Here is a 144,179-nt window from a genome sequence, read left to right as displayed (position 1 = left end):
TCTACTTGCGTGAGTCCGGTGGTCTGTTATGTACTTATTAAAGTGAATTATCTCTGATAATCATTCTAATCGGGGTTCGGCTCATGTTAGCAGGCTTCCTGCTGGGTGCTAATGTCTAATTACAGCGGCGCACGTCTTGATGGGAAGGGTGCCCCGCAGCCCTCCAGCTCCATATTCTGCAATGCCTCTCTATCCTTGTCTAATCACACACTGGACTGTCAAGTATACACATCGTGGCCAATCACTGATGACGAGCAGTTGATCAAAGAAACCAGAAAGAACCTGATCAAAAAGACTGAGAACGGTGGGGAGGGAGTACATGATCATGAGATCATATTTTTCCCCTCAAGATGACCTTGATACCCTGAAGATGAGTCATCCATACACTTTGCTGCTTTGTGTGTGTGTGTGTATCTATATGTGCAAACGTATGGGAAAGAGACAGGCTAAGGGTTGGTGTGTTTGGCTATGTACATTCTCCACATGCAATCAATAAGCTATGCAGTTATACATATTATTAATCGTCTCATGTAGTTCAACAGCTGACTGAAGTAAAATGCAGCTCCAGAAAAACAAAAAACCATTATATATATATATATATACGTGTTACCTAAGTAATTTACTTTCATATTCTAGGCAATCCATCATTTCTAAGACAGGCAGTGTACGTACAGTGTAGTCTGCATATTAAAGAATATGAATCTTCATATAAAAACTTTGTCCAGGACAGAGATTTTTTGTATTTACCCTTCTGTTGTCTTTCATGAAAATAAATTGGGTGGAAATCCACTTCCAAGGCTGGTCATTACCAGTGGTAGGTAGAGTGATTTCATGGCAGCAGATTGGAAAATGGCCCTTTTGTAGCAACTCCATTTACATAGAGAAATGCTGATGGTTCACAATAACAAATGTGCCATGGTCGACAGAGAGCTCTTCTGCCCCGTTGTCTTTCACTGACACTTGATAGTAGTGCGTGTACAATTATGCATAATGCACTAATGGCGGTTTCTCATAACTGTCAGAAGCTGTGGGGTAAAGTGTTTCCTTTGCAGACAACTTGATGCTAGGTCTACCGCCGGCACGTTTTGATTCTGCTGACGCAAGTACCCTTGACAACAAAATAGCATTGTATCAGCTGAACGTCCGCCTCGGCCAGCCTGGCAAAGTTATTGAAAAAAAAAAAAAAAAAGTTTTTAAATTGCTTATTGAGAACGGAGTGTCACAAGCTTTCCGTGCTTATTTGAATTAAAATAATATCTCAAATAGTGACAAAATGAACACAGTGCAATGTCTGGGTGTTACTGTTTTGCAATTATTAAACATTGTTTTTATTTGGTGGAGGTTAGAAATCCTTGTTTGACTAATTTAAAGGGTGATGTTTCTAGAACTGTGGGGAGCGATGCAGACATCAACACAACATTAAAGTATTCATGGCGATATATATTTCATGCTGACTGGTCCATAAGGATTAGAGCGGGACACATTAATGGGGAGAAGCAACCATTACAACAACAAGCTGATGAAAAATTTATCATGTTTTCTTGCTTAACTCTGTTAACTATGTCAGAAGGTAATTAGCGACAACAGTTACAGTTTAGATTATACTGAATTGTTTTAAAAATCATGTCGGCAATAGAAGCACGAGCTCCCCTGTAGGCACAACTTTTAACTTTTAAATTTTCTCTGCAATACAATTAAAACATTGTAAATTCTGTAACTCATAACGCGGATTACTTATAACTGTTTTAAGAGATGCTTTCTTGAAACATCAATTGCACATTTAAAATGTGTCAGTAAATATTTCTAGAATGCTGACTGACCACAGCTTAAAACCAATTGGGAGTTGAGGTATTTCGAACATTTCATTTGTTCAGTAAATCATCTACTTCAGGATAAAAATAACACAAGCGGATTACAAAAATCCTTCCACTGTTGTTTGCGATATGAGATTTCCTGAGGACATCTTATCTACTCGCTCATATTATCTGGGCCTCATGTGTATATCATTTTTCATTCTCAATGGGTAAAGCAGCAATTTAGATATCCGCTTTAGAATAAGATTTGTATTTCTTTGTTGTTTTTAGTGTCATTCTTACAAACCTAACTTCATTACTGTATTTTATCTATCAATATACTGTATCTGCCTCTGACATCCATCCTCACTAGCAAAGTCTGCTTTGCTGAATCTGAAAGTTTGGAGGCGACATTGATCTGACGTAAGAATAGAGTAACATGTCTCCTGAAATAAAGTCAAAGGTTTGAATTCCCCTTAATTTGGAGTGAGTTGTAAGTCCAGCTCTGGTTTGTCACTTTGCCAATTGGTGTTGCAGTCTGAGTGTTTTAATCACAGGAATTTACTTGCCAGTGTCTCATGAAGACCGCTGTCACCCAAAGAGCACTCTGAGTGGCACTGCCACAAAATCACTGAATTAGAAAGAGTAGTCCCACACACTGTGGTCCTTTTTTAGAAGAAAATGTTATTTATTTATTCTCGGCCGCCCCTCGAGTCCATCTCCAAAATCACGCGGCAAAGCCCTGGGAGTGTGATGTTTTCCAATAGTTTCCACTCCACTGTTCACAGTCCAAATGAATTTCTGTGAAGATTTATTCTTCGCAGCTAATCACTTGTTACTTGGATCGAATGAGTACAGTAAGTCACACTTGCTTGCACTTTACAGAAAAAGAAAATAACCACGACTAAATCATTGCCTGGCATGAGGTGATTCACTCAGAGTGATTGGATTTCAGAGGACCCCCCCCAACCCCCAGATGTATAAGCACCTCATTGCTTTTTAATTTAAGATTAACTTTACTTTTTCTGTCTCCCACACGGACGAGGCTGTGGTATGCCTTTGTCTGCTGGCTGTCTCTCTCCCTAATATCTCTTGCTGGTTCAGTGTCGTCGGTTACATGTCTGCCAAGCATCACACGTCGTCAACTTGCTCCCAATGACATCCCACTGTTCTGACCATTGATTGGCAGGTCAAGCAGCGAGCGCAAGCAGGAAATCGATAGCAGAGGACCTCTAGACAGTACAGGGGGAGTCTTCAAGGAACTGGCCCGCTGGACACTGCCAATCACCAACCACAAAATGAAAGGCCAGCCAGCCATGAACAAAAGCTATCTCCAGGCAGAAACACCAGCTTGGAGCGTAGATGGATTTTTCTTTAGGTAGAAGTTTCTCCGATAGTCTGAGACAAGGGGAAAAAGGGACGGGCAAAGTTTTCTGGAAATATATTTGCATTACTTATGCTCATTCATATGCTAAAACTCAAGGGGGATCTAGGACCTTTGGGATTTGGCATTACCAAACGTAGGCTCTTTATCTTAACATGCAGTTGCGCCAGGTCTGACAGTCTAAGCATGACAGAGCAAGCTTATTAGCATCTAGTCAGTCATTTCCAACCAGTGGAAGACATAGGAGATACAAGCGGAGTATACACAAGACTATTTTCCCCCTCTAGCCTCCTTAAAATATGGCCTGAGGGACCCTTGAGGCTTAGTGGAGTTGTGCTTTGTCCTCCTTGGTGATGCTTTTCACATTTTTCTCAGACACAGTTTGGATGCTGTTGGCGCATCACCAAAACAAACACTCAACTGACACCGGTGACAATAATTTTGGACCAGATTTGAAAATACAACCTGAAAAGGAAATGGGGAAAACTGCAAATCTAGCAGTGACACTCAGGTCTGCCTCCTCGTCAGAAACAGGGTTGTAGCTTAGGCTCTTGGAGGACCCAAAGGAATCTTTTCTCCTTTTCCCAGACAGCACGCACCTCTCGCGGAGACATGTCTTTTTAACCGTGCACTGTTAAAGCCAAGATCACTGCTTCTTCGTCTTGTCCTTCAGTTGCCGGGTGTTGGTTATGTTCCTCTACCTTTGCAGTTTTATCCTCGCACTCCATGCCTCACAATCAACGACCTTTGAACCTGGTCATTTATCTCACTGCTCGAAATATATTGAGATGATTCATTGTGCACACTGCTCAAGGGTGTGAACTTGACGAATCAATGGAACAAAGAACAGCAATTATACACTTTCTACTAAAGTTAGTGCCCATGACATGCAAATGTTCACAACAGTTCTAAGTTCGTCAGTTTTTGTAGATCCGTGCACTTTAGAAAGTCAAGCTTTTCTTTTACATTTCTGCAGTTGTCAAGCTGATGTGCTACATTAGTAGGAGCTGCATTACTGACCAAAAATAATGTGCTTTTCACTGATTTTAGTTTCCAGTAAAGCACCAGACAATCGAATGTAACTATACTGTTGACAGGGAATACTTTTATGTTTACATGTAATTTTGTAATTGGCAGGTCTGTTTGTTGTAAGGGAGGTTCACTACTTCAGAATAAGAATGGAAATGCTATGACCTTCCTTCTGGCTGCTGGCAGTTGGTAAAACATTTGAACGTGTATCTACCTCTGTCACTTTGGGTCCCCGCCATGCACCTGTCTCCCCCCCCCGCATTTCCATGGTAACCACTGGAATTAAAAATGCATCAAAACTTCCCGGTGCACGAGGACAATGGCAGCAGAAAGAGGCAATGACAGCAGGCGATGGCGTGTTCTCTAGATGCCTGACAGAAATGTACCACATTACGCAAATGTACGAAAAAAAAAACAACCTCTCCCTCGCATACATGCTCCAATGTACTAACAATCACGTCCACATATCGTCACCCTCACCTCACCTCTTGTTTTCACAGAACAATGGAGCTGCTTTCAGTATAAATTCTACTGTTGCTGACAATGGCTTCTCCCCAGCCTCTGCCCGTCTTTTTATGATCTCTCGTATCTACAGTGCATTCCTAATGCTCCGTGGATAGATGTTGTACTCTGAACTCCTGCCTTCACCCTACATTTCAAATGTGGATGTTTGTGAAATGGACTGGAATGAAATGGAAAAAAAGAGAGTGTCTTATTTCCACCTCTCACCATCTCCTTTCCTCGCTTCAGTTTCATTTGCTTCTCTCACTCTCTCCCTGGAGATTAATGATAAAATGTCCAGCATTTGAAATGGGGCCTTCCCTTTTGCCTTCAATGACTGTTCAAGACAGGGCGGTAATAATCCTTGGTATAATTTACCCATTTCAGTGCACTAAAATGGGTAAATTATACCAAGGACTGAGACAAAGTGGTGTGTCTTATATCCTTATAGTTAACAGGCTATAAGTAGAGAAGCTCTACCTAGCCTGAGTGTCGGTCAAACTTGATCTTGGCTCTGGCTCCCTTATGCAGAATAACAATCTGGAGGAATTCTGTAGTACTTTGGCTGCCTCTAAGGGGCAACGCACCCGGGCAGCGTATGACAAGTGTCAAAACACCTGCACCGTCTGATTTCTAGTGGCGTCATGACATGTGTCATTGCAGGTTGATGCATGTCACCGCATCAAGATACGCCACCCTCCTATTTCCCAGCTTCACCGCGCATCAACGCTCCGAAATAAGTCATTTTATCACGTTTGCTCCCTAGATACACACATCCTGGTTATTATGCAGCGATTATTATTCTGTCTGCATGCTGTGTCGAGTGTGTGCTACTGGCGTCTAATGACACAACGGTATGTGACACAGCCAGTGTGTATTGCCCCTATGTATTGTCACACTGTGACATCACCAGTGGCTGCACACAACTCCTGCCTGCAAGCACGGCAGGTACTGTGGTTATTTGCCCAATAAGCTTTCCATATTACTCCAAAGATTCCTGCCATAAATTACAATTCTTCTGAGGATAGTTGTAGTCCCACATCAAATTGACCTTTTTTAGTTTTTGATTACAACAACTTGTGTGCAGCCACGGCAAAAAACTAAAGAAAACAACTTGATCTGATCTTTATGTGTAAGACTTTTTTCTTGACTTCTTCCGCTACATCTCTGGACACTGCCATGTGAAACAAGTCAGGCATTTGTCATGAATTCCTGTGGCGTGATTTGTTTGTTGTGCAAAAGAGTATCTGTGACACAGCTCGGAATAATATAAAGCCCAAAACCAGGAAACCATATAATCAAGCTCATTGATTACAAATGTTTTTTTGTGTCCACATGTTTATTGTATCTAATATAATTGAATTGTTCCACCATTCAAAATATTTCAAATATAGTAAATTAATAAAAGTAAGACGTACTGTAGCGATTATCCTCTGAGAATGAATCATACCAATCTTTGTTATTCTACCATCTCTGTTGGTAACAGATTTTACACATTGGAACAACATTACACAGCACTGATTTGCCTCATTTACCTTTTAAGTGGGGTTTTTAATCCTGACTGAAAATGACAGCTGTGTAATCAAAAGCGTCCCATGCAAAGAAATGCTATGTTGTAAATTGAACACAATGCTTATAAACGCAGCTCCTTTTTTAAAGCTGTTTTTTATATAACTGGGACACATGGCTGAGTGAATGTAGAGAACTGGAAGAAAAAAACGACAGATGTAAACACAGTACATCCTTTATTGAGTTGTAAGGCAGCGCTTAAAACATAAACAATGGCTTTGATTTCCGTTCTTTTACAAGGCAAAGTTCATGCATATGAGAAGACCATCTTTAAAGATTCTGCAGTGGCAGCGGACTTTGACTATGAAGCAGAATCACCATATAATGATCTATTACTGTGTGCGTTGAATGCCACCAAAAGTGAGCACATCTTAAAAGTCCACGACTCGGGGTTAAAAGATCACCAGACAAAAACCAGTCGTTCTCCATCTCCCTTAAAGTAGTGGCACCATCATCAGCTGCCTAACTTCATGCTGACAAGCCGGGGACTTCTCAGGCAACCGTCGTGCTGACAGAACAATGTTTTGGTCTGGCCTTGAGATCTCCCTCTTCTTTTGCCTTCATTTCAGCCTGGGAGCCACATGTCATGGGTCAAGCAGAAGAAAATACTTAAGTGCTTGTTATTCCTCTCTGCTGGCACTCGAATAGGATCTGGTGAGAGACAGATGAGCCTGTCTCCCTGAATAGAAAGGCAGACGGCTTATAAAGCGCGGCTGCCTTTGCCAGTACCTGTGTGTTTATTACCGCTCTTCGCCTTGGGGAGACTGCTTGGAAATATTAAGTGACAGAGTTTAAAGTTACAGCTTGGGGGACAAACATTCCCAAGAGTCAGACAAAATAGTGAAAAACTAACATTTCTCTTGCTGTCCCCGCCTCCCTGGAACTGTTTGATCACTTCATCAACAAAAGTAGCAAAGTGACAGTGAAACGGGGAATTTTCACAATATTCAAATCATGAAAAATATAATCACACCCCCAATCTTAGACAAACAAACAGCACGGCGGGAAAAAAACTCTTAGGGGATGAATATGTTACCTTTTATAACTCTTCAACTTTGTCATTGTTGTCATAAAAATGATTAAATATCGATTTAGATATTGTGTAATGATATTCTATGATTAATATTGTGCTCAAACATGTTGCAACAATTGCAATGTTAGTGCACTGTTTAAGAGCAACTTGTTACAAAGTGTTGGCAAATAGTTTCTGCATCTTAATTGGCCATGTTTATTAATAAGAAAGTCAAAAAGCATTGATTTTGACAGTGGAGGGTGAGCGTCTTGCTGTGCGATAGCTAGACCTCATGCCGTTTCCTGCAAGCAGGACTCTTGCTGCGTAGCAGTGATTGCAACATATCCTTCTGATTACTGTCAGTGAATGTTATTAGGTGTTTTCTGATTGGGCTTGCGTCGGCTGCAGGGTTCACTCTACAGGCTTCATGGGAATATGCAAAGTGCTTTGGCAAGTAAACCTCCATCTTAAATACAATGCCGCCGCCGCCGCTACTGCTTTGCTTTTGTGGGCATAATTTGACACAGATGCTGGGTCTGTCACAAAGGCAGTGGAAAACACATTAGCGATGGAAAAGCCAGCATGTCCCTTCACCCAAAGATGAAGCTGTTTGAGAATTGTGGTGTAACCACCAAAGGATGCCTCCGGATTATTCTCAATACCTTTTGCGTGTGCGAGTATGGAATCACTGCACTCAAAGCATATGTCGCTGGACACATTCTAATAATATTGTGGCTTTTGGAGAATCGTATTCGTTATTTGTTTTGGAAGATGGCGCCTTGGTGTTGATCCCCTTGTCGAGCTCCGGGAGGTTCCCCTACCGCAAAAAGTGACGTCTTAAAAAAAACTAAATCCATCCTCCCTTTTTTTCTTTTCTTCTCCACATCTCTGAGCAATCAGACACCACCAAACACTCATAACATTTCAGCTCTCATCTTACGAGGCTATATCTTAAGCAATAAGGCAAGTCAAGGAGTGGGGATACACAGCATCATCCCAGTGTGCCTCCGATGTTGTTCCACCTCCACAGGCAATTCTCAGAGGATTACACAAACACACTGAAGTATACATGAAGCCCTCAGCTGATATTTTCATTCCTTAGTACTTTATGTGTGTGTGTGTGTGTGTGTGTGTGTGTGTGTGTGTGTGTGTGTTTCCTATTATTTAAGAACTCGGACAGTATTCCCTCTTGTTCAGCCTAGAACCAATATTCAAACATTAAAGAGTGATGCTGTGCTGCATGTTGGCATTTTCTGTTCCTACTAAACTTTATCTATGTAATAGTATTATTACATGTTTAATGGTAGCTCCGACAAAATTTGAATACACTTATCCCCCATCATCTCATCTCTCCAGTTTATTTTCTCTTCCTAGACGTAATGCTGGTCATTCAATCTGAAAGCAATTTAGCCCATTAGCTTGATGTTTAGGAGGCCAACTAAACCATATGCATCTACTCTCCAGCCTTCGTACGGAACTTAGGGGCAATTTGTTTGTTAATAATGCGGCCAGTTTTTCTCTGTGTTGGAAACGGAGCATTTCTGACAATACTGCAAACGACAACAACAGGATGTATGGAGGGATTGTGCAAATGCTCATTGAGCAGGAGGAAACATTTACGGAGAGGTTAATTGGCCGGGCTACATTCAACACTGTAAGCTCTGTAATTAGTGAGGGACTTATTCTGCCGAACTATTGTTTTAAGTTACCATTACCTACAGCCGGAGTGTATACAGTTACTCAAACACAGAGATTCTTTGAAGTCTGATCTTTGAGTATGGTTTTAAAACGTTGCACAGAGACTTTTGTAGATCTGTTATGGCATAGTTTTTCTTAACCATGGACTAGTAGTGATTCCCAGCCTTTTTGGCTTTTGAGTAGGAATGCACCAATACCACAATAGATTTGATAACTCGTCAATACCGAGTACTGTTGTGAGTGCTTGATAATGCCATTACAGTTTGAACAATGAATGTTAAAATCATGTTTTATTTTCATCAGATGTTCCTCACTTTCTAACTGTAACACATTTAAATTTACAACATAATGCTGTTGCTGACATTTTAATATTCAACATCATTATTTCCGGATACAAAGAGCAAGAGACAGGAACTTAGCTCGCAGGTCTTGAGGAGTTCTTTTTTGTAAATGATTTATTCACAGACAAATAAACTGTAGACACATTGCAGTGCCACGTTCACAGCTACGACTATACGGCTGACTTAATACTCATCATCACAAACACGCTCGCTGTCTCTCTGTCTCTCTCTTTCTCTCTCTCACAGCTAAACTAATTGATTCGGTGGAGACTCAAGTGGCTGCATGTGTCCATGACACACAAGTTATGGCTGCTAACTCTCCCAAGACCGGCCTGTTCTTATGGATTTAACCTGTTTTTGAATCGGGTTATCGCTGCAGCTGGGCGGCATCAAGGGCTTGACTAATGAGAGGTTAACATCACACTGCCGTAGTGGTATCGAGTGTGGTTGTGTTGGAGTAGTTTTACGAGTACCGATATAAATACAAGAACACAGAGTTGGACCCGATACCCGATACTGGTATTGGTATCAATGCCTCCCTAGCTGTGAGCAATTCAATTAAAGACCAAGTGTTCTATTTGAAGGATTTTAAGAGGCTTGAAGACATAAAAAGTAGTTGTTGTTTTTCAAAGGCAAACAGAGAAACCCACTTGACCTGATGCCTGAATCCACTGGTATTGTTAAGCTAAATATCAGATGTTGTCTTTTTACTGTTTCTGTCAATTTGCACTTTTTCGACAAAGTCATAGAATATAGCAACATATTACGGCACTTCTTTTCTCTCTGAAGTAATCATCAGATACCATTTTAAATTAAACGAATAACAACATTCAAAGAGCCCCTAAAATTATTTTGGGTGATTTGAAGTAAGAAAAGGATGAAATTAACCGGCAACTCTGCTAAATAAGCCCCCAGTCACTGGCATGGCCTCAGTGATTGCTGTTTGTCATTAGCACTGTCGTCAGTAAATTAGAACACCTTTTTTTTTTTTTACATTTGATTGAATCTGTGAAAATCATCACAATATTTTTTGCCTACACCGCAGCCAGTGAATGTTTTAATGACTTCAAGCTAGCTTAAAGAGAAATGATCCCAATTATTGCCCTTTTGAATTGAGATCTCCCTTACTCAGGGGTTATTAAAGTGTTTTCTGCCACTTTATCCACTTAACAGAGGCAGTGAACTATGGATGTGATGATCGACTCTATTAAATGTGGGGTTCTGATAAACTAGAAATCAAGACATTTCCAACGCGTCTTAAGTGACCATACGATGTTGTTATTGTGGAGTAATAATGGATTTGCATTTGCGGATGAAGATCCTGTACATTCTCGTTTGAGCTGCCCTCTGCCTCGATTCACCCGCAGAATCCAACATCAAAACATGCAAACCATTTAGCCTCAATATCCGATGATGATCTGTGTGCTCTGTTCTCCACGTGAAGAATGTTTCTGTGCTATAGACACACTCGAAGCTTTCAGGTAAGGACTCATCAATCACTGGCCCTCTTCTGACATTAACTTTTTTGTCAATGCCACTGTCTCCAGTTTGTCTGCAGACTGAAAGATTTGAGAGGCACTTTTTATTTGCACGCTTTTAACTCCGCCCAGCTGGGGTAATGGAGCTGGTTGTGTGCAAGCAATTAATGCAACCACAATGCCAAAAGTGGTGATTTGTCATACACCAGTGATACATAATCATTATATGGAATGTAGCGCTCCTAAACTGCCCAGCCTCGGTTGATGTTGTGATTCCGTCTGTCCTTGGGTTTCTTATGGCCTTGCCCGGTACTCCCATTTCCACATTCCAAGTCAAACACACAGACGTAGACACAAGCACAAAAAAAACCGCACAAGATGCAACACTGTTTCCTGTAATATGTGTTGCTTTTTTCTTGCTTACCGTTATCAGTGTCTTCGTCTGTGGTTGCTTTTATGTGAAGCAATATGGAGCTGAAATGACCCTCAGCAAACATACTTAACCTCTTTTTCTCTTTGTCAAACACTAGTTTCTCCCCTTGAACTGCATGCTACGTATAATTATAATGCAGCTATTACATGTTGTTGTGTAGCTCCCGACTTTCCTTTGTTTTGACTTCATAAGTAACAGTGCTGCAAATTTATCGGACCTCTAATTTTAATTCCCCAGACTCTCTACCTCCTGTCTACTCTTGCCCTTAATATGAAGGCATTTCAATTGCGATGAAGCCCCTAGGCTGACAGCCATGAGATTAGTATGAATGTATTACCCCCTTGGGTGCCATAGGCTGTAATAAGTTCCCCATTAATCGTATCCGTTGGGAAAAATTTGTTTAGGCCTTAATTACATATCATTAAAATTGGTCTTGATTCTCTGAGATTTAAGCTCAGAATTAGACTGCACATTTTCTGCTTTCTTTGCCTTTGGCCATACTGCAAATTTATGTTACTTTGCTTCCTCCACCGATATGATTTCTCATGGCCTCAATGATTGCGCTAATGTTTTCCTGTTCCTTAAGACACACTTGTTTTCACTGGCATTTTAACTTATAATTCCGTAGCTTTTGCTTTGTTTGTGCCTGTGTTTTACACAAAGTCTTATTCATTTTGTATTTCTTTTGTCTCACTTTACAAAGGTCTTTGAAATATGCATCAAAAATATGTTGACTCGCTGAATGTGGATAGGAAGAATAGGAAGCAATATTATTTAAATGCAAAACTCCCAAATATGGGTAAGGCTTGTCAAGCTCAGTTAATCCATATGGCTACAAAACGCATCTTAAATGGAGGCTTAAATTTCATACTGCTTTCTGCAGGACAACTTTCCATGTACACTATTGGAGCCTGAAGCAAAATCATGGTTGTCTTTAAATCCCTTTCTTTGACTTTCCAAAACACTTTGAAGTTAGCTGCCAGCAATGGAGTTCACATCTGACTCTGGCTGAATTGTGCAGTGGAGGGACTGGTGACCTCTAAAGGTTCTGCATGGCTGCTAATCCATATCAAATGGTATCCAGAAATGTAAAATACCTCCACTGTCTAAGGGCCCTATTGTGGCTCATTACAAAGGCCTGTTATAGTTTTACTGCGTTCACGTCCATGAGATCAAGCTGTGTGCAGTGGGCTGTATTGTGAAGTATTATCACCGTGGCTGGACATTGATTACTTGTCCTCCTAACAGTCACTTGGTAACAATATGGTTAATTAGTTATTATCTTTTTTTTTTTTTAAAAAGCTCCTCTACATAAATATACAAATGCATAGAATACTTTTACACAATCAATCACAGTGCTGGGTGGTATGACCAAAAATCTGTATCACAGTATTTTTCAAGATTCTGGTATTCTGGTCAGTATTTCACAGTATTTAAATTTTTATTTTATTTTAGCATGACTGGGCCTTTTGTGTTGAGTTGACGTTGCCAGTGTTGGCACCACTGGCTACACTGTGGCTATCTTGTTTTCTTGTTGTTGTTTTTTAACCAAAAAACACCAGACACGGCATCTCTGTTGAGCACAGTTTCTTCTGGTGTATTTCCGGTTTCTCTTTCTTCATCCTCATCTCTCTTTTCTGTATTTGAAAGGGCAGTAGCGATGGAGCTTCACCCACCTGTTAACGGACTGTTTTGCTGCTAGCTAGCAGCTATAAAAGTTACCCAGCATGCTGTTTGGCTGTGTAAATTTGTAAATATACAATTGTTAGTTTGATAAATTCTTTAAGTATCACAGTATTGTGTGCAACAGTGTTTGACCGTCTTTAAGAGAGTTAGTTGTCGGTTGTTGATTATTGTGTTAAATACAGTAACCATGAGTAAGCAGTTAATAAGGTGCCCTCTCACTACACTCACAGATTTCCCCGGCAGTGGCGCTCTTCATAGGTATGAGCGGTGTGGAGGTGTGGCTAATAATTTGAACAAACTATTTATTAAATTTCTTTTTATTAAGACAGCTTAAAATGGACACTTAATTGTAGTTAGTTTGGCAATTGAAGCTGATTCCTGCATGTTTTGTAGATAATTGAAAGTCCTCCGTTTATGAAATTGATGTTGAATTGATGCCACTTGATCACATCACTGACAATAACACAATTTAGTCACTGACGAGGCTGTATGCGGAAAGTGGCATTTTCATTACAAAGGCCTTTTACTGTTTTTTAAGTCCTTGTAAGTGATTAGAGCAGCAGGCCTCTAAAAGCGATGATTCAGAGTTTGTTGATGACTCATAACATTCAAATCCCTGTCCTCATAGAGGATGTCAACTAAGTGACTCATAACATAACATGTTCTCTACTATGTAGACATTACGCAGTCTCAACTGGGCTTTGTTTTTGTTTTTTTGCATGTTATGCCTACTGGTTGTGTGTGTATGAATCATAAACCAGAAGTTTACGTACCCATTCACAATGTTTATGTACTAGTTTGTAGAGATGCACCGATTGTAATTTTCTTAGAACTATTATTGCAGCAAACCTCAAGGCTATAACGTTTCTCACCACCGTTCTGAAAAATGATTTTAAAACCGTCCCGAAGTCAGAGTAATCCATACAGAATTCAAAATGTTATCCCTTCGCTTTGCCATTGTCAGCTGTAGTGGATTTCTGCATAAAAACACACAATTGAAATGATTGATTGTGTTTTTAATTAAATACTTGCTTTGATTAAAAAAAATTGTGGCTTTAGCAGTTTTAATTATATATTATAAGCTGCTTTGATCAGTGCATCTCTACTAATTTAAGACGACTAAGAGTCGTGTATGGTTTACATCCACATCTCTTAAGTTTAACATTGAACAATTTGCATTGTTCTAACGTAAAAGCTTCAGTGAACCTTCACCGACACACAAATGTTTTGTCTAAGCTTTTGCAGTATATTTAGGATTTACTTTCTGACATTAATAGATAGTGCTATAGTTACCCGCTAGCTTCCTTGTGAGTATGATGAGCTTTGTTACCTTTTGTTAAGGTGATTTTCTGTGGCAGAAATGAGGTTTTAACAAAGTTCAGCAAAATAGAGATTCCCCTCTCAATAAAACCATTTTTTTTTTTTTTACAGTCCACCAGAAAGGAAGGTTTAGTATGTCATAATATTGTCTTGTTCGAGTTGTTCAATATTCTCTCATTTAAAACAGATTTAAATGTAGCCAATAATAACAACTGCAATACCTGCAGCACATAATGTTTGCATATTCGGATAACATTCAGCATGAGAGGAGCTCTCCGACAGAAAGACGCATTAAAAGCAGTGTGTTGAGTTGTCGGCTGTAACCTTTTCACAGCTTCGTTCCTCCACGCAGACCACCTGTAGAGCGGTGGATGTTTTCTTGGCAATGTATTGTGCTTTATTTAAGATTCAGAGCGGAACCATCATTCCTTTTAATCGGCTGTTTTGAGACCCTGTCTCCATCAAAAAGACACACAATTTCCAGCTGACAACTATGTTTCACAAGTCTCAAAAGAAATACAGGAGAAAAAAAAAATACTTCTTTTTTTTTATGTGGCCAATACAGGATAAAGGGTTATTTACATTGGCCTGCTACATGGTCTGTTCTCTTAGTCAGGAACCTGGGAATGGCAACAGTTCATTGGAGCATTCTGACTCGATATGCCGATGATTTATCAGACCACTGGGACCATTTGGGCTTGTAAAACATGAGGTAAAGCCAAGACCATTAAGCTACGTAATCAGCCATGGTGAGCTTGATACCACACTCCCTACTTCAATACATTTATGGTCCAAGGACCAAAGCACATTTACTTGTTGATTGCTCCTACTGCTCTTCAATGTTTGTTTTGAGCAACTATTTCCTCTTTGCAAAAGCTTGTTGTATGCCCCATTTGTACAAATTGAGCATGGGCAGAAACCAAAAAGTTCTACACAAAGCACTTGTTTAATGCATTTCCCCTCATTGGAATTTAATGGTGTTGTTTCAATGTAGTAACAGAGTACAAGAGACTTTGTATATCTAAGCAGCATTATGTTTGCCGCCTGTGATTGTTCCACATGCTTCTGCTTAAAAAACATTATCTTCTCCAATAACAACAGCCTACTAAATTAGTCCTGCACGATTCGGTTAAAGCTAAACACTTGGAATTGGTTCATAGGCTCAGACTTGGTCATTATTCACATGTACTGGTTCAACAGGCTGTTCAGCAAACTATTTTTTCAAGGGTTGCATTGACTTATTTTCCCTAATGATGCCGCTCAAGGAGACTGTTGTATTTGTAAGCAGCTAAAGGGTCGACACTGAGCTGCAGCTATGAGTTTTTGAAGGTTCATTACAGTAACATAATGGTTCAACTTTTGTGGAGAGACGTCAGGGCTATGGTAATTTGTCAAATAAAGTTTTCATCTTGCCATACAAGATTAATTTCCATAGTATTTCCCTAAAGACTTTTCTTTTCAGTAGGCAAGCTGTAGGTCATGAAGGTATTCAGCTGGGCCAGAAAAAGAAAAACCTGACGCGCATACTGTATCTGTTTATGAGACACTCGGACATGTCCTTACCACTTAAGGACTGCTTGCTTTTATGCTGTTCAAAGGAAACGCGTAGAAAAAAAGTAGGTCTTCAACAACTTCCATTTGCGTCTTAAGCTTCAAAGTTCAGCTTTATTGTCGTTATACAACACAGGATTGCACGAAGAAATTGAGTATCACTTATAATAATAATAATAATAAAGAAATAAAAAGGAAAACTAAATTACATTTTATCAAGGATCATCAAGCATCATATAATGTGAAGCCAACATCAGCAATTTGTATTGTGCTCACGCAAGCAGGCACTATACAATGGAGGCTTATGACTTTTGAAAGGCGATGAAGAAGAATAGTACATTTAGGTTTAAAGGAAGTCTCTCATATGTGATTTCATATTCCCTTGGTTTTCTTCTCTTTTTATACCATAACTGTAATTTATCCAGAGAGTCTTGTGTATATGCGACTGACTCCGCGGCTACACATTGTCTTGATCTGTCATTGCCTCAGTCCTCGCAGAAAGGTCTAACTCTTTAGAAGGATGGAAGCCTAAAAAATGATTATTCCATAGACTGCCATAAAAGAGGAGTTTTCTTTTGATGATAATCATAAGAGGAGTAAAGGATGGAGAATGTTTGAGGAATTGGACACACTCCTCTCTGGAGATATGATGTATTTGAACAGGACTGTATGGGAAATGCATTTAGTCCAACCACACGTTCACGTGTAAACAAGAGATTTTATAAACCCCAAGGTAGAGCGCTTTTGGAAAGGAGATTTGAGGTCGTGTTCCTGACATCTGTGCAATACATCACTGTTAACGTCTGTGGAAACAGTATCGGGGGCAGGGAAGTGAATGCTGAAAAGCCAAACATTGATATTTTCAATTTATCCTGTTTTCTATTGAATTAACTCATGATAATAATTCAATGAGTTGATCAACAGAATATCAACTATTTTGATTATAATTGTCATTTTTCAATAAAAAAAACAAAAACACATTACCTTGTTCCAGCTCCTCTCTCGTTTAAATATGTTAATTGTGTTTAATTACGATGGGTATTTTTCTTTACTGTTATCCGGCATTTTATGGACCAAATTATTAATCAATCAAGAAATCAAGAAAAAATCAGGCAAAATAATCATTAACAAAAATAACCATTAGTTGCAGCCCGAATAATAATAATAATAATAATAATAATAATAATAATACAACCAAAGACGGTACCTTGATTTTGACAATGTCACAATAAACACTAAGAGATCAGAACAATAACTATCTCTTGCCTTTGTCCAAAAAACCCCTTCATTATCAAGTGATCCAACACGACACCATCCTTAACAGTTCAGCCTCAAAACAGTAACTGTCCCGTCCACATATTGCACTCCAAGCAGACATGACAGAACGATGAGAAATAGTCTCACTAGACTCGTTGCTGCGTGTCTGTCTTTCCTTTCCCAGAATTCCTCCCTGCATTTCAACCGTCTACATGGTCTTCTCATTTCACTGTGGGAGTTTGGAGAGCAGGGGAAGGAAGCCTTTAGTGGTTCACTTGAACCAGAGTGCAATCCAAGACCTTATCAGCGTGTGGTCGCCTCAGACAATGGGAAGTACATGTGCTTGTGAATGTGCTGCCAGCCAGCTCATGTCGACCATCAGCACGCCCTCCATCTTCTCTTTCAGAGAAAGCCTGCAATCGGTTCCACTGAGTTTATTGACCTATAATATGGTAGAATTATAACCTTTATGTCATGTTTATGTGTTGTCATAAATTCTTTGGACTAATAGCTTGGCCTCTGCAGTTAAAGTTTAAACAAATGCGGCTTGTCACTGACTGTCTTAACAACCTATTTAATTAAGTCTTCCTGTCTCTAATTTATTGTTAATTCCTCTACTTACACGACGTGACTGTATTTGTGCAGGTATTTAAAAACTTTATTTTCCCCCGGCATAGAGCTGCAGAAGCACTCGTCCTGCTGGGGCTTAATGATATTAAGACATGGCTGTTGCACATTGTGCAGTACAGGCCCTCTGGAAGAGACTCTCCTCTTATCTGTGCGAGGCTTTGAACTGAGGCCAGATGGCCTGCAGTAACCCAGTGCAGCAGGAGGCTCCGCTGCTGTGGACGTCAATGGCCTCCTCTCAGAGAAACAGGGAGAAACATTAAGAGTTTCTTGTTTCTAAGGAGAAACAAGAGAGCTAACAAGACGGGAATCGTGATCCACCTATACCCACTTTGAGATGATAAGTTACATGTCAGTCTGGAGATGTGGAAGTCCTACCCTTTTAATGTCCGACGACAAGGCGTGCACTTGTGTAGCATGACTGATCTCAGCAGGAAGAGAATAGCATTAAAACTGTAATGCAAATTATATTCCTATATGTTTAACTCCTCCTCAGCGCTCTGATGTAGATATTTAAAAGTAGATAGATAGTGTTTAGGACATGATTTGCATCTACTCAGTATTCACTAATGTTTATTGCTGAGATAAAGCTTGGAATTATGACTCATGGGAAATTTTCTCTTTTTAAAATATGTTTTTCAATGTTCCTTTTTGTAACATGCGCCTTTAGGGTCACAAATACTGTCTGCGCTATTGTAAACATTAAGTTACAAATGTATTCCAGTTTTTTTTAAAGACACTGGAATTCAGTCTGGCATTTTAGACTGACTAGATTTTTGACAAACGGGATGTTAGTGGTTCTCCTTTAAAATGCAAATGTAACCAGTAGGCCACGTAAATAATACAAACAACCTCACAAGACGTCACACGGAAACAAATGTGGCTGGTGTTGCTAGGTGACGCTGGCAGCTAAACAATGGCACACGGCCATATACACTGTAGACCTTCATTTTGGAGCCCGAGGCGTCGAACGCCTCGATGCGAGGACGTTAGTGTTGAGTTAAAATAAACACGGAGTCGAGCAAAAAGTTCCCAACAAAGGCCAACAACCAAATTCTGTTCTGTACTTTTTTTCCTAATGACTCCTGGTTGATATGTGCACTACAGATATAGATTTTGTTGTCAAATTTGTTGAGTTGATTCCAGTTTCTGCTGACGGACACAAAATATATATGAATGATAAATAACAATAACCGACCAAGCATATTCTTTAGCAGCCAAAATAATACATTTAATTTCTTTTAATACATATACATGCATTCGTTTCAGTACATACACTATATATGTTGAATTGAGACCAGAACAAAAATAGTTTTGCAATGTGATATGCAACCACCCACCATGACAGGACAGAAACAAGACGCAAGTGATAGCTGAGCGGAGTAGCTGATAAATAGTGCAGCGAAACTAGGATGATAGGTTGTGCAGCACTGTTGAGACACGTGTAAAACATCTGGTAGTGTGTGTTTCAAACTCTGACACAGACAGCAGCACGCTTGTTAATGAAGCTAAACACACTAGAGACTCTCAGCATAGGTTTTCTTTATTATTACATGATTAGTTTGGTGCAAACATTTACCCACCAGTGTGGCAGATAGCCTTCCAAGTGAAAGGCTCAGGGATGACTGCAGCAGTCTGCAATTTTAATAAACTTTCTCTGATGATAAATAACTGACAGCTGTTGTCAGTCGCTCATTGTGACCTGGAAATTAATATAGGAAATAATTAAAGGGAAAGAAACAGCAGGGAAGAGCTGAGTAGTTATTGACACTTCTGAAAGTTGATGGCGAGGCCTCCGACACAATTAACGCTTATTTGATCTCAAATTCCAGAGTTCACGATCACCTTTGATGAAATAATTACATTGCAAAAGAATTGGGTGAGTGTCGGCTCCTTGCTACGCAATGTTCAAGGACCTCAACGTCCTATGCTCATATGTGAGGTTGTATGGTTGTTAGTGTTTTCAAAGCTGAGTTAAAGTAGCAGAAATAGTTTGGCAATGAGAGAATGCATTATCTGATCTTATTCTGGCGCCGCTCTGGGAGAAAAGAGAACTTGTGGTGGCTTTCTTGTGGGATACTGTTTCATCCATCTTGACGAGACAAAAGTCACACTCACTCTATTATAGACTTCAGGATCTCTCGACACATTCTCCCTGTCTCTGTGAAAGCAAATGTGCTAATGAGTGAAATCCCACAGATGGACGGTCATTGTTGAAATGCTTAAGCAGTTAATGAAGACTTCAACCCTGACTAAACACACGACACGGGGCGGCTCTGTCATTTGGAGTCGTCCGAGGAGCGAAATATGGAACCCTGGGAAATCAGGGCATATAATAAGGCCATTGTTCTTTGCAGGGTTGCGACGCCCACACGGTTTCTCCTCTGTACGATTGTAACTGACTAACTGCAACTAAGAGAATATTCGACTTGGATAATTCTTCGTGCTGGGATGAAGTTCATATTGTGACACAGACACATTTACTAAACGGCAAAGCTTTGATTCAGCGCCTTTTGTATGTTCAGTTTGCAGTATTCAGTGGAAGTAACCGAGGTTCATCCCCTGTTTCCTGTTCCAGCAGTAAATGATGTAGCAGCGGAGGGAATAAGTTGGGTGCACACTCTCCTTTATTCATCTCTTTACTTTGTTGTTCCTCATTTTCAAAGGCAAGATGTGCATAACACAGTGGTTGATGAAAGGAAAGAAAAAAGACCAGCCAGCAGGTTTTATTTATGGATTCACTGAGGCGCTCATTCTTTTTTTTTTTTTTTTTGACCAGGCCTAGCTATGGGCATTCTGGCCACCAGTGAATATATTCCACACTCTCTAAAATGATGACATCCACCAGGCTTTGTTGTGGGGGGAGTGTGTTTACTGTGAGGCGGTGTGCTTCCCTGTGCAGTTGTTTGGTCTGACCTCTCCTCCCCGTCAGTGACATACCATTAACTACTACACGTGCTTCTCTGTGCACCTACCATCCCTCGTCAGCGCAGGCAATATATTTTGTTTGTCTTTTTTCAAAGGTGGCACTGCCGGTGCTATACTTCCAGCGGCTTGCTAGGCTCCACTGCTTACGATACAGTATGTTAATGGGCCTTACAGACGTCCTTCAAAGGATGGGGCGAAAGGAGTTTATTTCGTAGTCATGTCACATTACTGTTCTTTCAGAACTGATGTTAGCTGCTGCTGACAGTTGCAATTAAGTGTAAAATAACATGCTGTTCCCTTCCTGTCAAGGCAAAGGGCTTGGGCAGAATGCCTTCACCCGAGAATGGCCAGAGGGATAAGTCTTCGGCACAGTCCCATTTAATGGAGATGCGGTGGAATGTGCCAGTGTGCTGGCTGAAAAAAAAAAAAAAAAAGGGTTGCTAGTTTCCTTTTTTTCTGCCCTTTTCTTGTCTTCTGTTGTGACACCTATGCAGTGTCTCCCACTCCCCCTCTTATTCTTTTTTGCACACTGTCTCGGTGTGTCAGGAGAGGGCTGGAAACTCATCTGACACTCAAGCTGAGATTTAATGTAAAAGTGTAATAAGAGCTTTGAAGAGAGTCAGCTCCCCTCTTAAATGCCGTCCCTTCAGAATTCACTGTTTTTTGGAGGGTATTGTTATGGGTCGTTGAGGAACCGGTGCTTTTCTCCGGTGAGAATGGCGTCCAACATATTGGCCTGTCGCCCTCGGTGATGATTGAGACCGTATTTTATGGGAGTTGCACTCTAAGTGAAACTGAGAGGTGTTTCTGCAAAATAGGAGATGGGGGGTGGGGGGGGGGGGGTCTCACAGTGATGACCCCTTTTATTCCCAGCTGCCAATTTCAACTTTGATATGAGTGTTTGGGTTCCCATGGTATCAAGGAGAGCAAAATGACTTTTGAGCGTCCAGACGAGGGACTGGTGTGTTTCTGTCACGCCATAAGTTTCAAATCCAAATCACCTCGTCAATAAAACAGTTTATAAAGTAACACTGTGGCTGACATTCACTACAAAGTGGACAGTGAGCGACGGGGTCCAAGTAAGAGTAGGGTGGTTTGAAAACGGATTTCTTTTGCACTTCTTAATATCTTTATTATAAGGGAATATAACAAAACACCTTAATGTCCAACTTAATCGTGTCAATATATTCACGGTCATGTTACCGGCTCTGTTGATATTCTAACTGCATACTACAAACAAGGCTAATCCAACACACTTTGTGTCATGTTCCTTGTACTTTCAACTACTGTGGCCTTGCTAGGGCTGTCGGAATTATAATTTTTGGCTTCCAATGATCATGAAAACCAGATAATTGACATAAAACGATTATTGTGCGGGCTATACCGTTTTGCGATGACGCTCTCCTTATGTCTCGTGTTATAAATCAAGTGCAACCCTTTTCTTTACAGCGGTGCACTTTCATCCCCGCTAGGTTTGGGTGGATCCCCTCATGGGACCTCTTCCCCGGCGCTGGCTGGCCCTGGCCGGGCGTATTTCCTCTGTAGTGGTGCGGTCCGACCGCCTCTGGGTTGGCTTGGAAAAGCCTGTGGGGGGGGGGAGTTGGCTTACAGCTCCGGCTGTGAGCGTTTTACAGCACTCCTCTCCCCGCTGTGCCGTCTCTCCCTGCAGGGAAGGACGGGGCTCCCTGGTCCCGGCACAACTGTTCATCGGATCCAGTCTCGTTCACACTTCTTTTTGGGTGAGACGTTTTCTGCCATGTCACCACCACCATGCATATCTATACAACCATTGTTTTCATGATTAAATAGTTTACTAGAGCACAAGGATCTTCATGGATCTATCCTCTTAATTCTGTTTTAAAGTAAACCAGATTTATGCATTTCATTTTAGAATTCAGGCTACAACATTTCCGTTCTAAATGCATGAAATAATCGTGATCTCAGTATTGACCCAAACAATTGTGATTATGATTTTAGGCCATAATTGAGCAGCCCTGCTGTATTTTTTTTATTCCCCTCAAAATGGATAGAGTAAACCTGTTTAATGCTTTGAGTCTTTGACTATGATTACAGTAGACAAATGAATTCCAGTACTGCTGTTTACTACTTCTCCTTTTACCTCCCTAGATTTGGTGTTCCTGTTTAAAAAGTGTGCATTGTAGAGAGAAATTAAGGGCTCGGGCTATCTTTTAATTAGTTCTTTTTTTGCATTCCGCTGTTGCTCAAAAACTGGAAAGACAGAAGGGTCAAGGTCAGAATGAGTTGATTATATTTTAGTATCAAGGCAGGGAAGAAAATGTTTTGTGTGTATTTGGATTTTTTGGGGGGTTGAAAGGGTGTGGGGGGGCAAAGTTTGGAAAGGGGAGAGTATGAAGAACTCATCAGAATGCTGATTCTCTTGGAGGAGTGTATATAATATAATATATTAACCACATTCTCAAGTGTCAAGAAATGTGTGTTTGTCATGTCTGCGTTGGTTAGGCTGACAGTGCTGCCTTCAAAGTGGGCAATCTGGATCAGTTTTTACTTCCTATGTGACAAGACCTGCATTGTTATAACAGAATAATGTGCTCTGTGCCGACCCATAGAAGGTTTAAGGTGGTTTGATTTGAATCTCATTTAGAGTTGACTTGAGTTAGAGATGAACATAAACAGCATCACTAAGTGCCTCAGAACTGACCTTGAAAAACTCTACGTATAACCCTCGTGAATGTAGGATTCATTGCAGGGCAGTTGGATAAGTATAAATACATTTTATCTGGATGAACCTAATAAACTTACAACTGGGTTTGTCAGAAAACTCCTTGTGTGTGCATGCAAAAATATATATTTCCGTATGTATATTTGGTTTTGATAGTACGACGGCGTACTCGGGCAATTACAGGTAAAAAATAAAAAAATGTTGCAGCCGGGGGAAAGGGGTAATTCTCCCAGAAAAAAACATTGAATTTCCAAGATTAGAGTTGTTTTTTCTTTCTATTCTCTGAGATTAAAGTGGCAAATTTACAACTAATTTACAAAAACTGATACTGTAGAAGTTGCAGGGAAGTAGAGACGAACATCTTCTGTCTTTGACTACAGGAAGGCATGCATCTTAAGAGGTTACTCCTAACACACTGCGGTACCGTAGTTACACACTGAAGCTATTAAGGACCGGGCCCAACTGTCACTGTGTCAGTGTGAAGGGGAAAAGGCACATAACGTAACTGCTTGTGTTGAATCACAGATACGGTGAATTATGTCCGTCGAGTTTGCTGGAGAGAAGGACGTCTGGAATCCGCTGCTTATGAGGAGGGAGGGAGGGAGGGAGGGAGGGAGGGAGAGAAAGTAAAAGAGAAAGTCACAAATTTGTATTTTTTTTCTTGTATATTAGCCATTTTAATCTCCGAGAATATCCAGTTTTTCTAATAAATGAATGACTCTAATCTTGGAAATTTAGATCTTTTTAATCTGAATATTACCCCCTCCCCCAGCTCCTGTATTTTATTTTTACCCACAATGACCCTTATAAGCCGTCGTACATTAGTGCTTTGCATTGGGAAGATATACATTTATTATTGTGTTGTGTGTGTTGTGTGTGCATGATCAATTGTGCGCCTGCAACAAACTGAGTGAGGATGGTTAGCTGAGCAGCGGCAAGCTGCGTCAGCCCTAACCTGTCTCTTGAAAGTCCGGCGTTATTTCGCAGCAGAATACTCATATTGATCGGTGCGCTTATTACACAAATCAAAGTCAACTACACTGCACCTGAGTTCACACATTGCCCTTCACAACACTCTGAGTGTGTGTGTGTGTGTGTGTGTGTAGAGAAAGGTGGAGGGGTTCCAGTTGTGCAGCAGGGGATCAGAGAGTCAGAAAGGGTTCTGCATTGTTGATCCAGTATGACATTGATAGACAGCAGCTGAAGGAAAGCTGATAGCCATGTTTGGCATGCTGGTTTTTAAAGGAGAGACGCGACTGCCGATCCAAAGCTGACCGAGCATGAATTCAGCAGGCGATCACCCCAAGCGGTTGGGCTGAACAGAGGTGTGAGGGAGGAAACTTTCACATATGACTTGCTTGACTTTCCATCTTTTTCACCATTATTATTCTGCCCTTGAAATAGTTGTTTCTGCCAGAGTTATTTTATTTTTTTTTTTTACATGTGCCTACTTCTCTTTGTTGAACACTGTGATACATGTCTGTTTTCTCTTTCTGCTGCATCTCTGTCAGGATGGACAATTTTTGGACAAATGTCAAAACTTCTGTGCTGAAAACAATGGTTGCATGTTGTCCATATTAAGTGAAAATATCTCTCCTGATCATGTGGTCGTCTAAGCAGTAGTTTTGTTGGACTATTATGATTTTAATGCTAGACCTTAGTGCAGTGTGTGTGTGTGTGTGTGTGTAATATAACTTGAATGAACAAAATGACTGTACAGGTACATAACCTGATGCTTTTGTGCTCACTTAGTGCAAAAATATTTAGCTTTTGCTCAAAAATTTCCTTGACATGAAAAATTCTGCACAGCCCGAGAACCTTTACCTTGTTTCTGGGAGTATTTAGCATTGTGTCAAATCCTTACAAAAACAATATCAGAAGCAGTTAGCTATCTCGCTACAGTAGGCCTCTGGTTAGCCTCATTTTCCAGAGTGGGGGCCTGCAGCAGCTGCTGTTTTTTTCCAAGCAAAACAGTGTAAGGCCAGCTACAAAACCCACTAAAAGCCTCTAACAAATTCATCTTGAATGAGGACTGAAGGCCAGCAAATGGACGGTAAAAGAATCCAACTGCCTGCACACACTAAACAGCTCCACAAGGTAGGACATGGTTGTTGCCAACAAGTGCCTCTCATATGCTGTACGTGGTCAGTTAGCAACTATTTAAATAGGGGTGCACCGTCGTGTATTAAAGATGACGGTGCCATGCCAGTGACATGCCAAACACAGCTGCTGTTTCAGAAAGACGAGGTGGTGGCAGGCGGGGGACGGGAGAGCGTGACAGGGTGGAAGTGAGTCAGGACCGGCTGATGAGTTCAGATCAGAGATGTTGTTGAGACAGCATATGTAATTTAAATAACTTAAATATAACTTAAATATAAGGTCTTTGCTGGTGCTCCTCGCTATGTTTCTCCTCAATCTTGAAGGTTTTTTTCTGTGTTAGTGTGTGGTAGTCTCAGTTCCTCCTTTTGTTATTAAGATAGTCATTTAAAAAAAAAGAAAAACACGGTTTCCTCCACAGGAGAAACAAAATATTTGACTTACAGGGCCATGGTGACTGGCCCCTCTTGTCTTTACGCTGTCAGTACGCTGACATTTACGAAAGATGGAACAATTCACATGTAATCGACTGCTACTTTGTACCATTGTCAGATAACATTGCCTGCCATGCTGCTGTGATCACAGGGGACTTTTTATGAAGGCAAGCCAGTGGGCAGATTGATGATGGTGAACCAGACAGCGATGTCTGCAGAGAAATGTAAAGTAAAGAAACGGCATAAAATGAGAGACGGGCCACCGCGCCTTGCTAAGTGAGTTGTTTTTCCTGACATTTGCTGAGCCCTGAGTTGTTGAAGACTAATTAATTCAAGAATAAGCGTCCCCAAAGGCTATAATTAATGATAGACTTATTATACTTGATGGAGCCCATGAGGTCTGGATCTCATCGTGGTGTCCACGCTCCTGGTGATGTTACTTACCCATCTGTCGCTTTAAATAAATTGAGAAATGGTACGAAATGTGTGCGTGTGTCTGTTCATGCTTTATAATGCCATTTTTCAAGACACCGTAAGCCTTCAAATAACCCGTCAATCTCGTTGTGTCGCTTGACATTTGACATGACTCTGTTAAGTTGTTATTGACACCATGGCCAGCACTGAGGGGAAGGGATATCAATGGTAACATATAGACGAGTGGTGTGTATGTGCTCTCTAATGAGTCTGTCAAAACCGAAGTCTCGGGAGAGTGGACGTCTTCCATTCTGCCTTAAAGACACTGTCAATGCTGAAGAATGAGGGGTGATTCAATGACCTCCTTTCTCGCAAACTCATTCAGACTAGAACAGCTTGAGCCGGGCCATTTACAATTTAGTTAAAATGTCCCCCTGAGCGCCGTCACCCTACCTTGCCATACTAAACAGAGAAGTGCAGCGAGTGTACGTGTGAATGTACACTGGTGAGAAAGAGAGAGAAGAAACAGAGCCTGAGAAATATAAGATATGGATCTCAATTCAAGCAGACTTCGTTCAGGCCAGCCTCACGCCTCACCAGTTTCACTTCAGTTTTTTACGCCCCCAGGGGGTATTACCTCTCGCCGCGCTGCCCCGCTCCACTCTAACAATGCATTGTGACGTCACAGATGTAGAGCCAGCGACAACAGATGTAAACGCTGTTTGTGCAGTACTGTAGACTGGTGATGATGTGACTTTTGGGTCATTCTTGTGTGTTCAAATGCACATATACAAGCAAATGTGAGTTAACAGGGACACTTATTTTGGCACTGAATCAAGTCTAAAGACATAGGAGGGGATTACAATCTGTGTACCCCAACCAGCATAGCTAGCTATGCGAGGCCTCGCTTATCAGTCAGTCTGCTGGACTGACAAGTGTAAGAGTAACACACTGGTAACAGCAAAGTGGCAGACCTCCTGCTTGTAATGCTTGTGGAAAGGTGGCTTTCCTGAGTCACACCTTTTTTTTTCTCATTTATTCTCAGCAACACTCTACTCCACACTGACACAGTCCTGGGGATGCTTAACACAGTGCTTGTAGCATTGTCCAATTTAAAAAAAAAAAAAAAAAAAAAAAAAAAAAAACCTTCCAGTCATTGGGTGGGTGTGTGGCGTGTGTTGTACTTACCTTCCGAAACAAAAAACAAATGGACTTCTCTCTCAGGCTCTCTGTTTTCGTTCCTCGCACAGCTACCTTCGTCACTTTTTGTATGTACAACTAAGTGCAACACCATGAATGCCGGTAAATCTAAAGCTTCAGTGCAGATGCAGACTTGCATGTGGACAGCGGAGGTGCAGGCGCTTCTATGTGTGTCATTGTACGCAGACACGCATGAATTAACTTGACACCGCCCTGCACAACTACGAAATTATCTGCTGGCCATGGAGTGCCTGGCACAAGGGCGCCGCGGTGCTGGCAATAATGGAGGGGCAAGTGCTTTACACCACTGCTGCTTCGAATTTGATAAACATCGGCCATCTGGCTTCTTGCATGTGAAAGTCTTGAAAGACTGCCAATTCCTCTTAATGTTTATAAGCGGTGCAGTGCTATTAATTTTCTTGATTTTGCAGAGTTGTCAAACTGAAGAAAGCCAAAATGTATCAGCGTCAACGCGGCTGACATTATGGCAGGTTAACCAAGGTACAAAGCAGATATATGTGCTCTCTACTGCATTGATTTTATCCAATACAATCTGGTCTGTGTGCACTTCTTTTTAATGTGACATCCTGCAGCCGCTTTCTGAGCCTCTCCCACTAAGTTCAGGCCAAATGAGCTTTCCAAAAGTGCAAAGAGTTTAATCCAACTTCCAGATCCTCCGACCTACTGTACGAGAATCGTCCTCCTTTTCCCAGCTCCTTGCTTCCTGATTTGGAAATGGAGTCTGCGTGGGGGAGTCTATGTCTCACTTTTAAACCCAGCTAAATTAGGAGTCAGACTGGTTGTGGGCGAGGGGGAAGTGGTTGTGGTGGGTTGTGCTGCTGCCAAAGGGTGTGTCGGGGCAATTTATTAGCTTGCTTTGCATGCGTGTGTGTGCGAGAGTGTGTGTTCCCAGCCCTTGGCAGCTTAGCAAACTCAATGGCTGAGGCACAGCTGTACCACTATTCTAATATGGAGTCATTATGGTCATCCACAGTGTGCCTCCAGTTAATTCGCAAATTTGTCCATAACAGACCAACTTTTTTTTTTTTTTTAACTTTGATGACAATCTTGTGGTCCATGGCTTTTTTTTAGGTTACATTAACCTGAAGCGATGGTGTATTTTCACTCCTCTTCCTGGTGTGCGTGTACCGCTCAGACTATGCAATGCATGCACAGTAGGTAACAGGTGTTCAACGTGAAAACATAGATTGGTCCCTCTGGGAGGGGAAGTTTGAGTGTATGCTGCAATGATGCCAGTGCTGTAGCTTTCTGTGTATGCGTGTGAATACTTGGTTGTGTGTAATTACATGTTAATGACCCCCCTCCTGTAATCAGCTGTGTGTCGAGTAGAATAGCAGCCGTCTGATCAAGGCTCAAACAACGGAGGAACATAGTGATAAGGTTTACATACTGCCGACACCTGCTCCGCTCCCAACTCCCTTCAGCTTTATTTAGAGGCCGAAACAGATGCTAGGGGACACTTAGCCTGCAAAATGAAATCTGCAAGACATGTTCATTGTGTTTGGGGAGCAAAAACAAAAAAAAGTACAAATGGCGTCGCTATCAGTGTCTGTCAGCACCTGCAGGTCTTGCTCGAGCTGGAAACATTTTAATTGACCAAGCAAAAAAGCCACGGGGACAGGGGAGCGCCTGTGCAACTATCCCCACCTTTTTCTGAACCAACGGCTGGTTTCAAAGCCCCATCAGCAATCCATTTGCTGTAATGAGGGAGTTTTTGGGGAAATTGGGATGTGGTGTCAGTTTACCGTCTCTGAGCCGTGGGTCCTGCTGTCCAAAATGTGGAATAGCGGGAGAGAGGTGCTGTCAAAACACGATAGGCGCAGACATCAGCACAAAGTTAGAGAGAGGGAGTCCAAGTCGCCGTGCCTAGACATGCAGTTCTTTTGAGCGCCGCACAGATGAAGTCTCTAGACTATTATGAAGCAAAAGAAAACACACACACACACACACACACACTTCTTTGGGTCAGTAACAATAACGACACAAGCTATTTTTCTCCAGCTCATTGATTAAGTTTTACAGCAAAAGGATCACAACACAACACCGACAAAGGAACCAAAGCCCCTTGTTTGTCATTCATTTTTAAAGTAATAATTGCTCACCTAGGAACAGTGAAGGTGATACATATTTTATGCCTCTTTTTTTGGAAATGTAAACCATATAAATTTTCACCTTTCGAGAGCAACTGCCCTTGATGATAACAGAATCATTTAAATGTATTTTCTCTCCATTTCCTTTGTTTTCCCCCAACACAATGTTTACAAGCTCCCTTTCTGCCCTATCGGGTGTGGGTGAGACGGCTCCACATAATGACAAGGCGAGAGGGCCGTGTGTTTTTGTGTATTATTATTATCTGTCCCTGTATGTGTCCGTACTTGCACTGCGCGGCATGTGTGACCACCAGCCGGGCTCATGTTGCCCCCGACGGTAACAATAATCATGGGATTTGATTGCCAGTTCCCTCACCCTCCATAATTGATGAGTCCAATATTTACTCTGTTACCTGTGTGTTGTAAACATTCATTATGAGGTTCCTTCCCAGATAGGTGAGAAGGAGAGGAGAATGGGACCAGTCCAGCCTGCAGGGACCAGCTGTCAGTTTGACTAATGACAGAAATGAATAAAGCCTCATAATTACTTTAGAAAAAGAGGACGGTCTCCACCTTATCTCAGGCAAATATGCATTTTAAAATTTTTTGGCGGGTTTATTAAATTCTACCTCCGCCACCCAGCCCCCACCATAATACATTACAGACAGCGGCAACTTCTCAAATTTCAAATTTAATTTACTACTCGCCATACACACACGGGCTTCGTAATCAGATTGGGACATTATTGTGTTTCTATTGACATTAGCATTGTTATTATTTTGTACTGTGTAAATATCAGTAACCGGAGCACGCCTGGTTGCATTGCCAGGAAGGGATTATTTTATGTATTTATTTTGTTCTAATGCTCTCAAAAAAAATATCCTTTCAAGATGATATCTGATGCATTCCATTATCAGGAGATGCTGTCTCTGGATGCTATGATGCCGTTTTATTTAATGTAGAGCTGCACATAACCAAATTAAATTAGCCACCTCGAGTTTTCATGTCTAATTTATCGTGACACCCCAAACAGGTGACACAGCAACTATAGGGACCTACTGTGTGTTACAGGGCCCTGAAATGGGATATAAATGAGACACACCATATTGGCTTATAGACAGAAAGCCACCACAGGTCAGCCCATGCTTTTAGAGCTTCTTCTTGTGTGTGCTGTGCGTCTGTAATTGGATAAGTCTCCAATAATGCGTATGTGTTTTTAAGTTGGTGCACTGCGAACCACCATGCACTAAGACTCAGGAGCAGGCAGCAGCGTATAGTGAAGTGCAAAGCTCTCAGCCAAATCAGGTATTCAAGATAGAGGGATAGATTAATGGTGGTAGGGATGGAGGGAGAGTAGAGTAGAGGGGAGGGAGAGACAGAGCAGTGATATACAGTGTGCTCTACTTAGACAAGTCGACTCCTCTGTGCCATTAGGCCTAACAGTGTGGCAGACGATGGGAGAGCCAAAGTGTAGAAGTAAAAGAGAGGACTGCTATCAAATAAACAGGATCATCGTCCTGAGTGTCCAGCATCTGACGCAGACGCTACTTTAGCGTGTGAATGCGACACACCCGCCGGCGGCATTATGGGGAGAGCAACTGACATATAATAAAGAACGAGATAGTCCACACGGGGGGGTGTGGGGACAAACACAAGGCATTCGGTCAGGTGGCCGCAGTTCATGTCATGTGAGTCCTTAGACACTTGCTAGTCATGTTAGTTGTTACAGTCAAGTTAGCAACAACCACACTTTTTTTTTTTTTTGACGCTTAAGGGGTAGATGGAGCGTCATAGTTTGAAGCTCAGCAGCACTGATGAAACTGCGGCGTTTGAAGCATTGGTGAGAGAATGTGTTTGTTTGCACACATGACTCGAGTTCATTTGTAGCGTCTCGTGTTCTCTATGGCTCTTTCCAACACGCATGCAACTCTAGATACTCAGACAAAACTCGACTCAACCTGATTCCATTTGAGTGGCTATGCTCTAATGTATTTTTTTTGGCCGAGTGGAATCCCACATAGGGCCGTGTAATACGGCATATTTGTGTCTTATGGAGGCAGACGGCTGATCGTGTCCATTTGTCATGCTGTCAAGTTAATTACCAGATTGAAAAGGAGAATGAGATTACCCCCTACCCTTCCGACAGACACTCACACCTCCACACACACACACACACACACACTCAACTGTCACAAGGAAACTTTCAGTGTGCCATTGTTACAACTTACTGGAGTAAAACGAACATCAGAAGTTAAGGGAAGAAATTACACTTGGCCAGGCTAGTATTTTCAGCTGTGAGTGTGTCTGTCTGTGTGTGTGTGTGTAGGCTTGTTGCAGTGAATGACTCAGCAGGTTACCTTTACATATTTTACTTTACTTCCATCACAGGAAAAGAGGAAATCTTGTGGCTCTTTTGAAGATCTTGTTAAAGTGTTCTTTGGCTATATTCCTGCTCTCCTGCCCACTGAGAAACTAGTGCTTTGCCGCAAGTAAAAACTCATTCTTATGTACCTCAGCTCTGTTCTGTGCAAGAAGTTTGTGTCTGTACTTGTGTAATCAAAGTGGACACTTTGAAAAAGCAGACAGATCATTAGCGCATAATGAGCTGAAGTACTTTGGGCAGTGAGAAGGATTTCCTCAATAAGTGATGGCTTAAGGAGATGGATGCAAGAGGGTGGAAATCAGATTCTCTCAGCTGCAGACAACCTTTCTTCTCCCCAGGTGAGTCCTCTGTCTCTGTGCATGTTTGAAGTAAAGCACAGCTCAACTACGCTGGCTAAGAGAATTAATAAAGCCTTTTGGCACCCCCGACAGTCATGTCTCCAGGTCTTGATAGTTGTCTTTTGCGGCAGATTGCTCCTATTATGAGGACGCATGCTGAAGATCTGAGTTATATGTTCACCAGGCTCCAGACATGTGAGAGCAGCACCTACAAAGACTCTCAGCCCCGACAATAATTTCAGGATGAAAAACACTATTTTTTGTCAAGTATCATAGGGTAGAGAAGGAAGCTTTGCTTTGCCTCAAGTGATACTGAATGAATTACGACTCAAGACAGAAGCGGGCTTTTTGCAAACTCGGACTACAACCCAAGAACATTGGTAGCAAAGACAAAGAGTACAAGGATATCAAACAAGTGATGAAAGGGAGGTGATTCACTCTTGTGCATGTGGAGCTGACTTATTCATTAAAACCTTGATTAGATGCCAACTCGCCCTCTTTTTTTGTCTCATCCTGACCGCCGTACTTTGCTTACCTGTTTCAGAGCAGACCCTCTGATGCAACTATTTTCCAATATCCTCCGCTGATCATGTAACTATGCAGCTCTATAAATATCTTTCCTCCCGCGGGGTTTTAAAAAGTCATGGACCGCTTAGTTGAGACGCGATGAGGCTCGGTGACGGCACCCAGCTGGCCAAAGATCTGCCAGGGTGGCCTTGGTGACATCACAGCAAGTGGCGCGTGACAAACCGCCAGCGCGGCAGTCGCGACCCACGAAATAATCTCCGACAGATGAGGACAAGGGCCATCTTGGCTCGCACTACCACCCGATGCCCTTTTACCCCATCCTCTGCCATCACGAGAGGCAAGGCTGCGCGTTCGGAGAGGTGTCAAATGCACAGCGTGTATCGCCAAAAGAGAAGTTGCTTCCTGTCAGGTGATGACAAGTAAGTGGCAGGGGAGGAGAAATTAAACAAATCACCCTGTTTTTTCTTTTTTTTTGTTCACCACTACTTTCTCATGCTGTCAATTAGTCTCAATCAATCCTGTCGCTTCTGTTTCGAGTTGTTATAACAACTCCAGTCTGTCTTCCCAGCCGTCGACGCATAATAAATACGCTGTACAATATATGTTATCTCAACACTTCTGTCAACTGTTGGCAGCAGCGGCCCTCCGTAATTGTCTTTCTCCGCCAGACAAAATTAGCGCCGCTTCATTTGATCACGACTGGAGGGAATACGAAACAAGTTGGTTTGTCAGGACATGTTGCTCTCCTCTAGCCTCTCCGAAACTCAATCGCCTCTGAGTCTTCTGATCGTAGATGTGAGAGAGAACTGGTAAAAAGTGACCAAGAATGTCATCTCCTCAAATGAGAAGACGTGATTGGCCTCCAACGATTTCCCTCTGGGCTGTATTTGACTTGAGTGCAAGGTGAGGCAGCGCTTATCGGTAAAGTAAAGTCTGCCCCGATGTATTAATAACAGGTGATGGCATGCAGGGGTTGCTTGGCTAAAAAGGGACTTAAGTGATGTGGGAGCGACACTGTCAATCTTAGCCTTCCTCTGAGAGTCAATTAGGTGATAAACAGGACTACATGTCTTTGGCAGTGGGGAGAAGGCTGATAGGCTGTCCCATCGATGTCCTGGGGCAAGGTAAACTGACAGTACAGCTTTGCCGCCAGGGATGGAGGCAGAGAGAGCAATCTGCGACTGGCCCTGCCATTTGAGAGACAGAGAGAGAAGGCTGTGTCTGTTTTTATGGCTGCAAGTGTATGTACATGCATTATATGCTGGCTATTTACTGAGTGTGTGTGTGTGTGTGTGTGTTTGCCTGCTCAGCTGGCTGAGCTGAGGAAACTGAATGTGGCAATGATAAATTCTCGAAGAAAAATAAGTTTGGATGGTAACACTGCTGATGGTTAAAAATGATGATGATGATGGTAGTGACGATCACTGGGCGATGATGGTTGCGAATATTCTTTCGGGCTGAGACAAAATATCGATACGGGAATATATTGATACACTGGTGCCAAATATAAATATTTTCATTAAATTACGCAGGAGCTCCAAACGGTGTTGGAACGGCTGAAGAGAAACTAGCTTGCTACGCTTCAGCACGGTGGTCGAGTGGCTGCTCCAAGTCTAGAACCTTGTGGGTCGAGGTGAGTCCGACTCCAGGTCCCACAAACAACATGTTCCTATTGTTTGTACTTTCACGGTGACGGTCCTCCGACTTTCACCCCGGCAAATACGGCCGTTTGTCCCAAACCCTTTTTTCAACATTACTTCGAGCACGTATAATAATCTAGCCAGTCGTGTATTTATTAATGCCAATCATTCGGCTTTAAGCGGGCGATAAGGGGAGAGCCCACGGGAGTTGCTCTCTCGATGTACCGCTAACACAGGCTGAGTGAGGCAAAGTTGTATCCTTTCTTTAAACATTTTAACTCCAGAACTGTTCTGCTTTCTGGCACTTCGACCTTTAGCCTGTTTATGGCTTTTTTTCCCGTTAGAATGACGGCACACGTGGACATGGACAAGTTGCATTGTACATTCTGTGAAACTGACACCATAATGCAATGAATGGAATGAAAACGTAATTCCTGCTCTTGCCCTTGTTAGTGGTCATTTTCCTTCTTCGGTTACACAGATATTATGATTAAAGATGATTTTCTAGCAATATATCGAGTAATACAGATGTATCACGGCCATCGTATTGTGAGTTACTTTAGGACCCCCCCCCCCCCCGTAATATTGATAAGTCACTGTTCCATCTAAACACATTTGTATTTGTGGTTTAGTATAAACAGTGTTCATACACATTTATACTGCATGCATGTGTGAACATATGTATGCAATGGTTTCTCTCAGTGAGAAAAAAGTGCAAATGTAGACGATGCATTACTCCCATTACATCCAGTATGCAATACTTATTTACATATATATATATAACATTAACTTTGTGTGTGTGAAACAATAAACAGCTTTTTTTTATAGTTTATATGTAGTTTGCATTGCAAACTGTTTTATACCAATGTATTTTTAGCCAACACGGTAAAGCTACAATGTGACTTGGTTGAGGGAATTATTACATGCTCATTAAGTATATAGATATTCAGCTTGTACACTAACAGCAGCTTTTAAGTGTGTCAATATAATTAGATGATATTCTAATACCTTCTTTCTCCGTGTCATTTCATTCACGCTCAATACAGGCTGAACAGATTAATTTGAATGAGTGGTTAGCCATTATTACCCTCATTATTTTCCAATTAGCAAACTGTACACCACATCAGCACAGCACAGAGAGATCAACTACTGTGCCATACCATAAACACATCTCCTTTCTTATCTGTAAATAACAAGAAACTCAATACCAGGCACTAAAAGACTTGAAAAAGGATAGATCATTGCGAGTGCACTGCACGTGGAACAATTCCAGTGAGCTGGGATAAAATGCATTAAAGATAATGAAGGCTATGGTCGCCCATCCAAGGCTAGGAATACAAATAGAAAATAACAGAATACCTGAATTAGTAGCATTAATTCTGCAGCGTGACTGATAAAACCAAATATAAATATCAGGAAAAGGGAAACAAGCTGACCTTGCATGTTTTTATCTTTTGTAATGGCTACAGGCTGGTTAGTCTTGTCACAGTGAATTAGCAAAGGGATGTTTTTTTTTTAAACAGATTTAAGTTAAAGGATGTAAGCAAACATCCCCTTACAAGGAGGCATGGTCAGATAAACACGATGGCATGGATGCCGAATATTATAAAATCAAAAAAATTGAAGAAGATGAATTTGAAGAAGTGATAATACTAAGCTGCAAAACTTGGGAATTATAGAAATGTGTTTGAAAATACTATTTATCTTTGTTATGTTTAATGCATCGCGACAATTGTTCTAATACAAATACTTTAGATATCTGTGTGTGTGCTGAGCTTTGATTTTTAAAACCAACATTAATATTAATCATTTCTTTTAATTCAAGAACAAAACAAATTAGCATATTGTTTTGGTCTTCACAAACCAAATTGTGTTCCGTGTTCAAGAGCTGAATTGTAAGTACAGTAAGAGCGCCACCCGTCTCTGCTCGGTGCTATTGCAGCCCTCCATTCGGATGAACACGCTCTCGACAGCAGCCATTTTCCGTTGAACCACATCTGCGTGGTGTTTGACCTATTTTTCTGCCATCTTGCCTTCGACTTGTAAAAGGGGAAAAAAAAAAAATCCCCACAAACGGTGTATTTCAGTCAGCTCAGTTATTTGGGGGTGAAAAAGAGCCGTCTCCGGGCACATATGTAGCGTGAAATGCAAGTGGCGGACGAGTGACACCGTCAGCTCGTTTTCTCCACCTTGTCTGTTGGTCGCGGAGCGTAAGAGCTGGTTGGCTAGACAGGCGGGGGCTATGGGGTCATTGTGTGTGCATCAAGAGATGCGCTGAGTGAATAACCTTCCCCCGGTAACAGCTGTCAGGTCCAGCAGAGCAGAGCAGAGGACAGAAGAGCAGGCCCAACCCAGACACGAGACTGATAGGAGTGGCTGGCAGAGGGAGGTGGGCGTGGGCTGGAGCCTCGAATGCTGGGCTCAAGGGTTTGTGATGGGTGGCCACACCGAGCCTCTTGACGGGGGTCTCAGCACCCAGGCAGCTTATTGTTTAACGCATTGCTCATCTCTTTTATTCCCCCCAATGCAGATTCCATGCACAGCAGTGCAGAGCACACAGGCCCAACGGCGGCCCGGGACGCCGCCATTGTCTAGGTGTCAGTCGCCAACGCAGCGTCTCAGCATGGTTCACCACCGGGCATGACAGGGGATGCAGACCCCATGAAGGGGGATTAGCACCCCACCTATTGTCTGAGGGCACGGTGGTGCTGGATTTGGCTGCATGGCTATTCAACGACTGTATTTCTATTCTTTGGCGCTTGACAGGGACGCTCAGTGGCCCCACTTTTGTTCCGCCGCAGTATCAGAATGTGTTCATGTCATGCCCCCAGCCGAGGCCCTTATTATCTCAGTTGACATGAAGAGGAAAGGTGCGATGGTAGATTCTGTTATTGCTGTGTGCTGCCTGACCTGCAGGTTAGGGTGTTTTTTAATGGGTTAGGTAGAAGCTTGCTTCTCATGTATAATTTACTGTTGATTCTGTTAACGCTGAAAGGAGAGCATGTTGACCGAGACTTAACCTATGACTGTTTGCTCGGATTTGATGTTATGAATACAAAATTAAGGGATTTTTTCTTTTGGGGGAGTTGTTGGTTTTGTTTTATATGCGCTCTTTTGCCATACAAATCAAATCTTATTAATTTTGTTTCACATGGAGTGCTTTTAATAATTCCCATAATATCCAACTGTGCATTACTGTATAGTTGTGTAAATTGCGTATTTTAATTGTCAGTGGAAAAATATGACCTTATGTGAAAAAATAATAATAATAATTTCTGCATCTATAAAATGATACAAAGATCATTACATTAAACACAATACATTTTAAAACAGATTATTATAAATGAATTGTATATATCAGTCTGAAAAATGTCCCACATAAATCTTGCAACATTTAATAGATATTCATCTGACATTGAATGCAGTAATAGATGTTTAGTATACCTCACTGTGTACAGTTTTTTTTAGAGGCCAAAATCCTCTGCCCAGACCCACAGTACTCGTTTCTATGTTGAGAGAGCAGTTTGGGCGGTAAAGCACTGTGGAAAATAGTGATGGATGGCTCCTTGGTCTCTCATAGAATAGAGTAGCAATGGAAGTTTTTTTTTTTTTTTCTTTTTTTACTTTTTAGATTGAGGCAGCAGCTCAAGGAGATACAGGTTTACAGTAAATGTGTTTTGTCCCTGCTGTGCTGTTGAAAAAAAGCTTTTTCAACCTCAGAATTTCTTACATTTTTGGCATTTGGGGCAACTCTCGTGCAAACATGCTCCACTCAACCGTTGCATCTGAGAAGATAAACCATATATGGTCTGAAATCTTCCTTAGCTCTTGAATAATTATTTTAGACAATAAACAATGAGTCATTTGGAAAATCTCCCCCTGCCCAGATATAGAAAAAACACTTTGGCATGCAAACAGATTATGTGATCGTTGTGCAATTGTGCAAGCACTGCCAAGGCATGCTCCAATGTTGATGATACCGTAAACAAAACTCCATTGTGACTTCATCCGGACTTAAAGCTGAATTGCAGACATATGCTTCACTGTACACCATCCTGTTCTGAATTGGAGTCCGTACCCCCCCCCCCCCCAGCTCTGTTTATCAAAAGATTTTCCACATACCTTTCCAGGAGATGTTGAAATAAAGAGACGAGAAAATCCTGTGAAGCATAGCTCACCGGAGCTTTGCCAAGTATCACTCTCCAGACAAAAGAAGCCCCATAGCTCAGAAGTACCACAAGTCCTGATATTGATATTTGTATGACCAGCTATTACAAACACTGTTGCCTTACACTTGCTTCTCATTTATGGGCTTTAAGAGGTAACGCTCAGAGAGGAGTGTGTAGAAAATGCCATCTTTGTTTGTAGTTTTTTGCCCCTCATCTTTCCCCCTTGTCTTGGTGTTAATGTCACTGGAAGGTGAGCAACTGGGTCACGGGTAGCTCAGAGGTTGTGGAGGTTTTACTGGCCTTGATCCCGGTCAGGAAGCCATAATGAGGAGGTTCCGCTTTCCCCATCAGCTGGGAGTAATGGCCGCCATAAAGGCCTTGATTGCAGCTGCTGCCGAACACTCCTCCACATGGCAGCGTGACTCTTCAACTCCTTCAATCATCTGTTGGCCTCAAATTCAACCTGCCATCCTCTCCACCATGTTGTCAATGTATGTCACTCCTTAAACACGCGAAGTGAAACTACAATGTAAAGAGCACTTCTAATGAAAAAAAAAGAAGAAAGAAAGTAATAGTTTTCTGAGCTGTCACATGAAGTGCTTAGGTTATTTCAACTCCTGAAAATTCAGCATCCCAGGGAAACTTAACATGGATATATTATACTAATTATATACGACATTACTTTGTAATTGTTCGTTGCTTGTGAAATATTTATTTTTGGCAAATGCATTCAATTCAGTATAGACAAAAATGTGCTAAAGCGCTCCCCTCAAATCACACAAAAGGCGAGACGGCTATAAGGTTGTGCCTGAATCTGTACAGCCAACCAGCTGATCTCTCTCTAAACCGGCTGAATAACCCCCCCCCCCCCCCCACTACTCTGTGCGTTTACCTGTTAGACAGAACGTCATGTTGTCTTGTTAAAGCACCAGTCCATGACAGCAAGGTGGCTCCCCCTGTTGAAACAATGTCACTCCATCTCAGGCTGTGTGCCTACACAGAGATTTACTGAGTTAAAAATAATAATAATCATTTCTTTCACTTATTGTTATTTAGTCGCTGTGCTTTCATACAAATGACAATGCCTGTCCGCAAAACATTTGTTATGTAGCCTACATAACCTAGGGTATATAGATGTTGCTAAATACATGAATTAAATCTGAATTTAAAAAAATGTAAATTATAACCTTTAACGGGATATAATTATACATAAAGTTTAGAAGGCAAAATAAATTCCAGCTTGCCTTGTATCTCTAAGAGGATAATACATGTGTGGTAAAGGGAGGCCAGGCAGGCGAAGATTTCTTCACCGTCATTTAGGCAGCCAACAGAGTGTGGGCGGTGACCAGACGTGGCAGAAATCTGGAAGAGGTGTTCCACGTTGTGTAGGTCGCCTCCAATTCACTGGATCACCATGTCCGTTTACAATCAGCCCCGTAATTAAGGGAAACCAACCCAGAAATTATCAATCAGTTAATTACTGGGATGCTGCACAACAAATCCAGCTCCTGATTGGAGCCCACTGGCTGCCCTTCCAAGATGCTGCCGTCATCCAAATGAAACCAGGAATGTTAAAACAAACTAAACAATTACCATTTGTCCATCTGTGTGGTAACATTGTGTGTATACAGATCATATATTAAAGATATTTCTTCCATTTATATTTTGATTGGTAAAATAATGTCCTAATATATTTTAAAGTGGCTCAGATTTAGCTTAATTTGCCCTTTTTTAGCCTGTAAAAATAATAACAATAATTACAATTTACAATGTTGTACCCGTGGCTTGGTGACCCTCCAGGTTTAAAGCACTGATGTGTTATTTTTGCAGCCAGTGGGACAATAAAATATGTCACATAACATGTAACGGTAACCTGTACCCAGCTATTAACTCCCCAATGACGAGGAAATAGAGAAGCTATTCAATTGTGGGATGCCATGTTTAGTGGTTTCCTTGTGCTTGAAAATTGTACAGTAGGAAAAAGCATATGCTGTAAAAAGGCAAATAATCTTGAAGCTTGGTTGGAAAGACGTATTTATTTCAATTTAGTGGTGGATAGACAAAAAAGGGGATGCAAAAATATACTGCACACACGCACACACACACACACGCACACACCCTTATAGTATAAGAGCTGCAAATCTCCTTTTTTTTTTCCTTGTGTGTCCCTTTCTTGTTGTTTTTTTCTCACACAGCACACACTCATTGACACACTAATTATTTGAAAACCTGTTTTATTTACCCATTTAATTGCACACAATTGCATTAAATCCCAAAACAAATTAGGTTGCTGTTTTATGCATTTTTCATTACATTTAGTGCAGTAAATATACATTCTACGTATCCAACATAGGCATTTGTAATGACTCCTCACAGAAGCGTGCAGCAGGGCCCCAGCTGGAAACTCTGTACACCACTGTGCTTATTGGGATTCACTTAACTTTGTTCCCCATATGGGAAAGAGAAGGACCTATAAATTGCTTGACTCAGGACCTCTATTTCCCATCAATACATTTCCTCTGCCCCTCTAGGCATTGGAGCATCAAAATGCATAACAATCCCTGATAGTGTCAGCAGCCTGCAGCTCATCTCTCAAGTAAATGCTGGCCAGATGGCATTAAAGGGGAGGTCCTGTGTTTCTCTTGGCAAAAACATTTTCATGATTTCTCTGTCAGAGCGATGTCATCACAGGAGACGGAAACCAAAAAGGAAAAAAAATGCAGCTTGGTAGTCCAGCTGCTGACAACTCATCAGGGACACGTACATGTGAACACTGGATTCTCTTCGATAAGGCCCCGTGCAATAATAGATCTTGTATAAAAGCCAGTCCCAATCTATCTGGCCTCAACATATACGATATGATAACACGTGTCATTTCTGACAGAAGAGAGGAATATTTCCTCACATTGGCTCTAGATTCCACATTGCTTTGATTGTGTTTTTTTTTTTTTTTACTGCGGTCTGTCTTTTAGTCATGTCCTATAATTGGTTTCCTCATGGTTTCTCTCAGCATAATGCAGATTGCACAGTGCCACAGATCTGAGCTTGTTCCGACTTGTATGAAGGGACCCCATAGTCGGTGACCTCAAGATGTTTTCTGGGAGCTGCGTCCAAATGGGGATGCAGCAGGGACAGGGTCCTCTGCTGGTGGCAGGCGGGGGGGGGGGGGGGGGAGGAGATTGGAATGAGACTCAAGAGGCCAAAAACACCGAAACTGGGCCCAGGTTTTTTTTTTGGCAGGCAGCAGGGTGTGAAATTTACAGAATTCCTTATATGTCGGTTGTGCAGCAACCTCTGTGCCTGCCTCGCGGTATTGTCAGACAGTAGCTCTGAGAGAAGAGTGCTGGATAGTGGGAGTGGAATAATTCAGATGTGATGTTTGGCCATCTTTTGTACAAAATACTACAATGCAGTATTGGCAGAATTGGTAGGTGGCTTTTGATTTTTCTACATATGATAGGACTCCAGTGGCAACACTGTTGGCTGATTTAGGGATATTTTTAGTTTGTCAACTACTTCTGCACATCTGTTGGTGTAGCTAATAGTACAAAGGAGATGGAACTTTTTGAAAGACATTTAAAATCTGTGTCTCCAACATTTTGAGTAGCAAAAATCTGTGTCGAGCACAAAACAAAAGATGTTTTCCTTTTTTGTCTCTTTGTCACATCCCTACGCAACTTATATTCACATGGCAATAGAGGTGGAAGTACTGCAGCATGCCTAATTTGCAGCAGGCCCCATGTTTTCTTAACAAATTGCAGTCACATATCATTTAGTTTCCCTGTATTATTGCAAAGAAAAACAATCTGAAAACCTCAAATGGGGACCACCGTACACTGATCTCATCCCAGGCTCCGGCTTCCCTCCCAGTTCATCTCACTAACTGTCTCTGCCTATGCCAGGATTTGCTGAAACAGATGCCTTCTTATTGTGACGGCCTGCTGCTTGCCTCAGTCAGTTGGGCAGCAGGTCACAAATGCTCACATACCCACACGGACACACACAAACACACACACAGACCTACGCTGCGATGGCTGTGAAGCATGTGTGTTTAACTTACTGGTTGTTTAAGTAAGCTGAGAAGAATCCCCTCAGGTGATTAGTTCATTTGCAAGTCCCCGGCTGTGGAGGCCAGTACAGGCCCGCTGCCCACTCGCTACCTCCCTCTGTTTAGTCCTTACTCTGTTTCTGGCTCATTCTTTCGCTACTAGCCTTGCTTGCTCCATCCTCCTTTCTTTTTATCTCCTCTGTTCTGCTGTTTGTTTGTGTTTCTCTGGACTTTGTGGGAGGAAAAGGAGACAGAGCGAGAGAGAGAGCATATAAAAAAAAAAAAAAAAAAAACCTACGGGAGAGAAATGTTAAGCCAGCTAGAGTAATAGCGCCGGTCTTTGTCCTGCACTCATTATTTTTGCTTTGATTACAATCTGGAGCAGCTCAAGTTACCCTAATTCGGCCGGCTGAGGCTGTGGCTGAAATTGTTCTGCGCTGAGTGATGGTTGAATTGAGGCTGCCAGGGGGTTCAGCGCTGGAATCGGATGTGGGAAAATAAAAAAATCCTAGTAATAATAAAATAAATAGATACATAAAAATGCAAAACAAAGGCAATATCTGTGGCAATAATGTGACAAACGCGCAGCATCATAATAAATACAATCTCCGAGTAAATCCGCACTCATCCAGCATGGAGGAGATTCAAAACGATGAGACCAACTGTGTAATTCCTTGAGGGACACTTTCATGCCAATGGGACGCCTTGTTTATGCCAGAACGAGAATGTCGAGAAATGGATACGGTGTTGCACAGCGCTGAGTGGAAGGAAGACCAGGCAGGCATGCTGGGATTCTCTGGCCAGTGACAGTGGTACCATGGGAGAGAAATGAGTGGTGAGGACGCCGCCTAAGGGCCAACCACCACTAGACACTAAGCACTGCAGAGGCCCGGTCCCCATGTAGCACTAATCTCAACACCCTGCTCCTTCCATCTGTTCTCCATCAGTGGCCTTACAGTACCACTCCACCGCTTCACCACTATCCACCCTCTCCTCCGACTATCGCTCTCACTGTCTCTCGACCTTCTGTAGCTGGACTCGCCCTCTCTCTTTTTAGACTTCTGGTCATTTTTTACGTAGTACTTCTGAGGATGCGAGATTTATTGCATCCAGCTAGGGCATCAACCGTTTCACCCTGAGTATCAGCCTGTGTTTTCAAGCTTTTTCCTCCTGCACTTATATTTAAAATACTACATATTGATCCTGAATAATTTCATGCACTATCTCACATTTTTTCCCCATCCCACACAATGTTTCTCTATTAACATCCCTTTAGCCTTCTGGTCACAGCACGTAATCTACCAGAGACGGCAGAAAGTGTCATCAGACAGATGTGAGTTTTCTAACTACGACACCGCCGTCACTTGAATCACTAGTCTGGTTCACAGTTGCACTATAGCTATGCTGATTTCGGCAGTCCCTAATGATCTGATAAGAGTTACTAATTAAAAAAACGAAGAAGAAGGGGAAAAAAAAACAATATTATGAGCTGCCCTAACGCTTCTCTGGGCGGTGATGAGTGAGGGCAAAGTTATTATTCTTTTGAACTCCTGCGGTGTGGGGGAAAGACGGCAGACATTCAAAGCAGCATGACGTTTGGTGTTTGTTATTTCTTTTTTACTTTTTTTAATTCCTGGGCCAGAGATTTATGGCTTGATAAGTGCTTCAAACTTTTCTTTTTTTTCAAATGGGGATCATTTAAATACACCTCACGGGCAGAGATAGTTTTTCTCTCTTCCTCCTGTTCCTTCTGTTCATCTGTTTCTCTCAGCCTTGCTGTGTTGCTCTGGTCCCTGCTCTTCTCCTTTTATTTTCAGCCAGGGTTTCATTTTCTTATTAGGATTTACTAGGAACACATTTGAATCTTTGAAAAACAAATACATGCCATGACTACTGTGTTTCTTTCGCTGATGTATGTAAGCTTCTAAGGCGTGTTCATAAGCTCTCGGGGCAAAAAATGTCTCACACGGCATTATGGCTGCAGCGTACAAATGTTTTGAGTAGAGAGAACTGTAAATAAAACATGTTTGAGGCCAAGAAAATGACCCACATACGTGGACATTCTTTCCCGCTGTGCATTTAATCCATTTCACCCACTTGCCTCAGATTTTAACGACTCTCTCAGAAGTTTTGGCCTTTTCTATTTTATTTTTTTTCCCAGAGCAAGTGTGAGAAAAACTCTCACATGGATGTAGGTCAGAATTTTTTGAGAGAAAATATATTTCTCATATATTTTCTAAACTTTATCATCTCGCACAAGAGCTTCCTGTGGTGGTTTGAACCAAGCTATGGGCGATGGTACTTCCTCATTCAGCCATTACATCATTTGTTTCTATTTTCTGTCAAGCGTGACTGCTCGACAGCCCATCCGTATAATTAAAACGACCTTTAAGCAATTTGCTGCTAGGTTTGTAATATTTTTAGCCTGGTCATTATTCCCGATGCACAGATGTGGCGTGTCAGGGAGGAAACATGGGCCTGACAGCATCTCAGTCCTATTGTTCATTTGGAAAAAAAGATTTGGGTATAGGTAGTCAGGTTGGTGATGGAGCTATTGCCCAATTTATTCATTCAAGTGTCAGTTATACAGACAAATATGTGTAGCGCCGATGTGGGGCTGACTTTTAGAGCTGTTACAGCCTGTCAACATAGTGGGAGCGCAGTCATTAATCACCATACAGTACATTTGATCAGAATGCAGCAAACCTCTACTGTTTCCTGTGATGGAAGGCTGTGTTAGATCTTGTTCCGTTAATTGGGTTAGTGCAGCTAATGGCCATTTAGATGTTGGATAACATGGAGGCATTTTACTCCACAAATGTGGTGATGGAAGCAGAAGCTATCATGTATTCATTGTATTTAAATTATGCTCGAGATAAAAAAAAAAAGCATATTTTCTTTTTTTGTAATGCTTACTTTAGACTTCTTTGTGTATTTTGGTGGATTCTACCGAACAGCGGTGGCTTGCTTGCCAGGTAATTATTTTTAAAGTGTTCGATGCCACAGCAGAAAAACACTCTGCTGGTATTTGTTGTGTTATTTATTTTATTCTCACAATCCATGTGTGATACGTTTGCCATTTTCAAAGAAGATATGCAGAAAAGTGTGTAGAGTGGCAATCAGGAAATGCCATAAGTGGTTTATAATTTGAGCAAAATGTTATGTAAAAATCACATCAGCCGCATCCTTCTTCTACCCCTCACAGTTTCAGAGCAAACTTGTTCGAAAAGAAACAGCCTACTGTACAGGGGACGTGGGAATTGGGGAAGGGAATTAGAATTACAATACCTGCATGCCCAGCTGCCCAACTCAAATTGCTCGGCTATTATATGCTTCTCTATGCAATATCCTGCTCTGTGCAATGCACGCTAATAATGAAGCTGTCTCTGGCGTGAGGATTTCCGTGAGCGGGTCATGAAAATTGGAATAGAGGAAATAAATGTGTGACTGTGCCGGCCTAAATGGGCTAAGGGGTTTGCTATTCCCCAACCAAAGTCACCGCTACTGTTTTTTGTGGTGTCCGTTGGAAATGACTGCCCATTTGCCGTGAACACGTTGGCAGTTTGCAACTACTCATAGCAACTCAAAAAGTGAAATTACACCAGTAATATCAGAGCACATCCACACAGCTCTTTTAGTATTACAAAAAATAAAAAATAAAAGTGATAAATAATACAAAACAAACAAAGACTTGCTGGCGTCCTTGGTTGACTGTAGCTCTGGGCGTAGGTTTTGTTTGGCTGCCAGCGCAGTTTCTGGTCCCGTTATTTCCTTCCAACGAAGAAGAAATGTCGTTTGTCCCCACCATGAGCGAGCGGCCGCTGAGATGAGGAATAGGCCCACTGCTTCACACAGACTAACGTGATGGGCTGCATGACATCACTTAGCCAAAATGGATTGCCACTTCAAAATGGGACTGTTCTGCCCAGTGTTAGCGAGGCTCTCACTGGAAGAAAAAGAATTGACTCTGAAACGTATTCAATGTATTTTCATTTTGTTTTAGGTCTGGCATCGCTGTTGTTTTCTGGGGGTGGCAAAGATTAGTTGGCAGCATTTTGGTATCTTCTGTCTTGGATCTGTGTGGGGGAAAAGTGAATTAAAGACAAGAATTAAAACTCCTTAATTAGAGCTGTTAACAGTATTTCAAGACGTCCTATAGTGTGTTTAATAATTTACGCTAAACTGGATTTCCCAGGTATGATATTTAGCTCGTGGAGATTACCCTGTGTACTCCCGCAGACTGAATTCAGGAGAATTACAATGGTTTTAAAAATGATAAACATTACACACCCTGGGGAGGCCAATAAAAAATTGTCTGATAGGTCGACCAAAGACTGCCAGTGTTAGAATTTTATTTCACATGCAGTCAAAATAAAGTCATAGGTGTTTGCTGATTTGCAACAAATTAAAAATAGTTCAACTAAACCACAAGGAAGGAATGTTCCCACTACCAACACATGCAGACAGTGTTGGTTTTATTTACTGAGGTATCGAGATATTTGCTGCTCAGATTTCTGTTGCCACCATATTGAAATATCACGTTTGAAAATCTCATCAACAATGTGTCTTTTCACGAACAATGTCCTGATTGCTTCGTATAATCACAGAAACCAGCTGTCAACAGTTTTCTTGTGGGTTTCTTAGCGGAGGAAATCTCAAAACTTTGGCAATTGAAACCAAAGATAACTGCAAGTCTGGATACCCCTTGGGAAAGTGGGGAAATATGTTTGTTTTTTTGTTGTTTATTACATTTTTGTTTTTTTCGATGTTTTTGAAAAATGGGAAGCAAATGCTAGAAGAAATATACAAAGCAAGGGCACTCAGTCTGCAACCCTTTTCGGGAGGTTCATATTAGTCAGACTCTTTCCCAAGAGTGTGTAGGTGTGTGTGTGTGGGTGTGATCCTCCCACCTCCACTTTTTCTTAGGTGACCTGTGCACCACTCAGGCCCTGGGGGCTCAGGCACACACATGGCCTGCTCTGCTGCTCCTAAACACTTGGAATTTCACTCCAGCCACTGCATAAACACATGCACACAAATATTCTCACAGTGCAAGCACATCTGGTTTCCAGAATGACGCTCATGAATGCAGACCTTTTAGCTGCCGGTACAGGCATGGCTGCTGGTGTTAATGACTGGGGCATTCCTCGGCTCCCACGATGAAAACGGGGAGAGGACGCAAAACGGAGGCAGCCATCGTTTCTAAGGGGTAACCCAATCCATCCAGCAGGAGCTACGTTTGCATGCGTCTGTTTGTGAATAAAGGGCCGAAGGGGGTCGGCCAGCTACAGGTCTTTGGGGTCAGAAGAGGCAGCCACAGCACCCCGGCGCGCATATGTGCCAGGTCTGGCTTCCTCCCAAAAGCGTAGAGAGTTCACAGCAATTTCCCCAAGTCAGGAGTGGGTCAAGGTCCCACTTCCCTTACGTATCAGTCACTGAAGGATGAGGAGGAGAGCGCAAGGCATGGCCTTTGTAGAATTACCTCCCCTAATCCCCAGAGTGTCGGGACTGCGAGGAAAGTATGCTGTAGTTTGTCAGGGCACGGGGTTATGTGAGGGGAAATGTGAAGGCTACAGAGGTTTGTAGTTTTCAGCCTTCAACCTAAAATGTAAATATTCCATTCATAATTGGTGGGGAATTTCCTCACCGGTGTCATTATCTTTCTGGTCATTGGCACTGTCCCACGACGCTTTCCGCTAGGTTGTTCTCTAACGTCAGCACATCACCTCACTTGGCAGCAATAAGTGAACGGCGATGCTTTGCTAGGAAACTGAAAGTGAATACATTAAGGGTGGAAGTAAAACGTTGCCCCGAAAAAGAGCTCAATAATGATTTAAGTAGCTTGCGGTAGAAGGGATTATTTTACTGATCTTTTTGCTTCTATTTTTTTTTTTTTCAGAAAGGTTTTTCCTTGACCCAAATACCAGGCTTCTCTCTGTCTCTTCTCTGCTCACTTCCTCCCTCTGGTTTGCTTTTTGAATCCCCAAAGAAGGGTACTTACTCCATATTCATAGCAGTGTGGTCATTTAGCAGGTTGCTTTGAATACATCCCCTTCATCCCCCCCCCCCTCAAAAAAAAACCCCACCTGTGTGAAGTTATTGGGCCAGTGCTGCTCACCCAAACCAGCCATCGGCACTGTGAGAGGCTTAATCTCACAGACTCAGGACTAATACCATCAATACATTAAGTAGCTTGATCCCTGAGTTCCTCTGTCTCTTGACAAATTCAAAATGAATTTGGGGTTAGAGGAGCTTCCTGCTTGGCACACATAGATCAACGCGATGATTAACCGCCATGAAAATCTAAAACCCTCCATCTCTTGGTAAATATGACTCTGTCTGTCATTGCACAGCCCCAAAAGGTCTGCTTAAGGGCATGGGGTATTGGCCAATATTGGCTCATCAAAACGGACTAATAATTTGTGGCCCTGCAGTGATAAGTACTACGAACTTAAAAAAACGATTGGTGCCGGTGTTTAATATCTTAAAATAGGAATGCTATGCGGCATTCATTGGCCCACGACAACTCAATCAATATTTGGTAACATGAACCACTCTCAAGCTATAGGGGAGAGTGGTCACTCCTTAAAAGTTATCCGAGTGCAGAGCAGAAACATCAGAGTCCTGAAGTCTCCCATGATATTCCTTGATATTTATTTTTGATATTTTTCTAAATTTGCTGGAGAGTTTCACGTTCTGGAGGCAACCGTAATGTTTTATCCACTCCCATCCCATGTCATTACCAATTAAGGAGGATTTATTAGCAAGTATAGAGAATGATAAACATGTGTCCGGGGATAGTAACGTGGTCCGCCGCCTCAGCTGCCCTGCTGAGATCGAAACCCATCAGAGATCTGTCCTTTGCAACTGCCAGAACTAATCTCAATTCAAGCACACAGCACAGCCCACTTAAAAAAAATAAAAATACTAATCCCTCAGAAGAGAGAAAAACAAATGAAATGAGTGGAAAAAATATTGTTCTCATATCAAAATAAACATTGAAATAAATGCAAAAAAAACAACATTGGGTAAAAAAAAAATACAATTTAAGTGCCTCCCTCCTTCTCCCATCATCTGTGCTGCAATAACACATTTCAATGGATGCATGATTAACTTCACATCTGAAAACACGACCCGGCCACCCGGACGCGACTACAAACAGGCAGCCTGCGTGGCACTCGAGCTGTTGATAACAAAAGCCATCACCCTGTGCACCGCTAAGCAGTTACCACATGATTTTATGAGAGCCATGCTCATTTACGAGTGCAATCAGTTGCAACCCAATGCCCCATAGGATGTCAGAGTTAGCGCCCCTCTTTGTCCTATGATGATGGACTGTCTGTTCAATGGCATTATTGTAGCTCTAGTGGCCATCCAGGGAGTAATACATTGATAACAGTATCAGCTCATAAAGATGGGCTGTTGGAGAAAAGGTCACTCCCTTTCTTGCCCGTACAGTATCTCTCGCTCTCCCCTCCCTCCGTCTCACGATTCCTCCGTCGCTCCCTTTCTGCCTGCGTCTCTCTATCGCGCTCGCTCGGGGTGACGACGGGCTGCCCCTCGGTGTGTAAGGAAGCTGGAATGTCATGTTTTAACTGGAGTTAGAGGTATGTTGACAGGCCAGACAGAGGGAACAGATGGCAGCGTGACATGCCCAAGGTCATCTGGCATGCCACTGTCGGGAGCGCTGGATTTGAAACCCAACTCTTTTTCGCCCGTTTCCTTTTTCTTTCTTTAGGATTTCTGCTCTCCCCCTCCTCCCTCCTTCTGTATTTCATTCTTTCTTCCACCTCTATCTCTCACCTCTTTATCACATACTCCTTTCTCTGTTTCTCATTCCCCGACCCTGCCTTCCCCTCTCTCCCCTGCTTGCCCTGTCTCTTACTCCTTTTCTCTGTTTATCACCCCTTCCCTCCTCGATGTGGGTCACAAAGCCTCCTGTACAGGCTGCTGCCTATCTCTGCTTAAACACACTGCCCCCTAAACTCTCCTGACTACTCTATTCTCACACACACACACACACACACACACACACACACACACACACACACACACACACACACACAGAAACACCTCATTGAACATCCATATTCTTTCTCACTTCCTTCCCTCTTTCTCTCCCACACATGCTCAGTTGGAGTCACATTGGCCGTGCACCCCTTAAAAACGTGCCAAGCTACCTCTCTCCCCTAAAGTCTCGCCCCTAACAGCCCTGTCAGCAGAGAAAGAATCCAAATGAGTTTTAATTACCTGTGTAGCCATGCCTGGAAGGTCGTGCACCGGAAATCCCAACCCCACCGGTACAGTAAGCATGCCGTGTCGCAACACATGGCTTCTTTGTCTTCCAGCTAATTTCCAACAGAAGCATAAAGTAGAAAGAGAGAAAAAAAACATCAGTGGGAAAAGGAGGGAGGGAGGGAGAGATGGGATGCAAGGGGAGAAAACCGCTGTTTCTGCTTGCTGCTTACCATCTTCCCTGAATGTTTTTGAGGGCTTGTACCAAAATCCCAAACAGAGCAGGGCAGAGCAAAAATGTCCTCACTTCACCCACAAATCTTGTCAGAAGTGTTCGTTTCACCTCAGCAGGCAGAGCCGTTTGTCCCAAAACAACATTGGCTTTCGCTGTGATAAAGAAAACATTGCAATCGTGATGCAAAAAGCAGCGCGGGGAAGGGTAAAAAGTCAGGAGGGTGAACATTTTCATTCACGTAATTAACATGTTGGGAATAGCCAGCTGCATCCAATACACTCTGTGTAAGATTTGCATGTTTATCAAGCATGTCAGGCAGTGCATGTCCATCCGGCCCAGAACTGGTAACCTCTCGTTATAATATTTAATGTTCCCCGGTGAGACTTGTACGGTTGCTTTAGCTCCAGTTGCAGCTTTCACAGGATGCTCTCAGCAACACAAAGAGCGGCCCGTACCAATTCTAACGAGGTGAGGACGCCATGACAACAGCAGCCGCGCGAGGTGACATTTCCTCGACATGAGCGACGCCAACAAATAAATACTCGAATTTGTTTTGTTTTTTAGAAACCGCGGTTAAATAGGTCTGCCTCTACCACTCCCCAGATCACTGACTGAAAACAGTCTGTGTTGTGTTTATCAGCATGTGTTTATGGTTGTATTTGTAGTCATCCGGGCTGTGTTTGTCGCTGCTGTTTCTCAGGCCCTGTAATTATGCCTCTCATTTTATTGGCACAGGGTCGTTTTAATATTAACAACATAACAATGGTCGGGCTGATTAGTCTTGAACGCAGCGCAGACGGGTAGATCTCTATCTGGGGTGATGCAGCAGTAAAATAATGCTGGGAGGAAGAGAGACAGAGGAAGCACAGAAAAAATGGAGAAGGAGGGAGGAAGGGAGAAAACAGTTTGAAATCTTCTCATCTACAAAGGTTATTTTCTGAATAGCAAGTCTTTCTGCATGAAACCGCATGTTTTTCCTTGAATAGAAATATGCGTAGCCACAAACGGAGAGCATGTGGATGTATTTATGGCAGGGCTTTGTTCTTGCAGTGTTGAATGTGTAATGTTGAGACTTTAAAAAGCCTCTTTTCATCTGTTGTTTTTTTCCTATTTTCCCCCTGCGTGAATGGAATTACAAGGTATATTACAAGTAAACGGCAGTATAATTTGTCGCAATCACACCTAGTCGTTGCTCTATATGTCCGGCACTCTCGCAGGTTTCCTGCAGTTGTGGGAATGCTGAACATTTAACATTTAGTTTAAAAAAAGAAAAGGGAATGAGTTTTCAGTAAAAAAAAAAAAAAAAAAAAAGAGCTAAATGTGCTCGCTGCGGACAACAAAACTCTGTGGCAGTCAAAGTTGGTCAGTATTGACGTCTCGGTGAGAAATCTGATTTTGTGAAAAACTCCAAAGTTGTTGCTTTGGCCATTAATCACCCGTCCCTGGAGAGGGGAACTCAGTGGACCACAGGGCTCTCTCTGTGCTGCCCCGACAGACTGAAAGCCAAACCCAGCGTTCTTGAACAATAGATGCCCCAACGTGACACCATTTTGTTACAGTGTGTGAGTGCATGTGTTTGTGTGAGGGGGGCAGGACGGATTCTTGAAAGTACAGTGACACCTAAAGGCCTAATCCTATAGGCCCTCTCTGTCTCCCTCTGTCTCCCTCCCCCCCTCTCTCTCACGGACACTTGAGTCAAGGACATGGTGAAATTTGGAGAAAACTGATGAGTTTTCACTTTTTTTGCACTTGATAGTTCCAAGCGCTTGTACAGGGCATCAAATTCCTTTCCTAATGACATGCCTGGGGGCTGCCTGCAGGAAAAGTGGCATTTTCATCTTCCCACCTAAGCGTCTGATTGGACATTGGATGGGAGCGCCAAAAAAAAATGGATTTTTTAAATTTTTTTTATGTGCAATTGGAATGTTGCTGTGTGGGTCCTGGTTTTGTGCCCTCAAACCAGTCATTTCTTTATTTTATTTTTATTTTCTTTGTGATTTTCTAACGTTTGGGTAATGTAACAGTCAGGTGCACCTTGTGTGAGTATTTTGAAACTGTTTTTGTTTTTGTACAGGCACAGAAAATGTACTATAACCAAAAATAAGTTTACCTAAGTTCATAATAATTTATTATCAAAATTTAGTTTACTCACCAATTTAATGTGACCTAAAGGTAGACTGCATTATCGTAGGCCTAAAAAAACATAAAGATCAGACAGATCTTGACAATTGAGATATTTTCCAAGCCTTTTTTATTAATTCATGTATTTATATATTCCCGGTTGTGATGTCTTAATATGACCGACTGAAGGTCATATTTTATCTACATCTTTATTTCCCTCTACGTTCCTGCTCACACAGTGCTATTTTGTGTCCAACTGAGTCTATATTACAGTACAGAGCCGCACACACACACACACACACACACACACATTCCCCAGCTGAACAGTACCATTGTAGCGGTGAGGTCCTCACTGGGCAGCCCTTTGATCTCGCCTCGTCTCTTGTGTCTGCTTTCACGGCCAGCTCTGCATGCAGAGCCGGGTTTTTAATATGGCAGCGCACCCTGGGTCCCAGAGTAACAATAAACTTTACCTTCAACTGTCAGCAGGTCTTAATCACTGGGATTACTGCAGCACTAAATGTTGGATTCCTGTTAATATTCCTGCCGGTGAAAAAGGTAAACAGACCCAAAGAGATAAATATCGCCCACCCCTCCACAGAAATATCCTTTGGAGTTCACGATCTCAATTTCATCACTTGCAAATATGGCGCGGAAGTCAAAAAGGGGGGAAGAATAAGCCTCGGTTTCAATGAATGTGGACAATCACAATGGAATTCTTTTTTTCGGCGGTGGGCTTTCTCCCGCAAATGTACGATCGGTCATTCTCAAAGAGCCTTCAGCGGGGCTGTTATTTGCTGTCCCGTGAGGTACCATAGCTGGAGCTCACCAACCCAGCTAATGGAGCTTCAGAGGCCTGCAAATGGCAGGCAGCGAGCACACAGCAGCCTCTGTGGGCAAAATGGATTTTGATGTCCATTTAGTTTAGCTTCCCTGCGGAATGAAGAGAGAACAAGCAAGATTTTGCAGAAACAAAAATTATTATTATTATATTTAATATTATTATTGCGCTGTAGCTCAGGATACAGTATTTTAGAATAGCGAATGTAAGAGTATTAACAAAATATTTTTAAAATACATATCTGTATATCATTACATGACGACAGGATAATTGTATTTTATATTCATTCATTTTTATCATATTTATTATTTAAAAGAAAACAGGAGGTGTGTCAATAGCTTTCTTTTTTGTCGATGTCAAAATTGCATCTCGTCCTGTAGACTTTCCTTACATTCCCCCTAACAGGCAAACTACTTGAAATGAGCACAACCCCAATTTGACAAAAGTCATCCATATATTCACACACTCTAAAAATGGCGAATAGTGGAGTGGAGCGTGCTGTTTCAGGAGCTAAATCCGTGCTCTGCCGGGTCCAAATATTTTACCATAGCTTAGCTGCTCCACTAAAATCTGCACTTGTGTGCACCCCATTGCCCCTTCATCTTGCTCTGAAAACACCACTGGATTAGAGGCCGTTGTTTCAGGACTCAGGCGGCTTGACTCCGTGGCGACACGGGTCTCACGCCTGTGTCCTGTTGTGGGAAATGTTGACGGAGAGAGAGAGAGAGAGAGATTTAAACAATTCAAGAGTACAGTCTCTTCAGGGAAGAGCCACTGCAGGCTCTGAAAGGTTGGGCCTCTGAACAAGTGTTCATGCATTTTCAACAGTGATATCATTCACGGGGAATGCAATTCAGGTTGGTTTGACTGAATACATTAAGTAACAAGGGGCAGCCATTTATTTAGATTGTGCTGTATAGTCCGTGTTTAAGGCTGTGCATGGCTGCGCTCTGGTTACGCGAGCAAAATGGCTTTGTGTGCATTTCGATTTATTTTTTTCCACCCTCATTCCTCCAATTGTACTCCAAGGAGGTGACCCTACGTACTTCATTTCTTTACTAGCACTCTAAAACAGATTTGAATAAACCCACGCAATCACAAGCCCGCGACATCCCCTAAACTAGAACCACATGGATATTTTCATAAATAACTTTTTCGCTTGAAAAGCAGGGTTTTCTCAAACATTTGTCTTTTGTTATTTTCTTGTTTTTTTTACGATAAGCTTGGCGAGTAAAGCGAATATTATCAGGCGGAGACGTTTCCATTCCCCTATTCCTTTTAGTTAATTGAATCGCAATGAATCCTGCTATCACAGTGTTAGCACCACGGATATATGATGGCAGTCTTTATTGAAATGATTTCCATGGGTGTTTGTCTCACTCCTGGCTCTGTCAGGCTTTTAGGAAGAGAGACGGAGAGACAGAGGCGGGGATAGATGGACGGGGGGGGGGGGGGGGGGGGGACATGGGAAGAGGCGAATATGAAATTGATTAGTTCGCTGGGATGGAAAATAAAGACTTCATCAGGATCACTTTGCGCAGTCTTCATAATCAGCTGTGAAACAATACAGCCTCCCTAATGAGGACGGAGAGGCAGGGACTGCGTGTGCATCTGTGTACCTGCATGATATTTGTATGCGTGTGTTTGCTTGTGTTGTGCCACTGAAATGAAAGTGAAAGGGATCAGAAAGAGAGAGTATGTATTAAGAAGGTTTGTGTCACAATCACTCAGATCCTCCACAAGAGTTTTCATAAATCAAAAAGCCCGCGTCGCCGTTCCTCCATCCTCCAGGCAAAGATCCAAATGGATCTCCTTTTAAATTCTCCCTTGAGTGCTGTTGAATTACATTTTTGAAGTTTCATCAAAGATTAGAAGTTTATTCATCATGAACATTTTTGGGAGAAGAAGTAGAAGTGGGGCCCTTCTGGGTGACGAATTTAATTCACACAGTAAAGCCAACCATTTGGGTTGTCAGCAAAAAGACACATTAGCACTGTATAGATTTACAGGGTGTGGTTTGTGTTTTTTTACATTTCATAAAAACAAACTAGTAGGATTTATAATATTTATTAACATTTACAATTTGATTAATCGTTTTTCAATCAACTGTTTGTAATACATATTAAATTAATACATATTCAGCATGTTCAATAACATTAGTACCTTTTGGTAAAGACAACAAAAATTAAAAAGAAATTTAAAATACATTTTCCCGCAGCTACTGTCACTACACTCAGGAAATTGGAGAAATGGTGTTATTGTGTCCTGATTCGTGATGAGCAGTTCAGAAAAGTAGTTTGTCAGCAAAAAGACTGCGACTGTGATTGAAGCTTGTAAAAAATATGCCAAATTATTTTATTTTCTCAAATGAACCTTTTCTTTCTCTACACCTTCAAACATAACTGGATCTCTGTAGTCGCTGTTCATGCATTTAAGATGTAGATGTACTCTTACCATTTCTTTTTTACTGCTCATTAGGAGCTTTTGTAGAAATGTATTTGATCTACATCCCCAAATATGGCAATGTAGTGATAACCAAGGGGAAAAAAAAGAGGTTCTCACTTAAAATGATCCTCTTTAAGATCAATAGAAAACCAGTCAGAGGAAACAAACCATCTGCATTTGTGTCTTGGTCACAGTTAGGCAGTTACTGTTGGTGGTTCACGGTCTCCCTCTGAATCATTCTTTCAGCCATGTAGTCGCTGCTCCGTGTATACCTGAAAACCTGAATTACTTTTGATAAAGCTGCATGGAAGGCATGACAGATGCTCAGCAGATACAAATGAACACTTTAATAATATTTAACACATTTTAAAAGCAAAAAAAAATTTTAAAAAAGCTCTCGCTGTGCAAATTAGAATATATTCAAATTAATTTACAAAGCAATCACAACTAAAGAAGATACAATATTCTCAATTTTCTAAATGTGCCTCCCCTTAGCTCTTCATCAGGGTGCCAATAACGCTGCAAGGCGCTGTATTTATAACACTTCAATACACAAGACCATCATTTAAAGGATAATTGGGAAGTTCCTATTATCAACACCATGGACAGTTGTGAGATTCATTAAACTCAAGTCTCCAACCATGGGGGGAAGATACGCACCAAACTGGGGCACGTTGCAACAGCCAATCAAGACAGAGCACCAACGGGCAGGCGTCCTATCGGGAGCCTCCTCCAGGTCATGCTGACGAATCACTCAAAACTCTTTTTTTTTTTCTCTCTTCATTCTCCCCTCCTTACTTACTATCTCTATGCTGATAGAGTATTCTGACTGAATGTGAGAATATCTGTATTGCCACAGTGTTGCTCTCACACTCTCCCCTCCCCTGGTTATTTTGGTACGGTAGAGAAACTGTGGCTGACTCCTGGAAGAAACCCTCTGGCGGCTGCTATTTATAGGGAAGGGACACAGTCACATTTGCATGTGGAGCTTATGAGAGACAGTAAGACTGAGAGAGAATGAGAGAGAAGCATGAAGGATACAGTAAATTGTTTAAATAAATAATTTCTCCTGTAACCCAAGTCGTTTTTTTCCTGGACAAATACAGAAAGAAAGGGGAGGAAAAAAGGGGGAGGCAGGCAGGAGTGTATGGGAGACTTTGCCCAGATTCTCTTTTTCTTGCCCCCTTGAGTGAAAAAAACCCACCTTGAAATAAGACAGGCTGACCCAAATTGAATTAAATCGATTTGGATTCTCCTGAGCCTGCTTTTCTACAGTGTACACAGTATTATCCTCCATTTCCTGTGACAGTGTCATGAGCAGTATGCATTACTCAGCTCCTTATAAAAATACTCCGGAGCTACGCTATCGATTCTTGCACTTCAATAATTGAGCCGCCAATGCAGAACAATGACGTCCCCGTTGTTTCCATTTGTGCTGTTGAAAGTGCATCTCCCTCGAGGCCTGCTCACGAGGAAAGAGCAGCGGCCTGTAGGTACAGAGTGAATGCCTTGACGTTCACGATGGCATCAGTACAATATGTATGGATTCTGACTCAGAGAGGAGAATCCCTGGGTCCGCCCCCGCAAACCACGGGGCCTGAATACTGATTCAGTCCTGGATATTTTTAGGATTCAGGTCTGATTTTTATTTTTTTTTTGCAGAGAAAATGGAGAGAAGAGAAAGAGGGGGAGACGGAAAGAAATATAATCGCTTTGATGGGTTGAACACGCTTTCCGCCTGTGTTCGTGGACTCTGTTTGAAGTTGCACGTTGAGGTTGGATGTGGTCTGCATGAGGCTCAAAGTGTGCAGCGGTCAACATGAGATGGAGCGCACTGACGCAACACAACGCTCGCTACGTCACCGGGAGCATCACAGAGAAGCGAAGCGGGGCCTCTCGACCAAGATCACAGCATCCTAAATCTCTCTCCACAGCTGCACACGTGCTCAGCGAGAGGCTGAGCAATGGAGATTGTGTGAGCTTATTTTCCGTCTGTGTCGGACGTCTCTATATGACAACAGCCAAAGTATCCAAGTGACCATCCTGGAGCAGGTTTTTGGGGCGCGTTAAGGTTCACCGACACATTAAGGCGGCATAATTAAAGAGTGGCGTTGAAGTGTGAAAGGAGTTGTGTTCTCAAGGCTGTCAAATGAGCCCATTTACATCGGCGTTGTTGTCACAAATTTTTTTTCGGGTTGGGGGGGCTTAAGATATAAATATGTTAATGCACATTTACCCCCATTCACCGCAAGGGCATGGGCGCATTGAGTGTGGCGGAGCACGCAGTTGTGTTGTTGGAAGGGGGCTGAATGGAGAGAGAGTTAAAGGAAGAGAGGCAGAGGGAGAAGTGGGGATAAAAAGATGGAGTGAGGGAGGGGAGGGATGGTGGGGGGGGGGGGGGGTCGTATACATTATTAACTACGACTTCATCACATGTTCCCAGTTTCTTGGGGACTTATTATTCTGAGGCGCTTTAATGAATAACAAGAAGAGAGGGCAGAGGGAGAGAAAGCGAAGGGGAGTGATTGATGAAGCGAGTGCAGACACCGCCACCAGCTGGCTCGCTCTAGTACTGCTCCACAAACAGGAATACCAGGGAGATGTACTGTTTGTAAAAATAGCCACAGAGGGCAACAACCTTTAAAAGCGTCCCTGGCATTAGCATTTGACAAGGTCCCCGCCTGCCACGCTGCATATAGATTGGGATTTGCTTTGTCAAGGATACCTGTCAAGCGGACGCATGACAGCCAGATTTCATGAGCTCTGCGCAACAGCGAGGTTGGACATCGAGGCGGGTACTCTGTAAAGCCTCCCAGTGGGTGTGTGTGCGTGTGTGTGTGTGTGTGTGTGTGCAGAAAAGAGAGAGAAAGTATGAGTTAGAGCAAGTCTTTGTGCTAGAGTGTTTGTGTTTGCAGGTGTGTGTGTGTGTGCCTGTGTCCGTATGCGTTTGTGTTATTGCAAAAGAAAATTGGAGGTTCGCTGTATCCAAGGTGACCGCTGCCTCTCCTTATTTTTCTTTTTTTCTCTCTTTAAGAGTTGGGTGGGGGCTTTTCTGATCACCAACGTCCTACTTTCCACAAGTTTATCCTCTCACGTAAGAGGAATGGACATCTCTGTGTAATTCCCTGCCATATTACTCACTGTCTGCTGGTCATTACCAATGCAGAGAAGGAGACAGAAAGAGAAAAGGGAGGGAAGGTAAGAGGAGAAGAGCAGGCTTTCTTTTTCAACAACCTTTGGCCACGTAGAAAGGTTGTGCTTATAACTTGTCCTTTAGTTTCGGCGATGTGATCTTGTGTTGCGGTCGTATATGAGCATCCTGCATATCTGGTTGTTGGACAGAAACTCTTCTGAAGAGTTACTGAACAGTCTCTGCATGCTGCAGGGCCTCGTGAAGAAGAACGCAGAGAGAGTGAGTGAACGGAGAGAAACCGAGGACCTTCCGGTGGAAGAGGAAGAAGAGGATGCGATATCAGAAGTTGTCAGGTCCATTTACAGAGCGGTGGGATTCAGGCCTGTGCGCTCCCTGCTGCTGCCTTTCGTTTTGACTCGGGGGTGGGGAAAGTACTGCATGTGTAGAGGATTGTTGCATGATAAATCATAAGAGAAGAAGAGCCTTTTTAATTGTACCTGATCCCTTCCTCTGTCCAGTCCCCAGACCTTTCTCTGCTAATGAATATGTGGCGGCATAGAGCACAGGTATGCCACGCACTGACCTGTCCTTTAGAAGTGTTTTCTCATTAATAAGTCAATTAATACATTTAATACAAGTCACTAAGTTAAATTGATATATTGGTTAATGTAAAGGTGCCCAACCAACAACGACACAGACTTTTTGTGTTGCAGTTTCATCTCATAGTGTTCCCAGTGCTCATCATAGTTTTGGATATAATGCGAAAGTACACATGACATTTTTTCCAGCCTTCACAAATTAAGCTTTTTGCATAAATTAAAGATAAACAAAAAGTCTGTGCTCAGTTGAAATAATAATTTGACACATACCATTGGATGACTCATATTAAAGCTGTAGTGAATGAAAATAGATTTGAAATGAAGGGCAGTCAAACTGAAGCTGAAATGATGAATCAATTAGTTGATCAATAGAAAATGTGCCCTGAAACAATTTTATATCATTAGTGTCGGCCCTAAGTGGGGATGAGGGAAACAATCTATTCATGTAAGAATCAAGATTCTTCTAAGATTTTGAAACCATTCACAACTTCCAAAAATCAAATTTGAAAACCTTTTTTTTGCTACAAAAGAACAGATATTGCATTCTGATATGAATGTTTGATTGTGAAAAACAAAGCAGCACTACAGAGGCATGACGGGAGTCTCACAACATCACTCTCATTAACTAAAATATCAAATGTAAGGTTAGTATCACTCCCTCCAGGAAATACACGACTCCTTTAGTTCTTTGATGGATTTATTCCTCCTTTTACACCACCGTCCTCAATCCACCGTCGAACTATATCAATTACATTTAGCCATACAAACAATCCGACGTTAACATTACACAAACACAGTTTAAACGCAAATATGCACAATGACAGATTTAACATGCGTAACGTACCTCACTGGCTGCACACAACCGAGAGGGAATGAGTCCACTTGAAACACGATCAAAGATGATCACTTTAACTTGTACCGTAACACTTTCACTTTTAGTTTACTTTATCACTTTGAGTGACTTAAGTGGCTTCACGTGTCATCCTGCTGTCACTGTGCGACGGTCAAACACGTCCCAGTACAACACAGCACGCAACAATAGTTCCCCCCCTTTTATACAAAAACAAAACAAAAACCCACATTGACATAAACAAACCGTACAAAACAACAACATATAAACAAGCATACTAAACAATGACATGAATAACCTTTATGGCAGTTAAAGTTAGGAATAATTTAACAACATTGGTAATGATGGGAGATTGAGAGACAGCGTCCTAACGGCAAACTTACGTCATGTAAACAAACGAGGTAAAACTGGAGACGTAACCACTTAAATGATGGGTGAGTAGTACTTGCCGTCTTCAGACCTTTGTACTTGTTAAACAGAAAACACACGTTTAACATTGTGATATTTACTAGAAATGCAATAAATATAGCCAACAGCAAAAAGTCAGCTAGCCTATGAATTTTTATTTATGTAACTGGCAGCCTTTCTATTTTTTTTTTTAGTTGAATTTCTTCTTCTTGAAGTCGCTCAGAATTGAATGAAAACGTTTTAGTGAAAAGCCTTTATCCACACTTTTAGCTGCTTTGATGACCGGAGCAGATCTTGAAATGAGTGCCCCTATGTACTGAATCCGGAATAATAATTTAAATCAGATTGGACCCCGAGAATCAAAGTTAATTGGAATTGTGAGAGACTGAAAGATTCAGACCCCGAGCCGTAAGTACAAGCAACCTATCCAACAGCCACTCAATCGGTCTCCAGACCGGCCATAAAGAAATGTTACACTCGGTGGCAAAGGAGGAAGTCAAAACAGTGGGATGTTGTGTTGCAGTGAGGAACGACATTAAATGAAACGACAGGGCGCATTAATAAGGTTTCGGCGTATTCTCAGTCGTCGCCTCAGTTTTGATGCCACTCCAGATCAGAAGCAATGTTGATGGCAGGAGTTAGTGAAAGGTGACGTCTTGTCAAAACTTGAATACCAGCCCGTCTGGAATGGCTGTAAACTTCGACAGTCCGTCTCCTACAAATGATCACAGTCTGGCCTGGTCCTCGTCATCTTTATTTTGTAACTCTAACCCCATCTGCAGCTGTTTTTTGCAGCCCTTTGATTTTCTTTTTTCTCCCCAACAATCAGGCCAACTGGCACTGTGTTGCACTAAAGGCTGCTACTTCTCTGATGTGTGACAGCTTAACTGTTTCTCTGCTTGACAAAGACTGAGTGCAGCAAACAAGCAGCAAAGTCCCAGGGATTCAGCTGGGGACTACCGGCAGCCCGACTTCACAGACATTGCTAACCGTGTTTATTACATGGGGTCAGAGGTCGCGCATTTCTTAATAACCTCAGGCGGGGGGCACGCCGTCGCGGCTGGCTGCAGAGAAAAGGCGGTGGCGGACAAGAGCGGCTGTCGCACTTGTTCCCTCAGAAGACGAAAGGAGGGGGGTGGCTGTAGAGTTTGAGTTTAAGAGTTTTGGGAATTGGGAGGGTCTACACCTGTAACCCGTCACTCAAAGCCTGTCATCGCCGATCTCAGCCATTCATCATGTTTGTAAAATCATTAATCTCATTCCTCCGCAGGAGCAACTGGTTGCAGATGGGATCCATCCCTGTCTTGTTCCGCTAAGCGATACTTTCATCTGTTGCGTCTTGGTGCTAAGGCAGCTTACATCCACGCTGACAAGTTACAATCTGACATTAAAGCCTGTAGTCACTCTTTTGTCCCAGGGTTGGAGCACGCACTCGCAATAAGCAGTGACATATAAGTGTATCAGTGGGTTCTCTAGGTGATGAAAACCAGGATGAGTTCACATGCAGCCTCGAGACGAAATCATCTATCACGTTGCCGTACAAGACAAGACAAAAAGTTCACATGCACAGACCTGAAAGCAGTGTGTTTGTACGCTGGCTGCGGCAGAGGTAATCTCCCAAGACTTGGCTTTATTACCTCTCTCAGCCCGATAATGATGTTAGGACTCTGGGCTGCTTTGGTTTGTCGTGCTCCGGCTCCCCAATCAGCCTCCATTTGGCTTTGGGGAAGAAGCTGATATTGGCCAGACTGCATTGAAACTTCCCCCAACAGGTTGAACCTCAGTTTGCACTGCAGACACACATAATGAAACTGACCCGCACACACACATATACACACACACACACACACATACAATGAGATGCAAACTGGAGATAAACCTGTATTTGTTTGAACTACACATTCACAAATGATATATTATTTATATACAGGCACTTATATATGTTACTTTAACAAACAGTTTTCCCTTTTAGTTCCGTTGTGTTGCTGAAAAGTTGAAACAGACACACACACACACACACACAATGAGTCTAGGGTTGTCAAGATTCCTGTAATTCATAACTGATACAATACCTTGAAAACTATCTTTTCAATAACATTTTTGATATTACAGGGAAAAAGTAACAGACTATTGAGGACATACAATTTTTGATTTTTATAAAAAAAAAGATAAATAGCAGTGTGTGAGTCAACTGGCTGTCGGAGAGAGGAGAGAACAAAATGCTGAGGTGGTAGCCAGTGTATCGATACTGCGGAAAATTAGTATCAATATGTATCGATACTAATATATATATATGTATGTATATATGTATATATGTATGTATATATGTATGTATATGTGTATATATATATATATACACTTAACAACACAAACTAAGTCAAATATCCAAACCCAAGTCTCTTTTTATGGCTGCACCATTATCTTGTGCAATTTTTGTAAGATAATTGCACATTGCATAATTTAATACACATTTACCCAAAACTCAGCCCAACATATTAGGTATCTTTGGAAACTTTGGAACTCTGATAGAATTCAAAATAAAGTTCCGTGGGTTTGGACGATATACGGCTGCACAGCATGAGTTTGTAATGACTGAGCCACAGACGGACTGCTGCTTGTTAAAGTTTTTTAAATAAGAGAGTGGAGATTAAAGAAGGAGAAAACGTTTGGCTTTGTAACTTTTGGTCTTAATTTTCGTTTCTGTGGCCGTCGTTTCTCGAGGTTATGACAACACTGGACTCACCAAAGTAATTGCTGAGCTCTTGGAACGTGACTTTGCTTCAACGCAGTCCAAGAGAACAAATAACATTATCAGACAGGTAGACGACAAGCGGCCTATGATTACCCGGAAAACAAAAACAAAATTAACTGTGCCGGATTGTTTTACGATGGGACAATTTTCTCTCTGCGGTATGTTTATCCAGGGAGCTTTTTTTAATCCAATCGGATCATCTGACTGCTAATGCTTCATGCCCTGTGTCACCATGTTCCAAGATCTCAGCAATTAACTTTGTGAGTGTAAACGTTTCATTACCGATAGCATCGATGGCAAAAACTACGAAAATAAGTTTCATGTAACTGGAATTTCCCTTTAATAACATTGTGAGGACAGAGTGGGTGTAAAGGTGTACATGTTACTGTTGCCAAACAACATAAAATAAATGATGCAATTAAATAAACAGCACTACACATCTCTCTCCCAAATTGCACAGCTGTGACCATGTGTGTGTCTGTGTTTGTGTGTGGCCGCTCGTTCACGTGCTCTCTTCTGAATTTATCATGTCACATAAACTCATGGTTGCTAAACTCTTCAGGGGGCCTTTTTAAGAGCCATATACTCTCACAAACTCACATTCACACAAAATATAAAAAAAACACACACACACACACCCCCAGCCTTGCTTCTGGGGTTCAACAGTTCACATGGTCACCTTGTGAACTATCCTTCAACCTCCGTTAGACATCAGTGGTCCCTCTACTCTCCAGAGCAAAGGGAGGACTTAAATGAAATAATAAATATCCTCAGTATGGCTCCCACTTGCGCACCAGGCCACTCTGACCCCTCTCAGGACCTTCCAAACCAAGGCAGGAAGAGCCAGCGAGGGGCAGGGAGTGGGAGGATGTTGGAGAGGGAGGGCTATACGCTGCTCAGGTGACCCAGGAAATGCCTGGAAAAGGCTGGGGACCATATGATTGTTTCAGCGGGGCCGGGCGGGTTTCAGCAGTGGCCAACAGGAAAAACCGGAGCCATGGCTGATCTGGGGTGAGCCAAGCTAAGCCGGGCAGCTGGCAGACATCACAGGAAATGTGTTTGTGTGCTCTGGACACAGCAGGTCAGGAGGGCTATGATCCAGAAGGGTGAGAGAGATGGAGGAGGCAATGGAATAAGGAGATAAAAAAAAAGGAAAAATAAACTGTGGTGGAAAAGAGAGAGGCAAGAAAAGGAGTATAAGCTGCTAAGATCAACAAGACAGAAATTAATTACTGCAAAATACACTCAGTTTTTTTCGGTTTAGTGTGAAACTGAACACAAAAAACAAATATTCAGTAAGTAGAAAGGAAACCTACTAAGATGCCCCACAGAGCTGGAGATATTCTCCAAAACATCTGTTACGTGATCATTCATTCAACCACTTCTCCCAAACTATATTATCTTTAACAAGTGATATACATCGACTCTTTCTTTTTTTTTGTCCTTGACCCCAAACAGGACACTGTAGGAGTGACGTCCACAGGCCCAGATGCTGCGCTCTGTGAAAACACGGTGTGGGCGATCCCCCCCCTCTCTCTCCGAGGGCTCGAGTTCAGAGCTGTTATAACATGAGAGGACAGTGGGATTAGGTGAAAACCTACAGCTGTGTGTGGGGTGGAGAAAGAAAGGATAGAAAGGATTAAAGGATGGGTGGTGGACTGAAGGCTGGGAAGATTGCGCTTGACATTTGTATGCAAGGAGGTTCATATATATATATATGCGTACCTTTGCATATGTGCGTATACATACGGAGGTTCGTCGCTAGCACGCAGAAGAGGACTGTAATTCACTGGGCATGAATGTGTGGGTATTTAAATGTAAATCTGGGTGTTGGATGAGGGAGACCAGGCGCAGGTGACCTACACTTCTAGATGAATACAAGCATATGAACCTATAGAAATTATATGTGTGTTGATAAACATGTTTGGAAACCCACACAGCTACAGTAAGTATACCTTTCTTATGATTTCCAGTAGAAAATCACAGTGTATTTCATCTCTATATCGACTAGGGCTTGTATTCATGCTGGACTGTCACCGTCCAGGGCACGCATTTATTATTCTATTTATTTTGTTCTTCCAATTTCATAGCATAAGAGGTGCTTTTCAGTCGTATAACCTGTTGCCTTTTGGGGAAAGTGTTTGTTCAGTGTAATGCGGAAGAAATGTTCCTTATTTTCATAATGAAAAAAAGTTTACCAAAGCTGCAAGTGTGCAAAATGCTACCTCAGTCCCCAGGAAGAGTATTGCACACAACAATAAAGACATACAATTGTCACAATAGCAAGAAATGTGAAATGTGTGAATTTTACCAAAACTTGTTATTTTGACAAAGCAAGACAAAATCTACCACTTCAGCCTTATTTTCAGAGAGAGTGTGTCTACATGGACACGGCACATGGATTGTGTAATTAAAAGAAACATTGAAATGCTTAGGGGACAAAAAACAGTCAAACAGCAGCAAACATGGCAGCAGCGTCAAATAGTCCGCCACATCCTGAACTGAATCCAAACCCAGCTGTTTGCCAAAACTCGTGCCAGGAATCAAATATCCAGCTATTTCACGAACAGAGCTGATATCAACCGATGTCCAAACATCACAAGTAGAATCACGATGAATAATTGTTGCTACAAAGTGGTAGAATTAAAGCACAGGAGGAAAAAAACTGTGACAAAAAGCTGTGTTTTTTTCTCATCTGGCATCATAACGCAGTTTTATGAAACATTTTTGAGATTTAGCATAACAAGAATAGTTTGATCACATTTGTAATCACTGATAAAAACAGCTGTCGCGGCGCCTTTCTGTTGTCGTACTGTATCTGTCTTTCCCTCGGTCTCTCCTTCCAAGAGGCGTCCAGGGACAGGCTTCAGTACAGCACATTTCTAAACAGCCTGTCTATGGGGGGTTCGTTTGTTTTACTGTCCCAGCAGGAGGGCTGATGGGAGTCAACCGGGGTCAGGGCAGGCTGAGACTTCATAGCAGTACTTTGACAGAGGGGCGTAGCCTCTTCAGACCCCACAGATTGCTGGTTCAATAACGGCGCCAAGCACCGCTCTCGGGGAGTTTGTATACCCTTTATAGAGGATAACTTTAATCAACCCTGGTTGAGCTGTTTGTGTTATTGTTTTAAAGGAGTAGTAAGTCATTTATTTTTTCAGTTTTTCATTTAGGAGTGCGGGGAATGCAGTCGGCCATCAACCTTTCCTCGGCTTTGCACCATTTATGGCTTCCATACAGGAAATGGAGGGCAATGTGATCGAGCTAGTCTTTAATTTGAAGGTTAAACGTAAAACTTTCGTGTTCCATATGGAGAATGGTAATCGCGAAATGAGGATGTTATTAAAAATTCAAGCAGCACGCCATTTTAGCATAGATGAAGTTACTTTTTTTTTGTTGGGGGATGTATTGAGGCCAGAGTTTTTACCCACCATTGTCGTCGTCTTGCATTGTGATGTCCCGCCCCTGGAGGATGCGCGAGAGGAGTTTACGGGCATGGCGAACAGCTCTTGGCAGATGTGAGCATCTGGGCTCTGCAGAAGGGCTACTTAAAGAGGCCTTACAGGTGCTGTAATGAGCAGGTTTTTAAAATCCCCCCGCCGCCTCGCTCCTAATCAGCCTCGGGGCTATTTTTACCAACCCCTACGGGCCCCTCAGGCTCATCCACTTTCAGTTGCTCTGAGAGGGCACGTTGTTCTCACTGAAACAGACAGAATGCAGTGACACAGCACACACACTCATGTACTTGCAAATTCAGCACACACACACGCGCACAATCGCACGTCGAGCCACACATTCATATCTAATATGAAGCCACGGGCAAGACAGTGGTCACATGCTTCCACTGTGTCGGCGCTCTTAGAGGTTTGGGCGGTGGTTTAAAGTTTTGTCTGAGAAGTAGTAAAGGATTTAACTTCCATCTCTTGAGAAAGTGAAACGGATATACAACAATGAGTGTAAAAAAGACAAAATATTCAATTTCCTACAATTTAAAGCAGTTACAAATGTAATGTTCAGATTTCAGAAGTTGCAGCAGTGTTGCAAAACAATGTATGAAATGTACAAAAAGAAGTTTAGCAGTAGCTAAAGTGTATGCTTCATAGAAACCTGATGTAGATTAAGCGGTGTACATCAGTTTAAATTCAGATTTGGATGCATAGCTAAGGCTCATTGGTGTCTTAGTATTTAGAGCCATATCGCTACCAAACTGATTGAAAAAAAACATAATTTTAAATTGACAGTGATCAATAATACTTCCAGAGCTAAAGCAGACGGTGCTTCCACTGTGCAGCACTCATGTCCAGAATGTTGTCCTTAATAACAATATACACCAGGGATGCACCCGATGGTCCACCTTAAAGGTCAGCCCACCTTAAGACACAGGAACTCCTCGTGGGTCTCGAGGAGTTGTAGCATTTATCTATTGACAAATTGTACACTCACTGCACTGCTACGTTTAAAGCTGTAGCTTTTCTGCCAACTTCATACTCATCGTCACACACACACACACACACACACACACACACACACACACACACACACACACGCTCTCTCTGGACCAAACACTCGCTAATGTTGCGCCGTGTTAGCAATACACTGCCTGAAACCGTGACAGGTTATGCCAGCTAGACACACAGCAGACAGACTCACAGCTAAACTAATTGATGTGGTGGAGACTCAAGTGACTGCATGTGTCCACGACAATGCACGCAGCATTATGGCTGATAACTCTCCCCGATGCGTGAAGTGGAGACTGCCTGTTTTTGATGGATTTAACTTCTTTCTGGTTAACAACACGAGGCTGTTTGATCGGGTGCGGTTGTACTGGAGTAGCTTTACGAGTATGAATACATGAGCATAGTATCAGATACTGGTATTGGTGCATCCCTAATACACACCAAACCCACCTTATGGCACAATAATAAACCGATGAGAGATAAAGAACCTACTGGATTGAAAAACAGCTAAATTCATGCTTAAACTCAATCATTTGTAAAGGTTTTGAGGTCTGACAAGGCCAACGTTCGTCATTAATGTAACACACTCCCTGCTGTACCTTCTCAATGAGTTGTAATGACTCTAACTACAGCTTTTTAAACCATCTTTGTCTATCTGTCGCTGCCACGTCCCACATGTTTCCTAATTGGACTGACACTGTGGAAGGTCAGCGACATGCTCAGTACACAATGCTACATGCACGTCAACAGCACACAGAAACACACAACATGACACGTGGCAGCGGCCCTCCAGCTGGTGGAAATACATCATCCCGCCACTGTGAAGAAAGCGGATGCAGCGTGGTGGGGACGTTGCCATGGCAGCATCTTACATTTGGTCTGCTGGCGCTCCGTAAACTCGTTAGTCCAGGTTACAGAGATTTGCTCTGCATTTGAGGATGGAAATATTCACACAACTTTATTTTGCATGACACACCAAAGTGGGGTTTTATGCTCAGTCTGGTGCTGGCATCATCATCAGGGTACCAGTCATGCGTTTTACTTGTGTATTGGTGTGTTTACTCCCCTCCCCCCCCCCCCCCAAAAATAATCTTTTTCTACCCATCTGTCTCTCGGTCTGTCTGTCAGAGAAAGCCAACTATTTGTCTCTGTCTCTTTCTCAGAGACTTCTCTTCTTCCATCTTAAATAGTGAAACTACTGCCGACTGCAGTTGGTCATTCACAAGCATAAAACAAAAGAAGAGGATTGGGATTAATTATCCATCATCGTATATATTTGAAGAGCAGAGTTCAAGGCAGCTCTCTCTCTTTGCCTTCCACCATCAAGGGAGTTTTGAACATTTAAATCCGCGCGAGGCCTTTGAAAGTATCGCACAGCAAAGGAATGCTCATTTTAATATCAAGTTGAAATGTTTCCCTTTGCACCCTTTGCTCATCTGCATTTGAAGTTCTGCGCTGCATCGGAGATGGGAGGACTCGTAGTCTGTCTGATGCAGCAAATTCTACAAACCAGGGCAACCGCTTCCTAGAGCTGCAGAGCCCCGTAGCCCAAGTGCATATATTCCTCGATGACGGAACAGAAATAGGTTGTAAATCCGGTCATTCATCCTCCAGTGACAGATTCGCGCAAGAAATCTGCACCTACAGCTGATAGAGGCTCACTCCGGACCCCCAGGCTATAGTTCTGACACTCTTGCCTATTAGCCTGACATTGTGTCCATGTGGATTCCTAAATTACCAAGTAGATTTAAACACCTTCTCTTCTCCAGTGTCCCTCAAAACTTATGGGTACATGTAGTATACAGTACTTATATTTTACTTTAAAAGAACAGTGTAAGGTTGTCGAGAGGAAGGCTTGACGGTGCTTTTAGTACACTTTTTCAAATATCAACATCATCGTACCTTCTAGATTAAGTCCAATGTTAATTAGTTTTATTTATTATCATCACATCAGGTGAAAAGACCAAAACCAACATTGTGTAAACCCGTGTCTCAATACTGTTTGACGGGTTCCTCCTTTAAAATGGGTCATGAATATATACTTTCATTTTCATAAAAAGCTCAGTCATTTCCTAAAACAGGAGGGCCCTGTAGTTTCTAGCAAGCGTTACTCAAACAGGAGTAGCTAAATAGGGAATTTGTTGGGGACTATATTCAACTGCGGCTTAATACGCATTTGGTGCTCGAGTGAGTATTTGAGGCAGCAGGACGGTAATAAACTGTGTGGTAATGAGTGTGCAACAGTATGTTTTTAAGCTCTATGGCAAAGAGGAATAAGCTACATCAGGCTTTGACTGCACTGGAAATACTTGATAGTAGGATCAAATCTTTGTCGGTTTCGGTCTTCTCATGTGATTAGTTGACAAAAATGTGGAATATCACCAGACTTATCCTTTAATACCCTCATGTGTTGCATCTGCACATGCTCTCACTAAGCTGTAGTGTCACTAAATAACTGGTATAAAAAAAAATATTCAGCGTCGACCAAAACCTCCGCATTTTTAATTTCATCTTAATTATAAGTTTCACTGTGTGTGACAGTGTCCATTATGTCTGTCATTGGTAAGTACGACTGCTCTGTGTTGTTGCTGTTGTAATAGAAGGAAGTCATTATTATACTGATGGCTACATTGAGCCCCCTTGGATGTGGAGATTAAAAAAAATGGCAGTTCATGAATTAATTTTCTTTTTAAGTAGATTTTAACGAAACATCGGCGTAGAGGAGGGGGGGGGGGGTTTGAAAAGCACAGTATTTTCACTCTTTTGCCTTGTCCTTTCCTTTGTTGTGCAATCCTACACAACAAATCAAAAGATTAAATGCTATTTTAATAAAGCAGAATTAATTCCCCCTTTCTTTAACATGGATAGCGCCACTCGATCTGGCATGCCAAATCACTTATTCATAAACTTCAAAATAATCTCAAAATGCAGCGTACAACGTGACGTCAACATCAAAATAAATGGCAGCGACGCTTTAATTGTTTTCACCTTGTGAGTTTGTGTGAGTCATCGTGGCAAAATGTAGTCCTGGAGACGCCTACTGTATCAGGAACTACCACAGAAGTGATTTTAAGTATTTTGCCATGTGTACTTGGTCTCACACACACACACACACACACACATGTTATGCTCCTGGTCTGATTTGGTGTGATTAAAATACATTTTAGGTATTTGATATGGTCTTTTGGTGAAGTAGCATTAATTACTATGAGGGGGGGGGACGGAATAATTCAGCAGAGGCAGGGATATGCCGACCCGACTCCCCGGCAAATCACAACCTGGTTTTATGTAATTGTACTGAACTTTTTAGGTGTTTCAACATGCATGTTGTTTCATGGTGATAATGTCAATTATTATTGTCGTGACGTAGCACAGACAAGGCATCAGGTTCAAAGATGAAGCTGTTACAAGCCGAGAGCTGCAGACGCAGTCTGAGAAGCCAATTATTTCCAGTTTCAGTGGCTGTGAGAATGCTCCACTAATTATCGAAAACTGAGCTTGTTCAGTCGCTGAAAAGCTACAGATACTCTAGAACAATTTGCACCCATTGAGTACCTACGGTAATTAACGTCAGCCTTACATTTGAAAGAAAGTTTGTGTTTTAGTCATCCATTTACGTAAGCTACTTTGGTTTACCACCTTAACTTCAGAAGTATTTCGAGCAGCTGCGACTTGAGTTTTACCACCGGTGAAAGGGATTTTGAGGGACCTTGAGTGGTGCGCCTCTTCCTTTTTGGGTAGATATATTTAAAATGTCAGCCTTAAAAGACTGGCTTTCTGAGACACGATGGGAACAAGATAACAGCTATATTTACTAAAGTGATTTCATGCAAAATTACCACACTGCCAGTGAAACACAAACAAACTGATTTGCCTAAATACACACAGTGAGCACACACATACACACACACACACACACACACACATATAAACACTTAAAAAAAAAAAATGCACACACAGCACATCTGACACACAAATCTCTGGCTAAATCTGGGGAGTCTAATCTCCCCAAGCCGAGCTATTCAGCCTCTCCAGTTTAAAAGAAAGTCCTGCATTTAATCTCAGTAAACAAAATGCTGTGAGGCAGAACATCACGACATGTCCACGCTATGAAAGAAGTTATGCAAACTAACAAATCAGGCTCAGAATGTGACATATATATATATATATATATATATATATAGACGAGATTTTTGGATCCTACTCTGGCAGTCATTAGCTGCGGGAGAAAAAGTATTTTTGTGAGTCACTCTGGGATATTTACCACACCAGACATGTTTGTCTTCACTTTACTGGAGAGGACCTGGGCACCCAAAGGATCACCAGAGGGGTCATTAACACCAGCGACCTGTGTCCAGCTTATTGTTGCAGGATAATGTCTCGGACAAAATGGAACTGGGGAGCCGTAACACGTGAAGTGGAGTCGCAAAGGCAAAAGGGATTGCCGACCTAGGAGGGGGGAAAAACCTTCCAGTTTTAAGAGGGTTCGCAGGGTCACCCTTTTTACATTCCTCTTGTTTTCGAAAAAAGATGAGGTCACAGTTATGGCTGTTTAAACCATCTGAGGGGGGATTCAAAATGGCTGCTGGCTCCAGAGACCGAGCTGTGGTTTCTGTTGAGGGTTTCTCCAGTTTCCTTCGTGCAGGCGCTGAGAGCAGATCGGCCAGAGATCTGTCTCTGTGAATCATCAAGGTTAAAGGGAAGATTGGGAGTGATTTGGCATTCGTGAAGTTGGCAGCAAAGAGGTGTAAGCAAAGAATATAAGACCGCAAGTTGAACATAAGACAGTATCTCAGTGAGTGATGCATCTATTACCCTTAAACCTTCACTGGGTCCATATTTGATATATTAATGCTTGCTGTAATATGTGTTCTCAGCCATTCACATCTGAATCTCCCTCTGTTGGTGAACATTTTGGAACAAATGGATTCACAACGAGTGCATAAAAAAGATCACAGCAAACCATTTTCCGAAGAAATCTCCCGATGAGTTCTCTGGCTTCCGTTCAGCATGTGCACGGCTTCGACTATAAGCAATTTTCAGAAATGCAAATACAAGGTCAACCTCCTCATTACACAAATGGAATATCAAACGACTGTGAAACAAAGTAGAGACGGAGATTTAAAATGCAGAGGAGTGACAATGGCACTGTTGAAAAGAGCAGGACACGTGTAATTACAGGAGTGGGCAGCACATTGTAAGTGTAGGGCGCTTGTAACTTGGCACCTTCAAAGGCACGGGAATGAGTAAGGAAAGAGCAGAATAATGGTGTGACGATTATAAAGACACCCGTTGGAGACGGAGCAAGGCCAGAGGAGGGACGGTAAATTGGAGGATCAAGAAGAAGGACAGAAGGACTGAGCAGGTAAGGATGAGGCAAAGATGGAGGTGTGGTTGGCAGAGGCTCCAGTCAAACCAGCTGTCCCCCCCCCCCAAACGCTGATGCTCAGCAGTAGAGTAATAGGCAGACTGAGTCAGTGGCTCCGTCTCCTGTCTCCCAGGCTGCCTGGAGGGACTGTATTGATAATATCCCAGCCTGCAAGGCTCAATCCATCCCCTGGGGCGCTCAGTGGAGGAAGAGTCCCCGGACGGTCTTTTGGCTCCACAGCCTGACACTGCAGCTAGAGGAAGCGATCTGAACACGATAGAAGGCAGGTACACACACACACACACGCACACGCACGCACACAAACAGGCACACTGCCCGGACGCCTTCCTCACACCTCATTTATTCTCATTTCGAGTCTCCCCTCTCTCCCGCTCGCTGCAGAGCGAGGGACAGAGAGCAGTGATCACCGAGGAGGCGAGGAGACGTACGAGAGAGGGGATGGAGACAGAGTGACAGCCTTACGCCGAGGATTGTCGTCCTCTCTTCTCGCCCATCAGAAGTGCTAATCAAGCCAGCGGAGGAGCAGACCACCGCTCACACCTGCCTGCTCCTCTCCATCTTGTTAGGGGCCAGATGGGAGGGAAAGTGACTTCCTGCTGTACTTCCACCACAGGGCTCGTTCCTTCACATTTAATACCTTTACTGCTCGGCTCCATTTGTTACACACACTCAGGGGGAGCCCGGGGCTGTGAATGATGGCCATATGCAGAACTGTGCTCATCTATTAACCCCCCCCCCCCCCGTGGCTGGAACAAAGTACAGTGGGCTCCTTGAGTGTTGAAACCAAGGTTAGCATTTGGAAGTGCTGCAGTGTAGTGAGTCTGATTCAGCGGCCCTGCATAGCAGGTCCCCCAGCCGGCGTCGACGGGTCCATGAAGGTTAGTGAAGCGGGTTTATAGGTAGAAGGTCACTGGTTAAAAGTTATATACGCGCGAGTGTGTGTAACAATCTGGCAGGGAAGGTGAACGAGGAACTTGCTGCCCTCTTCAAGAAACAACTGTGAGAGTCATCTGACCGCTCTGCAGCCAACAGCAGCCAGCTGTCACCGCACAACTCCCAGGTGTAGGAAGTGTGTTAATGTGTGAAAATGTGAAGCAAAGCAGAGCTGACAACGTGTACACGCTCAGAGTTACCCTCCCCCAGGTAAACGGAGGAAGAAACTACAACAACAACAAGATGGCTGATGAATCGGAGAAGAAACATAACGGGACTCGGCCCCAACCAAACCAACATCGGCTTACCATTCAATTTCAAACAGGGCAAACGAAGGGTATGGAAACTGATAAACAATGGTGTGTGATTGTGTGCATGTTTGGCCATGAAACAAAATAATGAAAGATTATGCTTTTCCATTACACACAATGCAACATTTCTTATTTAGTTTGTTGATTAATGTAGCCTTTTGTGCTTCTTGAAAGACAAAAACGTGATGACCTCGACTTGAATAAACACATTTCACCTTGAATTAGCTCCATATCCTGCAGTTTCATTGTGTGTGTGTGTGTGTGTGTGTGTGCTGTCACCATGGTTGCGATGAGATGTAGGTGTGGATGACAACTAACTCTGGGAATTGTGCACTTTTTCCAACTGTGCCTTGTTTGTTTACATCACGCTTGTAATTTGATTAATCAATTCATGTAAATTATGGAGACATTCTGGTCTTTATACAAATGATTTCAATAGAAACACAAATAACAAAATAGAGCTGCAACTAAAGATTCTTTTTAATATTGATTAATCTGTGATTATTTTCTCAATCAACTATTTAGTCTACAAAATGTCAGATTATACTTCAATGTTTACAATAATTTCCCAGAGCCCGAGGAGGAGGCATATTCAAATGTCTTGTTTGGTCCGAAAAACAGTTGAAAACCCAGAGATATTCAGCTTACTATCATATTTGACAAAGACGAGCTTTAAATCCTCATGTTTGAGAAGCTGGAATCAGCCTCTTTTTTCCATATTTGATTGACACTTAATGGATTATGAAAGAAGCTGCAGATTGATTTCTGTCAGTCAGCTAATTGTTTCAGCTCTAAACTCGAATGTCTCAAAGATGAACAGCGTCAGAGGCCAAAATATGCTGGAAAGTCCAAAAGAGGGCTGTAATTAACATTTCATTGTTGACTAATCTGTTTTACTTTTACCAATAATCTATAAATTCAAAACATATTACAGATTATTAACACAATTTCTCAAAGCACAGGGTGAGACCTTTAAATGGGGAACAGTAGTTCCCAAACGACACCCACCAGCATCCACTGTGGGAACCACTGGTCTAACCACCAGTCCATGTTAAGAAGCTGACACTACACACTATTTATCTTTTTGGCTTGAGAATGACTTAAACAACTGATTTATAAAAATCTTCATTCATTTTAATTAGTGGGCTCATCATTTCGGCATTAGTCCAAATTCAAGTTTACAACAAAACTACATCGTTTGAATATAACTTTAACCCCTAATTATGTTACTCTCTGAGTATTTAAATGAAATACGGCCACCATGTTCATTAAACAGAAAAACAAACAACCAGAAGTCACATTTTAATCATATTACACCCTCCTAGAAACGTCCTCTCACCAGCAAAATATATTTTGGTTAAAGACTTTAAAATAAAAATGTGTTGCAGACTAAACAGAAATGTGTGTGTGTGTGTGTGTGTGTGTGGTAAATAACCTGAGCCACTGGAGCGAGCTGAGTGAAGAGCATCCAGGCTCCTCAGTGTGCATGTGTTTATCTGTTGGTTTATGTGTCGGTTACAGGCAGGACCCCTGCTGAGAGCAAAGATGTTGTAAACGAGGCCCGACAGATAATGTATGGCAGCGGGTGTCATTGAACGCGTCCCTTTGAGAATACACGTTAAACACACAAATACCAGGGCACAGAGGCAGGTGTGAGGCCTGCAATACTAATAATACACAGCAGTTAACATATGTGAACATGCGACCACACACACACACACACACACACGCACATATATGGCACAGTACATTACTCACTTAGTGGGTAGAAGAAATACATAATCCTACACACACACAGTTTCATACACAGGCTGTACACGGGCAATATTTGTCTGATAAGAAAGGTCACTTTTGAAAGCACACAAACCACTACAGGCTGCACTTTTAAAGCTTCACTAGAAAGAGAAAGGAGGGCAGCCGAACCTCTGGACACCTCACTCAGCCAGTCATAATTACAGAACAAATCGCACTGCTCTTTTCCCTCCATGTCATTTGAAATAGTGGATTAAGAGCACAAACAAAGCTGTGTTTTTTTTTTTTAAGCTCGGCCATCTGTGTTTGCTTCGAGAGCTTGTGTGTGTGTGTGTGTGTGTGTGCTTATCTCATCTGAACCATCCACCTCTCTCACAGCTCCCAGTCGCTTTTTTTACTCTCAAAGCCGGAGAGGTCGGCTCAGGGCCCTGAAACTGGGTCATCTGGGTGTTGCGAAAAGAAAAGGCTGGACTCTGGCTGTAAAGCTGCCTGGACCTCGCTCAGGTAGGGGAGAGAGGGAGGCAGAAATTGATGGCTTGGGGCCCCGGAGATTGGCGAGTGGAAAGGTCAGGACAGTACGGCGCAGCTCTGTTGCTGGGGGAGATATTTTTGGACAGCACGCAGGGGTCACAGCGCCAGACTGTCAGCCTCCGCTCCAGTCTGGTTGCAGGGGCCGCGGCCAAGGCGGAGGCAGGAGAGCCTCAAGGTTACGGCCCTGCACCTTTTCTGCTGACAGAAAGAGGGAATGAGCGAGGGATGGAGGGGTGGAAAGGTCACAAGAACCTGGAGGCCATGCTGCTTTTACAGGTCTAAATAAAAACTGACTTTGTTCTTCTTGAGGGTAGCCGTTTGCGTACAAACGATCATCCGTGCAGGGTGGCTTTCGGGGTCAAGATGGTACAAGAAAAGGGCTTGCTGGGTACACACTCTCATTTCGGAGGCGAGTGACAGTTCAGGAGTGTCACCCGTCAGTTCAGGAGTGTCACCCGTCCACAAATTGTGTGAAATGTGATATCACTCAGAGGCTGACCCAGATAGCCAGAGAGCCGCTAGAGTAACGGATATCAGGTGGACAGGAAGTTCCAAATCCATCAGAGATCGACGGCACTTAAATTCAATGTTTCTAATTGGTTCTGCTTGATTGATTTTCCCCCAGTATTTGCTTCACAGCGCCAACTTCTATTGATACTATCTCAGCTAATTAGTTGTTGGAAAAAAATAACACTGAAGATTATTGAAGTTGCCCCATCAACATGCTATGCAGAATTGTAACAACATTTGAATGCAGCAGAAATGCACTTTTATCGTGACCATTATCATTTATTTAAACAATTGGAATGAGTCTATAACTTTCGCATGGCCTCCGTTTCGCCGTCGGGCCAAACAAGGCCCTTTAGCTGTGATATAATCTCAACATACCGCAGCCAGAGCCTTCCTCTCGGTCCTCATGTCCTGTCTGTGTCCACACAATCTGCATTCCATTGCAGGCAAAAATGTAAAGAGATGGTTGAGTAACCTCTACCTGAGCAGTATGTGTGTTGCAATCAAATTTTATTGACATAGCCTGGCCGGCCGCATGTGACTTTTAGTGCATGTTAGTGCACGTAGCGTGCCCCACTGCTTAGCTCACGGCTGCCGCTCTGCACTGCTCTCATGCGGCGGTTACAGCTGATAACGCCGTTCCACCGCACAGTGTCGATGCGGAAGTGTAGTGTCCACCGTCTGGTTCCCCCCCCCCCCCCCCCAACCGCTTGACAACAAGTGGTTTCCAGTTCTGTCCAGAATTTATATAGGAGTTTGCATCTTTACTTATAGACCAGCTGTGTTGTGTGTCTGGGTTTTGACAGGATTGGTGGCCATTCAGGAAGTAAACAGACTTGAAGAGATAGAGAGTACCAATGTTGTGTGTTGGGTTCACCCCATGTTCTGCAGTTACTCAATAAATGAGATAAATCGAAAAATCGACTCATTACTTGACAAGTTTGTTGCACAATCTAAATTTGATAGTCGAGTGGAGTGAGACTCAGACAGACAGCCATGTCAAGTGATGAATCATTTGTCACTTGTTGCCACGGTAGTCATGTATTCTGCAGCCCGATGGAGAGCAGTCAGACACTAGTGAGGCCAGGCACGGCGGAGGCAGCCTCCTTCTGGTGCTGAGCACTTGGGATTGGTAAAGTAACCGGAGTGAAGCCGGGGAGCTTGCCGTCAAACTCATTTATCAATTTATCCCTTTTTTCCCGCATGAACTGGCAACTTGACTGAGGACACAGATACAACAATACCAACGTTGTTGTACTTTTGGCTCTCAAGTCTTGTTCGATGCGGCAAGAAAACAGCAGATATCTTCCACAGAGATTAAAGCATTACTTTAGGATTCCTTCAATTTAAAAAAAAAATGAATTCACAATCATAATCATTGTTTTTAGGAAAAGCAATATCTTTTATTCGGCACCTTTTCTAAAAACTCTGTGGATGTATTATTCTTTAAAGAGTATTCTTCTTCATAAATATGTTATGAATATGACCTTTTTTAATAAGCATGGTCCCACAATAAAAGGTAAGTTTAATGTTTGTGTGTAGAGGATAAATAAAAGAAAGAAACATTGAAAGTCGTCTGCAATCGTAAAATGTAAAGACGACGTTGGGGACCGCTGAAGAAAACAAATGACAAAAAGAGTAAATGCGTTTGTTTAAACATTTTATTGCTATGTAAAATTAAAAATCTCATACCTCCAATGAAAAAGTACTACTTTTAAATAACACAAATAAAATCAGGCAAAATAAAAAAAAATATTTGGCATTGTGCAGTGATGTTCAGTGTGTGGGAATTAAATGTGAGCAGATTTAGCACAGCATTGCTGCAACACTTGTTAGTCAGGGTTGATGTTATAAAATGCACACTGTACTGTATCGCTCACAGACTACCATCTTTAAAAGTCTCGTGTCATTTCATTGGGTAGAACAGAGCCAAGAAAACTACTAAACATATAACGCTGCGTTTCTCCCTCTCAACATTTAATACTATATCTAACAGAGGTCCTACAGTGTTTTCATGACATACCCTAAATAAAACCCAACTGAACACATGAAGTTCGTGTGCTTATTATTGGCACATCCATGATCTCCGAGGCGACTGCTCCTACAGTGCGGTGGGAGAAAAGGCTGCAGCTGCTCGTCCCAGGAAAATCGCCGCCGTCACGGTACAGAACATTTGAGCTGCTGATCCAAGTCATTCACCGTGCCACACAATCTGAAAGTGATGTGACGTATCCTTGTTATCTCTGACACAAGTGAAGTGTCTCCTTCTTAGTGAAGCCGCTACAAAGACACAATAATTAATGACAAAAAAACAAAAACACAAAACTTCAAGTATATTCCAAACGCAGCTCCTCCTCATCTGGGTGAGGGACTAAAACTCTAGGCATGCAAACACTAGTAATGTGCACCCACTTTCTCTTTCTGTGACATACTGCAAAGTGCATATTAGGGACTGGGTGCTCTCCTAAAGACTTAAGTTTGGCTCTTTGCGCTGTGGCGTCAAAGTTAGCTCATTCTCTAAGAGGCAAAGAGGCGTGGCTTTACTACATTGAGATTCTAAACGTTGTGTTGCTTAATAATGCTGCGCTCGGTATAACACAGGTAAAACATGAAGCATTAGCGTTCAGAAGTTTGCTAATTCAAAAAACAGTTTAAATTCTCTGGGCAAAACTGGAACATAAAGTGACCGTGGAAGCATTTACAAAACATAAAGCCTCTCATATAAGTTATGAAATAAATTAAATTCAGACATAAAATAACTGATTACAGCCAGAAAAAATAAGATTTCTGTTTTTTTTACACAAGGGATAACTTTGTTGATCATTCCATATCCGCATTCTGCATCAGCATTCACTGCATTCATGGAATACCTTACAAAATAAGTAAGTAAATAAATAAATAATCCTTGCATTGTTTAGTATTTGTTATTTTTTCCTTTTACAGTACCATGACTTGTAACTGTACAGTGAGTAGGTATAATACAGCAATTACAATGAGAAAAGAGGGGTAAACCCATTGTCTGGTGTTACATGGGGCTGAAAGTGGGGCTTGAGGGTACCGGTGGTCTGCTGGTCTAGGCCGGTCCGGACTGGTCTAAATTGAATGAGGCCCTTTAGCAATCCATAATCATCTGGCCCTTCTTTGTTGGTCTGCCACAAGGGGGAATTGGCTCAGGTTGAGGCTCCGGCCGGTTTCCAGAGCTGCCTCGGCTTCAGATCTGTGCCGGACTTGCTGAGATCGGAGTTTGGCTGGGTGAGAGTCAGAGGGGGGGGGAGGTTGAGGTCAAAAGGTGTAGGGAGCCAGGGCTGCCGCGGTGACCTCAGAAGTGGCCCATCCTGGCGGCGAAAAGGCTGCGTGACCGTGGCACTGTCGAAGAGAGGCGGCCAAAGCTGGACGAAGGCCACTTCATGATGAACTGGGAGGTCACTGGCAGCAGATACCTGGACAGACGGACACGAGCGAGGGACGGAGGGATTAAGGGAAAGGATGAACATAATGAGAGGATTAGATATGCATAGGTCACAATTTAGAGGTTTGGGCGCGTCAGTGCTCGGCACTGAGATCACACTCTTCATATATTTCTACCATTCTACCATTTTACGGCCGTCGCCATTTGCACATTTCAACTCTAATAATAGCTTGGTGATTTCAAGATATCGTGACATCACCCTCCCCTTGACAACGAGAAAAAAAGATTGTGAGATCCATATGAGTTAATCAACTGAGCAGTTTGTCTATAAAATGCCAGAAAATAATTCAAAATGATGGTTACGATTCCCAACACACCAAGGGAACGAGATGTCCTGTTTTGTCTGACCAACAGTCCAAAACCCAAATATATTCATTTTACTTTCATGGATGGCAAAGAAAAGCATCACATTCTCATATTTAAAATGTGTAAACAGCAATTGTTTGGCTTTATTATCAGGGATTAATATCAACTATTTTGATTAGTCAATTATCAAAATAGTTGACGATTAATTTGATTGAGTTAATCGATGGATCATTCCAGCTGTAATTTTATGAAATGTACCAAATCTAAACTCTCAGTTAGCGTTCTGTTTAATTAGGATTATATGCAGTATTTATGTACGCGTAGACAAATAAATGATTGACCTCATACTGACAGAAGCAGATGCTTTCAGGACAACTGAATTTTTCAACTTTGACCTTTTTCTTACATTTTTGGTATCATGAACAGAAAATCCTCACCTATCATTCCGAGGCATAGGCGTCAGTACCTTTCTAAGACTTTTCTATGACACCTTCCACCGAGACAGAGCAGTGAGGCAGCTCCTGCTAACAGCGTTCCAGTACCTGAGAATGAGACCAGCGTCAGGTTGAGAGAGAGTAAGGAGGGGCTGAACCCTGCTCCCATCTTCCTTTAGCTACTGGAAATGAGTCAGATATGGTTGTCAGAGCAATGTCAGATGAGATGAGCAAATCGTGGGCAAAGTTAACTGAAGGTTATGCAAATGTTTGCGGTACTGTTCAGAAGACATGAGACAGGGGAAGTTTGAATTCTTCCAGACTGATCAGTTGGCAGAATGACTTACGTGTATGGGCTTTTGCAGCACTACTTGTCATATTGTGATGTTAAACATTATGTGACCTTTTTTGCCACTTCCGCAGCAAAGATCTTTAGCTCATAAAAAAATACATCTGATTATCGTTTAGTTGAAAGAGTACAATGGGCAAAATAAATAGTCCCCGTGGAAGTGTTTAAGATGTGACAATCTAATCAAAAGGGAGCCAGTGGGGCGGAGGATCACAGAGTGAAGAAATGATATCTTCCTTTAAGCTGGTGCAGAGATAACATACTTTTTCCTTCTGACAGCTCTCTCTCTCTCTCTCTCCTTGTGAAATAGCTCTTGGACAAATTAGCCGAGCAGTTTCTTTTAAAGTCGACCGGAAAGAGAAAAAAAAAAAAAAGCACATGTCGCTAAGGGCGCCCGCTTCAACACAGTAGACTCAGGAGAGTTAGAACAGATCCAAATTAACTTCATTTAGTCCAACGAGAGTGTCCTTGAAGCAGCTTCAAGTGGGCCGTGGGTATCCCTCCAGCACGTCCTCTTCTCTCTGACTGGACTTGGTGAACAAGGGCTCAGTCCGGCACTTCTTAAACTCCTCCACTCAAACCCAAGAGAACAGGTGGGCAGGATGTGTTTTCACTTCTAAGTGCAGTCTTCAAGGTGACATTTAGTGATTCCATACCATGATTTTGCATCGCCCTTGTTTTCATTTCTTTCTACATTTGTTATGTGTCTCTTCCCCCTGCTCTTCACCTTATTCCATCGCCTTCCTATGTGATTCCCCGTATTCCTCCATTGGGATTCTGTTCATGGATTGGGGAGGGGGAGGGGGAGGGGGAGGGGGGTTCTCCCCTTCATTTCCATAAGGCTTTGGCTGAAAACCCCGAGCCCAGGCATGGAAATGGCAGTAAAAAAAAAAGAAAAGAAAGAAAATCAAATATTGAACATCCATTGGGGGCCCGAGTGTGTGTTCTTCAGAGATCCTCTGGTATTCACTTTGAGAATATTCTGCTTATAGACAGCATCACGGTGCTGGTAGTGGTAAGGGGTGGGGTAGGAGGGCTTCTCACGTCCAAGCGGCCGCTGTCTCTGCAGGCTATATTTAATTGGATTCACATTTGGTATCTTCCAGGTTCGTCCTCCTTTTGATCATGAAGAAGGTCTTAACAATGTGCATGCTTGAAAGCCAGGGGGGGAGGCTTGTTCATGCACTTGTGCTTTGCTTCAATCCGTCAGTTGACAGGGAGACGGAAAGATACTCTCCTGCGCCGCTCCTGACATGCAGAGCTACAATCTACCGCTGTTCCTCCTGACGGGGCCTTCCACGCTACTCTTTAGTCCTCCATCGAGATGCAACTGCCACAGCGAATTAAGAGGAGGCCAGAGAAAAACAAAATGCCACGACGAAGGATGGAGGGAAAGACTGCCGCGATAGCTGACGCAATCATAAACAAAGAGGTACAAAGAGCCTTGAAGGTTATCTGCAGCCCACATTCAGCTCAACACCCCAATTAACCCTAATTACTGCCACACTTTTCAGACAGTTGAAAGTTAATAGAATCTGAAACTTTTGTCATTACGGGGAAATTGTCTTTGGGTAGTGACAGTAATTTCAGGCTTAACAAGAAAGTCATTAGTGGAGCTATTTGGCTACTTCCTCTCATCTGCCCACACAGACTGAAGGACTTTGCTTAGACCAATGGGGCTGTTGACATACCTGATCAGGGCACTCAACAGAGGAAGGAGGCTTGAACAAGAGCGGGCAGGTGTGGTCAACAATGGAGACCCCAAAGACCCCAGCCTACAGACCTACTTTGACGTGTGCCAAAGCCTGCTGAGAGCTCTGTGAGTGTATGTCATGTATGTGCGTGTGCATGCACAAGAGACTAAGTGGATATTGAGTTTGTCAGTGCGAATTTGCCTGAATGTATGGTGTTTGATTCTAATGTGTTGAGGTTAGAATGTGGAGGTTTGCCAAGCATTTTTTTGTGTACGATTACATATTGAACTGGAACCCGTAAAATATCTGTCCACTTGAGTCTTTGAGAAATGTCATACATAGTATCCAGGTGTCATTTACCCACAATTTCTCGATTCAGTTTAGTTCAGTGGAGTTGTGATGTTGGCCCGGATAAAATAAACCTAATTATTGTTTTATTATTAAATAATTTATTTGCAAGTTTACATTACATTCCAATGTGAGACATGGGCGAGGAAATGCACAATCCTCTTTCCATGCACAGTGCATATGGGCGTGAGAGTATTGTTTCTTATAGAATTAGAGATGCACTGATTGATTAGTTGCCGATCGAAACCAGACTCTGTTCAGCTGAACGACCGGTTCACATGACCGCTGGCTGGCCGGTCAGTTTCATATTTCAAATTTGTTGGCGATCATATTTACACTTGCGCACGGCTGCCGCAAGATACACAGTAACCGGCCACGGGCAACATGTTTTCGGTGAGTGAAGAAGACCTGAAGTTCACGATTTATCACAACTGCAAGTCCAAAATAAGTCTCTCCCTCGCACAGGCTTATTATAGAGCTAACGGCTAACTTTAACAGCAGCTGCACTGACTTGCATCATGGTATGTTCACGCTCTACTCAGTATAATTGGTATTGAGACGAGGTAAATTATAATGCAATCATGATGTGTTCGATTGTATTCTTGTAAAATGTAGTTTTTGGCTAGAAACTTTAATAAATACAGTTGGTTGAAGGAGATGTTATTACAGAAATATAAAATTAATATCAGAGATGGAATTATGATCTGTTTAATTTACTAACAATAGCTCAAAGCATCTTATAAAATATAAGTAAAATTACTAATGCAAAGATTTATTTTAATCAAAGCAAGTATTTAAATTAAAATAAAATCATTTATTTCCTAATCGTTTGAATTGTGTGTTTTTATGCAAATAAGTGTAAGTTAAAGGGTAACATTTAGGATTTTTGACGGTTTGCACTGACTTTACGGCGTTGGTGAAAAAAGGAAGTCTAGCTGTCAATTATAGTTCTTAGAAAGAAAATCTGAATCTGCAAAATCTTTTTAAAAAACTGAAATAGCAATCTATGTAGTTTAAAAAATAGCAATCTATGTATCTCTAAACATAATGTATCCTTTAAATGTTTGTGTCAGTTGGATGTGGACACAGTTCGAAATAAATAGTTTGAGGTTAGTGTCTGTGTCAAACATTGAAGAGGGACCGAAAATCACTCCGTAACAATCACATGACATGTGCATGAACACGCTCACACACACGCGCACACACAATTTACCCTCTCATAGAAAGCGTATGCATCAATGAGAAAATAATCCTAATTGCTTCTCTTCTGTCTGAAGTGGCATGCCTGATGGAGAGATGTGAACCCGTGTGTGTTGTGAAACTGCAAACCACACGATGCAAGCCGAGCCATTTTCTGTCTTGTTGTGACAAGAAAAAGAGCGGCGCTTGGGCTGATCATGGCACTGATGCGGTGTAGGTGAGGCGCTCAGCTCCCACCGAGGCCACTTGTACTAAAAATGCACTCAGTGTGAGATGCTCTTGATAAACGCGTCGAGTGAAAGGTATAGTTAAGCATGTGGCAGCAGGATGATTGGCTGGTGATGTACAGCAAGCTGGCCGAATGGTTGCGGCGCGGACAAACAGTGCTCTCAACAGTCCTAATATGCTTTCTTCTCCTATCTCCTCCTTCCTTTCAGATATATTGTCTTTTATTTTTGGGCATCAGATCATATGAAACGCATCCGATTCTCAAGTCAATCCAAATAGTGTCGAGTGAAAGGAGAGGAGACCATGCTAGACTGTTGGTTGTGCAGCTAAAACAGCCATCATCGGGGCAGGTGGGGCCAAGCCTTTGTTACAGCGGTGAGGTGGTGGGGAGCAGCAGGGAACGGGGACGGTGCTGGTAGATGGTGGGGGGAGGGGGGTGGGGGGGTTTAGCAGAACTAAACCAAGCAAAGACCTGCGTCGAGGGGCGAAGAGACGGAGGAAGAGGAAGAGGAAGCGGCAGCGACAGCAGCAGGGGTGGAGCCATGGGTAGAGGCTGGTCCAGCAGCAAATGGTAAGCTTTTTTACACAGACATGTATAGACAGAAGAAATAAGGAGAGACAGACCAATGCATGCTTACATGGACTCTCATCGACACCTACATACATATGGGCACACCAATGTGTCATTTTGTGTATGCTTGACTTATTAAATCCAATTACAGTCTTATCTTAAAATCTTCATAGTCCACTAATTTATATTCCTTAATCCACCCTCAAAATAAATATGCTAAAAACAATAAAACAATCAATGGCAACAATGTCAGATTAGTCAAGACATAAGTGGCTAACAACTGTACACAAACCCCACACGCTTTTTTTCTTTTAACAGCAGAGGTTTTTATACTGGAGGCACAAAGTGATAGCCTGTTAAAATATGCGCAAGAGTTATGAATCATGTAAAGCGAGGCCCCAGGAAAAAAAAAGAGCTCTCTCTCTCTCTCCCTCTCTCGTAAGGTCATTTGCTGCACAGGCTCATCTGGGCTCTAATTGAATTAAGCAGGCCTCGGGGGGGCCCGGGCTAACCTGAGCGCTAATCTGTGGGCCATTATTTCCTGTTAACAGCACACTCCCTCTCTCCCTCTCTCCAGCCCCCTCCCTCACTGTCTGCCAGCCCAAAGCATATGTGCTTTAAAAGTTCCCTCACTCCAAACCTGAGCTGCTGTCTCCTGCGGGGATCAACCTTAAAAATAGAATGAGGCTGATTTTTTTGTTTTGTTTGTTTAATCGGGGTTATTTGATAAAGATGATGGCTCCAAGTCTCCGTGGAGGAGAGAGGGGAAATGTTCCCTAAGAGAGGTTTAAATCAAATCAAAGATTTCTTCACTGTGTGTCAAAGTGTGTTCATTTATTTATTTTCCAGAACTTTCTAAAGGTACTTTTAACAAAGTTAATAGCTAGGCATCTGCTTTCACAAACTCATGTGTAACCAGTTTCTATCTGGACCTGAATATCAATCGGAGGAAGACATCTAAATAAATATTCCCATCACCAAGGATGTCTCCTGTTAAGCTTAACGCAGGTCCAATATCCTGGTGCGCTAGATGTCCTTCCCCTGATATGTAGTGTGTTGTGTTCTTTTAGTGTTTTTAACCCGTTATGACCTTAGACCCACTAGTTTAATCTGTAAACTAGGACAATATAAGAAAATAATGTATTTATGGGTCTGAAGACTTTCCAGGCATTTAGATGAACACCCTTCCCACATCTTGAACAATGATAGAGATAGATAGATAGATAGATAGTTACTTCATTAATCCCACAAGGGGACATTTTTTCGCTACACTGAGAACACTAAGAACAGCTTTAACCTGGGACCTACCAGTAGACTCTTGAATCCCATCTCATGCAGCCACCCTATTGTATAATAAACTATCTATTACAGCAGTAAAGCTTTACGAATCTTTCAAAAATAAAGACCTCAGGGGGAAGTCATTGAAGGGTTGGGTTTCCTTCTCACCTGGTGTCGTCCCACTCTGGGCTGAGTCCGGTCAAAGAGCCACGGGACTCTGAGACAAACTTGTAGACGACCAACAGGCAGTCTCGGCACAGCTGGACCAGCCGGCGGCAGCACAGCAGCTCCTGAGGGGACACCACCTCGCTGCTCTTACTGAAGATGGTCTCCCACGATGAACTGGAGCGCAAACAAGAGGGCACGCACACACACACTCAAATAAAGTCAGTCAGGATAATCATCACCATGTATTCATCAGTATGCACAAGTATACAGTGCATGTGTATGCATCGTGCAGGCACACAGATTAAGTCACACTCATTCATATGGTTATATGTTCTTCATACTGTTTGGCCTTCACTGTACATGTGTGCATATACATTTGCATGAACACTTGCAGGCAGACACACAGGGAGGAAGGATGAAACAGATCCGAGTACAGTTAACCCCCTTTACAACCCCGGACATACCCCTGACTGTGAGAGAGCTTCAACAACTGAGACACACAACCCAGGGGGGTGCGTTTGATGTCTACCCCCTTTCACTCCTTTGGAGGTCGGGGGTGCTTCCTCTGAAAAGGTTCAAAACTGAGTTTTTTCATTCTCTTTCCCTAAGTCGTTTTCAAAGTCTGTTGAATTCATCGCCCACAATAGCTGCGAGGCCGATTGATTGTTGTTAAGTCCCTTAGATACAATATCAAACAGGAGACAGCGAGGGGGGGGGGGGGGCACACTGTGATTTGGCGTGTGCTTTTCGAGGTGCACCCGCATCTCTGTCGCAGCGTGACATCGAGCCCCCCTGTTGGGTTTATCCATGTTTGGGCCGTGGCCTGTTGTAGGGAGGGGCCAGACGGTAGGCTAGCATTCTAGCTGGATCAGCCAGACAGGCTGTAGACAAAAGCTGCATGGGGTGGCTGAGGCTAGGCTAGGCTAATCCTCCCAGTCATCTACCCCTCCACCCAACCTTTTCTCTCCTGGTTTGTTTTTTCCTACGATGTCTCATTTTCAATCAATCCCCTCCCTTTTTCTCTGTCGCCAGGTCCCCCCCCCCCCCCCCCCCTTCTCGCCTTCTGCTTATCATCCCCTTCATCTCTATCACCCGCTCACTGCCTTCCTCACTCTCCCTCAATTACGACTGCCAAGGAAGTTAGGGAGGAATAAAAGGGAGAGCCGTGGGCAGAGACTTCAGTTACACCCTATGAGTCCTCTGTGTCGAGGGAAGCACGGCCACTGAGCAACTGAACTGTAAAGAATATGGAGAGGAGGAGATGCAAGAAGGTCACACCTCCATCACAGACGAGATGAAAAGCTACCGGCGCAGCAGCTGTCTGAATGTGAGGGGCCTGTCTGTCTGTGTGTGTGTGTGTGTGTGTGTGTGTGTGTGTGTGTGTGTGTGTGTGTGTGTGTGTGTGTGTGTGTGTGTGTGTGTGTGTGTGTGTGTGTGTGTGTGTGTGTGTGTGTGTGTGTGTGTGTGTGTGTGTGTGTTTTGCTGCATGTGTGGACTTGTTTGGGAGTGCTAATGCGTGTGAAATTGTATGGAAACCATTCTTGTCTTTGAGGGATGCAAAATGTGTGTTTAAGAAAGCCAATGTGAACCAGCGATGAGAAACATTAGTTCTGTGTTTGTGTGTCTGCTGTTTTGGGGTTTCTATAGGAACACGATCAAGTTGGCTGTCTCTGCAGTGACTCATCTTGTAGGAAGCCACTTAGTGTCGCCATCAAAAAGAGTAGGAGAAATAAATAAATAAAAGGAAGCCAAATGAAAACTTTAAAGTATCTGATAACACACCGTACTAAAGGAACTGAGAGGCCTTCATTCACCTCCTTCCTGCTTCCATTCCTCTCCTTTCCTTGCTCTCACCTGTGAAAAAGCCCTGATTACCAGCCCAGATATGTGACCTTAATTTGCACCCAGCCTCCCCAGAGGAACATGTTTCTTTCATCCCCAAGAGCTTTCAGGAAAGTGCAGCGGGGTCTGGTCGGTCTGTCACTCATTCTCTGTCATTCAGCTGCAGTCGCTTCCCTCGTCATACTGAATAAAAATGGCAAATTGTCTCTGCTGTCACTGAAAATGATATCTATTGACGAACACTGGGCTTAAGGACATGGGGAGATTGCGAGGAGCATGAACTTCTAGTTATGGAGATAAGTATGGAGTGGCGTTATGCAATGAATAGAGTTATAATTGGCCTGCAGTGTGATCGCTTGTTTGTGTGGGGTAGAAGAATCAGTGTCCATGAACATCTCTGTTCATTCAAGGGTGTTCTTTGTGATGCTCTGGGAAAATTTTCAACATCTCTTTTGATTTGATTTTTTTGTCTTGGTTAGTTGGTCTCGGTTTAAGTCACCAATTACAATCAAAATATTCAGATTTCTTGCATGTACTTATTCTATGATGGCAGGCTTTTCGCCCTTGTGAGGTGGCTGAACACTTACGGACTAGTTTCAAGCATATCCCGGCCATTCCATCCTCATCTAAAACCCAGCTCACAACCTTGCAAAGACTGGCCTACCCGGTGTTGGAGAAGCAGTTCCACAGGCCCTGGCCGTGACTCCAGAGCAGCCGGTTGAAGATGCGATTAAAGAGCCGGTAGAGGTGGAGACTTTCTACATCCGGCTCCCTCCAGATCCGCTGCAGCACCGAGCGTACATTTGTACGAACAATGTCCAACACCTGAGTGACAGAGAAAGTGAGAGGGCGATGGGGGGGGGGGGGGGCGAACGAGAGACTTAAATCAAGAGTGTGATAATGAAGGAAATTACTCTTGCAAGACAAAAGGTGACAGCATTTCTAATTGATTATGCGTGAGTTGGCATTTGTTCCAACTGTAAGATTTCTTTCTCTTTTTTTCACCGTACCTTAAAATTAGCAATCACAGAGGCTAATGCATTCACTCAGTAACAGAGAGCAAGCTCGCTTTAATGAATACACAGACGGATGCATGCACACACTGGAGAACATCAACACATATTGTAAATGCACTAACACATCCTGAAAACTAATTTAATCAAACATGAAACACAGGTAATGAGGGTTTCAGCAGGTTTATCTCTGCATTCATGGTAAAGCATGCACATACATACAGCCTGTGTGTAGTCTGTGTGTGTGTGTGTGTGTGTGTGTGTGTGTGTGTGTGTGTCTGTGGTAGAAGGAAGATGGAAAAAAACTGCTGGGGCAGACAGTGGAGAGCAGGGGAGAGGACTAATTGCTGCACCGACGTCAGTCTTGGAGAGAAGGTGTCAGAAGTTCCCAGGCGGTCTGAGGACACCTGCACCAGCCTTCCATCTTCCCCTCTTCGTATTCCCATCCCTTCCCACCTCACTGCCTTCTCTTCCTCCCCTATTCTTTCTCTTTTCACCCCGCTCAGAGTGCAGCACTGTGGCTCTTCTACTTTGATTCCTCGCTCCTCATTACTGACGTTCCCGTCTTGACTGTGTGTGCGTGTGATGCGAAGAGGGAAGATTTCCAATATGAGGCGAGCGAGACACACGCATACACACGCCGACAAACTGATAGATGAGTAAACACACACACACACACACACACACACAGATATGTTTTGGTATGGTAATCAGATGGCAGAGCGGTGGGCGCTACATTCCTGACCTCTGCCTGCTGCTCATTAGGCTGCTCCACTCCAAATAAAACATCGGCACGCACCGCCACAGCCCACAACACAGCCGAGCACAGTTGTGCAGAAAGCAGCGGCTGAGAGATCACATCATTACTGACACGCCTACCGGATGGCATTTCCCGTCTTGTCCCCTCTTCTGTTTTGTTTACATCATATTTGGTGTCTCTACCTCTCACTGTCTGACATGATAATGATCTTCATGCGTGGCTTTTTTTCTTCTTTTTCCCCCTGAAGCTTTATTTGGGGATTATTTTTGTACTTTAAAAGTTTTTCAAAAGGATTCAAAGGAATAGGTAGGAGCGGTGACATTTTGTCATATTCACCGATTTTAACAACGTCCATTGTAGACAGGGTGACAGTGTGGGCTGGGGTGCAAGGGTGCAGGCAGGAAACTTGTACAGATGTCAAAAGATAAATCTGGCCCATTTTTAAGACTTCAAGATATATCTGAAAATGAACCATTATCGCTGACAATAATCTCTGAATCTAGCTGTTTTTAACTGTTATAAGTTAATTTAGTATTAATAACTAGCCGAAGCTACTCAAGTTTTCTCCCTCACAGGTGGGCCCTTTGTCTTTCTCAAACACACATACCAGCATGTTCATCTCTGCAGTTTAAGGCCACGTTTCCACCAGCCTTTCCTTCAAGCCAATAGGCTACAACTCTCAACTTCTCTTCTCTGTTGCATTGTCTGTCGTTGGCGTTATGATCTAGTCCGCTCAGGAAGCAGTGACCTCTTATCCAAATTCTATCAAATATTGTAATAACAGGTTTAAAATAATCAAGTTGCCCTATATGTATCTTGAAGCAATTCAGAATGTAAACATCTGGAGGGACAAGTTAGACGTGAATTGGCTCAGATATCTGTGATCTGATTCCAGCATAAGACTCACCTTTCGTTGTTTGGTAGAGTCCAGCTTCACTAACCAATAGGAGGCCACTTTTGATTTATAGTATTTCCAGTTGTCCAGGATCTATGGAAGAAAAGTCAGGGGTTAAAAAAGTAGAAAAATAATCTTTTGAACATGAACAAAACGTGTGTTAGTTCAGACGTCCGAAGTAGAATCGGGAAACACATTTAAAAACGCCCTGATAGTATTTTAAAGGTATCATTTTGAACAAAAACAAACACTGAAGGTCTACTTCGCTGACATTTTATTACATCTGCTGCTTCTCAGCAGTCCTCCGTCACAACCCGGGGTTCTTACAGGGCGGTCATTGTGCTGTGCAATTCAATTACTGCCAACAACGACAATAAAAATCAACATATTTGGCAAGAAAGACACCTTCCAATTTAGAGCGCAATTCAATATTAGTATTTTAATGTTGGTAGGCACTCCAGATAACCAAATGTATGTGCACAAGCACTAAAAACGTGTTGATATAATACCGGCCCTTTAAATACTAAAATACTAATATTGATCTCACAAAATGAGATTTTGCATGTGACATAGGAAGAGGAGTCAGATCTGAATGGTTTATTTAATCCCATGTTTTCTGTCCTAGTCAGTCCACAAAGAAATTGAATATTGTCTTATTTCACAGTTTGTGGGTTGGTAGGCACTCCAGATAACTAAATGTATGTGCACAAACACTAAAAACGTGTTGATATAATACCGGCCCTTTAAATACTAAAATACTAAATTTGATCTCACAAAATGAGATCAAATTAACAGTAGTTAACAAAAGTCTGTCTTCAGAGTCAAATCTCCTGCTTCACGATGATGACACAAGGCATTTAAAGCATCATTTCAATGTCATTTCAATGCATGGAATGCATCATTTCAATGACATTTCAATGTCATTTCTCATGAATGGTTTGGATGTATTACTAGAACATGACTATTGACATCTGAGCCATGTAAAAAAGAATAATAATATATGGAAATGTTAATTATCTAAGTAAGTGGCCTGCCCTCAATGGAAAAAGACTTGATGTCATTTTCAAACTGATGTGTAAAATGTGGCGAGCATTTAGATAATACAGTGCTCGTCTATAACAGACTTTTGTTTTCATAGCACAACTCGGGGATAATAGAAAAGTCAAGTCGTGATCTTTGGTTCTTAAGCAGAAAAAAACCCATTGTTTTGCAGGTGTGTCAAAAATCCTTGGGGCATGTGTCGTTATGCTCAAAAGCTGTGCAGGATATTCCCATGCACTTGCTCCTAGTGCCAACATCACTGTGTACCTACAGGCACTGCTATTGTTGCTCTGTTGACTTAGTCTACATCTCCCCAGTGGTGCACATAAACCTCTCACGTAGCAAGTTACATCCCCTGCAAACAGTGCTCCCATTGGGAGGCTCCAGTGTAAACTTTATGTTTACTCACTCGCACACAGACACGCACACAATAAACAATCCACGAGGATTCACAGAAACCAGAAACAGAGCTGCGGTGTACATTGAACACTTTTGTTTGCTTTCCAGAAAGTTACTTGTTTGCTTGTTTAGTATTCTCTCTCAATAAAACCTAATGAACCTTGTATGGCAAGATGTACGACCATTTGTCACTCTTTTTTTTTTTTTTACACAGATTACCCTCAATTAAAGCACAACAAAACACACTCCATACATTTCACCTTTCAATGGTTCCAACTGCGACAAAAAGGTTTTGAGTGAAGTATAAAAGAGGCAATTACTCGGATAGAAACACATCATTAGCCCAATTAGACGTTAACTTTAACGTGGAAAACAAAAATTGCCAAAGATTGTTTTCATGCCAAGTGAACACTCCTTTCTCTCCCGAGGCAAGAAGTGAACAATACAGGTGCAGTTGCTCATCTGCGTTTCCATGGTGCTCTCATTAGGGTTTGTTAACAGTACAGGTGTGGCGCTAATTGTCTCTCACGACCCAGACACACCCAGATGTCAGGCACACACACACGCATTTCTTTTGCTGTTCTTGTGGGGACATTGTATGAGCAGACATCATTTAATTGGTGGCTTGCACAGACTTGACCTTAATTATATCAACTACATGCATAAGTTTGAACTTTCCGGAATTTTATTAAGAAATGTTCATAATTAAATCAATATTGGGGCTCTTACCTGCGTTACAACACATGTAGTGACATGTTATCAGTTCTTGTGGCATTATGACAAAGCCAAATTCCATTTATATTTGGAATATTTTTGATATCATGGTTGAGTGCAAAAATGTGCATGTTAAGATTTTAGGGCCCCCTAAACATTGATCAAGTGAATCATCAGCCGAGAAGCTCCAGAGTCGTTTTATCAGTCAAACGGCTTTTTTTGTTTTAGACGCATCATTGTACACAGAGCAAGGCAGGAATGCAAGGCTGGTAGCCATCCAGCTATTTTAATTTGCTGGTGGCCATGTGATAGAGGGACCATTGACCTTTTGGCCTGCATGTGACATAAATAAACTCAAATAAACAACTTCTTTTTTTTTTTTTTTTATGTAGCCAACTGAGAAGTTCTGTATATCCATTGAACATGTTGTTTTGGTGGTATTTCCATCATTAGTCATTCTGGTGAAGACGGCTGCTGTCCTTTCAGCACCGCGGGAGCCGTGTTGCTGAACAGACAGCTGGTTCTGAGGACACAGACGGCCGTAACGGAGGTCACAGTCAATGTGGACTGGGCGGATGAATGCTTTCATAGTACTTTTGTGCCGCTGATGTGTTGCTTCTGGTGTGAGTTGAAGGTTAGCCTCGGTCTCCCTTTTGATTTTTTTTTTTTCACTTTTTATGCTTTGACAAAATGCAATATCCATTTCTGTACGTAAAAATAAAGTCCATGAACTAAAAAAAGGAAGTTTAGAAGTGTTATAGCTGCTAATAGCAGCTAGTTAACTAATAGCCATTGTTGAATTCTTGGACATCCTGCTTCCAAAAGTACATGATGAACATATCCATAACACGAGGATATTACTGTCAGCCATATGAGCTTATTCTTCTATCGTTTGTACAGTACAGTAGTATCTTACAAAAACATACATTTAAGCAAAAGCTTTTGCAATAAAACACAGTACAAACATGCACCAAATGGAAGGACACAGAGATCTGACCAGAAATAGAGGAGGCACTGATTAATACAAAGGAGCAGTGGGGAATAGTGTGGGGCAGCAAACTGACCGACACGTTGTCACTGGGGTTGTCTGAAAGACAATGGGAGCCAAGCCAGAGCGGACCGGCTATTGTGGAGGGAGACAAGGAGGTCACTTTTAGTTAGGCTGCAGAGTGACTGCACCTGGCCCCAGAGGGGGCTCTGGGAATACAGTGGGTCTGTATTTCTTGTACACTTGTAATCCATGTTCACTCTCTCTATTTCAGTCTTTTTCTAATGCTACATTGTTCCACTTTTCACAGTCTGTTTCTGCCTCTGAATCTCAATAATTTCGATTCACAAAATAAATAAAATACACTATGTTTAATGCACACATAACTAGAATAGAAATAGTGCACATACCTCATCCAGCACAGCCTCAGCCTCCTCCTCGGTTTTGCCCGGAAACCTGATCCTCATGGCGGTGAGCGCAGCCAGAGTCTGACGCACCAGCTCGGCTTCCTGCTCTTTACTCCTCAGGTTTATCAGCGGATCGCTCTACACGCACACACAAGTCGAGAGAAACCAACTGAGTCTAGAGATACACAATTAAGCAAAACGGTTTCATTCAAAACTATTGTATCTTTTTTAACAATCCTTATTTACGTAGGGGGGATCCTCCAAATAATAACAAGACAGCGTTAAAGTGGTGTCACATGTATGAGTGTTTGTTAACATGTCAAAACAACAACGTGAGCAGGGTATAATGTGTTATCGCTTGTGAATATTAGCCATTACTATAAATGGCCATTTTTACCCAGAGTTCTCATTAATTTATGATCCTGCTGCCACCAGTATAGTCACAGATCATTATTTTGTTCACGTAGCAGTTAGCACAAAGCAGTTTCAGTAACACGTATCATATGAACCCTTATCATTTGATACCATTTTGTTATTGCGAGAGCACAGCACTCACTAGTAAACCAAAATCTAATATGAGATTTCCTGTACCAGCGTTTACTTATCCCAAGAGGTGTGATTCCCACAGGGAACACAAATGTGTAAGAAGGTTTAAAAAAAGAAAAGAAGGGAATTCTTCTGTCATTTTGTATACATGTGTGTCAGGATACAAGCACACAACCGGTGCAGTCTATGGCCTTTCAGTACAAAGGTTTCCCCACTTAGTTCTATTCTCAATGTTAATTATTCTGCTCCATTTCAGTTTGTTCCACTGTATGCAAAGGTTACCAGCATACTTGTAAAGAAGGAAGGGGAATGGAGGAGGCAGGCGGAAAGCAACAGATGGCAACACAATAGAAGGTTACAGTAGGCTTATACAGTATCGAAGAAGCTGCTGAGGGGATTCCTAGTGGGCCAAGATACAATATTTGCCACAGAAGGAGAAAAGCAACGATGGCAGAAGTGCATCAGACTTTGGTGAAATAGAATTTGAAAGTAATTCTCGATTGTTTACTTTAACCCACTTGAAGTAGTGGCTCAGCAGAGGATTGCCACGTTGAGCAAAATGACAGCTTGACTATTCGAAAATGAATTTCATATAGTTTTCTGTGACTGACAACTTATCTGACACATTCTGAATTGCAAAGAGGTGAATTCTACTTTGTGTGACTGTCGAGTATCTTACTATGTTGGAGTGGATGGTCCCCAGGCTGTTGCTGTGAGGCACGCGGTGGGCGGAGCCGCTCCGGCTCAGCGAGTGAGAGCGCAGCGTGGCGGAGCTCGGCCTGACGAGGGGAGTGGCCATGGGAACTGTGGGAGAAGGCCTGGAGGACAACGCCCGCACCTCATTGGGCGATGAGAGGGAGGCGATGGAGCGCGGGCAGGAGATGGAGCGTCTGATTGGTCCAGAAAGTGTTGGAGAAGCAGAGGGAGCAGGGCTGGTTTTGAGTGACTTGATTGGAGGTTTCCAGTGCATGCGACCTGCAGAGAAACAGAAGAGAGGGAGAGGGAGGGGGGGAGGAACACTGACTCACTGTCACATTTCAATTTCTTTTCTTCCCTGATCCTGTCTCAGTGCCCCAGTCACTGTCAAGCTCTCCTCTCTGCTTTCCATCCGTTGCCTGGTGGCTTTGGAGATGAAGTGTGGCTTTAAAACTCCCATTGCCGCGGCGCTCTGGCACGCTGCCTCAGTGGCCCAGTGTGTGTGCGTGTGTGTTATTAACAACCGCAGCATGTGTAGTGGAAACCAGAAACTAAACAGTAGTCTTGTCTGGTTTGGGGATGGATTAAAGAGCAGCTCTCTCTCAGACACACACAGTAGAAAAACACAGGAAATAAAGCTGAATACCCACACTAACTCTCTCCGTCACCCTTGAAACTCCTCCAGATTGTCTACCAGCCAGTGTATTAGTGTGTGTTGTCTATTTGTGCAGTTTCTGTCTGTCTGACATCAAGTTTGCACGCAAGTGATTATATGTGTGTGTGTGTGTGTGTGTGTGTGTGTGCGTGTGTGGGGCTGCTAAACTGTCCGAGGTTTGGATATTTTGCCAAATGAAAGTATTATGGGGCTTAGTCCATCAACCCTTTGGTGGTTTGGTATGGAGTAGGGCTTGGAAGGGTTTCTGTCTCTCTCTCTCTCTCTCTCTGCACAAGCGCACACACACACACACACACAAAGATCCAAAAGTTAGGCTTTTAGATGGCTTTGTCCCTTTTTTTGTGACAAATAGAATGAGCTCATCAAGCAAGGGTTCTTTCTATTTCGATCTATCTACCGTCCGCCCACAATGCAACCAGAGAATTTCTTCTTTCCAAGGTTGGCACATAGTATGCAGTGAAAGACGCCCTCTTTCTCACTTCAGAGAGCTGAAAGTGAGTTGATCTTTGTGACTTATGCGAATTGGTGGGAATGCTTGAGACTTATCGGTCTCACTATAAAACCCGGAATATTTCAGCATTAAACTCAAGGTGTTTTCAAGGTAAACAACGAAAGCGGTATTTTTTTCCCTCCCTTTTTCTTTCAATCAAACTCCTTCTTCTCTGCCTTCACCTTCTATTCAGTGTACCTGCACTGTTTATGGTGCTTTTCTTCCCTCGAGTGCTTTTCAGTGCTTCATTATATGTGTGCGTGTCCAGCTAGTGTGTAAAGCTGAGAACCTCCTTAACTTAAAAACTCTGCAACAAAGAGCCACTTTTCACGATTCGGAGACTATGATCACCCTGCTTACACTTTAATTAAAATTCCAAGGACCTTCTACCATTTTATCACATCAAATAGGAACATAAATACTGGTGGGCTGATAAACATCCATACTGTCCCCCCTACTGGCTCACACCATCACGACCTGCCCCATGCTGCTGCTGGAGAGTATGTGCCTGTGAGAGCTGAAGGTACTGATCAAAGCAAAACTCTCAGCATATGTATTTTAAAAAAGTGTCTGTGCATGCGCATGTATATGGAAATGTGTTCTGTACAACTATGAATACTATCCAATTTCCTGATAGCATCATTATAAACATTCACACTCGCTATCGCTCCCGTCTGCACTTTGTTCTCTGCTATAGTCAGATAGGATCGAAATAGAGACGCAAATGCTAAAACAGCAATTTTTTAGCAATTAAGTTAACCGCTGTAAAAAAAAAAAAAAAAAGTAAATAAGAAAGCAAACAAAGCAAGAAAGAAAGATTGCAGGAAACAACGGCCCTGTCAAACCCCGACGCTCTGGCGTCCTAATGAAGCCATTCTTAGACACTTTATCCATCCTGCCGCTTTACCTGAGCGCTCAGCCAAGTTCTTCTCCTTGCTCTCCGCGAGGTCGTAGGAAACTTTCTTCTCCCTCTTCTCTCCGCCTCCTCCTCCTTCTGCTTTCCTCTCCTCCTCCTCTTCTTCGTCTGAGGAGGAGCAGGAGTTATCGGCGCTGCTGCCGCTGGTGAAGTCAGCCAGGTAGTCCGGTCGTTGACGTCTTGGTGTCTGACTGCATTCTGGCATGGCGGTCATGGGCTGGCAGGGACAAACACAGATACAGACACGTAAGGCAAATACACATATATTCAAAAGAAGTACACATAGGTCGATATATTCATTTGTGCACACATACACAGATGAAACTGACATGATAATTCATATATGACCTTCCTCTCTCTCTCACAGACCCACACACACTCATGTGACTGCATTCACTTCCCAGCCTTACACCATCCAAAAGTACCTCCTTTGGGACAAATGTCTTCCTTCCAAAGTCTAAAACTCAAACAACCTCTCACAAGGACATACGTACAACAGTAAACAAACACACACACACACACACACACTTGTACATAAATACATTGAGATGTTGTCAGCCTCCCTGAGCCTCTCCTCACCCTCAGTCCATTACCATCTGTCACTGGGAGACCTGCTGGTGACTCGGCTAGCCCACGTGCCCACACGAGTGTATATTTGCTTGCAGGCTCATTATGCACAGATGCACAATTACACATGCACTCCTTTTTAAGCCCGGCTGTCAGTATGAGTGGCACCTTAAACAAATTTGACCTGATTGGTCGATATGTGAAAGTTAAATTCAAAGTAGAAGTTTCTTTATATATTAAATGTTTTGCATGACTGACTGTGTACATGATACAACAAGAAACTGTAAGTCTACTTAGCCTTTCATTCTGAAACTCTGGTTGCGTCTTGATGAAAACCAAAACTTTTAATCTCAGTCAAGCACAAGTGGCTGACTTCTGCACATGTGAAATGATGATCTACTTCGCCCTAAAACGCAAACACATTTTTTTTTTTAGTCAGGAGTTCATTAAGTTGAGCCTTGTCTATTTCACATCCTGGAAGGGGACATACTGATAGCATTAATAAAGCATTTGTACATCTGTTATTCAACGGTTAGCTCGGGCAGTGCTGTCAGGCCACCCAAATTAATGGGCAGGAAGTGATCACAGGGCTTACACAGTCACCGCTGGATAGCTGTGCGGGTGACTGATAGAGGAGGACCGAGACAGAGAGATTAAATACATGAGAGGAGAATAAAAGGGAAGATGGGAACATCAGATTGATGGGGAGAGAAATAAAGAGGAGTATAAGGTGAATCCGAGTATTGGAGCAGAGATGAGGCATTGAATAGACGGGGAGAACGGAAATGAGCACAGGGAGAAAGAGAGAGAGAGAAAAGGACAATGAACATACGATTGGAGGGAGAAAAGGAGACAGGAACACAGTGGATAAACACAAGCGAGCAAGAGAAAGCCAGACACTGAACAGAAGAGGAGACAGACGGAGAGAAACTTTGGATGACGGAGTGAGAGCGATTGGGTATATTCAAGCTAAATGGTCACCTGAGGACACCGCGAGAAACAAATGTTATACGGTGAATATCATAATTACAAAAGTAGGACTCAAAAAGCCAATATTAGAAATAACTAAATAAGAGGAGAAGGAAAACTTTGAGGCACTTGCTAGCTCTCCCTCCTTTCACCAATTCCCTTCCTGCCTTCCTCGCTCTCTACCACTTGTCCTCCGCGTCTGAACATTTCCTCAGCAAAAGCAAACCTTAGCGACCATTCCTTCCCTCAAAATCCTCCCTCTAATCCCTTTGCTTCACTCCTCTCTTCAAGCTTTCGCACACTCGCTGGTTCGGTTTCACCAGATGGCTTGCGAGCGCTACACCCCAAGGAGCGAATCTATCCGTCACAGCTCTTTCTTTCCCCCCGCTCTCAATGTCTCTCTCAGCACACTCGGCAACATCGAAACTGACGGGGTCCAAATTAATTTGGACAACAGTGATTGTGTCTGAACAAGTCCTCATTCCAGCTAAGGCCTCTCTAATGCTGCGCTGTCGAGTCCCTAACACACTCTTTGAGTGTTCCAGCCAATTTAGCCCTCGAGTGAGGGATAGATGTAGATGTGCAGAGAAAGAGAGAGAGAGAGAATAGGGATGAAGAGGTGAAGGGAGGGGAGTGAAGCAAGGTGATGGAGGGAGTAATGTGCTGTCGTGGGAAATCGAGGGGGCGTAGAGGTGTATGTGACAGAGGGAGAGAGGGAAAGAGAGGGAGATGGACAGAAAGAAAGATAGCACATTGAGAGCGCGAGAGCCTGACAGCTGTCCCCTAGGGGAGTTGGATCTTTTCTTTGGGCCTTTTTTCTGATTCTTTTCTTTCTCACCTAACCCGCGACCCCCCTCTTTATTTTTAAGAATGACGTCCTATATGCTTTCTGTGGGCGTTAGCTTCAGGCATCTGCCTACCTGCCTACCCCGTCCCTCTCTCTTTCTCTCGCTCTGACACTCTCCTTTGCACTTTTTCGTAGTTCCCTTGAGGCATGTGGCCCTTATTCTCCCTCCTCCCTCTTGGTGTCTGTGTCTCCCTACCTCTCTCTCACTCTCACCCACCTTAGGGCCTCGTTGCCTGGAGGATTTGCCCATCAGCTTCTCGTCGTCCAGCTCGCATTGCTCCAGCAGATCCAAGATGTCCTCCTCCTACACAACACACACCGAAAACACAAGGTGGATGAGAATACGCCAAAGGTTATGATTTATGTTACATGAAGAACTTCCTGTAGAATATCAAGCATCAGCAAATACTAACAAGGTAGTTAAATCTGGATAATACACTGATAATCTAAATTCTTTGATGTTCTATAACTAATTACTTTGAAGTCAAAATGAGTTGTGAGGAATTAAGAAACTTTAATTATCAAAAAAGAGGGAGGGTTGAAAAAGTTTGACTTAACAGGCATGTGCACCTTATCTGGGGGTTAGAAAAAAGGCCCTGGCTGCACATGCATTGCTATTTGGCAGCACTTAGAGGGTGAATTTGGAAAAAGGCAGCGTCACGGCCAGAATGCTGGGGCCTTGGCCATTTGGCCGTAGCTGAAATACAAGCAAAGGTGATTAATGTTGCTTCACGGATCGGGACATCAAAAGCTCCCACTCAACGCTCAAATACAGTTGAAAAGTGATTGTTTTCTCTCAGATTAGCCATCAAGCAGCTTTCTGAGGTTCTTGAAAAGGTCGCAGTGCTCTGGCTCTTTGTGTTGGTGTGTTTGTGCACGAACATCTGTGTGTGTGTGTACATATGTGTACAGTGGCATACTTCCACGTCTGGAAGTATTAAATACACATCCATGGGCTCGGATACATTTTTTTTTAGCTTTTTTTAGTTTTTTTTAGTTTACGTGCGTAATGGTGTGAACTTGTAAATGAGTCAGCCTGAACAGGGTTGGGTCGCAGTCTGATCAGACAGTTGAGATATAGTGTCAGATATAGAGGTGTTAATTCTTCATATTTTAAGCTGTTCAGAAAAAGAAATGAAGAAAACATAAAAAGGAGAGTCAACATTTCAATACTGTTAGTTGGGGGTATTTATGTTGATTTTGAAGTATTTCATAATTTATTAGGTTTGTTTTGAAAAGACATTGTATGCATGTAACAAGCGGGAATTGACTAATTAAAACTAGAGGCATTTTTACTTCAATAAACTCAATAACCTTTCACGCGGCGAAAGCTTCCTCGTCCACCGTGGTTTAAAAATCACTGGAGGCCTATTACCTTGTTAAACTGCTCCAAAGCAGATTACATGGAGGTTTTGATGTTTTACAGCATGGAAGAAAATCACAACATTACACAGTAACTGAAAGTTACGTACTTTCACTTTAGTAAAACTATTTTATAACCCAGGGAGTCTACATCAAATGATTGAGGAGAGCTCTTATTCAGCAATCACTGGCTGTACAGTCACTGATAAGTGTTTCCTAACTTTCATAGATTATGAAATTGAATGATCACTTTACAAATTCAATTTTTTAGACCCTCTGTGTGTGTTAGCCCATATAATATGTAGGTGCCCGTTACAGTACTTTGCTATCGCCAACAATCTCTGTATACGTAAACTGTATTGTCCAAACAAAGTATTTCTTTGGCACCGCATGACCAAGTGGGTAGTCCTGTCCAGAGAGCTTTTGTATTTGTATCCATTTTTATTAATAAACAGTAATTTTTCTCTATTGCTGGCAGCTTCTACCATGACATTCTCTAACTTCATATTTCTTGCCTGTTTGACAGATGACGTCTCATCGTGGTAAGGGATTTACTTCCTCCATCTTCAAATAAAAAACATACCCCTGAGCCAGAAGAAAACTTTTAGGTAAAATTGGGATTATTCTTTTAGACAAATAAAAAAAAAAAAAACCCTCTCATTTGTTCTTCAAAGCATGGAGGATACGCTTTGCAGAGACTCTTCTACTCTCACTGTTGAGTCGAAAATATGTTCAGATTTTTTAAAGATTCTTACATAACAAACAGCAGCTGTAAAAATACAGTTTCGAGTATCATTTCATGTATACAGGTGGCAGCTCGAAACTGCTACAATAACTGTTCTTGCCTGTAGGTGGCACTGGTTGGACTGGAACTGCAGGATCAAATGCAGTACATTGGATGATACTATATATTTAGGAATTAAAACTACATGGTTAGGTTTAGGTAAAGATTGTGGTCTGGGTTAAAGTAATTATGTTTGCTACTTTGTTAAGTAGGCTAGGATACGTATCTACACCACGTCCTCCTCCGTCGCTCTTTATACCACGTCATCTGACTTCTTCCTTTACTCCTGCCATAAATTCGGTCACATGGAGTGTCATTCTTTAATGTGAAGGGCCACTGACCAAGATTCCGTATTTGATGATTTGGGAGCGACAACGGGCTGTACTTGCTGGTCCTGGGTTCAGGTATTTAGCCTCAATGATGTGTTGTTAATTCTGCCTGACGTGTAAATGAATCAGCCGCCCATATGCAGCTCATGTTTTCATCCTATTTTCCTCTTCGCTATCAACTACTGGAAGTCAATTTTGAGCTGTCCGCAGCGGGGGTATTTGATTTCATTTCAGCTCAGTGACAGCCTTTACTGCATTTTGCTGTCATTTACTGACACGCTTGAGTCTCTCCTCTGTCCTCTTTCTCTCCTCTCCTTTGACCTCTGTATTTTACCGAGAGCGAAGCTTTGTGTGCACGGAGCTGAGAGACACACTCGGCAGTCCGCTAACTTGTTGCTGTCTCCACCGATATTAGCTGCTCTGTTTCAACAATGTGAGGCCGAAAAAAATGTGTATGCAGGCAGAAATTGAACTGCAGTGTTGTTCTGCCCTAAACTAAGTCAACTTTGAGTAAGACAAAGTAACATACTAACTTACTAACTAAATTCTGCTAGGCTAATTCATGCAGTGTAGAATGCCATAGGCGTTCAGGAAGAGTCTTAGAGCTGCTATGTGAAAACCGTATGTACATTACAACACACTAGTAATGCACTACAGGTGGGTCACACAGGTGGGTCATGCAGCTTTTTACATTATAGACAGTTGTAGACTGATTTTTGAAGCATTTACTAAAAAAGTCATTCTGATTTTTCTCACTGCCTTTATTAATTGACAGAAAAGTAGCCATCTGCATTAATATAGAATGTTGAGGATGCAATATATTGAGATGCTTTAAGAACCCTTTGATACGTGCAGGTGAATCGTAATCAAATCCTATTGTGAGGCCAGTGAAGATTCACACCTCTGAGTGTGAAGTGCTCCCACACAACACTTGCAGTTTGTGTACTTCTGATATTTTATTATATTGGCAGAGTGCATTTTTATGTTTTATTTTCAGTGTCCATGTGAGAAAAATGAAAGAATGGGAATACATCAGCTGAGCGGGCGGGAAAACACAGATAGCTAACAACAGAAACAATTTGATGCATACCTGTCAACCTAACAGTAATGAAAGTGGGGAGAAGAGTGATGCAAACCCTGTAGAGACCAGTGTCACCAGTGGGTGGTGTGCTGTCTGTAGCACAGCAATGAAGCCAAGCTCCGCAGTGCATGTTTTCGCTAGGATAGCAACACACGTTTTATTTTCTTTGATAGTGTGACAATCCATGACATTTTTCAATTCATGGCCCTGTGAAACCACAAACGCATCAAACATGAGTCTTGCGGGTACAATGTCCGTCAGACTTGACCGATATGTTGACAAATGACCTCTGGCCCCAGGAAAAACTATCCAAACACGCATGTCAGGTTATGACGGATTATTGATCCCACCAGGGTTGTAGGCCAAAGCACTGTGACTGGTGCACATAGTTAAAGGCTTTGGTTTATCACACAATCATAAATTGTTAAGGTAGAAACCTTAAGAAGGAGAGGTTTATCTACAAAGTTCAAAACGGTTATATTTAGGCGAAGATTCGTTAGTATAAGTTTGACACTAATGCAAACATTGGATAGCTAATTTCCTAACACGTTAGAGGATGTCTTGCTTTGTAAGCAGATAAATGATAAAGGCAAAACAACGACTGGTACTTGAACAACTTGAATTGGCAACAATCGCACTCAAACTAAGTGCAAATCATGTAGGCTATAAATTAGCTAAACTCTGTCTCCACTATCTGTGGGCACTGAAATCAACAACAATGACTACACAAAAAGCAAAGCTGAGGAGCAACAACCCCATCTGAAGTCTGTCAAGAAAAGTACCTCAAATCAAGTTTTATTCTTCCCTGGTCTGCTGAAAATCATATTCAAATTCAGAAACACCCTTTATTTTCCAAAAATTGCCAAGATTAGTATCTCCCACTCTGTCCATTAATAAGGGCAGTCCAGTTGTCACTCATGATCATGTTATTAGATAGCAAATTCTCGAGCGTCCTTTGTTCTTGTTATCGCTCTCCTTTCCTACTTTGAACAAGAGCCACATCTCTTTGTGTTGACTTAATTAAACTTACCTCGGCCTGTTGTACCAGTCCGCCTGATCTTTGATTGACGTCTCTATAAAAATTATCTGCAGAGATTCTCTGACTTTGAGGGGCTAGTTGCTGTTAAGGTGGGGTTGTTTCTATAAAAGTTGCAATAGTTGCATATTACATCTCCTCCCAGTGCTTTGATATGAATTTGTAACGTCGATACGACTATAAAAAAATAAAGAATCCATATTCAGTATTCACTATTATTATTTTGTTGTAAAAAGAAGTATGTTTTTTTGGTTCATCTGTATCTTTACTACTCATCAATGCATCTTCCCTCCATGTGTTGTATTATCCCACAATGCCTTCCTCTGTGTCTTTGTTTAATTGATTGAGCATGCGTTTTGTAGATCTGTGTTGAGCTGGAGAATAGTATCAAAACTCCACAAGCAAATGTAAATATTACATACAGATTTACAGTTTACCTGATCTCGTGTTTGGTAAACTAGAGTTCAAATATTACAAATTGAGGAGTCTATAACGTTACTTTTCATATGATATGAACTTTTTATGCTTGGAATTTGTGTGTGGATTGAAACACACATTTGTGAATGCCCCAAATTATGCACAAATCTTTGTACACATTTGTAAATCTTATTTTTAATTTGTTGATCAATGTAGACCATTTTGAGATTTCACTCCATACTCCCCCTCGCTCTGCTAAAGTTGTGTGGAATGGAAATCAACTTCTCTCATTTGCAAAGTCCCTTCATTTCTTTACTTTCAAGGTTTAGCTGAAACTACATCTGTTCTGGACCAAAGAGGCATTTACATGCATACAAATACTTCTACCCCAATGCAAACATGTGCATGTATTAGTTTGTTCTCATATATATGTTTAAATGTGTGAATCTTAATGAATAAACAACATGTAGGAAAATGCACTCAGGATATGGACAACTACTGAAATCAACCTTGAAGCCTTTTCACAGCTAACTTTGACAGGAGGATAGAGAAAGAAGACAAGGGAAACTCAAGAGTGTCTGACGGTAAAGAAACCAAAATTACATTGTTTTGTGGGATTTGATTTGCGTTTAAAAGCCCATGTTCACAGCACAATAAATATCTGTGGAGAAAGTGACTGAATGACAGCGGGAAACCGAGGCAGATAGAGAAGAAGGACGTACTGTCAGACGTTCTAACAAATCTGAAGGACTGCGGCACACTTTCCGCATTATTTGCGCATCCTTTCTTGTCTCTGTGGGCAGAATCTTAATAGAAATGCATGTGTGTTTCTTTTCTTTAGAATGTGCTTCTCCACAAGTGTCTGCATATTGTGTGTATATGTTTGTGTGTGGGTCTATGCAGGTTTATATGATGTTTGCGTGTGTGTGCGTCTGACAGTCTGCCACTGACGTACGTGCCTTCATTCGTTTCAGAGGATTATTCATTTCCTTTTGAAGTGAGGCAGCTCGCCCGGCGAGGAAGGTCTGAAAGGCGGCCGAGAGTAGGCTTTCATACTTCTCCAACAGCAGCTTGTCATCTGGGGGGTAAATACGTCTGTAGGCCGCAGAGACAGAGAGAGAAAAGCAAGGAGAATGAGGGAGAAGTGGGGAAAGAGGGAGAAAGAAAAGGCAAAGAAGGAGGGTCATCAGTGCAGCGAGAAAGGGGATGAGAAGGGTGAGAGAAGAAATGATGAAATAGAGAAAACAGAGGTTGGGTTCACAAAGGAGAGGGTGGGAGTGATGGGGTGGAGAGAAAGAAGGAGACGAGGGGGATTGGGGTTCAGAGAAAGAGGGATATGAGGTGAGAGGAGGAGTGGTGACAGAATTGGGAGGGAGGGAGCCATGACGGATAAAAAGACGGGTAATAAAAGAGTGGAGGAAGTAGGTTGTTTGAGAGACAGAAATATGAAGGAAAGGAGCAAGAAAGAAATAGAAAAGGAATACAAAGTTTAGGAGAGGGAGAGATTGATGAAAGAAGAGGGAGGAGTGGATGGAGTGAGGCGAAGAGAGGTCGAGGCACAGCAGGTGAGCGTGGTAGATGGACAAAAAGATAGCAAGCAGGAGGGGAAACGCAGGCGGGGAGAATTATAAGTATTTCAATAAGAGGTGTGAAATGATGGAGGGACAAAAGAAAGGTGAAGAAGTATTAATGGTGACCTTGAGGCAAGAAACTGTGCAAACTTCACACCAGTCTTTTCACATTGAGTAATGCATTAATGCACAACTGTTTCACACACATACAGTACACACACTCATCGTGATGTGCACTTCAATACACACCTTCATAACTCTGCTTAGTTTTAACAATGCTCAGTGTTTATCTTAGGCCTGAAGGGATTTGGAAAATGTATAAACCTCTGGCTGGTTTTCCTCATAGTACATCTGAAAACTCTCCCCATGTCATCGCTTTAGCCATCAAATCAAAACAATGGCAGAGTTTTAATAAGCACTGGCCAGTGTGGAGTGTAAAAGCAAGGACATAGTTTGGCGCCTTTGCAGACATTTAGAGCCAGACTCCTCCTGATTTGGGCGTTTGAATCAACAGCGTATTTAAGTTAGAGGGAGTTTTTTTAAACACAAATACATAAAGTGGACTGTAAAGTTTATACAGCACCATGACATTTTCTACTCTATCTTTTAAATACAGATTAAGCTAGTCACAAATATTGGCAGTTGTACATTTTAGTGGAAGTGCAATGCCAAGTAAAGTTTAACATTGCACGAATTCACCATTAAAACTTTTACTGCACCCCATCTGCCATTTAACAACTTTTTGCAGAGAAGCTGTTCTGGGTACATGATTTCCATATTGTTGAGAAGTTGACCCAATTCTATGCATTACTTTCGTTAATGTAGTTCAAATCAAGCAACTCCTGAATGTAGAGAAACCTGAGATGAACTTATCACTTTATTACCTTCCCTTGGCACTATTGTATATATATGAGATTTTGTCACTGCCACACTTTTTAACCACCTTTAAGGTACATGGACCAGATTATTTTCTTCCTCTTGAGGGACTATCTGAGAAATGTGGAAAAAAAAGTCTCTTCATAACAGGGGGATAAACTGTATTTAAATCATAGTATATATGAAAAGAGCCAGAACTTTTCAATCCTCAATGAGCAACATAAATCACTTGACTGAAACAACTGTAATAGTGGGTGTTAACTGCTCCCTCTTTTTGGCACCCTCCATCTCTGAACATAAGGACATTTTATTTGAGGGTGACCCTGCAGTATTTTTTATCTAAAATGTTCATGTTCATCCCAACTGGGCTATAGACATAAAAGAAGTCATATTCCATTTACATCAGTTTAAATCTATCTTTGTTTTCGGTCAGCGGTGTCTCTCAAGCCTCCCTATTCCAACTGTGTAAATGATGTTAAATGAACATCAACAATAGCATCAACCAGCTGGGTTTCCTTCTGATGCCATGGGGTCCTGGCTTGTCTGTAACTGATGTAAGTTTCATCTAATAGCAGAATGTAAGTAAGTTCATTACCCAAACTCATCTAATGAGAAGCAGTGTGTTAATCAGACTCCAGTGCAGCGCTGGGACACCATTTGAATGCTAAGAGGTTTTTATTAGGGGTGCTCCAGACAGACCTCAGCCTGTCTGATTGACTGTCTGGCTGCGTGTCTGAAAAGAAGAAGGAGGTGACAGCACTTCATGCAGGCTGGGATCAGTATTCTGACTATCCATTCAGTCAAGTGATGAGTCAAGAAGTCACTTACACTTGGGCAGACAGCGAGAAGGGCAAGTGTGTGTGTGTGTGTGTGTGTGAGCCAATTGTGTAGGCGTGTGTGTCTGGGACAGAGAGAGAGAAAGAAAATCGAGAACTTGAAAAGTTGCACGCGTGTACATGTTGGATAAAGAGATAAAGGTCGGAAGAGAAACTGAGGGAGTGACGAGGGTTAACTATTTTGGAAGGGATAAGCGGCATATCAGAACTTCGTGTTGCTGAGTCATGCTCTAAGATGGATGTGCTCCATCTGTGAGGTGACTGTTAAGAATGGACACGCTCAATGTTTTCTAAAGTCCCAGCTGGAGTTAGAGGAGAAAAGAGTAGAAGTGTGGTGGAAAGTGGAGGTGGAGAATGGCTTGCAGTAGGCAGGCAAAGTATACATGCCCATTTGAATTTCTGAAACCCTGAAAACAGTGTGAATAGAGGAGTAACAGTTGGGACCTACACATAACACACTACCTCTGATTTCCTTTCACTTTTACATATTCCCTCTGTCTTAATTCTTCCCCCTAGCGTTCTCAAAATATTGGGTGTTCTCTTGTGTTTGTTCTCTCTGCAGCAGCATTCTTTTTTTCTCCTGAGAGCGTAGCGCAATGCAGATGACCCCATAAATGTATCGGTACCGGTATAGTGGGTGGAGTTCCTGGAGGGAGGCTGTTTGCCTCTCCCTTACCTGTAGTTCCCCAGATGTTGCTTTTCATGCTCCTCCCTAGAGATCTGCTTGCGGACCTGTGCCAGTCGCTCTTTCTAGAAATAGGAGAAAACCCGAAGGAAAATGACTTAATCTCTCAGGTGAAAGTCACTGTAACCTCCACTTACCTTCTATTTGGGATAAAGAAAGAATAAAGTAATAAAAAGGAGAAAAAAGTACCCAACAATACCTCATAATTAAGAGGCATTTTTCCATCTATTCTCCAATTGATATGTAAGGAAGGTATAATTGTGTAGCTCAGTCGGCCAATTTAGCATAAAGCAGAGAGGAGGGACTGACTTCAATACGGGTAATGCAGTATCATTGAGCTCTGAGCGATATGTGCCTTTAACAGACCTGATCCCAGTCTTGCACTTCAGCCATAACAGCACTCAACCATGAGGTAGTCCTCTTTTTAAAATAGTGCCTGTGCGCCACCTTTCCTTATTCCTACTGATTACTGCCGTGGCTGATCAAAAGGCTAATCAAAGAGCGCGGGAGGCCTAAAGTACTAGTAGCTGCCACTTTTCTCAAAAAAGCTCCCCCGACTCCTTCATTTCAAAGAGAAACTAATTAAATGGTATGCTTGTCTCAGAAAACTTTGACATTAAGTAAGAGGTAAGTGAAAGTTTCTGCTCAGGCTTTTCTTATCGTTTCTGATCCTGAGAAAGGTTCATGCCACAAACACGCATGTATTGTTGGGTTGTTTACTGAAGTGAACACCTCCTACAAAATAAGAATTTCTAATTTATTTTTTTTACTAACTGATCGACGTGTTTACTAAATGTCTCTGAACACATCTCTGATGAGCACCTGCTCCTGAATTGCTTAAGCCGAACCACCGTTTGTGCTCATGTTGGTGTGGCCTAAAAAGCTCAGGAAGTATGCCTGCACAGCCACTGTTTCAGTTCCCAGATTGGTTGTGAAAGTCTGTGTGGGGAAATGAATGAGTTTTACTTTTAACTCCATTGACCTTAGTCAAGATGCACCACCTTGTGCAAGTGATTATAGCATCCCAGATGCTCCACAGACGTTGGTCAGTTGCCAACTGAGAGAATTGTGTTTTTACGAGGCCGATCGCAGGACGGAATATGTGTAAATGCATAAAAGTCAAGTACAGCCTAGCTCAGCAAATCTTTTCAGAGAGGTTTAAAGCTAATGCTATCGTTTAATAAGCTGCTCGTGACTTACCAGCTCTTCTCTCCTACGCTCCAGCGTGTGACGTTGTTTCTCCCAGTCTGAGGAGGCAGCCGAGAGTTTCTTCATGGAGCCGTGTCCATAGAGCCGTCGCTGAGCCTCTGCCTTTTGCTGGACTAGGTTGCGTTTCTTATCACTGGCTCTGGATCAACGTAGAACAAGTAGAGTCAAAAGGATGCACATTTAAAACATAAGGAAAGAGGGCAGCACCATTAAGAATACAGTTACAGTTAAAGCGTGTTTTCCCATTGAAGCTTTGACAACTGTGTCTCAATTTAGATACTTGATACTTATGCACTCAAAATAGCAAGTGTAAGTACGGAAGAACGCAAATTGAAACAGCATATTTCCGTTTATCAATAATTATTTGAATCTTCAATTCTTTTTCTATCGCAGGTTTAGCTGCTGTTGAGGAACAAATGCACCATTACTGAAATTTCATTGTCTTAATCTGCTCAAGTTCTCTTTACCGTTCTCATTACTATTTTGTAACAGCACACTGTAATAGTCCTTTCGAATTATCACTGCATCTCAGTTAAAACAGATGTCATCTGCAGACAAACAGTGTTCATGAATGCTGTAAACAATGAAGAAGTTTAACAGCATGCAGGTCTCATCCTTAACTGATGGACGAGCCTGAATTTGCCTTTTCACATCATTGTGGTAGTTAAACAAATAGAAAAATCCCTCACAAAACATTCAACAACACAGAGATAAAGACAGAGCCACGGCACAAACAAAGTGACAACCACAGGATGAACAGGACCAGACAGCTAATTCTGAACAAGTGGGCCATTGCGGTCTGGAGAAAGGGCAATTCATTTTAGTCAATCGCTGGCCCTTTAAATTGGATATTGAGTGCCGTTGGGGGGCTGAGGTTTATCAATGTCCATGCCCGGCCGGGTCTGAATTGATCCCCCGTTGATACAGTCGGTGTTGTGAGCAGAGTTGAGAGCCGACCCTACCTCTACACACCACCAACCCCTCCCTCCCTTTTGGGAAGCAAAGCCATTACTATATAAGGAAAAAGTGAGCGAGGTAGAACAAAGCCCTCATTCACTCCAGCATGAACATAAGCAGTTTGTCCAGTGGAAATACCTCCCCGCTGCCATTCCAGGCCTCCTACGATTTATTCGTCATGAAATAATCAAAATCTCCCCTTTTAATCTGTGGGAACACAGCAAACATCAGCCATGAAACAAATCATTTTGATAAGAGATTTGTTTTTGTGTCGACTGAAGCAGGGCTGGAGGAAGGAGAGTGAGTTTCTATGTGGGATGGCTGCACCCCGCACCACACTCGGCCAAACTAGATCTACGATGCTGCATGTAATTGATCAACTGATCTGTGTGTGTGCGTGTGTGTGTGTGTGTGTGTGTGTGTGTGTGTGTGTGTGTGTGCTGCATTGGTGCATGTGTGTGACTCGTCGAGTTGAGACTATATTTAGAGCAGTAATAGGGGGACAAGCACAAAGAGAGAAAGTAAAAAAGAGAGCAGAGATCCAGAGGTCTGGTGTACGATGATCAATCAATGGACAGGCTCACTGTAGCCAGGGGACAGAAAAGCATGCCAGCAAACACACACACACACGCAAATACACATACAAAAAATACATTACACAACAGGAACGACCGTGTGCATAACCTACTGTACACAGGCAAACAAATACATCCGCAAAGTAAGAGTAACACAGTAAGTTTATGTAAATACACAGAGCAGGGGGAAAATGTAGACTCTGAAATACAGATAGCAGAACTTACTGCTATCCTGTTCCTGTCACACATACACACACACACACACACACAGCATGTCTGATTAAAGGGTGCACAATGCGCACAGTAGTAGCATAGCTTTGTACCTTGGCCATTGTCTGTCTTTGTATCTACCACAGCAGCACCAATACACAAATTTCACAAATGTCACTACGGTGTCATCCGATTGAAAAAGAAACGAGATGAAGGCCGCACTGTGCCGAGCATCAAAGTAATTCCAAAGTTTTCAGGGTTGTCAAATAAAGAAACCTGAAAGAATCGATTGAAATCTTGAAACATTCAGAGCCCTGTAAATTAAAATTTGTCGTGAGCTTTGTCTGCCTCTGCACATGGAACTTAATGGGGCCCCTGAATGCAATTCACGTGTGTCCATCAACAATCATGTGCATGTGTGTGTAGGACCATGGTGGAGAACCGTACCGAATGTTGAGGAGTTTGAAAGCATTTAGCAGCACCCCTTTCTTCACGTCGTAATCAATCTTCTGATCGGTCCCAAAGCTCGGCGCTCGATTGATCTGCCAGAGAGGAGAGGAGAGAAACATTCAAAGAATATTTTCCTACTTCATCTCGTTTTTTTTCCTCCTCCTCCTTCTCAACTCAGAAGACAGAAATGCTATGCAATTACAGGAGTGGATTTAGGGCATGTTTGGAAAAAAGACATCTGTTCCCACAATAAGAAGAGGGAGGAAAGAGATGGAAAGGGAGAGTTTTGTCTTTTTGAAGGACACTTTGGAACTCTTAGTCTTTGTCTGGGCATGAATCTTGTCTGACACTGATGTGTGTATGCTTGTGCATGAATAAGAGCCTATGTGTGTATGACAGCATGCATATGAACAGATTGTGTAAGTTAAGCTGTCACTAGATTAGTGACCCTGCCCTTTTCTGTCAACCACAGGAAGCAGTCCATGACTCTGTAACTTAAGTATGCCAGGCACTGCGAGACCAATCCGTACCACTGCCACCAACAATCTCTTTGTGAGCGTCAGTGAATTACCAGCGCTCGGCTCAGTCCGATCATATGCAATTGAGATAGCTCAGAGGGAGTCAACTGAGCGAGAACAGAAGAAGCCACCTGTGATTTAAGGTACAAAAGCCAGTATCACCCGGGGAAAAATTCAAGAGCAGCTTAGCTTTCTTAACAAACACCAGCGATGGTGCAAGGTATTCAGATATCAGTTATTATACCTGACACAACAAATCAATTCTTCCCTTTTTACTCTTTGTATGTTCCCTCTGTCTTTTTGACAAAGTGCGGAGGGAGGGTGAATGAACTGGCAACCGCAATTGAAATGGTGTCTTCCTAAGTGGTGACTTCAAAATGACAATGCAACAGATGGCCTCGGAAAGGCTGGCTCAGGCTAATAAACCTTGATTGTTGAGATAAGTTAGGTCTCCTCCAAACGTCGTTCAAACTTCATTTTTTCCCCTATTTTTTCATGTGGGAACATCAGTATGGTTGGCACCTTTTGATGTCATTAGATTTGTAATAGCCATACTGACTGAAACTTGCCGTCTCCCATGCTGGGTTATAGAACGGGAGTTCTATAACCCAGCATGGCTGCATCCGTTGGGGAAAATGAAAGATCCTTTTCAATCAAAGAAAAATCACTGCTAATAGTGCTGTAGCTGGAAATTCATCCTTATCAGTAGCCGTAATCTGCAGTTGGAGTGAGACATTATTCGTCCCGTTCCTATCTTCCCTTCGAAAAAAAAGCAGTTGGATACAGTTGAACTCATAAAAAGCAGCACGGCAGCCAATCACAGATGGAGATGTCCATAAACAGAGCAACATTGAGCCAATCGGAGGTTTTAGAGCATGTAATAGATCCATCCTATCAACCAATCATGAACTTGGGTAAATAATACTGAAAGGGGAAAATGAGAAAACAGATTGGTGTGCAACATCAGGCCATTTGGAACCATAAAGATATTTGGGCGAAAATCAGCAACAAATCCTCAAAGCCCCTTTACAGAGATGTGCAAAGAGTCACAAAGGTTGCGGGGGTAGCACTCAAAAACTCCATCTCTTTTTCTCTTCTGTTCCTCCACGGTTCTAGCCATTACTAATCCTGACACAAAGGTGCTTACTGCTGTGTGGCAGATTTGGGAACAGTGCTGTGAGATAATATTTACATCACAACCAGGGTCCAAGGAACTGAGAGAGCCAGAGGGTTGAATGCGCTTCCAACCGAGGGGCAAGTAGTCCAAAAGAGAGCGGTAACTACTGAACGGCTGTTCATTTGAGTCAGCCGTAAAAGGCTCCTCCTAAATTGTCCTCGAGTCAGACACCTAAACCCCAAACTGCCACGATATGAATACGGTTGGACAAAGAGGCTTCCATGTTTGAATGAATGTAGCGGTGTGAGGCTGAGCATAGGTGAATAAGAGCATGCCAAGGATATGAAAACTTATCCGGAGATGTAGCTGTCTTTGGTAACCTGAAGCAACTGTATAACCTTCTCTGAGTTGGTCCAACACTGCCCGAGTCTCTTCGACTAGTTTAGAGGATAGATCCACAAATACAAAAAGTCCGATGCTAAATCTGCACCAGTATGACATGGGTTTGTACAAGCGTGTGCGCGCACCCACATGCAAATTTTTCTAAACGGCAACCATTTATCAGAAGGAAGCGGGGGGGGGGTGGGTGATGAATGTCTTCCAGTGCACAGAGGAAAAGAGGAACAGGGACTCTTTCACTCAATAGAATGAACTCTACCATACATCCCTCTGTGTGCTGAGAAGGGCAAAGCTCCACTGCAGTACCTTACCTCAGGAAAAAAAAAAAACATCACAAAAGAAAAAGAGGGAAGAGGTCTGTTTTCATTTAGAGCACTCCCTGATATGACAGCCACAATGAAAAGAGTATGGCTTTAGAGCAGCGTAGCCTATAGGTAACAGCCAGACTGGCAGTGATCCTGGCGACGGTTGTCTCGTTACTTGTCTTCATTTCTTAGTTTGATTTGTGGTGTCAAGCTGTCACAGAGTAGACTGGCATCGCAGCACTCGCTGTCTCTCTTTGCTCTCCCTCAATCTTTCCTCTCTCTCCGTCTACTCTCCTCTAGTCACCTTCTTCTTCTGGTTAGTTTCTCTTCCTGTCTCTCCAGCCATTTTCTGTCTGGTCACTTATTTCCCTCCCTTCGCTTGCTATCGCTCACGCTCTGGTTGTTACCTTTCTTATTCATTCTCTCTCTGTGTTTCTGTGTTCGCCCTTTTCCTCTCTGGCAAAGGAAGTTGGACCCGTCTGGTCCTAATGAACCCCTGCAGGCTCCCAAAACCCCCACTCTGATTTCCTTAAGTGACTCTGGCAGGGTCTTAAAGGAGCCTTCGGTTGCTCCAAGACGCATTCAATAAAAATGTCAGATGAAAAGATTAGAAACTTCTTTTTACTCGTGCTTTGATTCGGTTCAGCATCAGCATCGCATCAATGCAGCCCAAATATCACTCGGCCAAACATGTAGGAGAAGAACATATCAGTCTGTAATTCTTTACAGGACAGGTTTATCCTCATCTGATCACCCAGTTAAACATACAAAGAACAGAGGGTGAGCAGTAAATCATGAACATACACATTACAGTACATGTTACTCTCTTATTTTCTGCACCTGGAGGTGTGTGACTGAGACACATGCCAGTGTTTATGAAGGCAAATAAAGCTTGTAGGAGGGAGGGCTTATTATTTCTTTTTTAAATGATCCATTTGGTTTGAATTGTCTGTGAACTGAAGCCTGTCTACTGATGTTTATTGCAGGCCCTACAGTACAGAGAAGTGCAACTAGCACAAACTATTAGCAACGTAGCCATCGGTCATTCTGCTCACCGAGAGAGAATCGACTGAATCTCAGTCCGTACACTGACTCAGAATCCGACTCTTGTCTAACAATTCGTCGTTGTCGATTATCCTGACTCACTCATTGTTGAAAATGTGGGCATCAAACAGTTTTTTGCATGTGCCCTTCTGCTGTGTCACACCAACCCTAATAACATAGCAATAGCAATGGATCAACAACAATCAGCTGCTTTCTTTCCACAACAAATTGCTTCCCCCCATCGACATCCATTCTGTGTCTGGAAAACTCGTCAGACAAGTGCAAGGGCTGCTCGTGATTAATCGGTTCAGAAAAAGGACCCCCTCTTATTATTCCTGGCAGAGTGTAAACAACCACTGCTTTGACAAGCCTCCCATTCTGCCCCGCACACTCGAGGGTATCGGCACAGTTCAACCGCTGTCAGAATGGAGTGTTTGTTGCCGCACAATGGTGGAATGAGAGAGCGAGGCAAGGGAGGGAGAGCATGAGTAGCAGAGCGACAGAAAGACAGACAGCTGGCCGCCATGTTAAGTCACTCTCTTGTTTCAGCCGTCTTATCAATCACTGTTTTGTTCTTTTTGTGGCGTTTTTTTTGGTCCAGCCGAACACAGGGAAACTCTAGCTGAGCATGCTGAGCTGCTGGTAAAGGTCCCTGGGAGTGAGCGGGTCCAACGCTTAGCTCAGCCACCAGTCGGCCTGACCTGCCTGACTGACTGGCTGGCAGGGTGCAGGGAGTGTTGCTTTTCTTGTTGCTTTTTTTTCCTTTTCTTTCTTTGAAGACACACAGAGATACAATCTGACACAGCCACGAAAAGGAAAAGGGTGCTTTGAAGGAGCACAGAAAGGTAAAAGTGGACATAGTTATGCAGCCTCACACGCACACCTACTTACAAACATACGAGAATATCACAACAAAACACACCTCAGGTTCCAGACAGTCAGTCATAAATATGCAAGAGTATATATCTCCCTTTATAGTCTCTAACACACTCAACCACACACACACGCACACACTACAGTTCCATATGTCACTCATAAACATGCAATATATAACTTCCCCCTCAATCACATGCATGCACACAACACACACACACACACACACACACACACACACTGTCACTGCTGCTGCCGTACATGCCTGATGATAAATGACTAAATGTTGGGGTGTGTTTTTCAACTGCCCCACATACGAGGCCCGTGCGCTCCTAATTTGATACTTATTCTATGAAATAGTCATGTTGGGGGAAAATGGATGTGGATAGAGACAGACAGTCCCATACATCATTCTAATTATTCTTTAATAAACCTCGTATAAGCCAAAGAGTGGCTCGTAGGTAACTACTGCCACCTAGGGATCGCAGGGAGAAAGACGCCCCCTCAGAGCTACATTTAAATAAGAATGAAGCCCACTAAGTGCAAAAGATTAATCAAAGGCAAAAGGAGAATGAAAGGTGGAAGGGTGCAAGAGAAACTCTGAAAGATAATTGAGTACATCAAACTGTATGTATTCTCCTCTATCATTTTTCACACGAGAAAATTCAATCATGAGGGGATGAAATTTGGAGAGCATGGGTAGCAAGTAAATTCCTCCTTAATCACCCTGAATACACAATAATGTTCGACTCGGCTGTTGTAGGGGTTAGAAAACACTTCTCAAATTTCCTGAGGAAATATCTGAAAGGCAGGCTAACCTCTAAATCCTTCTTCTAAAACTCCGAGGAAAACACTTTGAACGGCTACTCTTTTACACTTTCATGGAAAGCTTTTAGAACATAAAATCTTCATCTAATTCTGCACGGATGAAGCAGAATTTTAATTGAAAGCTTTCGTAAGTGTGAGGCACTATTTATTCCACAGAGGAAATTAACGGTATTTTCAGTCGTTGTAATTCATTTGCAGTCTCCGTTCATGTGTGTTGGAGATGTGTAAGAGTTATATCCATGTGTTTGTTTCTACGTGTATGTGTGTACCGTGGCATCTGTTTACACTTGCCAGCGCAGATTACTCCCCACAAACACACCCCAACACAAACACGCACACACACACACACACACATATACACTTGCACTCAAAAGAAAAGGAAGTCTGGATTATGTTGGCTCTGAAGGACGGAGAGGCAAAACCAAACTCATCTTGAAACAATTGGGGGCAAAGCACAGAAAGAGAGGAAAGTTTCAGGAAGGGGTGAAGGAAGGGAGGGAGAGGAGGGGTGAAGAATCACCGCCCTTAGGGGAGCAGTCCAGCTGCAGTCTGTTGTCGTAATGCCCATTCACACACACACACACGCGCACACAAACACACTGAGACGCAAACAAACCAGTGCCACGGTTGACCAAACCATGCCCGCCTCATTAGCTGCCAATCACTCCGCACAAGCCGTCCTAAAGGGGGGGCAGGAGGGGAGAGAAGAAAAGGGATGGAGGAGGAGATGGTAGATAGGTTGCAGCCATCAATAATCAAGCAGCCTAAGCTCCTGTGTCCGATGGCATCTCAGTACCGAACGAAAAACACCGTGAAAGTTGGCACACGAGGTTTCTTCCTCGTCTCTTCAATCCGTTTCATACTAATTTGGCCTGTTTTGGTGTTTTAAGCGAGATTCCTCCATGCCTCTCTGACTGGATAAAAAGACGTGCTGTAGGCTGGAGTTAGATCAGAATGTCCACACACACCGACACACACACACACACGCACGCACACACACGCAGACACACACACACACACACACACACACACACACAGACTGTGGCCCTAACGAGCAGGCCGACCAGCCATTGAGCTGCTGGTACCTGACACTAGATAGACAGCTTTTCACAGACCAGGCACGTTTGTAATTATACGTGCTCACTACAAACATTTGTTTCTTCTTATTTTGAGTTGACTAGCATAAGCTTCTATTTTTTTTTCTTTTTTCAAAAAATATATTTTTGTGTGTGTGTATGTATTCTTCTTGTCCTCGCCCATCACCCACCAAACCTCAAGTATTTTTTTTCCCCTTTTCCTCACTCCATTTGACATTATTTGTCACGCCGGCTTACAGCACATGAGCCTTGGATAAACTTGAGAGAGGAAGGGGGTGCAGGGGTGACAGTGCTGTCCCATTGCTATATTTTCCATTGAGTAAAATGCACTCCTTATGACACACTGGATTTTCAGATGACTGCTGTTCTCTTTGACCCATGTACCCCAATTTTAAGACACCACCACATACAAGCAGAATTTATGAGCAACGCTTATCATGAGGCAGTTCCTGAGCTAAACTAAATGTGTATTTATTTCTGCATTGATTATGTTTTCCGTTGTATTTTTGTTTTGCTATTATTTATTATTTTGCTGTCAAAAGACAAAGAAAACACTCAATGAAGCCCTTAAAGCAAAAGCCTTGGCATTGACAATACAAACCATAGTCTAAGCTGACTGTGTGTGTGCATGTGCTTGTGTGTGTGTGTGTGTGTGTGCTTGTGTGTGTGAGAAGATCGCGGCTCAATGAAACGCCTTTCCCATACGAGACACAGATGCTGTCTGGGCTGGTTTAATGAAAGTGAACGTCTCGGGTTACGCCATTTGAGCAAGTGTGTGTGTGTGGGTGTGTGTGTGTGCGCGCCTATGTAGTGCTGATGTTTTGAATGTCAATAGGAGGTAAAACTTGTGTTGAAAACTCTGCTGAATTAAGATAAGAATCACACAAAGGCCCGTCTCTCTCTTTTTACCTGCTCTTCTCCACCTTCTATACTTGCTCTGAGCATAATGTGCCCGTTTGATGCCTGGCCTTGGTTTGAGAAGCATCACTCCTGCTTTCTCTGTTTCCCCCCCCCTGTGACAAGCTATTTAGCAGGTGTGCGCTGGTCTGTGGGTTGTTCCTCTTGAGTGTCCCTATTCGTTATCAGTATATTTGCAATGATTTCTCTTTGCTTACAAAGAGTCGCTGTATTGTATCTTGTACAGAGGTTTTCTTGCAAAGCCAAAATAGGGGCGACGACTCGCTTCTAATCACAGGGGTTTGGAGTTGCACTATTTTGAATACCTTGTCTTGAAAAAAACAGTGGCTACTTTCTAGAAGTGTAATTGGAGGATGTGAGGGGCAATCATGTTGCTTTTCCCTCCCCAGCTTCCTACACACACACACACACACACACACACACAAAATGGCAGACAAAAATACAAATACAAAAGGGCAGGATTAATGTCATTTGACAGTTTCTTATATATGATACCATTTAGCTTTCAGGTATCTGACTGACTTGGAGTTTACACAGGTTGAACTTTCATTTCCTGGCTGCGAGTTTGCATGTCCAACAACCAACTTTGACGTTTTAAAGAGTAAGAGAGGAAGACATTGTCAGAACAGCAGTCTGGGTAAAGGCCCAATGAGGCATGGCACACATAATTCACAGTGACACCCGTAGGGAAACCTGAGAGCTGAAGTCCACAAATTCAAAACAAACCTGTAAGACCTAGATTGTGTTCCAATTCCATTTTTAAAGTTTTCTGATTCAAGGGGGTGACAGAAATAAAAAAATAAATAAAATGTTGAAATGCAGTGAAATGCATTTGTGTTGCCGCAAAATGCTGCAAAAAGATCTGCTGAAAATTTTAATTTGGACCTGAGGGCTTGCCATAGGGTACCGTTTGTGGCAACCAGCCTATGGGCCACACTGTGTCCCTGCAGAATAGGAATGAACGTCGACTACAAAAGAGGTAATGAAGTTATTTTCAGGCTTGACAGCATCCGTAGTGAGGATTTAAGAAGGGGTCTCTATGCTTGCAAGCATCCCCTGACTAATCAGCTGTTTTTTTTGGATATAAATGATTGTTGCTGTAAATGTTGCGTGAAAGAGAAGCAGGGTTGTATATGTGTGTGTGTGTGTGTGTATGTGTGCGTGGGATGTTAATTGATGAGAGTTATAGAGAGCTGCTAGTAGCACAGAGGGGATCATTACTGCTGGAGTGGAACAACTGCATTCACGGCTGTTTGCCATGTCTCACACACACACACACACACACACACACACACACACACACACACACACACATACATAATATCACAGTGCACTAGCAGTCAAAAGGAACACCATCATCTTGCTCTTTCTTGTACATCCTTTTGTCATATAGTACAACTGCTCAACCACACAAAAAGAGGCAGGTAATTATGTCATGATGGGGAAAAAAACAAACAATTATCCCAGAGGCATTTCCCATCCTTGAGTCAATTTGTGGGAGAGGAGGGGGGAAAAGGCGCGCAGCCACTTTGGGCTAAAGGATTTAGGTCAAGCTTTAACTGACAGGCTGACATCACAACGGTGAGACAGAAATCCTGGAGTGGACTCTAAACTGAAATCCATCTCCTGAGTGACTGACACTTGGAGAGACTGACACTGAGAGAATGAGGGGTGGGTGTCTTGCTAGTGAACTTGCTGTCCTGACCTATATTTTCCGACCCTGCATGTTTGCATTTGTATGAGGAAAAGGGGTCTTTGTCTTGTCTTATATGCAGCTGTGTATGCCTGCATCTCTATTTGTATGCGTGGGTGTGTGTATGAATGCACACATCCATGTAATTGTGTGTTCATTTTTGTGGTTGTGAACCTTTCATTTTACATGGGAGTGTGTCTTCTGGTTGTGTTTGGAGGTGCATAAATACATACTTGAGACTGTGTAGATGTTTGTGTGTGTTTTTGTGCACCAGGGATGAAAATGTGTAAGCAAAATCAGTGTGTGTTTATGCTTTCTGTCACTTCTCCCTCTCTCCCGCTGATGCCACATTACTTCAGTTTAGGAGCCGCTGTCACTTTAGTAGCAGCACAGACAGGTGAGACTGCACAGACGGCAGCCGAACACACACATACACACCCTAAAAATATATTTTATCGATCACGGTAAATCCCTTACAATGCTTTCATTATTATTCATTATGTTTTAAAGTTCAAAAATATACTGACATACATAATATTGACAAAATATACTACAGTAAAATTAAAACGTTGAAATTAGCAAATTATACTGTCCCTTTAAATGTAGTAAATACACTTCTTCTTATTATGGCAAAAAAAAACGTTTTTGTCAGCAATGGGGAGTAGAAATTACTCGGAAAAAAATTTAAAACGCAATAATGCCGTTTCACACACACACCTCATAAACACATAAACACACATACGGAGTTGTACCTCCAGTAGCCAGGGTTTGAGTTTGCGGTCCAGGATGATGTCAAAGCCCAGGACCTCAAAGCAGACGCTGTCGCTCCCTGGTGGCTGGCCGGGGCGACACATGCGATAGGCATGCAAAACGTGGGGCTCAGCCACTATTATGGTCTTCACCACCAGCTCCTGGCAGGATACAAACACAAAGAGATCGAGAATCACCAAGCTGAGCTGACAAACAGTGCACATCTAACTTTTTTTTTTTTGAGTCACTTGCCTACATCCTTAAAAGCTATAGGCTGCTAATTTTATATAGCAGCTGATTAAATGTCCTCTTTAACTGAAAATGGTGCAATTAGAGGTCTGGCTTTAATTGCAGGTTGTGACTGCAGACAAATGCTTGAACCTTTAGGTTCAGGACTAAACTCTAACAATTGAGTAATCATGACACATACTACACCTGTAATCTACAGACGGTTTTTAAAGAGGTAGGACAACATTCAATTGTTCAAAGATACTCAAAAAAGTATTACTGTCACAGAATCTTTTGGATTTTACTCACACACACAGACTTTCACCAATGTTGGTGGTGGTCCATCTGTGTGGCCAGTGGCTCCCAACCTGTGTTCATGTGTGTGTATACACATGTGTTTGCTGGCTGCTACCTGCCGGCCTACTCCCACTGTGCAGCTGGGGTAAACATGCTCACTCTGACACACACACTCACTCTCTCACACTCTCCACAAAGCTTACCCTCACCAGTCAAGCCCCTCGCAGTGCTGCTGGCCCGCCATTTGCCCAGTCCAGTCTGACTGCTGGGTGCAGGAGAGGGGTATGGTGGTCTGGCCCTGGCCTGATAAGGCGGCAGCCCCATCCCTTTTCTGTCTGTCGCTCACACACCTCCATCAATCTGTCCGTCCATCCACCCGTCTGACCCACAGGCTGCACAGCACAAACACCTGCTCCCACTCGTGTCGTTTATGCCCGAAGTCCCCAGTACTGGCTGGTGTGTACGTGTGTCTTTGTCCCTACCCCCATCACCTCCCTCCTTATCCTGAGCCTCCAGCACTGGCCACTGCCGAGCACTGTGCATGTGTGCCTGTGTTTTGTTAGCTTTGGGCTGAAATGGTTTTATAAGCCTCTTTGAACCATTTTATCGATTTATTTTTGTGCTTTACCGGCATACATTTGTTTATTATTTAAAATATTTTGTGTTTGCATGTATGAGGCATTTTCATCGTCTCTGTTGTAGTAGCGTGGCTTCTCTTTCTATCTCAGTGTAGTGGAGCCAGCAGTGTGTAGAGTCGTGGATTCAAGTCACATGACCTGGACTCGAGTCACAAAATTGATGACTTTAGACCCCCCCCCCCCAAAAAAAGACACACAACTAGGCTTGTCCTTAAACATAAATTAATCGGGACTTCCCTTGGACTTGAATCTTTTGTCTTGAAAATTCTTCCCCTGAGCCCAAAGATTAAAATGTATGCTATTTAAAAAAAAACTGCCACGCATCAATCATTTCCTGAATCTACTAACAGTAACTCTATTCATTAACAGCAAGTTGACACTTAATTCCCCAGTTCCAGTTTCTTAGAACCAATCCAACAGCATCCAATCAAGACGCATGAGAGAACCATGAAGACCTAACGTTACGTTACCGAGCGGCAGTTGGAGAAAATGATACCAAAGATAATTTAGTTTGCATACATAAACTATGCGGTGTTCAACAAAAAAAAAAAAAACTGCAGCATGCAAAATGTGTGGGTCGAAGACTACAGACAAAGACGCAACTGGCAATACATTTGGTGAAGAGCGCATTATGACTTGTTTAGGATTTGAAACTCAAAGTTTAGGACTTGGGACTTGACTCAGGACTTTCCTGTCTTGACTTAAGACTTGACGAAGGTCTTGAGTTCAAGAACTTGAGATTACAAACCAATGACTTGGTCCCTCCTCTGCAGCAGGATATTTAAACTAGAGGCAGTGGTAGCAGTAGTAGGAAGTAAAGTTTTTCCTCAAGTAAAATTATATATTTTTATTACAAAGGAAAGCATTTCAAACTAAACAGAAAAAATACTAAAGGGCTTAAACAGGTTGAAATATGCATTTGAATTTGAGTGACATAAATATGTGTAACCTTGAATGTTTCTGAATGTCCACCATAGACCTACCGGATCAGAGAAGGAGCATCAATGCACTCTAATGGTACCATCAGAGTGGACATCCTAAGTGTAACTATTTAATTGTCTACTACATGGTCACTCTGACACACACACACACACATCTACACTACGCTTCCCCCTCACCAGTCAAGCCCCACGCAGTGCTGCTGGCCTGCAGTTTTCTCTGTAACACTGCTGGATGCAGGAGAACGGTACGATGGTCTAGCTGTGGCCTCTATAATTAGCATTCGTATACGGATGCTGCTCTCAAAATTACACCGACATAAAAAAGCTGTGGCTTTGCTGGTCAAACCTTGGACACTCTGCCCCATACAGCACATCAATAATACCTCAATATGAAAGAGATATCAGTGAAACATGGGGGGGGGAAAACCACATACACTATATTCTTAACCCCCACAGACAATCTTTTGGCAAACAAACTCTCTGACTCTCTGACCGTGACCGTTGGCGGGAAGAGTCAGGGCAGCCTGATTGGTCTGTACAGGAACAAAATGTAAGAGGAGAGATGAAAAGAGAAGGAGAGAGGAGAGTGAGCGGAGAGCATAAATACAGAGTTGAAATAAAACACAGTGTGTGAGTGCAAACGGACAGCACTAACACAAAAGTGGTGCAACTTCTGAGGAAAGAGCAGAGACAAAAATGTTGAGAGAGCAAGAGAAGAGGAGGATGGTCTAGCTGAGGCAGAGGGCGACACTCTGATGTGTCGCTGAGAGGCAAGCAGGATGTGAGAAAAAAAGAAACAGAAGCGAGAAAGAAGAGTAGAAAAAAGAACTTTAACGCCCAGACAAAATGGATCACATAGAGAGATTAAAGAAGATGGATAGGAGTGGAGAATGAAGGAAAGGAAACATTACCTAAACAAGAAGTTAAAGCATGAGGTAAAACACAGGCTACAAGACCTACAACAGTTTTAAAAACCACTTTGTTCAACGTGAACATAAAGAAAAGTAAAAGCTGATGGAAAGAAGAAATAAAAGATTGCCTTGAGGAAAGTATAATAACCAATGGGATTTGATTTTGAGGTTGAACGCTTGTAGCATGAGAACAGACAGTGAAACACAGAACAATCACTGAGGGACCATGCACCCCAAATGAATACGGACAGAGGGACAAAAAGTCACGGTCAAGAAGAATGAAATAGAAAAGGACATGAACGGAACCGGGGCAAAAGAAACGGGTAGAAAAGAAAGGTGTAACGACAAGAGTAGCCTACTAACAGAAAGACAAAGGAGCATATGATGGGATGGATGGGTAAAAGTTTTTTAAAAAAAGTGAATGAATCAGGAATAGGAGGTAAAAGAATCGTCCAGAGAGACTTTGATGAAAGAAAATGTACGAGGTAAAGGTTGAGCTGAGAGTAGGGCCGGATAGAGAAAAGCTCATCCTCCTGGAATGATGTTTTCACCGAGCTCTTCCTGGAGTTAAACAAAGCTCGGAAGCTCACTGAATTACTGTCATAACAAATCATATCAAACCTTTTGCTGGTCCGCTCGTGTTCTTTGTGCGACGTGTGTTGGTTAGTAGAAAGAGCATGTGTATATATGAGTGTACGCTTACACAGATTGCACTTGGGAACACATGCACGCGTTGTTTGCATTTGTGGCGCGTCTTGTTATCATCCTTGCATTTGTGGAAGTACACATCCGCCACGATGTGTCTGCGTGTATCTGTGTTTTTGTGTTTGTGTCTGTTTGGGTGGACTACCCACGTACAGAGACGTCTCCCCAGAACTTGGCCACGTCGTAGTCGTTGGCGCGGAGGAACTCGGTGAACCAACTGATGGACCTCTTGCTGCCTTTGTCCACGGTCTCGTCTCGCTCGAAGTTCTCATTGTGTTTGTTGACTGAGTAGTTGGTCAGATGCATGTAGAGCTGGCTCTGTGGAGACGAAGGTGAGTTAGGAGGGTTGTACGTCAACACGTGCGCGTTCACACCTGTCTCTAGCTAACGATTTCTAGCTTCATTTCATTCGATAGCTGTGCAATAACTTCATGCGATAGCTCTTACATAAGAACACAGATTTGAGGAAAAATAGGCACGATTTTAGAGGCTGAATGGACATACTACCATCATCAATATGATGAAAGAAAATATTGAATTAAAAAATATAGGATATCTACAATTTGACCAGATGTGGTAGATTGCTTCGTCAAAGGTCTGTGGTCTTTACATAAGCTCTGACATACAAAATCAAATGTCAGAGCAACAGCAGATTGTATTTGCACCAGATGGCATGTTTTGTTCATTGTCGCATAAAAAAACTATTCTCTTATTTCCCCTGAATTCCTTCATTTACAGAAGTTAGGCTCGTGTTCACCTGCTTCCTGCTCAAAGTTAGATGCATTCATAGCTGAGAGTTGTCCAGTTCAACTACTGTCTAATACTAATGGCTACAAATTATTCCACTGAAGCAAGTGCAATAGTAGATACAATGAAATGTTATTTTAATACATGGAGTATAAACTGTATATTGTACTTAAATAGCTGTGGTGCCTGTGCAAGTGCTCTTTAGTGTAATTATACCGTTGTCAGTGATGATCATCGTCTCAGCAAACAACATCCTCAAGGGTGTTCACGCTTTTATCCCCACAGTGCACATACCCACAATGTAATGTAAAACATTTCCTCATAAGTAATAAGGACATGAATAAAGGAAAAAACAAAAACATCACAAACGTGTCCCTTGGCAACAACTAAAGATGGTAAGAAATGGTGCAGTCGGAAAAATAAAGAACAGCTCGCTGTGCTATATGGGAATTACCAATGCTCTATTCTAAAAATGGTTCCTTCTGCCCTTATGGGAGAGACAGATAATGAGTGCAACAGCAGAGCATGCTTACAATCATAGATCACCAAAATCTCAAGCACTGAAGCCATAGTGCCCCATAGTTCCAACAGAGCAAGGCTAAAACGAACGGTTGATTATAACTAGTGATTGTGTAACCCTTGTGGTATCCGTCTCTTTAAACACCATCCCTCACAGTTGAAGACAATACATCCTTGTCCTTAGCCTCAAAGGTAATAACGCTGTGACCGGAGGCCACTCCAGCCCATGATGGCTGTCTGGGAGCCACTCTCTGTGGGATTGAACATCCATCTCCGTGGCACGACTCACTCCATCATGTGTCACAGACCGGGTAAGACAATACACATTTGTGTCACAGGAGGGGTCCAGCATGTCTATGTGAGCGTGTGTTCACATTGTAGATAAGCATCGCACTTGATAGGAAGCTGTGTGTGTGTGTGCGCGTGTGTACATCTCATCATCAGCAACAGACTGTGCTTCAGCAGGTGCAGAACCTCAAGGCAAATATGAGCGGCTTGATATCACAGGAGACATCTGGCATGTGGACATTTACACTCCGTGTGCATACAGTATGCCTGCCCATTTTGTGTGTGTGTGTGTGTGTACAGCCTTACAGTTGTCTGCATTTGGGCACTGTTGACTGTGTATATGAGTACATGTATGTTTCGTGATCATACAAGCGATAACACTGTTTCCCAACCTCTGTCCTGCTGTGTGTTTGTGTGTCTAATTTGATTATGGTGACTTCCACAAGCCCATGGCTCCGCTTCATGGGAGTGCATTGTGAATCTACTTCTACAATCCATCTGTAGCGCATTTCTGACTCGCCCGATTGGCCACACACAAGGTTCTGTATCTACTTTCCAATAGAAATCCATGAAGGGTGTATGTCTACAACTCATCAAACTGGCCTTGTGCACAGATGGTACACAGATAAAGATGCACGTTTTTTCTCATTCTATGGGAAAAATCCTACACAAATAAATGTTATCATCTTTATTATCAGTATTATTGTTCGTGACTCACCAGGTTGGCCTCACTGGGTGCATGGTACTTCTCTGTGCCCATGCGAACCAGGCCGTCATTGTAGAGAAAAATGCGAAGTGGGTCGCAGGACGTGACAAGGATGTAGATGCGCAGGTCAAACTTGTAGCCCTCCATCAGGAAGGGCTTGTCCAGGTACTCCTGAACGATAAAGTGCTCCTGGGCTGGCAGCTTCTCGCAGTTTCGGATAAGCGAGATCCTGGATAGACAGAAACTTTATTAATCCTCGGGGGGGGGGGGGGGGGGGGGGGGGGGATTGGGGTGTCGTCAGCAGCATAATAAAATATGGCACAGTAAAGACAAAAAAGATAATTAAAAAAATGATAGATGGCAGCATAGCAGGGACCATGAACATGACTGATGATATTGGCACCGTCATACATACGCGTTGAAGCAAAAAAATGAAGCCAAACAGTATACCAATTTTATAGGTTTTAACACTATATTTCATTTTAAATCATCGGGGAAAGTTAAGGACATATTACTGGGGTGCCACATCTGCCTTTTATGGTGGAGACTTTTAATCTTCACATTCCTAAAAGCAATAAATGAAGGAGAAGCTATGTCCTTACTGAGCATTACATTTACACTGAAGACGTTTAGCCATCGTGCCCTGGTGGTATTTATGATATGACCTTTCACTTCTACAGAACCTTCACTGAGAACATGTGTAAATGAGTGTGCTCAGCATGCCTTAGGTCCAGTTTGAGCAGGACAAGCTGTTTGGCTCTGAGAGGCATTTAAACGTTCCAAAGCTTTTGCTACTCTCTTCATTACTTGGCCATCTAAATAAAGCTCTTGAGAAATAAATGTACAAAAAAAAACACAGACAGGTACAATACAATGCTGGTTTGTCTTGAGATGCAAGCATCTGGAGAACATTGTGATTTTCTGAAGCCAAACTGTCTGAATGGCACAGAGCATCACATGCTGTAGCAGGCTCTTTCAGCTGTGTGCAGGTTAATAGGAGCAGACATTGTGCTCCGTTTCAACCTCAACCTCTAATTCATTTGCTTTGGTCTCATGTCACTGGCACTCAGGCCTTATGGTATGCAGGCCTTTACGAGCTGGACTCCAGAATGAGTTGTGTTGGTTTACGTGCATCCATGTGGCCGTGCACACGAGGTTGAGGGGCAATATTTTTTAAACTGAGTGAAAGTGTGTCCGTATGTGTGTGGGTGTGTGCAGGCAGGGTGAGGGGTCGTTTCTAAACAATCTCCCACTATGTACCGGCATCGTGACTGACCTATATCACCATCACTCTTAGTTAAGGCAGACTTGGCCTAAATTGGTTACATGCACAGCCTGGAAGGCTCCATTATACACATGCAAGCAGGCACACCACATACAAACACAATATATGGCCAAGATGTAAAGCCTTGATTGTTAAAAAAAAAAAAAGTACAGTTTGAGGTATTAAGGGCAAACGTTATTCTGCTCTGTAATCACATAGAACATACAGTATGCTGGGAACAGTGCAGTCTATGTCTAAAAGAATACTGCTTGGTTAACTCTAATGAAGCGAAAAACTGCAGCATTGGTGATGAGCTTCTTAGTGCGAGTCTGGACTGAGATCAGGTACTTCCTCTCAGGTTATGGTCTTAGGTCAGCAGTCCTGTCTTCAGAGGTTTCCCAGCTTAGATCTGCCTCAGTGTGACGTTGTTGTTACTTTCAGGTTTATCAACCACTCCTCATCACCACTTGCTCCTGCCAACTAAAATATTGCCGCGTCATTGGTCTGCTTATCACAGTGATTGAGTAGAAAAGAACAGGGACAAGTTGATGGTAGGCTGACCGACTCTGTGAAAGGGCCTTTCAAACAGCGAGCTGAATGATGAAGACAGGGTTAACAGTGCTGGCTAGTCAAGGAGGAGTAGCTGAGGAGAAGACGACATGATTGATGAGCTGGGGTGTCAGATAATCACGGCCCACTCTCCCCTGCCTATTTAATTTGGCACCGGAGGGGATCTCGCCTTTTTAAGCCCTGCACGCGCTTTTATTTTGTTTCCCTTATAACAAGCTGCGCCTCAGACACAAACAATAACTTCATTTTGTTGGCCGACGGAAAAATAAATTACAGGGGGTAGATATAACTTAATTTCCTGCCGCGTCACACCATGCAAAAAAAGAATTGAGAAAAAAAAATCTAATCTTGTGAACCGCCCGCCGTTGAGTGGTCGAGCCAAACACATCATCTTTCATATTCTTAATGTATTGCTATAATTCAGCCTTTGCTGCCTTTTATTCTTTAATAAATAAGGGCTTAGTGCAGCATGGAGTTCTAAGTAATGCTCACATTATACCAGAACGGACAAATTCAAAGAGAATTAGAGGGAGAGGTGAGGCACACTGAGCTATTTGTACTTCAATATCCCCACCTATTGGTGCCAGTCATGAATGCACTCCAAAGTATTTCTTCACACATGCACTTTAGGGATCACAAAATCAAAGAATAGCAAGTCAAAAAGAATGCCTATTAATTGTTTTTCGCAATCTGAACAGTTTCAACGTATTCGGAAGTGTTCAAGAGAGCTATATGTGCAAAACAAAAACTAATTTTGTTCAGAGGAGCCTGTATTGTAGCCAAATTATAATATCCACAGTTGGGCCTGTCTTTTAGTTCATATTTTATTTTTTTAAACCAACCACACTGGAAACTTTGAACTTGAAAGCACTTAGCATTTACACTTTATGTTAGTCCTGTACATGTATGCTTGACCTGCACACAGTAGCTTAGCAGAATTCCGTGTTGTTAGCTATGACTCATACATAGAACATTAGAGTCAGTTACTGGGTTTATTTTAGAGACAATTTTGGATACTTGTGTTGTAGAACATTTCTGTTACATCCATCTATTTTTTTTAAATCACTTATCCTGGTCAGTTTTTGGTAGATTGAACAGAGAAGCCCAAATGTCCCTTTCTCCAGGGACCTTCTGGATTTTAATCAACTGATCTCCTCCTAGTCAGTGGCACCTGGAACTCCTTCACAAGCAAGTTTAAAATCAACACCACCCCCACACTCACCCAGTCTTAGTTTTGTTGACACTGTGTCAGAGAGCGGTCAATTCAACCCTTTGGTAAACTTTGCTTTGTATTGTTTTGTCCACCCCTATTTACACACGTTAGGTGTGTTGATTGCTGGAATTTTACATCTGATTGCTTTGGAGGGTACAGGTGTACCTAATAAACTGGTTAATGTCAGAGTAAAGAGGCCATGTCACCAGGATTCTATACTGATTCTCTTAATACTTCAGGATAGTGAAAACATCACAACCTGAGATAGGCACTGTAGGAAATATGCATTCAGGTACCAGCGCCTGCTCATCTTTTGATGAAGAGATGTTATGGTGAGACAGAGTCCCCTGCAGCACCCACCTTGGTCCATTTTGTAGTCTGGTTGTTCTCTGCTGATGGTGCCTCATAAAGGAATCCAAATAATCACATGCAGAGACCTTCAGGGAAGGAACTACAGTAACTGCCAGGGACCGTGTGTGTGTGTGTGTGTGTGTGTGTGTGTGTGTGTGTGTGTGTGTGTGTGTGTGTGTGTGTGTGTGTGTGTGTGTGTGTGTGTGTGTGTGTGTGTGTGTGTGTCCTCCACTGGCACCGATAACCTCTGATTTATGGTGAGTGTGACCATCGAGGACAATGAGGCCAACAATGAGATTCACCACAACCTCTCAGCTCAAATACTCAATCTGGTCCCAGCCGTAATACCTTTTTCCATAGACACTCATGTCAGGGTCACGAACCTCTTATTGCCTTGTTTTGTTGTGCTTGTCATCTATTTGCTCTATATTTCCTCCTCTACTCACTCGCGCAGACACTCACTATCTTGCTTAGTTTCTATCCTCTGCTTCAGTCACTCTCTCCCTCTCTTTCGTGCCTCCGTCAGTCTTACAGCCAGTTTGTTAGATTGCTCGGGGGCACTTGCTAGCCTCTGACCTACCCGTGACCCATGGCTCCGTTGGCGGGTTTGACGATAAAGGTCTTCTGCTTGCGTTTCCTGCGTAGCTCCTTGACATAGTTCTGGAACTGAGTGTACTCGGCAGGGAAGATCCAAGTTTTGGGTATGAAGCTGTACTCATGAGGCTGGCTCTTGATCATTCTGGAGAAACAAAGAGAAAAAGTGTTTTGGAGTAAAGCAACATTTTGTATTTGTTCAAAATTACAAGTTACATTTTTTCTAAAAGTAAAGATGAATTTTGTGCTTTTAAAGCAGTATCTTCTAGTTATTTGGCTTGCAATGGTGAAGTGCTACAAGTACCCAGGTGTGACTTTTTCGAGTGCCAGGTGGCTAAACACGGAGCTTTGAAATGCTCTTGTTTTTTCACATTTGCAAACTGTACCAAAGTAATCTCATTTGAAAACTTACTTGGACATGTTTCTTGCTAGGCAGTCTTTCCGGCAGATTTCGCCCATGCCAGGGAAATGGTTAATTCTCTGCAGAGGGACAGGCAGACATAATAATGTTGTTAGGGCCATTACGCCACTCAATTCCACCCCCACCCCTTCATAAAAACGAGCACATTAAAGGCAGCAACCTGAAGTGAGCTTACAATGTTCTGACATTTATGCCCAATTACGGACCCAAAACAAAAAGGTGACGCTGAGACCTTTCTCAACCCTTATTTAGTTTACCATGTTTTCCTTTTCTTTTTTTTTTACTTTAAAGGCTGGGGAGGGAAGAGGCGAGAGAAAAAAAAAAGATCAATCTCAACTGCGAGGGGCCGAGGTAATTGGTTCTGCATCGCAAGCTCCTGCAGTGACAGTTGAATGAATTGCTTTGAATGCACCGAAAGGGGGGGCGGGAGGGAAAGGAAAAACTCTGGGTTTTCTGTATTCTTTGACCAAATGAGCCTGAACAGGGGCGTTAATTAGGCTCATATGAACTGAAACTTGACAGCAAACTCTCACAGTACATCACTAAACGGGAAAAAAGGAAAGAATGAATGGCTGGAGAACGAGAGAAAGCACAGTGTAAAAGGATCCCGTGATTATTATCCAAACGAGACGGACGTAATTAGGAATTCGGAAGAGATTGCACAATTATGCCAATGCCGCGAGACGACGTGGCTTGTGAGGGGAAATCAAAACCAATTGTTGAGGGACTTCTACTTTTCTACTGAGAAATTGTCTCGTGAAATACCACAGCGGCGCGAGCGAGCAAGTGAAAACAATTGACAGCAAATCACCAGTTCTATGTGAAAACATTAGCCACATTGCTACACGTTAAGCCGTTACAGTATTTGTAATATTCAATCTACTTAAGCTGAACTCTTGCTGCCCCTGTCCTAACAAGCCATACTCTTCCTAGCATGTGATTTAATCGATCATTAGTGCCCGGTCTAATCAAATCAGCACTCGGGAAGATGGATGGCTAACGCTCGGAGCTGAGGGGGAGCAGCAGCAGCAGCAAGTTCAGTCAGCAGGACAGGCGGGTCAAACAGAGGTAAGATCATTTTCAGACTAGTACATAGAACTCAGAGCAGCCCTTGTTGTTTAGGCCCGTCTTGTCAACATCACTAGAGACATCTGAAACCTGCCCCTACCCCCTGCTGCTCTTAACCTGTCAGTCTACTTGTCAATCTCCTTATCTGTCTCTGTGTGCGCTCTGTTGTTCCCTCTCCCTCTTTCCTATTTGCTGTCTCCCTCTTACCTCCCAGGGTCTGAGGAAAAGCAAACGGGAGTCTTTCATCCATCTTCACTTTTTCATTTCTTTCTATTCTATTTTATTTTATTCCGACATTTACTATTACTCCGTCCCAAATGTCTCTATACACCATCCCATTTCCATCTGTAACCTCTTTATATTTTCCTTTAGCTTTTATTTTATTTCTACTGGAGACAAGCAGGAAAACGTATTATATGGCCGGGTGGTGTGCAAACCTTTTTTTTTTACGGCAGAGGTAACTTCAAAAACTCTACATTGTGTTGTTTTGATCATTCGTACTTGAACTGAAACTTCAGAAGGTCGGTTATATGACTTGCCAAATAAATAGGCCTCAGTGATAATTATTACTTTTAAACTATTCACATAAACAACAGTCGATGACAAAGAGAATTTATTTCCTTAATTCTTGTCAAACCTCTTTGCATTTGCAGTATACGTGACACTTGTCCTGTAATGTGTCATCACATGCGGGAGTAGGCCTTGCATCAAACTGGTCTATCATACAAGCGTGTAGAAACTTATCTATGAATACTTTGTGCTGTAACAACTTTGAAGAATCTAAAGGAAACTGTGTCATGTGTATCCAACTCCAACCAAAGGAGTTTTCTAAGGAAGGGATTTAGTTTTCTTTATAGGAAAATCATTAAGATAAAATTCTCTAAGCATGGGAGGGTTGCAGTAGCTGTCATGTTTGTTTCATCCTTTGTATGCCTTTCTTTTCTTTGGTTTCATTTCTAAGGCATCTCTTGCTCCTTTTTCTCTCTTCCCTTAGGGGAAATCCCTCCTCACCTTACCAGTGATATACACATCAGAGCTAGGTTGTTTTGTTTTTAACATTTGGTTTACCTTTAAAATAAACTGAACACTCGTGTTCTTTTTCTGAACTGCTGCTCGAGACTTTTCACTTTCCAAAGTTAGATACGTCCACTGGGAGCTGATCAGTATCATGGCATTTGCTGCTGGCCACGGAGCAGCTGTATTGGAGCTACTATAAAGGTTTTTTTCTCCCTGTTCAGTGCAGCTATTGGATCTGTCACCGTTATTCTCTCCTCTAACTTCGAAGCTACGGTGCCGCTGAACAATGTGTGCTGACTTGACATGGTAGCCATGCTGTGTACCTGATAATTCCTGAGCTCAGCGATTTTCTCATGCTGCACGGCCGAATCATTCCAGATGAGGTTGGCAGTCTCGTCATCTTCCCGTGTCTTGATGAAGTCCACCTCGTTGATGACTATACGAACTGGGGAAAAACAATCACATTAGATTGTACTCCATAAATAGAAATAGCTCTGCAGTCATTTAAATAAACTTTGTATTCATGATAACAAAGTAACTTACATTTATAGATGCTAAATAAGAGATAAGATGTAACTTGGACCCACAAATCAAATATTTCCACTTTACAGATCAATGTTTCACTTTCTGCTAGGCTTAATTTCTGTTTTTGCATACATTAAGAGAGAAATGAGTCCGGGAGATTATAGATCAAAAAGCTTGCAGCAATATTTACCATTCGTGGAATGGTTGCAGAGCAGCCAATCGTAATGCCTCTCTTCAAAAAGATAAATTAATTGTCTGTAATGCATTCAAATCCCACTGGAAACCCCATATATGAGAGATAGGTGGCATGCCCATTTGGACATTAATCCAACAACTATTCATTATTCAGTGGGTAATGAAAAATTCATATGCCCTAACGAAACGTGGTATTAATTAATATCTTGAAAGCCTTCACAAACCTGGAGAAGGCTTGCCTAATGTTGCATGATGGTGCTTGAATGGGAAAAAAGGTGTTTCCGATGCAACTTCATCCATCTGTTAATGTCGGTAGAGGCTAACAGTGTTTTGCTAACTGGAATACGGGGGGTTTACATCACAGCAGGCCTATACTTACAGATACCAGTAGGGTCTTTGAGTACAAAGCTATAATCAATCCTTTCTTACACATCTCGCGCAACAGACCTCCTTAGTGCCGGAGTGGACATTCCCTTCTCAGTGGGTGTAAAGCAAATTTCCCCACACCATATTCCCTGACCTTTAGCCTTTACCTGTACTACTATCAATTCTGAAACAAGAAAAGACAGCGGGGAAAAAAAAGGTAACAGCAAAAATGAGCCATCCATCTGGCCCTTAGTGTTAATTTTCCTTCAAAATAGCCCTGCACTACTCTCAGAATGGCCACCGCGAGGGTCTCGTCACAGCAAGCAAACTGAATCACAGCTAGCCTCCCATCTACCTACAGGATCCGGGCAGCCCCCAACTTCTACTTTCTGCTGCTGACTCCTTCATTTCATAGGTTGTAGCTCACCCCTGAGAGCTGTGCTGCCACACTGGCAAATACTGGCCATGTAAGGAGTGCTTACTATGCTTCTGTTTGCCCTTCTCAAAAAGACCTCACTGCCAAGTTAAATTACCTCAATAAAGATTTATGTATGCATGTAAAGCCGAGCTGTCTCTGTGTGAACTGTTGCTGGACTGCAACTCTATTAAGTTTAATTCAAGACATTAAATAACAACGGCGTCTTTCAAACAATCCACCACAGCAAAATTAGATTTTATTGTCGGGAGGACAATCTACAGTGTATTATTTTATTGTGATTAGATTTGCTGTGATTTTGAGGGACTGACTGAGCCATACGGAGAGCCGTTTCCAAAATTAATATACAATTCACTGTGTCACAGTACATTAATCTTACCTGCAGGACCACCCCGAAATGTTGGTCTTGCTCACTCATGAAATTGTCATGAAGAAAATCAATATATCAATTAAAATGCTTGAAATCTGACACTTTGTAGTACAGGCTTAGTATACACAATGTAGCTAAATTGGACAAAACGTTTTCAGGACAGTTATCATTTAGTGTGTGTTCATCAATGTTAACAGTGCATCCAACGTTTATATGTAAGCAGTAACCTGAAAAAAAGTTATACTAATACTACAACTGAAGCTACAACCACGAACACTGCTGCTAAACCATTTCAGGCAACTCACTTGTTTTCCTACAAAAAACATCAATACTAGGATAATGTACATCGATGAAAGGGTTTCATCACCCATCTCAAAGAAAGCCTCTTTCATCCTGCACTAGTTCTCCATTAAGACGAACTCTGTGATCAAAAGATATCTTATCTTTGTAGACTGATATTTCTGAAGTGTACAAGCCTGATTTAGCTCCTTTTTCAAACCTGTTTTGATCCAACATTTTTATATCTTTTTTTTGTGGTTGTGGTTGCTGTAATTTGTGAGTGTTTTAATATCATTAGAAATAGAATACCGTACCAATCTCATATTTGGTGCCAGTGACATTGGTGGTGATAGCGCCTTTCTTCTTTTTGGTGCGCCCCTTCCTCTTCCCACTGCTCTGGAAGGAGCCCACAGATGGCCCGTTCACGGGGGACGCTCCTTGATCCTCTGGAGGAAAAGATGGCATTAAAAGAAGACTAGATACGGTCACAGCTTGTGCTCCAGACTGGGAGGGGAGCAGGAGTTGCTGGAGTATTGTAATATATTTGTCTCACATCGGCAGGGGATTTAGTGGGGTTTGTTTATGGGGCTAGGGAGTAAATGAATTAGGGGTCTAGTTTTCTATAGCTGCATGCATCATGATCTGTGTGTGTTTTTGTGTATGTGTGTGCTTGTGTGGCTCTATGCAGGGGAGAATAGTACTGATGATGGCAGGTACATATATGAGCAGGTGGTCAGGTATACAACAGAATAACCCTGTCAGTCCCGAGAGAGTTGGACCTCTCTTACTCACCTCCTTCATTGGGAGGAGAGGGCATCTCAGGGGCCGGAGGAGTGAAGGGGCAAGCCAAGCTTTCTGCCAAGCTTGGCGGGAGGGCGGGCCTCACAGGGTACTCGCAGCACCCTCCGAGGGGTCTCTCACACTTGCAGTAGTTAGTCTTCCCTGTCTCGGGCTGTATGGACGATGTGGTTCAGGATGGCCCAATGGATCATCTGAGCATCTCCCTGGTGCCTTTCAGCAACATAAAGAGCAGCAGCAGAGTCTGAGTGTGCAGTGGTGGGGAAGAGTGAGAAGGAGGGGAGGGGGGGGGGGGGGGGGGGGAGGAGGGCCTCTCAAGGGTCTACACAGCCCCAGCTTCTTTACAGCCCCAAGAGGAGAGAGGGAAGGAGGGGGTGGACAGAGGGATGGATAGGAATGCCTGTAGAAGAGAAGAAAAAAAAAAGGATCTTTTACAGCAGCAGAACAGCCGTGGTAGGCTGACTGCTCGGAGGGTGACCACTGTGGATCTGTGTGTGTGTGTGTGTGTGTGTATGCTCTCACTGGACTGGAGTGCATTGGACATGCTTTTGATGTAATGCAGCAGCAGCAACAGCAGCACACAGGCCTATCACAGGCTACATCAGTCAATCTGACACCAAGCGTAACAGTTCAGTGAGAGCTCTGTGCAGCTCTGACGCCGTAGTACTACTAATGAAATAATCTAAAGCCGTGTGACGTCCGCTGGAATAATTGGTATTCCATGGAACCACTGTGAAATATGAATGTGGTTGTCAAAGTAAAGGGTTTGCAGAATCCCATTGTGTCTGATGTGTGTGCCAGCTGGGTTTCATTGTATGGCTGAGAGGTCACTTCATTCAAACAGATGGCATCTTTACAGTACAAGGATGCTTCAGGCTATGAAGTGGTGTGGGAAATGAACACCAGTCATCAGCCAGATTTTGTTATTGTTTGGCTGCGGTCTGAGTGTGTGTCTTCAAACCACTTTTGGGGTTAATCAACCATCACTGAGATGCTCTGTCACATTTCATTTGTTTTGCTGGATGAGGAAGCGTAGTGACTCAGTGATTAGCACTGTTGCATCACAGCCAGAGAGGACTAGGTTTGAGTCCCTGTCTTCTTTGTGTGGGGTTTGCATGTTTCCCTTTTGTCCCTGTAGGCTGCTCTAGATTTCTCACATTTTCAGAGACATCGGGTCATATAATATAATAATTATAATATATCATTTAAATGTAAATGTAAGCCAGCAAAGAAACAGATGTAATGAATGTGTGATAGTCTTCAGAACGTAGCAGACTGTCAAAGTAAATGCAGTTCTTGTTTGTTGCCTTGGTTCTGACGGTCAGCGCTGAGTGAGTCACAGTGGGAAGAGAAACGTTACAGGAGAAATGGCAGAGCTACAGGTCCAGTTGGGGAAAAAAACAATCTTTTTGTATTTTTACAAAAGAGAAGAAAGGGTAGGCTAAGAAGTGAGTCTATGTAGTCTGATTTACAAGATATGAAGTAGGCTTGTGCCTGGTGTGAACACACTTTCTTAAAGTCACAGTGGAGAGAGAGAAAGACACAGACAGACAGACAGATATACAGATGGACAGCAGCAGATGATGGAGAGAGAGGAGAGAGAGAGACAGCAGCAGATGATGGAGAGAAAGAAGAGAGAGAGACAGCAGCAGATGATGGAGAGAGAGAAGAGGGAGAGACAGCAGCAGTTGATGGAGAGAGAGAAGAGAGAGGGAGAGACAGCAGCAGATGATGGAGAGAGAGAAGAGAGAGAGACACCAGCTGATGATGGAGAGAGAGAGAAGAGAGAGAGTAAAATACTCTGTTAAGAGTAAAAGTACAAAGGTATTATCATAAAAAAATACTCGAAGAACCAAAAGTAAAAGTACTCATGCAGAATAATGTATATTATATGATTGTATTATTACTGATGCGTTGATTTCTTCATCACTTCATTGTTGCCGCTGGTAAAGGTGGGGCTCATTATATTACTTTATATACTTTATACATCTACTCCACTATATCATGAGATGTATAAAGTAGCATAAAATGGAAAAGTTCAAGTGCAAATGTTCGAAGTTACATTCCACAACTGTTACCATAAATACATTAATCGTCAATAGAAGTATTCTGTTTCTACTCAATATAATACAAATTACTAACAACTATGCAAATATCTTTAACACAATTATTTATTAATCTGGAAGGTAAAAAACAGTTTTTTTCTGTGGTACACACTTTATTCTTGTCAATGATGAAGACTTTGAATGTAAATAAGATGCCAGAGTGCAAAAAAAGCCTCAAAAATAGTTTGTTCATAAAAAAAAAAAGAAAAAAAAAATTCCTGGGGTAGGATCCCCCCCTCACCCCCCTACAGAGGTCCGGGCTAAGACCCATATGTCCTGAAATCCTAGAAACTCCCCTCTTTAAAGACAAAGCAGCATTCAGGTGGACTGGAGACTCCAAACTGCCCGTCCAATGATGGACTGGCAAGCAATACATTTACAGCATGCTTGGAAAGATTCCAGCAGCTCGTGATCCTCGCAGGTCAAATAGTGCATGTAGCTGATCAATTTAGAATTGACAGTGATCCATACTTGTAGATTGAGGGGTCAGAACCCCGCTCCATCATGGAGCTACAAGATAAAGCTGAAGGGTTGTGACATGATTGTGGGAGAGATAAACAACATTTTCCTCTATATTTATCTATATGTTGACTCTTATCTTTGTTTTCTTGCAAATGACTGGGTATTTTTACCTATGATATTATTAAAATAAAGAAAAGACAAATGTCACACTTTGACTGACCTGATCACAACCCATAAACAAGAAAGAACCACAAGAAACCAACACCACATATCACATGATGCATGTAAGGCAGGTTCCTGCTCAGCCTCTTCCGATGGTTGAAATGGGGAAGTGATGCACATTCTAATCAAGATGTATCATTTTCCAATAGGATAAATAGCCACAATTAAAAATGTGACTCATTAAGATACAGGGTATCGGTCCATAGAGTAGTAAAATATATAACTACATAAACCATAGGTAGTATATACCAGGCTATATCTACAGTAGACTGTTTTTTGGTGCCACTTCTTCGTTTCATACAGAGATCAACAGTAGCCTCTAGTGGTGAGACTCCACTGAAAATCCCATTCTTCTCTATCTGCCAACGTTTACTGTCCATACGCACAGATACACCTGTAGGTCTACATGTACACATCTGCAAATTAGAATTGGGGAAACAATCCAATTGCATTACTCGAGCATTCCGGTCTTCACTGTTGGCCTCTTCGTCTGCCTGTGGTAAGCACTAGACATTGATCCTGGAGAGGACAGACACTGGAATGAGATCAGCACAGAGCAACAACATAGAGTCGGGGTGATAAAGTGAGCCAAGCCGTGCTGTTGACAAACAACATGCCCCCCCCCCCCCCCCACCCCTCCCAGTGATGTACTGGCTCTCTAGAACACTGTGTCTATAGGAGCAGTGGACCTGAGTGTCAGGTAATCCCTCAGGAACAAAAGGGGGGATCTGACAGGCACACATTATGTAACTAAACACCACCAAACACATTTGTTTCCTTGGCGCCTCTAGATTTCAGATTTCTATCTCGGCATGTTTGCATGCGTACCGTTACTGTACACGGTCAGGGTTGAAGCACTGATGGTTGACCCAGGAGAGAGAGAGAGGCTCTGTCGTGTATCGCTCATTCGGCTTATGGGTAGCGGTGGTTATCAGCTGCAAAGACGGCCTAGTTCTACTTGCATTCACATGATAGAAGAGGGATTTCAGTGCAACCAGACACCAGACTAGAGGGACTGGTAAAGGGACTCGAGCAGGACATCCTGTTGTGACGTCACAAGTTTGAATTGAGCTCAGTGGTCGTTGTCACACGCCGTACCCGTCCTATCGCTGCAGTCATTTTATTTCCTGTCTAATAAAATAGAAAAAGATGCAATAACTGCATTACAGACAATGTATGTTTAGCATGAAAATAATGACATTTATAATATGATAACATCCTCGATAGTATACTGTATTACGGGCAGAACTCTGCTGCCCGTCTTCTCTCCCACTCCCGCACCAGAGACCACATCACCCCAGTCCTTCAAAACCTCCACTGGCTCCCCATACAGCAAAGAATCCAGTTCAAGATTCTCCTCATTACTTACAAAGCCCTCCACAACCTCGCCCCTTCATACCTTTCAGACCTCCTGCACCGTCACACTCCCAACCGCAACCTCAGATCCGCCGACGCCAACCTCCTTACCCCCCCTACTCTGTCCAAGCATCGGACCTGGGGGGACAGGGCCTTCTCCGTTGCTGCCCCCTCCCTCTGGAACTCCCTGCCCCAACACCTCAGACATTCTCCGTCACTCGCCACTTTCAAAACTGCACTTAAAACTCACCTATTCAAATCTGCTTTTAATCTCTAAAGTCAGTCATGTATGTTTTCTTTCTTTCTTTTCATGTTTATTTTTCTTTCTTACTGTTATGATGTCATCGATTTTGTTCTTATTATAAATGCTTTTATTGTTTCTGTTTTTACATGTAAAGTGTCTTTGAGTGCCTTTTAAAACGCTATATAAATAAAATGTATTATTATTATGCTGAATAATTTTTTGTTCCTTTTTTGCCATTTCTATCAACCTTCTGGGTACTTTTCGTAACAATGTGAGGAATGCAACGTGAACACATCCACAAAGTGGGTTCAGACTTCTAAACTTGCATCCGATATACTTTACTGCTCGCATCAACGCAATTAATCATTTCAGTGAAGTATTGAATCTTCACTAAATAACGTCCTTTCCCTGATAACGGTCTCTGTTAATCCTCTGATGCAATG

The 144,179-nt window shown here is 42.6% G+C and overlaps 1 protein-coding gene across 2 annotated transcripts; it reads right to left on the bottom strand.

Moving 5' to 3' along the window:
* Nucleotides 1–79,822: 79,822 nt before the first annotated feature.
* On the bottom strand, nt 79,823–139,618 carry ttll7 (tubulin tyrosine ligase-like family, member 7). Of its 2 annotated transcripts, XM_076088621.1 has the most exons (22): nt 139,342–139,618; nt 138,864–138,995; nt 136,702–136,823; nt 134,285–134,352; nt 133,859–134,017; nt 129,893–130,109; nt 127,774–127,938; nt 123,903–124,061; nt 114,356–114,450; nt 112,158–112,305; nt 110,949–111,022; nt 107,949–108,084; nt 102,198–102,284; nt 99,589–99,814; nt 97,499–97,794; nt 96,277–96,411; nt 92,737–92,817; nt 90,721–90,881; nt 88,215–88,388; nt 86,670–86,773; nt 82,382–82,486; nt 81,485–81,609 (listed from the first exon to the last, which is right to left on the bottom strand). In XM_076088621.1, exons 1-21 carry the CDS (start codon nt 139,364–139,366, stop codon nt 82,404–82,406), a joined length of 2,847 nt encoding a protein of 948 aa, XP_075944736.1. In that variant the 5' UTR covers nt 139,367–139,618; the 3' UTR covers nt 81,485–81,609; nt 82,382–82,403. The 2 variants fall into 2 exon arrangements, with proteins under 2 accessions (XP_075944735.1, XP_075944736.1); XM_076088620.1 differs by lacking the exons at nt 82,382–82,486; nt 86,670–86,773 and having other exon boundaries at nt 79,823–81,609.
* Nucleotides 139,619–144,179: the final 4,561 nt, after the last annotated feature.

This window comes from Anarhichas minor, unplaced genomic scaffold, assembly GCF_050575085.1.
Source record: "Anarhichas minor isolate MPS153535 unplaced genomic scaffold, ASM5057508v1 ptg000010l, whole genome shotgun sequence".
NCBI classification, from domain to species: Eukaryota; Metazoa; Chordata; class Actinopteri; order Perciformes; family Anarhichadidae; genus Anarhichas; species Anarhichas minor.
This window is presented reverse-complemented; position numbering and strand designations above follow the sequence as displayed.

Excerpts from the sequence above, each read along its gene's own strand:
- ttll7 (XM_076088621.1), bottom strand. The coding sequence starts at position 139,366 with ATGCCCTCTCCTCCCAATGAAGGAG. Across the intron at positions 124,062-127,773 it reads AGTTCTGGGGAGACGTCTCT|GAGCTGGTGGTGAAGACCAT; the intron begins GTACGTGGGTAG and ends GTATCCTGCCAG. Across the intron at positions 99,815-102,197 it reads CCAGGCAACGAGGCCCTAAG|CCCATGACCGCCATGCCAGA; the intron begins GTGGGTGAGAGT and ends TGTCCCTGCCAG.